The sequence below is a fragment of the Lagenorhynchus albirostris genome, chromosome 11 (assembly GCF_949774975.1).
Source record: "Lagenorhynchus albirostris chromosome 11, mLagAlb1.1, whole genome shotgun sequence".
Classification (NCBI taxonomy): Eukaryota; Metazoa; Chordata; class Mammalia; order Artiodactyla; family Delphinidae; genus Lagenorhynchus; species Lagenorhynchus albirostris.
The window spans coordinates 46,762,405-46,906,583 of record NC_083105.1 but is presented as its reverse complement, the minus strand read 5'-3'; the positions used below and the strand labels follow the sequence as shown (position 1 = coordinate 46,906,583).

Sequence of the window (144,179 nt, the reverse complement as noted above, 5' to 3'; positions counted from 1 at the left end):
CAAGTGGGTTGTTGTTGATCTTAATGTTACTATCATCTTACGGCAGACTGCACAATACTCAAAGTATTCACTGAGCAAAGGCTCAGGTAAAATAGCCGTCCCTCTTCACAGGTAAAACACCCCTGAGGAAGGGCCGAAGCAAGCAGAATACCCACCCAAGTGTCACTATAGTATAAGAGATATGGAAGTGGGACTCCAAGAAAGGAAAAAAAATATATATTACAGGTGGTTCGGGTCGGGGGAGAGGGTCTAAAAAGAATTTGGATTTGGGAAGAGACTAGAGAGAGAACTTGTATAATGAAAAGATTAAGTTTGCTGTGTGGTGTGAAATGTTGCCTTCTCCTCCACCCATCATGAAAACAAAATCTACGTTACTCACCAAACTGGTTAGGATAAAGTTCAGCAGAGAGTAACTCTGAAGAGCAATATCATAAACAAAACAGATGCTTCTTTCTTGCTCATTAAAGTCAAGAGACAGTCAGTCCAAGGCTGGTATGGTAGCTCTACACCATACAAAGATCCTTCCAGTTTTCTGCTGTATATAGCCTTAGGTATAGCCGTTAGGTATAACTGTTGAACTCTTGGTCCAATACCAGTTTTGGAGCATCAGTCACCACAACTGTATTCCAAGCAGCAAGATGAAAGAAGGGAAAGAATAGATACACACTCCTCCTTTCAAGAGTTTCTGTAAATATCACACAATACTTCTTAGATCTCATTGGCAAATACTCATCATATGGCCACTCTTAGCAGAGCTCTAGGCTAGGAAATGTAGCCTTTTAGCTGGACCATAATGCACCCAACCAAAATTCAGCGTTCTCTTATTGAAAAAGGAGACTTATCAATACTTATAGATTGTATTTGTAGACGTGTTATTTGTATATGTTATGTGTGGAAAAAAGATATGCACGATAGCTGGGTCTACTGAATGAAAAGCAAAAGGCTGTCAATGGGAGCCAGTTTCACAAGAGTTAGGTCATCAAACAGATGTTTCCCTTCCTTCTCATTAAATTCTTACTACAGTTATAAGCTAGCACTTAATTATTCCATGTAAGCTTGCTTCTTACTCTTAGCTCTCCAATTAGCTTTAACTTTACTGAAGGTTTGGTAGGCCTACAGGTCTAGTGTAGGGTAGATGATGCAGCAGGAAACAAACATAAAGATATTGCTGTAGGGTAAAAATAAATTTTTATGGTAGTGGAATAGATCCTTAAGTATGACCCTTTACCCAGTCTAATGTTACAAAGGTCTGCAGTTCTGAAACTCTTTGATCTGATTCCTCATGGGCTGCTTCAGTTACCGTACTTGGGCATTTATGAAGTACAAGGAAGGCATTAGGGAGTGGCATCTACACATTTGTATCCTTATTTGTATCCCTAGCACTGCCTGTTTGGTAGTTTAGCAGTAAACTGAAGTGAAAGTAGCCTTGAACTGAGTTGCCATTCTCATCAATTTTCGAACCTGAATTGGATTTTATCAACTGGCACAGCTCAAAGGGAAAAAGATTATGCTATACACATTTTTCAGCAGTTTTTCTGCACTCTTTCCTACCACATTTTTGTATCATTAGGCCAGCCTGACCCATGTACCTATGACCAGAACAAAAAGAAAAGCTAATGATGTTTCAGCTCTGTTCAAGGTTATCATACTGTGTCATCTATCCTTTTATTCAACAAACATTCACTAAACACTATGTACCAGGCATTGTGTTCAGCTCTGGAAATGTAGCAAAGAACAAGTGCTTAAAGGTCTTATCAGAAATGCCTTTCCTCAAAGTCTCATCCAAAGTTGCTTCCCTCGACTACCCAATATTCTCTCTCTCTCTCTCCCCTCCTTGTTTTATTCATATCTTCTTTTAGCAATCTGTTTGTCATTTTATTTCTTTTTTAGTCTTAACTCTAAGTTCCATGAAGGGAGATTCTATCTGCTCCTTTTACCACTGCATCCCATCTCTAGCACAGTATGATACTTAAACACTTAAATAATAATTGACTAATGAACTAACATAATGGACCTTCAATACATATTTTTGGTTTTTCTGATTAGAGTTCAGTATTTAGAATAAAGAAATTCCCCCAAAAAAAGCTTTGAGAAAAATCTCTTTAATAATTGAATTATTCAGTTACTAAATCAAATCATTTCCCACAATGATTCAAATAACTAGTATCTGCTTTATATAAAACAAGTTGATTGTTCTAATCTCCCAACATAATTCTTATTTTTGTTTGCCAAACACTACTGGACTTAATTTACCAGCAGGTGGCACTCCAAAGTAAAGCTGAAAAGGCTATTACTACCCACTCTCTCCCCACAACTTTTTTCCCATTGGTTATAGAGTAATTAGTAAGTGGTTATTGGTGAGAAAAGCCTTCCACATTTTTCTTTCTAATAAATTCTTTACGCTTTAACATGGCATTTAGATAATTCTTGTTAAAGGAGGATCCCTAGACAAAGATATGTGACATGTAAGAAATTCTAAGGAAAGAGCTAAAAGTAAAAAATTTAGAACTGAGGAGAGGTAAATTATAAAAACAAGATCAAAGAAAATAAAAAAGCAAATAGTTGTTACGTTTTCCCAAACCAGTTCATGTAGAGATCTGACAAACTTGAACCAGGTAATTAGCAGTCTGGGTTATTAAAACTTCTTCAAAAACAATTTCCCTATGACTTCCTATTACATCAGATGGTCCAAATATTCGATTTTATATATACCCATTATGTTTTATAGAAGTGTGATTGTAAAGTTTATATATATATATGGCAAGTATCATATATGAGACTTTACAAAGCACTCTAATATATATTAGCTTATTCCATATTTGATCTTCACACCAATCCCGCAGGCATGGCAAATGTTTTTATACTGACTCAGAAAGATTCGGTGATTTAAGTGAGCTGGTAAATTGCAGAGCAGGCAACAGAACCCCAAATTTTTGACAACTTCAATGCTCATTTTTCTATATCATATTAACTTTTGGGGAACACATTCAACCCAATACAAATAACTTTTACCAATAAGACAAAAATAAAGTAGTCCAATAGACCATAACCATTCTTTATTAAAAGTATGTATTTTCTTTACGGCACAAATTGATTTTTTTTCACTTCTTTATTATCTGTCTCTCTCAAATAGAATCTAAGCTTCCTGAAGGTAGAAACCAGCTTAGTGTCTAGCATTCAGTTGAGATTCAAAAAACATTTCAAAGATGAATTAGTTGATTCTGACTGGGAGAAATAAAGAAAGAAACTTTTGTATAAAATAAAAAGTTCTTAGCCATTGCTGCAGGAAATTTTCCATCACTTTCAAGTCACATTTTTATTGTGATCAGTAGATAACTAAAATAAATCAGTTAAATATTGAAAAAGTAAGCCAATTAACCAAGTGTTCCAGCCACAACATGGGCTTTAAATGTCATTCTAAGTCCTGTGATTTATAAGTATTCCATTAGAGGTTACAAGGGGAAATGGGAGAGGAAAATGGGCAGGGAGCAAACAGCCTCTACCTCCCACTTGCACCCTTGCTTCAACCCTTCTCATTTGTTTTACATAGCTTTAGTTTGGGGAAGAGAAATAGCTATTCTAAATTTTTTTTTTTAAGTTTGGAAATCATTGATCTACAGACAAGCAAACAGATCATCAGATTATTTTTTTCTCTTAAATATTTTGTCTAAGTATTCTCTTAACAGCAAAAATAACTAATTGTTGTTTGGTATTGCCCTCCTGATAATGAGAGCTAATTTACAACCTCATACTTACCTTGGAATATTTAGTTGAGTTTTAAGAGTAAAGCAATAATTTGGTTGTTTGGTTATTTTTTTAACTTCTAAAAACCATCTTCAATCAACATCACAGATTTGTAAATTTGCCCTAATATTTAGATTCCAACCATTTACATAGGGTGTAGAGCTGAGAAAACATGAGTTTAGGAGTCAGATAGAACTGGCTTGAAATGATCTTGGTATTTCCTATGTGTGATCTTAGGTAGGTCATTTCTTTCAGTTTCTTATCTGCAAAATAGGGGTAATGATCCCTATTCCACAGGATTATTATGAGAGTTATATAAACAAATTATGTAAAAGCACCTTGCACATAACATGTACCAAATAAATGTTAGTTTCTCTCCCTCAAATAGTATATTCAAAACTTCTTTCAGGGATTTGTTATAATGCTTTTTCTAATTTCAACTTTTTCATGCTGAAGAAGCCTAGTATTACTTAGCAAAGTTAAATTTTTGCTTATATTTTGCTTTCTACACATGCCTAATTAAAGTTATCTCAAATCAGTAAGTGGCTAAATTCTTTCTAAAAACATAACTCGAAGAGATTAAACAATAGATGATTTACATCTCAAAAATATACATTGCCAGGACTTCCCTGGTGGCGCAGTGGTTAAGAATCCACCTGCTGATGAAGGAGACACGGGTTATATCCCTGGTCCAGGAAGATCCCACATGCCACGGAGCAACTAAGCCCATGTACCACAACTACTGAACCTGCGCTCTAGAGCCCCCAAGCCACAACTATTTAGCCCGCGCACCACAACTACCAAGCCCACACGCCCCAACAACTGAAGCCTGTGTGCTCTAGAGTCCGCATGCTGCAACTACTGAGACTGCACGCTGCAACTACTGAAGCCTGCGCACCTAGAGCCCATGCTCCGCAATAAGAGAAGCCCACACACCACAACCAAGAGTAGCCCCCGCTCACCACTAGAGAAAGCCCGTGCGCAGCAACAAAGACCCAATGCAGCCAAAAAAAAATTTTTTTTAATTAAAAAATATATATACATTGCCTATCTTGATTTACACATGACTTTTTGAAACTGGCGTAAATCTCATGAATGGGCATAGTGCCCTATAAACAGATGGATGTGAATGCTCAGGTGCCAGAAATCCATCCTGGCCAGTTCATGTAGAATGTTAAAATGGTGACAGTTCTTGAAACTGGTCATCTGTTCCTAGTAATAATTAAGGTTATCAGAAATCAAATTCCAAAATACAAGAACATTTATTCAATCTTGAGCAAGAATTCATAAATATTTCATATTCAAATATTTTTGGTGTCCTTTGAACTATCAATGTGCATCTGATGTAGATAATCTTTCTATGGTTATGGCTGAAAAAATACCAATCTAGGTTGCTGGTTTATAGTAATAGCTGTGCTTTTCTAGTTTCTGCCTTTGTAGTTTCTCCTTTCTAGTTCTCCTTAAGCAGAGTCATTCCTAAAATCAACAGACATTCCTAAATTATGTAGTAATTATATTAGCAAAGATAGAACAATGAAGATGCTCATTTTAGTGGTATTTATGATAGAGGAAAACTGGAAAGTGCTTAGACAGTTACCAACAGAGGACGGTTAAATAAATTGTTCTAAACATACAATGGCTAAATTGTGCTATATCCAAACTGTACTATGCAACCAATAACATTATGTGGTAGGAGAATAAAGAAATGAGAATTGATCATAGTATTTTACCATGGAAATGTATAACACAAATGATTATTTAAAAAACAATCAATGACAAGCTAAATACATTCAGGAGCTCTTTATTCTATATTTAGAATCTGACCATTTATCACCTCCTCTGCTACTGCTCTTGTCCAAGTCATCATCTTTTACTGAACTTTTGCTATTGCATGGTATCTGGCCTTCCTGCTTCTGCTTCTTGCCCCACTTCTGTCAGCTCTTAATAAATCACGTCACCCCTCTGCTCCAAATCCTCCAATGGATTGTTAGCTCACTTAGAGTAAAAGTAACCAAAATAGCTTACGATGACCTATGTGATTGAAGCCTGTACCCTTCTCCTCAGGACTCTCTCCACCCTCACCTCATTCTTTCTTTCACCTTGTCTCCTACTGTACTCCCACCTGCTCACTCCTTTCTAGTCTTCCAATTTTCTTGCGGAACCTTGAACACACCAGGACTTTGCATTTGCAGTTCCCTCTCGCCTGGAATGCTCTTCCCCTGGTATTCAATGGCTCATACTTTCTCTTTCTCCAGGCTTCTCTTTAGTCATCTTTTCAGAGAGGACTTCCTTTCATCCTGTTTAGCATTACAACCCTCCTCTATCCCCAATCCTACTCTGGACTTCCTATCATCCTGTTTAGCATTACAACCCTCCTCTATCCCCAATCCTACTCTGGACTTCCTATATTTCTTCTCTGCTTTCTCTTTTTCCCTTGTACTTAACCACACCTAACATACCAAAATTTTACTTATATATTTTTGTCTATTGCCTGCCTCATTGTCTCTACTGTTTAAGTTTCATGAGGCAAGGATTTTGGTCTGCTTTGCTAACTGTGTTATCTCCATCTGGCACACAGAAGATAGCTAGAGAGAGGGTAGTGTGAGAAGAGATTTTATTAACAGGGAAGAGCCAATTTTGACTCCACGTTGGATGTTTCTTTGACTTTAGCCTTTGCTTTTCTTTGCTTTTGTTACTACAATCATACATAATGGCCTGTCTCAGGGAACCCGAGCCACCTGTGAATGGCTGCAAGAAAGAATTAACGCATCCTCTCCCCGAGGCTGGCCATTCCAGGAGATGTTTTGCAAGACTGAGGCCCTTTTTACTTTACTTCCCTCTCTGATTCTATAAAAGAAACTGGCATCCAGACCCCGAAGGATGTTTTCTGTGGGGACTCTAGTCCACCATCTTCTCTGTCTGCTGGCTTTCCAAATAAAGCCGTACTCCTTGCCTCAACACCTCATCTCCCGATTTATTGACCTGTCGTGCGGTGAGCAGAGCGAGCTCGGACTCAGTAACAAATTCATTCAGTGATCCAATTTCTCAAGGCCAAGAATAAATTGTAAAATTTAAGAGAGTAATTTAGGGGGGTTGAAACTTGTTCTGTATTTATATAGCCATTAATTTGTTTTACAAACAACTGTAGAGTGAGAATTAACAATGCCTGTTCATCAACTTCATCCACTAATCTGGTAGCCATTCTAAAAATCCCAGCAAGAAATTGAAAAAAATAAAGTTAGACTTTCTACACTGTTGTAAAGTTTTTGAGAGAAAGGGTATTAAATCTGTTGTAACAGAATAGGTTGTGACAGATGGAATATTTATAAATGGAATGGAATATTTCCTGCCATATCAATAAACAAAGGATGTCACAGTCATCAAGGATTGCAGCCCTCCAACGTAAGCCTGTGAGCCCTGAGGAAACTCAGGGCTGAAAAGAATACCTGCCATCTAGCAGCCATCAGACTGCAGCCACTCCCTGCGGTGAGCCCTGAGGAAACTCAGGATGAGACAATACAGGATACTGACCCCAGATAGCTGAGGTGCATATCAAATGAATGAATTCAGTGAGCCCAGACTCTAGCATCTTCCCATACATAGAAAAGTGCTAAATTCCTTAAATTGAGATATCTCGGTTTTTTTAAATTAGCAAGAATCTTTTGACGTTCTGGACTACCTGCCCTTTGTTGCAAAATTATATATCCTGGCTCCTCTCCTGGCCTCCTCAGGCTGCAGTCCTCACTTTGCCCCAAATAAAACTTAACTCGCAACTCGCACGTTGTGCATTTTTTCAAGTCAACAATTGAAAGGTTCTTGGTCAAATTCCACTTTCCACATTATAAGAATATGTAAACTAAGCAAGCTTGATTAAGCACATTGCAATTTAACTGCTGTACTTTTTAAGTTCTAAAGTCATAAGCTTGTCTGATAAATGTGAATTTTTCCCCCTATTTGTCTAGTGATTATTGATGATCAAGCTAATGAAGCAGTTATTTGGCATAATACTAGGGTTCCTTCACTCAAACATAACTTTTTATTAATGAGGCCAAAAGAATGTTCTATTGAAACTATGATAATTCAAGCTAATGTCATTAACTTACAGAAAATAAGACCTAAGACTTCTTATTAAAATTTTATCCTTTTATCAGAACTGAAAAGTAACTTTTTTTCTCCTTAGAAAATCAGAATTTTTATCTGTTTAGAAAAATAACAAAAATTATGGTTTAACCAATACTGATTTCTGAATTTTTAACATTACTAAACATTTTAATTTGGACTGAGAAAATATGCTAATGACAACTCTTTACAATTATGATATCAAATAATTTTCCAAATAAAACCTTAATAAGCACAGGTACTCTTTTTTTAAATAAATGTATTTATTTTATTTATTTATTTTTGGCTGCATTGCGTCTTCGTTGCTGCGTGTGGGCTTTCTCTAGTTGCAGCGAGTGGGAGCTACTCTTCGTTGTGGTGCATGGGCTTCTCATTGCGGTGGCTTCTCTTGTTGCAGAACACTGGCTTCTCTTGTTGCAGAGCACAGGCTCTAGGTGCATGGGTTTCAGTAGTTGGGCTCGCAGGCTCTAGAGCGCAGGCTCAGTAGTTATGGCGCACGGGCTTAGCTGCTCCGTGGCATGTGGGATCTTCCTGGACCAGGGATTGAGAACCCATGTCCCCTGCATTGGCAGGCGGATTCTTAACCACTGTGGCACCAGGGAAGCCCTAAGCACAGGTATTCTTAAGAGCTCTTACAGAAGACAGGATTAGAATCTGTGTTAGTTGCAGCAGACTTCTAGGATTTTCACTATATATCTTCTACTGATGTAGAGGGTCAGCTTCATGGACATGCAATCTGTGCAGGAGCATAGGGTTCTGTGCTTGGTTGTATTATCAGATTAACTACTTGATACCCTTTTAAAAGCAGAGATCCTTTGACTGAGAAGTTCATACATAGATCAAGTAGATTTCCATGGAGAATGTGTATAGGTAGAGGGAAGGTAGGGTGAGGAGAAATATGGCAGCAATTAATTCTGGGAAACCAAGTCTGTGTGGACTGCTCAATCTTTCCACTACCTACAGATGTGAACTTAAAAGTTCACATGAAGCTTCAGCTTTGCCCAAAGCTAACAGGTCAATGTTGTCCTTTGTCAGGAAAACTTAGGGCCCATAACGTCCATAGCTCATTTTACTCTGCATCAGTTTAACTGGCTAATCGTTCTCCAACTTTCCAGTAAAAGTAGTTGGGTTCCCTCCAACTTTCTAGTAAAAGTAATTGGGCTCCTAGGCCTTGATAACTTGTGCAGTGCCTGATTTTTCTAAGATTGGAGTCTGTCTTCCCCTACTCCCAATCTACTCTGGAATTGGAGCACTGCTGTGGGGGAAAAAAGTACTCTTTAGGGATAAGGATCTAAAGTGAGTAAGAGCTAGGTGTCAAAGATTAACTTGTTTTCGTAAGGACATCTCAGACAAAACTGATTCTGATACATGATCTAGTTTAGCATCAGTAGCTGAGGACATGTATAGTTGGGTAGAACCAGGAAACATGTCACCTTAGTTATTCAAAGATTAAATCTATCAGACGGCAGGATTCTCATGGCTGGTTTTAAAATACAATGCTCATATTTTCATGGCCTGAATGTTTCCACTGCTATATTTAACATTTGTGCAGATTAGAAGGGGAAAATAATGGAACTCTGCCCTTCCATTTGCTTATCTTTTAAATCTTCACACTGTGCTGATATAAAAGAAAAACACTGGTGTCACTATAAAACAAAAACATTTGGGGGCTAAACTTTATTTCTACCTAATACTGCTCATGACCAACTTTTTATATCTAAAACCTGGTGACTGCCAGTTTGGCTACACAATTTTTTTGATAATAGAATTCTAACTGCCACAGAGAAAGGAGGAATGGTGGAAAGCCTGACTCCTTTCTTAACTAGGGAGGCATACTATATAAATCCTTTCGAACTCAAAGAGATTCCAATTTGGGTATAACTTTGTATACTACAGTATGTCATATATTTTCACTCACAGTTCATTTCTGACAATTCTACTCACCAAATGTGTGGGTTTTTCCCCCACACCAAGCAGTTCTCCAATTCTCTCCAAACACAAGCTGGGTATCCTACAATTCAATTCAATTCTGACACTATCTACCTGGACACAACATCAGATCCCACAGGTTAAGGCCTCAGTCCCATAAGACTGCCCTACTTCAGATGCCAATAAGAAGCCCAGGTTTTTACCAACTGGCTATAAATTAGAGGTCACCACAAGCCCTTCCTCAGGTTCAATTAATATGCTAGAATGGCTCACAGCACTCAGGAAAACAGTTTACTTAACAGATTACTGGTTTGTCATAGAAGAATACGTGACTCAGGAACAGCACGATAGAAGAGATACACAGGGCAAGGTATGGGGGAAGAAGCATAGAGCTTCCATGCCTCTCCAGGTGTACCAGCCTCCCAGCACATGTTTACCAACCAGAAAGCTCTTCAAATCCCGTCTTTTGAGTTTTATGGAGGTTTCATTATAGTAGGCGTGATTGATTGGTGATTGATTGAACCTCCAGCCCCTCTCCCCTCCCTGGAGGCTGGGTGGTGGGGCTGAAAACTTCAGTCCTCTAATAATGTGGTTGGTTCTCTTGGCAACCAGCCTCCACCCTTAGTGGCTTTCCAAAAGTCATGTAATTAACATAAACTCAGGTATGGCTGACTGGAGCTTGTTATGAATTACATCTTTTTATCTCTCTTATCACTCAGGGAAGTCTAAGGTTTTAAAAAATCTGTGCCAGTAATGGGGATTGAAACCAAATTATATTTCTGATTAGAAACTACGATATCACAATAGTACAGTTTAACTTTGAGTTATATAAGTTATACTTGTATCTACTGAACAAAAAATGTTAGTGAAACAGTTACTTTTTGAAAAATCATTATGCTAACTGATAAGAACTGGATCTTTGTCCTCGGAAAATGTATAGTCTATTTCTGGAAGCTAAAACAGACACAAACAGCTTGTATTTGTTGTTAAATAAGTGGTAAAGAAAAATCAGTTCTGAAGAGTGAGAGGAACACTGTAGACAGGACTGGAAGGGAAGAATTTTACGAAAAAAAAATTTTTAGCAAATCAAACATATTATTTCATATTAGTAAAAGAAGTATATAAAATGTTTAAGTTTATAAAGCACTTGTGACCTTTTCAATAAGATACTGTATCTAAGGTTATAAAAAGTTGCCTGTTGGGAATTCCCTGGTGGTCCAGTGGTTAGGACTCTGCACTTTCACTGCTGAGGGTGTGGGTTCCATTCCTGGTCGGGGAACAAAGATCCCAATTTGCACAGTTCAGCCAAAAATAAAAAATAAAAATAATAAAAACAAAAAGTTGCCTGTTATTCAATATTGATTCAAAGGTACAAACCAAGGAGGTGAAATGTAATTTTGTCCTTACAAAATTAAAACAGAAAGCAATTTTAAAATGGAAAAGAGTTGTAACTGTCTAGTTACTTTTTTAAAAAGTTATGTCTTAAAAACATAAAAATTGTAAGATTTTATTTAACTCTGCAGAATAACAGATACTACATGTAAATTTAGGGTTGACTTTAAACAAATTTATAATAAAGTTAGCAATAAATGGAAAACACAGAATGAAGCAAAAATAAAAGAATCTAAATTATTCTAATTTCATTGAAAGAACTCATAAAAGTCCATTTTTCTAGCTACTCATACTGACAAATTATTTTGCTTGTTAGTCCTGCACTCAATTTACAGCATGAAGTAAGTAATCTATCATGTTTTCCAATTTAAGTTTTTTGTATTTCTAATATAACTTTGACAACACCACTACCCTCGAACAAGAGAGAAAGGATATAGTAGTGTTGCCACTATTAAAAACAGTATGGAAGTTCTTCAAAAAATTAAAAACAGAACTAGCATACCATCCAGCAATTCCACTTCTGGGTATTTACCCTAAGAAAATAAAAACACTAATTTGAAAAGATATTTGCACTCCTATGTTTATTGCAGCACTATTTACAACAGCTAAAATACAGAAACAATCTTAGTGTCCATAGATAAATGGATAAAGAATGTGGAATATATATATATGTGCACATACACATATATATATTTGGCATATATATACATGTAATGTATACGTATACATGTATGGAATATTACATGTAAAATGTAATATTCCATTTTCCACACAATGGAATATTACTTAGCCACAAAAAAGAATGAAGTCTTGCCATTGTGAGAGCATGGATAGATCTAGAGGGTATTAACCTAAGTGAAATAAGTCAGAAAGAGAAAGACAAATACTATATCATCTCAGTTATATGTGGAATCTAAAAAACAAAACAAATGAACGAACAAAAAAATGAAAATAGATTGACAAATACAGAGAACAGGTAGTTGCCAGAGGGGAGGGGGGTGGGAGTTTGGGCAAAATAGGTGAAGGGGATTAAGAAGTATACATTTCCAGTCATAAAATAAATAAGTCACAGGGATATACTATATAGTATAAGGAATATGGTCAACAGTACTGTAATAACTGTATGAAAACAGATTACCAGACTTATTGATCATTTTGTAATGTATTTAAACGCTGAATCACTATTTGTATACCTAAAATAAATATTGTATATCAACTATACTTCAATTAACAAAATAAAAATGATATAGTATATTTGCTGTGTGACCTACACATGCCAGTTCATAAAAATATATACTTTTCTTTTTTTCTTTATTTGGCCGTACCATGCGGCATGTGGGCTCTTAGTTCCCTGAACAGGGATCGAACCCTCGCCCCCTGCATTGGAAGCACAGAGTCTTAACCACTGGACTGACAAGGAAGTCCAAAAATATATACATTTTTAATCATGCTATTTTTCAGTGCTTTTTAAAATGGTAGTGACTCATAATCTGATGACAAAAAAACCCATGTATCTATCTATAATAGTGGCTATCTTTTAAGTAAGTAAAGGATAACATTCACACCTTTAAGTAGTTAAATATAGCTATTCTATTTTTATAAGCTAAAAAAATAAGTCTTGAAGACAGTAACTTCCTTGAAGGCAAAAGCATATGTATGTGTGTCATGTGTGTATGTTATGTATGTATGTATGTGTGTGTCAATGAGAGCTGTTCCCTCAGATAGGCACTTAGCTAACTCCCTCATCTCTTCAGATGTTTGCTCTGGTCTTAACTCATTGAGACCCACTCTGACTAGCCTATTTACTAATGAAACCTATCTTCCCAGTACTTGTAATCTCCCTGTCTCTGGTTTACTTTTTCTTGTATATCACAAATCACCTTCTATCACAGTATATAATTTATTTATTATGTTTATTATTTATTGTCTGTCTCTTCCTGCTAGAATGTAATCTCCACATAGTCAGGGATCTTTATGTGTTTTATTCACTGGCATATGGTAAGAGCCTAGAATGAAGCCTGAAACATAGTAATCATGCAGTAAAGATTTGCTGAATTAAAATGAAATGAAATAAATGAGACCAGAAGAAACAACAAAAACCAGTTTCTATGAAAATATAACTGTACATGGCAACATGCCACTTTTTGTATTTTTTGTGTTTTGGCCCTGCCGAGTGGCATGTGGGATCTTAGGAAACCGTGGAGTCTTAACCACTGGACTGCCAGGGAAGTCCCTATGCTACTTTTGTAAAGCCAAGTTAACTGTGTTTCTTGGATGGGGTTGTTGATAATAATAATAAAAAATCTGTCTCTAAGGGACATTAAATTCATAGCCTGACATCTAAATCACATAAACTTGATGCAACTTCATTTCCTGCAGATATCTTGCTCTAATGTTATCCTCCTTAGTCGTTAACTGACCACCTTATCTAAAAGAGCATCCCATCCCCTAGTCATTCTCTAGCCCTTATCTTGCTTCATTTCCTTCATAATTCTTATCATTGCATAATATCATGTTGAATATTTATTTATTGTCTATCTCCTCCAGGAAAACAGGGACCTTATCTGCCTTCTTACTGCTCTATATTTCCCTGCTGTTTGGATCACTGCCTAGCACATAGTAAATACTTGTCAGCATTGAAGGCACTGGGAATTTGCATGCATTCATATTGTTCTTCATATGAGAATGATCCAATTGTTTATCTCCAGATCTAATGCTGCCCAGCAATCACTTGTATTATTCCCTCACTAATAAACAAACGAACAGCAATTGTTCTTCATGTTTTATACCACATCAAGCAAGATGGTTAAAAGGTTTGAGTAGATATATGCTAGATATTATTCCACCAAATACTAATGAAATTTAATATTGACCTGGAAGATTAAAGCTTAAATCATATTAAAGTTTTAGATTTACTCTCTGCTCTTATCTGGATGAAACTGTAATTTTATTCAGTTAGAAGTAAAGACATCTAAAATTCTGTGAAATTTTTTTGATCTAAATACTTAAGCAAGACAAAATGTGAAAAGTAGAGGTAGTTTATACTCCTTGGCTCTTAAATTCTGCTTTTATGTTTAAAATCTGGACTGGATGACAATATCAGGATTGAATGACAGCGCTGCTTGTCATTGTGATGGGTGGCAAGTGTAAAAAGGAGGACTTGTAAAAATACTATTCTGCAAAGGGTGTTGCTTACTTTGTCTGGGCCCCAAAATCTTCACAACTGTCAGTTACAGATATACCTCTAAAATAATTGCAAGGATGTTTTAAATTTCAGAACTGTATAAAGTTCACAAAAGAAACTGATTAACTATGAAACCACACTTTTAAATGAACTAGAGAGGGAGTTCCCTGGTAGTCCAGTGGTTAGGATTCAGTGCTTTCACTGCCGTGGCCCTAGTCAATCCCTGGTCAGGGAACTGAGATCCCATAAGCCATGCGGCCCGGCCAAAATTAAAAAAAAAGAAAAATAAATGAACTATATAATTTAAGCATATATGTTTTAAAGTATTTCTGTCTTCTTTACTAAAATGTTTCAAACTGTTGAGAGACAAGAAATACCCTTATGTTTTTTTCAATAACTATCCCCAATAACATCAGGTAGAACTTCCTATTTTCAGAATGGTGGCTCCTTTAATGATTTCTTACATATACTCTATGATTTACAGTCACTTTATTAGAACAGTAACAATCTAAGATTAAAGATCAGTCTTTAAAAAAAGAAAAAAAAATCAGTCAACTTGGAAGCTTCGGTCGCTAGCTCAGTTCAAAACTCTTTTCCCCTGCTCCTCCCACCTACCCATCCCCAGTACAGGTAAAGCTCTAGCACTTGGAGGTGGGGCAAAATCTGGCTCTCAGACAACTCCTTTTCCTCCCATTTTCAGGCTCAGTGCCCATGGCTTGTGGCAGAGGGAAGGGAGAGAAAAAATGGTAAACACCTCCTTACTCGAAAGAGAAAAGGGCAAATGTTTCCTTATTTGACTGGGTGAGGATGCAATCTTCATTGACTGGATACTGATACCTTTATGTGACACTGTCCAAAAGCTGGATCTTCAGTGAGGCTTCTTTGAGGGAGCCTGCAGAGGTTTACCACTATCTACTTTCCTGATGGTGGTTACCTGGCTCCAGCTTACTGAACCTCTTTTCATTCCTCTCCCTGCAACACTTCCCTCTTTTTGTTGTCAGCCCTCATAGGACAAAATGGCTCAAGCCCATTTACCCTCCCTGGTATTCACACCACCCATGGGAACTCCATTATTCTTGCCACATTAAATGATGGGCATTACGGCTATTTCCCTGTGGTCCTGGCCTCTCTCAGTCTATCATCGTTCAAATTCTCTTTCCCCTGCTCAGCTTCAGGAGATAAGCAAGTTCCGTGGCCAAGCAAACATCCAACAGAGAAATGTCTCCCTTCTTTATAAATCCCATCTTTAGAAATGAGTCTCTTCGAGCACTTTACACCCCATATTGCATATTTGAAATAGCTTGCCTATGAAGACTGCTTTCTCTAACATGCCTCCTCTCAATCTCTCATTTTTTTTGACTAAGAGTGGACAGGAGTGGCGGTGGTAGTGGTGATAGGGCTGGTTGTGACACTACTCATTTAATATTATGAGATTAAAGTTATTTTAATTTACAGTGTGGAGAATTCATGCATTTCATTTTCATTTTGGGGGCATAATCACAATTATAGGGCAATGGGAAAACTCCTATTCAATATGCTATAAATGTGTCTATATGTGTCTAAAATGTGTCTAAATGTGTCTATAAAAATATTCAGCTATAAGCATAGTATTGTTGTGATGTTAAATGTTGCCAGTCCTTGCTTAAGGTACTGGTAAATCTTACTCTTAGGTGGATAAAAGAAATATCTCTTATTTGATCCTGTTCGAAACATCTATGACAGCCCATTCAAATCCCATGCCAATTCCTTATAACAAAGTTGATGGTAGAGAATCCTCTATCTCTGTTTACAGGAACTCAAAATTCAGCCTTTCAGGTAGAGTATTTTCTTAAATGTAGTTAGATGGTTCATGGTTTTGTGAGGTATTAACTGAAGTCTTCAATTTAAAAAAACCTAAGGCACTTAGAACACATATTTGCATATTAAAAATCCCAACAAACATTGCAATAATGAAACTTCTTTTACTTGGTTTAACTCCTACGCTTACTTTACAATGGAATCCTTTTTTTCACAGAATATTTACCAATATCTCACAGGACTAGTCTGAGAAACCTCGTTTGGATCCTCCCTCCCTCCCTTCTTTCTCCTTTTTGTAATTTTTGTTTCCATAAGGAATGACATACATACATGCAAGTTCTTCAGCTTAAAGTATAATAATATGTGTGGTGTTGGTTCATTCAAAATAGAGGCCTTCTCTTCCCTCTGCTACTATAGTTAAGAGGTTTTTGTTTTGTTTTTTAAAAATAAGATTCCTTGGCTTTTAGCAGGAAAAACTAGCTATTGGGATAAGCCTACCAGAAAAGGTCTTCCTTACTATTAGAAGCGTTATGTTTTATGATTTCTTTTTGTGATATACTATTAAACATCTCCTCAGGGGCAGCTGCTGAGTTTGTAAGTGATCAATTGGCTGTTTTTCTGGGTTTTGCCATTTAACTGTTCTGTGCCCACTTACATAGGTTATGCTTACTAAGAGTTATTTCCTAATTGTAGGCTGCTTCATTAAAATGATAAGAGAAGGTTTTGAGGATAATATTCCTTCAGGACCACCTTTACCAGTCAAAGGTATAGCAGATGTAGCAACTTTTAAAATCTAGAAGCCAACAGGAACTAACTTTACTCATACCAAAATACAAGTGTTTTATGAAATACTGTGGTTACCTCTATTTTAGGTAGTGTTTTTAAAACACCTTAATTGATTATGACTAAAGGTTCTAACTACTTCATTTAGAATTGGACACCACAGTAAAAATATAAAGTTATTTGAGAATTATTGTAAATATTTAGTAATTCTCTTCTTGTAAACTATCTTTTAAAAGCGATGGTTCTTTTAAAATTCTGTAACTGTGGAAGGAATATATATTCAATATCACAAGAAGTGAAAAAGATTAGCTAACGATTTACTTTTAAAAACCCACTATTAAAAAATATTCTTAGAAGAATAAAACATAACTAGTTAATGCTATGAAATGTAATCATTTAAGAATGTTTCACTTACTTTACCTGATTTATTTTTATTTCTTAACAGAAAATATGTCAGTCAGCTAGCACATTTATATTTGTGTTGTTTTTTTAAGTGGTCTTTAAAAAAAAATTTTTTAACTGAAGTATAATTTACAAGGCTGTGCCAATCTCTGCTGTACAGCAAGGTGACTCAGTTATACACAGAGACATTTTTTAAGTCTTTTCCATTATGGTTTATCCCAGGAGATTGGATATAGTTCCCTGTGAGATACAGTAGGACCTTGTTGTTTATCCATTCTATGTAAACAACCTTGTTGTTTATCCATGTAATAGTTTGCATCCACCAACCCCAAACTCCCAGTCTGCCCCCTCCCCGACCCCCCAGGCAACCACAAGTCTGATCTCTGTGTCTGTGAGGCTATTTCTGTTTTGTAGATAGGGTCATTTGTACCTTATTTTATTTATTTTTTTATTTGGCAGCACCGCTCGGCATGTGGGATCTTAGTTCCTTGACCAGGGAACAAACCCGTGCCACCTGCAGTGGGAGCACAGATTTTTAACCACTGGACCACCAGGGACGTCCCTGTGCCATATTTTAGATTCCACATATAAGTGATATCATATGGTATTTGTCTTTCTCTTTCTGACTTTTAGTATTAGAATCTCTAGTTGCATCCATGTTGCTGCAAATGTAAGTGGCCATTTTTACAGTCTATCATTTTCTTGCATTTTCCCTTTCAGATGTTCCCTTAATAATTATGTTTCTCTCTTTATTTAAAATTCTTAGATTATAATGGTAGTTCACATAAAAATATTATCATCATAGCAACTACTATTTTTTGAGTGTTTGGGTCATTCTATATATCATGCTAAGCATTTACATAGATCATCTCATACAAATTTTAACTCTGGAAGGCATGATAATATTTCTGCATACAATTTTCAGGTAACAAAACTGAGGCTTGGGGAGGTTAAGCATCTTGCCTAAGGGCACTCAGCTTGCCTGTGTTTTAGTTGGATATAACTCCAGGTCTGAGTTATTCTGAAATCCTAAGCTCTTAACCTTTGCTTCTCAAATCCCTGGTGATTCACTAACATATTGCTGAATATCTCTGATTTCTCATCAAATATCTCTGATTTCCCATCTTTAGTTTTGAAATTTCATTTCAAAAATAATTTAAAAATTAAAAACTATACTTTGGATCACAGGGAAGACCACTATATAAAATACTTTTGCCTGATTTGAATGCCATGTTCTTGTTTGTTTTTATAAATTGGAGCCAAGCTATAAGACTTAAATTGACCTGAGCTACAGTAATGAAGAGAAACAAACAAATGAAGGATGCAAACATGCCAGGTAAAGGCCAAAAGCTGTGATTGCTTGTTTCTGGAACAAAGGCTTTAAAAAAATTATAATAGAGAAAACTGGCGGGAAAATTGAGTTACCATATAGCAATATAGGTATCCTGAAATAAAACAAATCTGTGCTGTATTGACTTCCAGTGATGATTTAGGCTCAGCAAAACAATATTCTTTGTTACATTAAAATTAATGTAATTAATTGAAAATGTTTTAGTTTAATTTCGATTTTTTCCAGATTAATAGTTAAAAAGAGCTATCAGCATAGGCTTAAACCAAGTTTCCTCCTGTATAATAAAAATAATTTGTCACATTGGGTATACACAGTTCTTACAAGGTGTTCCTATATATTCAAGATTGAGAAACAGTACTGTATAATCCGTATGGCTGCTGCAAAATTGAAACTCAATGTTAGCTGAGCCAGAATTTTAATAATCCACCTTTTAATAATCCACGCTTCTCCACATTTATTCATTTGAATGACTCAGCCAAACTATCTCAGCATTACTTTCTTCCTCACAATAATGGTACTGAACTCATAATGAGTTTTAGTGGTTCTCAGACTTATTTTTCAGTAGGGACCCCTTAGAGAATCTTATGAAATCTAAGAACCCTCACTCCATGAAAACGTATATATAAAAACATTATACACAATATTAAAAAAATTACATATACTAACAATAAAAGAGAACAGGCTCTGAAGTTAGAAACAATCTGTGTAATCTAAGACCTCCTTTAAAGCCTCTTAAAGCTTCCATTTCTCCATCTGTAAAGTGCAAGTACTACCTATCTCATGTTATGCAGGTTGAGTGGAATTATGTAACTATGGTGCTTGCAATTTAGTAGATGCCAAATTAAGTCGTAGTTGTTAATGATTATCAGGCCAATATTGACCACCTATTTTACGTCGAACTGCTGTTGTTGAGGTTTTCTTGTGCTGATTGGTTTGTGGCAGCCACTCTATCGTTACCAAGGATCTCATATTCTTCTCACTGGTTGCCTCATTAATTTGGCTTTTACTTTCAGGCTACCTATTTTTTAGGTGATAGTGACCCATGAAAGCACTAGAGAGTAATAACATCTTTAATGTTCGGTTGAGAATATTAAGTGGCTTTAATATTGCTGTCATCAATTCCAAAGGTGATGAGAAATAAAATGAGAGCAATTCTCTACAAGAATTGGATACTTGAAGGGCAAGATATGGCTCACAAGTTTAAACTGGGGATCTGCCACATACATATGGCATACAAGAATATGGGGGAAGTTATGTAGCTTTCTTGAGAACTAAATAATAAGACACAATGTGGGGTACAAAATTGAGAATCAGTCACATTTGAATAACGAATGAGAAATGAATACCAAGTCAGAATAGAACATCATATTAAGATGAGGAAGCATTTATTCTACTATTCTCAAAACTGGTTATATTAAAAACATACTTTTATGTTCATATCTGGAAAACAACTCAAAAAGGATATAGAAAATTTACAAAGAGTTCAGGAAAAATGCCATGAAAATAATGCAAAGCTTTGGAAGCTCATTATAGGAGAAATCCTTATATGACAAACTCTAAGGAACTGTCCAGATTTTATTTTACTTTCATTGTCATTGTGGTATTTTTAAGCAACAAATATTGCATGAAATGTATAGGTGACAGGTTGAAGATAAGAATATTTTGGTCATGTGTGTGATACAGTGTCGCTGTTGTCATCATTATGAGATTAAAACAAAATGAAGTTTAATAAAGATTCTCAAGCATTATAAAATACTTTTCTAAAAGTAAACAGTAACCTCAATCTGTGTGGAAGATCATAAAAAGTGATCTTAAGAAGAATATGTACCATGGAACATGTCCCCTTCCCCCAAATGATAGCATTCTTAGAGATGCTGGTCATTTACCGTCATAATGACTCTCATTTTAGAATGGTGAATGCTTCATGTAAACAGTATGCTGTTTTTTAAAAAATTTTGTTTTAGATCTTATGCTCTTACGATTCTATGCAATTTCTTAAAATATACATAGAAACTGAGCCTGTGATCCAGTGACACTTTTTATTAGTCCTACTGAATTTGTCAGACTGGGAAGGCAAGCTAAAGGCTTTATTCCCTTCATATTTTGAAAGATTTCAGAGTTGAACACTAGTATATTTACCGTGTTGCTGACTTTTCTTAAACCTTGGCAACTTTAAGGCATCTTGGTATATGTATTACTGAAATATTTGTCACTCTTACTGCACAGACTTATTTGTGGTAACTGTTTTGTTTAAATGAAACTGGTATCATGTGTCCTCACAGATTATTACCAATGCAGTCTTTGTGGACTAAACTAACTATTCACGTTTAACCAGATAATCAACAGAGGGTTCCTTTTTGAAACAAATGCTTACTCCCGATTTCAAAGCTGCTATTTCTAGCGTGCATTGCACAAATGTGTATAATTTTTTGTGCCAGACTTTTGACTGTTATCAAACACTGTAATGTGAAATGGATAGTTAGAAACAATGTTAAAATTTATATTTAACCCTTTCAGTGCTGAACTGTATCTCAAGGGCCAAGTGCATTTTGTTGATTCTTCTGGGGAAACATCCTGCAAAAGAATCAATTTTTATTTTATGATATTCATTTGAACAGGTAAAAACTTATATCTCATTAGTTTTGAGATGATTCACAGATAATTTAATTATCTTGGTAAGATTAGAGCAGTGATGTTAGGTGATAAAAGTGGATATGATAAAAACAAGTACTATAAAGGATTCTATAATATTTAACTTTTTTTTGAAGTGCTGACTAAACCTTGGGAATGGATTGATTAGCAATGACTTAGCGAAAGTCATTCATATCAACTCTTTCCGCCTGACATTTAAAATACTCCCAAATCCTGCAACCTTATTCTCTTGATACATAAATTCCACTAGCCCCCTCTGCTTATCTTAGGCAGCTTCTAGTCTCTGGCCTATGCTCATTTCTGCTTCTGAGTTAGCCTGAATTGTCCCCCGGCTCCCAAATTTATGAGGTACTTATCCCCAGTAGCTCACAATATGACTGTATTTGGAGACAGGATATCTAAAAAGGTAATTAAGGTTAAATGAGGTCATACAGGTATGCCCTAATCCAATATGACTGGTGTTTTTATAAAAAAGGGAAATTTGGAGACAGACTCACTTACAGGGAAAACATCACATGAACATGAAACAGACATCTATAAGTCAAGGACAGAGGCCTTTGGAAGAAACCAAACCTTTCTTGGACTTCTGGCCTCCAGAACTGTGAGGAAATAAATTTGTTTGTTTAAGCCATCCAGTTGGTGGTACTCTGTTATGGCAGCTCTGGCAAACTAATACAAGCTGCCTTTCTTCATGTTATTCCCCTCACTGAAAATGTCTCTTCCTTTCATCCACATCTATCCAAACTATGTCACTGAACATGGAACTTAAACAGCCACGCGGTGAAGTTATCCCTGACAGACACACCAGTCTGATCTCCCTTCCCTTTTCTGATCTAGCAGAGAATTTATAGTCCGTACCACAGATTTTTAGCAATTTCTAGCACATAAAAGTAGATGTAAGGATTTCATGAGTTAATACAGGAAAAATGCTTAAAACAGTGCCTGGTATGTGGTGGGTCTAAGTGTTTGCTTTATCTGTTGCTGCTATTACTATTTCCTGATTATATTTTTCTCTAATCAAATCATGTTGCTCACAACTCTTTTTAGTGCAATGCTGAGCATATCAGTGCTAAAAACACTTGTTGACGTATAAAACACTAAGGTCTAACCTTATTTATCACATAGATCTCTCTGGAGCATCTGCTTATCTTCTTTCCTATTCTGTGTAAAGGAAGATAAAATGATAAAAATACAGGGTCTCTACCCTCAAGTTGCTTATAATTGGTCAAAGAATTTTTCACTTCCTTCTGGCAAAATATTTCTGAGGACTTAACATCTGTCAATACTGTGCTAGAAATGGGGAAAAAAGATAAAGGAGACATAGCTCTTGCCTGTAAACAGCTCACTGTCTAGTTGGGCAAAACCCAATTCCATAGGAAGTGAAGAAAAAAGTGGGTTCAGAAAAATTTCACACGAGTCCCGAAGGAAGATGTTTTGGTTCTATTACCGAATAACAAATTAACCCAAACCATAGCAGCTTCAGGCAAATTTTATCAGATTCAGGAGGGGCTTAGCTAGGTGGTTCTGGTTCAAGGTCTCTTATGAAGTTGCAGTCAAGCTATTGGCTGGGGCTGGAAGCATCTCAAGGAGGACCAAGGATTTGCTTCTAAGTTCACTCACACAGTTGTTGGCAGGCTTTGGTTCCTTGTCAGCTGTTAGATTTCATTTCCTTGGCACATAGGCTTCTCTACAGGCTGCCTGAGTGTCCTATGACATGGCAGCTGGCTTCCCTTGGAGTGATTCAAGAGAATACGCAAGAGGAAGAAGTCTCAATGCCTCTTATGACCTAGTCTCGAGAGTCATGGTCACTTCTTATTCTATTTACTAGAAGAAAGTCACAAAGTTCAACGTGCACTCAGAAGGAGGTGAATTAAGTAGTTCCACTTCTTGAAGAATGAAATACCAAAGATTTTGCGGACATTTTCTTTTTTGGCTGTGCCGCATGGCTTGCGGGATCTTAGTACCCCTACCAGGGATCGAACCCATGCCCTCGGCAGTGAGGGTGTGGAGTCCTAACTACTGGACCGACAGGGAATTCCCTTGTGGACATATTTTTTAAACCAGCATAGGAGACTGTGCTGGTTTAAGACATTTTGGGGGGAGGAGGAGGTCACTCAAAGCAGAGGGAAGAAAACTGCAAGGTTTGAAGTATGAAGCAGCATCGAGTATTAGGCTAGAACCCCAAGTAGTACCTAAGGCTACAAATGTAGGAAGGTGTTATAACATGAAGGGCTTTCTACCTCATCGAAAGGAGTTTGCACTTTTATCCTGTAGTGGATGAGGCACCATTATAAAGATTTTATGTGGGGGGTGGAGGGGGCGGGGGTCTCCAAAAATGTGTACTGTAAAATCTGGTGGTAGTCTTGAAGACTGGAGAGACATAAAACTTCATGAAGAAAGACCAGTTTTTTAAAAAAATCTCTTTCAAAGTTCAGATGAGAGATTATGAGGGAATGATTACGAGAATGGTTGAAGGAATGGAGACGTATGGGAGGATCCTAGAAGTATTCAGAACGTAAAACAAGAAATGGTAATTAGTTGTGGGGCATGGGAAGAAGAAAGGATAAAAGACATCAGGCTTGGCAACTGAGTATATGATACTATTTCCCCAAATTATCCACTTTTTTCTTTAAAGTAAAGGTAGAATTTTAATCAGTATAAAAATTTATTCTGGGCTTCCCTGGTGGCTCAGTGGTTGAGAATCTGCCTGCCAATGCAGGGGACACAGGTTCGAGCCCTGGTCTGGGAAGATCCCACATGCTGCGGAACAACTGGGCCCGTGAGCCACAACTACTGAGCCTGTGCGTCTGAAGCCTGTGCTCTGCAACAAGAGAGGCCGCAACAGTGAGAGGTCCGCGCACGGCAATGAAGAGTGGCCCCCATTCGCCGCAACTAGCGAAAGCCCTCGCACAGAAACAAAGACCCAACACAGCCAAAAATAAATAAATAAATAAATAAAAATTTATTCTATGAAAATTTAAAAAAAAACTATGAAATAGAACTAATGAAACAAAAATACCTGCAACAGTTACTTCTGCAGTTTTGAATTAATAACTTGCACATATCCTGTTAGACCTTTGTGACACAAACTTTTTCACAAAATTGGAATTATATTTTAAACCTTTCCGTTTGCACTTAATATGTCAATAAAACTTCTTCCATATCATTTTTAATGGCTGAATATTGTTCTGTTGTATGGATGTAGCTTGATTTATTTACCAGAATCCTAACAAACAATGCAATAACGAACACTCTTGTAATTGAATTGTTACACATATCCTTACTTCCTATGATACATTTCCAGAAGAGGAATTGCAGGGTCAAATGTATATGCTCAAGGCTTTTGATACATATTGCCAAACTGCATACTAGAAATGTGCCAATTTTATACTCTGAGCAGTATAAGAAGCCCTGTTTCTTTGAACCCTTGCCAGTATTATCAAGACATAATCACCTGTTAAAATAATACCTGAAGAACAAATTAATGTTTAACATGTTAGGTCACTCATAAGATGGACTTACTATTAAACCTTTATAACACTACCATTCAAAGTTTAAGAGTCTTACGTATATTTTAGGTGAAGAATCTGAGATCCAGTAAGTTACATAATCACTCCCTCTACGTAGTGGGAGTTTCTGCCCTAGGTATTATTTTGCAGTGCTTTCTGATTTGCCAGTTTGCTTCACCAATTAAGCTTTTTTCCTGTAATAACCTTCTTATTATATATACCAGAAAAAGGTATACATCTTTATCATCAAGGCCTGGAAGTTAGGCATATACCGTTAGTTTAGCACTATTTCTCCTAGCTGATTCCTACCCTGGATTTTATACATTATGGGTTGAAGGAAAACTTAAGACTTTTTATTTTTAAAAAGTGTACCTAATCTTGGATAAGGATCTACTTCATTCATTCAATGGTTCATTTATTCACTGTCTCATTCATTCGACAGTACTTATCTAATGTATACTATGTGTGGGGATAAAGTAGTGAACACAACAGATGTAGTCTCTGCTCCCATGGAACTTTCATTTTTAGTAGGGAAACAATCAACAATAAAGAAGATAATGATACAATTACAAATGCTATTCAGAAAACAGAGAGTCATGTAAAAGAAAGTAAATGGGAAAAGGAGCTACTTTAGATATGGTTGCCAGGGAAGGCTAGTCAGAAATGATATCTGAATTAAGAACTGAAGGATGAGAATGAATTAGCCATACAGACATAGAGAAACCACATCCCAGGCAGAAAAAAAAAATTGGAGAGCAAAGGTCCTGAGATGGAGTATCAGTTAAGTTCAATTGAGAATAAGATGCCCTAAAAATAGTAGCTTTAGCAAGACAGAAGTTTACATTTTCCTCACACCAAAATCTGTATGTAAGGAGTGCGGGGCTGATATGGTACTCTAGAAAAGTCAAGGACGCATATTTTCACCAGGTTGAGGTTTTGCCACCCCTAGGTTGGGGGAGCTTGCATATGACCCAAATTGGCAGCTAGAGTTCTAGGCCATCACATCTATATTCCAGGGTGCAGGATATAAGAAGAAAAGAAGCAAAGGACTGAAAGTGTGCACCAGTTATCTTTTAAGGTTGGTTCTGGAAAGAAGCCACATATCTGCTTATGACGCATTGGCCAGAACTATCACATGGCCACAGGGAAGCTAGAAAATACAGTCTTTATTCTGGACAGCCATATGTCCATGTCTATTACTATGAAAAAAATGGAGACATTTTAGGGGATAACTAACAGTCGTTGTTTGCTACAGACTGGAAAAAGCTTGGTACGTGACAGAAACAGAAAGGAGGCAATGAGAAGGGTGAGAGTAAGATGAGGTTGGAGAGGAAGGCAGGAGTCAGATTATGTAGTTTTAAAGGTCATGGTAAGGAAATTGGATTTTATTCGATTTCGAGGAAACCACTGCAGGCTTTTAAACAAGTAACATAACCTCATCAAGTTTTTTAAATGATCACCCTGGCTGGTATGGAGAGAATGGTTTAAAAGGGGTGCAGGGAAAAGTGGAAGCAGAGATAGTATGGATATTGCTGTGCAAGTGATGATGATGGCTTGGACAGGGTGGTAGCATCAGAGGTGATGAGAAGTGGTTGAATGCAGAATAAACACAAGGAAGAGCTGATGAATTGAACCGAGAGTGAGGAATCACAGAAGATTCCTACTTTTTTGCCTAAGCAAGTGAGTGAACTGTTGGCAGTACTGTTTACAGAAATCAGAAAGACTACAGGAAGACAATTTGGATTCAAATATTCTGTTTCAGCATATGCTAATTTTGAGATGCCTCTTTTTTATTCCTTGGAATAGTAAGATTTTCAGGATTGTCTATACTTTTTAAAAAATGGGAGGCCTCCCTTTTCTACAACTAGTTATGTACGAAGTCATTCTTCCCTTAATAAGGAATTTTTTTCTCAATCTAAATCGGTAATTTTTCTATAAGATGCATCTTACATTTCAAAAACACACGAAACACATACTCAGTATGGCCTATTTTTCAAGTAAGACAATCTATCAAAGTGAATAGTTTAAAGAAAAAACTCACAACCTACCAAATGGGCAAATTTTATCAATATTAGCAATAAAGACGAACTTTTAGATGCAACAGGACAATATTAAAAATGTACTACTTAGAGTGCTTATTAGAAAGCCATAAATCTAAGAAATGTTGGTTTATTTAATACCTAGAAGCTACCTCTAAGGTAGGTATTAAACAAATTTCACAAACTTATGAAAGATTGGGCACCACTAATAGAACTATTTTAAACTTGTTCTCAACAAGGCTTAAAGTAAATTTATCCTAAACAAATAGCATTCTCAAGAAAACAATAGTATCAGTGTATTTTTCCCCCAACACTGCTATGCTACACATTTACCATGAAAATGTTTGCTGCTCTATCTTTTCCAGTAAAATACCCAAGGGAACAAAACCCTCAAATTAGACCCGTCTCCTTTTGGAAGTGATTTCTCCAATTTTACCGAAGTTTATACTATTTAAAACTTGTGGGACTTCCCTGGCAGTCCAGCAGTTAAGACTCCGCGCTCCCAATGCAAGGGGCACAGGTTCAATCCCTGGTCAGGGAACTAGATCCCACATGCCATGTGGTGTGGCCAAAAAATAAAAAAATAAAATAAAATTCACAGAATTGGGTGTTGAGAGACCCGAGGCACCATTAAAAACAAACAAACACCCCCCAAAAATTTGTGCTCTGAGTAAACATGGGGATAAAAATAAGGGTCATCTTTTGGCTTTAACAAAGTCCTACGCTCTATATAAGTCAAACTAATAGATTAGAATGGTAAGTAATACTTGATGCTACTATATACATAGACGCATACCCCACTTTTATCATTTCATCTTACAATTCCAAATATTAATAGTTAAACTTTCAAGTTATTAATAGATTAAAATGCTCAATAATACACAGATATATGTATTAATATACCTATATGTATAACATATACTTAGAGGTATAGTCAACATTTTAACACACCATCTTACATAGTAGAAGAGAAAGCTGAAGAGGCAGGAAGGAACTGTTGGGGGAAGGGGAAGAAAAAGGGAAGGAAGAACATAGTGTTGCTGCTCCTTGAATTTTCCTTAAGTAAAAAAACACAATGAAGCAGAATGTTTAATGAAATGAATAACCAGGCAAAACATTTTCTACTGGCTACATCAGCTAATTTATCAAAATACTTTGTATTCTGTAAACGCAACAAAGTCACCTATTATTTTATAGTATGCTTATTTTTCTTGCTATTTATGACTGACAGATGCCTCTTGCCCTTCAGTGATAAATTTTAAATTGAATCACAGTAAATTTTTGGAAGGAAAGGATGATTTTATAAAAGAAACAAAACAAGGGAAGTAGAAATTTTACTTACTCCAAATGAATTGTACTTTACAGTAGTGAATTCTATTACTCAAGTAGAAAGGAATGAACAATGAACTACACAATTCCTAAACACGCATGCAGAGGCTCTTTTTAGGTCCAAAAATGTCAAGTAAAAAGGGAAGTGTTGATCAATACACGAAGGAATAGACAGAGATTTATTATTTCAAAGAAAATAAAATTTCACTTTGACAATTATTTTCTGGGAAGCAGAGACTTCACTCTCCTTAAGTTTCCCCCAAAGCCACCGTAATTTCAAACGGTCTTGGTGACAGCGCAGGCAGTCACTCCAGCTTACGTGGGGACTGGGGAGTGGGAGCGAGAAAAGTGCTATCAATCTAACTCAGCAAAGCTCACCCAACAGTATTTTAAAAACCTGCTCCCCAATATGCTCCCTCCCGACAAGTTAAAAAACAACAACAAAAAAGGAAGGGGGGTGAGTAGAAAATACCAAGGGTTTTTGGCTGAGGGGAACTCACTTTTCAAGAGGTGATGGTGATGTGCTGCCAGTCCCTGGAAGTGCGTGAACAAGCACCGGAGGTTTCGGGGGCTGAGGGAAGAAAAGGGGATAGTGCTCAGATCAGTTTCAGGTGGCTGGAGCGAGGTGGGGCCGGGACGAGGCGGACGTGGAGGGGGGCGGGGTGTCCGACACGAACACAAACACAAACACGTTTCGCGTCCCCAGGGAGGGCGGACCGACGCCACCTCATCATTCCCCGCCCCTGGAGCCCGCGGTCCTCCTCGGACCTAGGGCCCATGGTCCTTGCGAAGCAGCCCGGCCCCAGGGGAGCCGTAGGGGCCGCAGAGGCCCTGCTCGCTGTAACGACTGCGGAGAAGCTACGAACCTCCCCGCGAGTCGGTGAGAGACACGGTGGAGGCCGCGGGGAGGAAGGTGAGGGAGTGAAGCGCTCCTCCCCAACCCGTCTCGAACGCGCGGGAAGCGGTCTACCCACCCCCAACTCTGTCCCGTAGGCAATCGCCGCTCCCACCTTCCGCCGCCGCCTCGAGGGAAGTCGGAACGACGGGGGTCACGGCGGGGGTCAGAGGGTAAAGGTCTTGCTCCCAGCAGCCTCCGCGGTGGATACGTCGCCATCTTGGATCCGCGGGACAAGAAAATTCATGCGGTGAGTTTTTGGCAAATTTTCGGAAGTCTGGCAGTGGGGCGCGCGGCGGGGGCGGCGGATTCGGGGCCCCCGCAAGGCGGGGGAATGCCTCGGGGCCGGGCCGGTCGCGCCCGGGGTCCGCGGGCAGCGTCCCGGCCCGCCGCTTCCCGTTGCTTTTGTCTCGGCTCCAATCGAGAGAGGGAGAACGGAGCGGGCGGGGGGGGGGGTGGCGGTGGAGGGAGGGAGGGGGTGTGTATGGGGAGGGTGGTGGACGGGACGTAAAGCGTCGCTGTAGTCGGGTCGCTGCAGCGGCAGTTCTGGATCCTAGGCCGGGTCCCTTCAGCTGGCGCTGGGGTTTCCCCCAGACTTCTCTCCCCCGGGCTCCCTCCAGCGCGGAGGAGCCTCCGCCGCGCTGCTTCCTGGGGAAGAAGAGAAGGCGGCAGCGGCGGTGGCCAAGGACCCCGGGCCCGCTTTAGACGGCGCTGCCGCCTTCCTGGCAGCTGCCGCGGTCTCTGGCTCTTCACATTCTCTCAATACACGCACATCATCTGCAACTTATGTGTGTTTCTGTGTATGTACACGTAAATGGTGGGGGACACTGGACTGGCTAACGGGCCTCAGGAGCTGCCAGGCCCTTGGGTACAGAAGGCTATGGGTGGTGGAAGAGAAAGAGTGCAACTGGGATGCTTCCTCTGCTTCCGTACCCGGAGGGTGAAGCTTCCGTGGTCTGGTAGAGACTTAGTCCGGAGAATCCTGGGGCGGCGGAGGAACCCGAGGCGCCTCTGTCTGTGAAGTTGCTAGCCCTAGGTTTCTACTTCCGCCGGGGCCTCTCCACCTTTTGCTGTCTTGGGTCTAACTTAAAAGTTTCGCGGAACAAGTGACTGGGGTTGAAAGAGGCGCTCCTAGTTCTTAGTTTAGGCTCTGTGGTCCGTCTAGGAGAGACAGCCTCTAACTCTTGGTAACTATGGGCCTTGGCGAATACGAGTTTTTTCCTTTTATGAGAACATTTCCAAGGTCTTAGAATTTGCGTTTATTCCAGGCACTGTGGGTATATTACAACTACAAAAGTCTTACATACGGGTACCAACCTCTTGGAAGGAACCTAAACATCAGCTTCCTTCGAATCCTAAGAGATGCCTTCATTTTTCAACATCCAGAAGACCGAATGCAACACATTTTGCTTCAAAACTCTTGGTCAAAGAATCCTATTCCTTTCTTAATCTTCTGGACGGGTTCTAATAATTAAATACAGTGATATCAACCCTTAGATTCTTGGCGAAATGGTAGGAAGTACCTAGTTAGAATCTGTTCACGAGGGAGGCCGTGCTTGAATTTAGAGTTCAAAGTTGAACAGATTTTCTGTCATGCTTGATTTTAGGAATTTCTAGACCTCTAGAATCATAAGTACAGCGTTATTTGCCTCTTAAAACAACATAAGTGGAAGTAATAAAGTAGGGGGGCGGGGCTTAGAAATTTGAAAATATCTCTTTACATACCGGGTTTATGTTGTTGTTTGGGAATACTTGGTATATTTGACGAGTTATTTCCCAAACGCCAGTGAAGACATCTCTTTTGCAATTTTGGAAGATAACTTTATCCCAGATTTAAAGGGTTGCTTAAGAATCACAGTGGACTGAAATGGCTAAATGGCTACATTCAGGTGGTTTGATGTGTACATTCAGATCTCTTTTCATTGAAATACTTCTTAATGGACCAAGATCTTTAGTTAACTTTGTATGTTGAACTCCGCTTCAGTTTGTAGTTCTCGTGTAATATTAAATCTAAAGGAAAAATACAAAGTGCGTGTAAAAAAAAAGACAAAACTTCTCCACTTCTTTTTTGACTTTGTAAGATCCTCATTTAATTTTAAAAAGGTTCTTTACTCTCATTTTTTTTCCTGAGGGCTTGAGTTGCAGTGACTTCTGTGATTACTTTGTATTGTATTTTAGATAGGAATTGAGAAACTTTCACATTTTTTGGCATTCTAATTAATGTAAGCATCATTTGTTGGCAGAACCCTTTTATTCTAAGTATACTGTATAGCGATATCTGTAGCCTAATCTGATACTCTTGGGGAATTAGAATTGCCTGTACATTTAACCAAGCAAGAAATACAACCTTTTAAAGATTTTTAGTTTCTACAATACTTTAGTTTTAAAGTAAATTTATATGGCAGAAAAATGAGGACAAAATGCATGAGTGATTTATATTCCCTTCCATTTCGAAGTACTACTTGATCTTGGAAGATAAACCTCAGAATGATATTCCTCCCCAAGAGAACTAGTTACCTGTGTTTTTACTTAATAACCTTGAATATTTAATTTACTTTTTGATTTTTCATAGGTACTTCACAGTTATAATCTGAAAATTCTCTTTGTTCAAAAGTAAATACTTAGATTTATGAGTAGATTTCATTAGAAGTGCTTCTAACCCAGTTGTTTGGTTCTTATCTCTTCAGCAGATACTGGTATTAAAAGTATTTGTATTTTGAAAGACCTTTACAGAATTTTTTGCAACCCGTGGGAAGTTAGAGTTTTACCCTTTTTACTCACAAATATGCTTCATAAGATTTTCTAATAATACAGAAAAATAAAGAAAAGGTATGCTTCACACCTAAATATGAAATAATGACTAGACATTATTAGATTGGTAAAAATAAGGTAACTATTCTTTGCTCTTTAAAAAGCAGTGTTAAACAGTATTTTTTAATTGTCAACATTTTTAACTGTAGGAAGTTCATTTGTGATGATTACATATTTAAAGGCAAACTTTCCATGTGCTTGCTTAATAGGCATTTGAGGACAATTTATGCAAACAGTGATACAGTCTTCAGAAAAGATACTACTAAATAAGATTTTGTTACCTAGACTTCTAGTGGATTTCGTAGCACAAAGAAGCAAAAGAAACCAAGGTACCAGGTAGGGCAGTTTTAGAGGCAGAGTTAATCTGAGTTGCACTGTAATGTTTGAATAGAATTACATGCAATATTGGTATCACAATATTGATATCAAAGGATCTAGTGCTGTGACAGGAATCATTCTGGTTGATGATACATGTGATTGTTCTTCCTTACTATGGATGATTTCTACCCATAATACTTAGAGGAGTTGAATTTCATTGTGACTTTTACTAGGTATTTTTGGAAAGATCTATACTAAAATTGGTGTCTGTTGTAGAATGTCTACCTTCGAAAACAAATAGAATGAACACTAGGGTTTTAAGGTTTTAAAATTATTTTGTAATTTTTAACTTGGTTTTGTGCGTTGAACTTTTCCTTCTTCAACTTAAATACTATATATATATATATTTTTTTCTCGTTGCTTTAGTTTTTCTGTTTGACATCCTTTTTTAAACTCTTAAAACTCCTCTCATGACAAGTCATGCTGATATGGCTTGTTTATTTATTTACTTTGTCTATACTATTAGAAATGACTTGGAAAAAAGAATTCCTAATATTTTTTTCTGACATCTTGTTCTCTGAAATACAGATGATAATCTCTTGGTATTATCACTTGGGGATATGCTACATTATGCATTAATAAAATGGTTTACAATGTTTATTTTTTGGTAAGGCCACATAGCTTATATAATCATGAAATGCAAAATGAATTACCTAAGAGGAAAAAAACAATTTTCCTTTTCTGGACACACTTTAATATTTTGTATATGTTTACACCAGGGACCTAAGTCTATTTAGATATAGCTAGATATTTTGGACATATCTGCCACTTACCCTGAAAGTTTTCCCTTTTTTTGCTTTCATGCATATGTTTTTATGTGGGGCTTGGAGGGGATGGTGGTGGTATTTTTAGTATCACTTCTCTGTTGTTTGACAAATTTCTTATCGTTCAGAACTACTCTGGTGTCACTTTCTTAAAGAAACCTTTCCTGATTTCCCAAATCCTTCTGCTGTACTGCTTTTATTCTTCAAATTTCTATTATTGAATGTATCACATGGTATTGTAATTTACTGTCCATCCCCACCGTCCACCTTAACCTCCACTGGATTGTAAGCACCTGAGAGGTAGGGCTTTGTCATTTATATTTACATTTCTGGTACCTTCTAAGTGCATAATACATAGTAGGTTATCAATAAATATGCAATAAACTGAACTGGTGCCAAATTGTCATTTGACAGTGCAGTCACGTGTTGTTTCCCAATCCACGGGTGGGAAACAACAGATTGGAAAAGGGTATGGGAAGAAGGGCATCCTGCATTCCTTTACTTCCTTGAATCGTTTCTTACAGTTCTGCTTCTTAATTACCTATGGGAAACTAGATAACCAGCTTCTTAGAAAAATGTGTGTGGAGTGAGTACAGGACTGAGGGAAGGTTGTAAGTAACAAAGTGTTTCTGGCAGTGTTAAGGTCTGTATTTCTTGCTGTATTTTGTATGGCTAAGGTCATTGGTTGAAGGAGATACTTTGTGTTTACCCCATAATACATTTACAGTTGTTTAACGTGAGCTTCTATTAGATTTGGGCTTTTTGACTTTAGATTCTATGTCCTCCTCCTTGGCCCCCACCTTTTTACTCCCAGTGCCTGACCTAGTGCCTAGTACAAAGTAGGAGTTCTCTAGGTTTTGAATACCATTCTCCTTATGAAAACTGGATGAGATGATTTAATGTATTTTTATTGGCTGTCCAAATTTCCAAAAGCTCTAAAAACTGACTTTTTAAAAAAGCAAGTGTGAAGGCAAATTCCAACTGAAATTGGTAGCCTACTCATGGTCTATCTGTGTTAACCTGATTTTCTGTTTTGATGCAGAAATATTAGTATATTTGATGGCAAGTGCTGTCTAGGCCACCCTGGGAGGTGTTAGGTCATACGTAATATATATGCTATCTTAACTTTCTAAAATCTGACAAATTCCAATTCTGAGAAATACGTGGCCTTTAAGGGCTTGAATAAGAGATTGTGCACCAGTTTTGTGTCCCTTTTTTGAACTATAGAAATCAAAACAGTAAATGACTTACAGAATTGCATTTAGTGGAGATGCTAACATTTTTTTAATGAATTTATTTATGGCTGCGTTGGGTCTTGCTGCTCTATTTGCAGCGGTGGTGGGGGGGGCTACTCTTCGTTGCAGTGCTCCAGCTTCTCTTTGTTCTCTTTGCCTTTGCTTCTCTTTGTTGTGGAGCATGGGCTCTAGGTGTGTGGGCTTCAGTAGTTGTGGCTCGCGGGCTGTAGAGCACAGGCTCAGTAGCTGTGGCACAAGGGCTTAGTTGCTCCGTGGCATGTGGGATCTTCCTGGACCAGGGATCAAACCCGTGTTCCCTGCATTGGCAGGCGGATTCTTAACCACTGAGCCACCAGGGAAGTCCCAAGATGCTAAACATTTGACTTAAGATCTTAGAAATGTCTCATTTGCCTACGTATTTTTCATTGACTTTTTTTTCTTTTTTTTTCATTGACTTTAATAACTAAAAGCTACTGAAGATACAGAGAGTATATTATTTTAAAAGAGAGTTTGTTCTAGTACTGGGAACATCAGTTTTTTCTCTGCTTTTAGTGAATTGAAAGGTCTCTCCTTATGTGAAAGTAGATGAGAATGCACGCACAGTACATATTTACTTTGCCAAGGAATGATAAAATAAGCAAGAGGGAGTTTTGTGTTCTGGCACTTTAGGTAACAATGAGTACACTTGGATTTTTTCAAACTTATTGATGTACCATTTTTCCATTTATATATTTGGATGTTGAAACATTACTCCATCTTGTATCAGCATCTGGACAAAATGTAATGACAGATTATGTAATACAATGTGTTTCCGAGAGGAACATTTGGTTTTGTGTCATATCTGGCAGGAATGTGTTTTTGTGTTACTTTTTACATTGTAAATTACGATGCTTATTTTTATTTTTTTGCGGTACGCGGACCTCTCACTGTTACAGCCTCTCCCAAACCCGCGTCCCCTACATCGGCAGGCGGACTCTCAACCACTGCGCCACCAGGGAAGCCCTGTGGTTGTCATTTTGATGTTAAGTTTTAAAATAAGGTTAAGTTTTAACATTAACATAAAGATAGAACAATCAAACTGTTTTGATTAGTATGAAAATCAGTAAATGGGAATTTTGAAGGCCATTTTATCCTTGGATTGGACTCAGCATCTAGTGTCTTTCTCACTTAATTTAATGCTACTCTATAGGGAAAATCCTGATTTATCAAATTAAGTAGATGTAAGTAGAAGGTTTGTTTTTTGTTTTTAATTGATCGTTCTGAAGATTCAGGATCATTTAATTAAATATGGAAATTTGAAAGAGAAGTATTAGGAAATTTGTGTTTCAAGTTTGACTTTCTGGGAGAATGCAACAGCTGCTCACATATTTTAAAATGATAAACATATTCATCAAGAAACACCAAAACATTTAGTAATAATCCTGTGTTATAGTGAGAGTAAGTAATAATATTATATTACAGGTACTACATTTTACACATTTACTTATTGCACAATTATACTTTGAGGTAATGTGCTAACTTTGTCTTGATTTAGTAGTGCATGGAATAGTGCTTTAGGGGTGTCGTTTTTATAATTTTATGTGAGTGAGCATGTCTGGCCTTAGATTAGAAAAAATTCAGAGCTATAGAAACTTTCTAATCTATGCACACTTAAGAGAAATTGTACATATATTCATAGACATGTCAGGCCAAACTTTGAGGTCTGTAGCAAAACTATTTAACCTGATGGAAGAGATAGCAGTCTCCAAATTTTAAATTTGATACATGATGCACTTTTGTGTTACGTATCTAAAATAGATATGTATGTATAAAACAATTATATATAGTCCAGTGCTTCAGGGAATTTGACCTCTGACTGCTATTAAGATGTTTCAGAGCATAGTTTGAAAGTGAAGACTTTTTCTTCTCTCTGCAGATGGAAAGTTCATAGAACTTGCTTGTTTTTGAGTAGGCACTTTCAACTAAATCCTTTAATTTGAGTGTTTATTTTCTTCTAGACATTGCTGTAAGTGCTGGGTATATATGATGGTGAACAAGACAAGTTTCCGCCTTCATGGAGCTAATGTGTTAGAGGGGGAGACGGATAATAAACAAGTAAACAATTTCAGAAGGTGGCAACTGTGATGAAGAAAAGGGGGATACGGGTACAGTAATTGGTTAGGGATGGAAGGAGGAGACTATTTAAGGAAGATGATGAGGGCAAGACCTCTCTGGAGGTGGCTTTTGAGCAGAAACTGAGAAAGGAGAAAGCCATGCAAAAATCTGGGTCAATGTGTTTCCAGGCAGAAAGAATAGAAGACCCTGAGATGGAGTCAAGTTTTTCATGTTTGATGAAAACAGGAATTTCATCAGTAGTTACTTAGTGCTTTCTGCATAAATAGGGGTAAACTCTAAAGGGAAAAAGAAAAAGATGATTAAGATGTAAATCTTTGTCTTTCAACTGCTGAAAATGTTGTGATGGACCCAGTAATAGGTTATAGGGAGGAAGAATTTTCATTTAAGAGGCCATGATGTTTTCTGGATCAGGTGTGGGGGGGTATCTCTGTATTAGTGGAAATTATAAAGGAGAGTAAACTTAAAACTTTCTTTGTGTTTGCATAGAATTATCAAAACCTCTAAAAGATTTTGTTTTTGCAATATTTTAGATAGATTTTTCTAAGAAATTAATCAGTAATGATTTTCATGTTTACTTAGACTTCCTTGTACAGTTCAATAAATATTACTAGGTGCCATACACTGTTAGAGATGCAGTGAATACTTGAAGTTCACTTTTTGTGGTGCATGTTATGGGTACATGCTAGAGTAGAACAACCTTGTTTGAGGGAGTTAAAGAGTTGGTTTCTGGTCAGTGATGTTTGAACTGGGTTCTGAAGGGTGATTTGGAGTTCACTTAGGTAGGGGAGGATGCGCAATCAGCATTGCAAATACAAAAAGTCTGGAAGACTAGGCTGGATTTAGAGAATGGCACAGTAATCTATCGTTCTTGATGCAGTTCTGCGACCTCATGAGAAGTTGACTGAGGGAATGAATTTGCCATAGTGTGAGAGACTTTTTTTTTACATGATGAGGAATAATTAACCAATTTCTTTTTGACAATGCAAGTGAAAATCAGATTTGTGCTTCAGGAGGAAATTTTAGATTCCACAGACGATTTATAATTAAATTTACAAGCTTGATGCTTTAGTGTATTTCTAAAGTTTTTGAAGGATTTTTTTTCTTTCTGTTAGAGAAATTATAGAGTTATTCTGTATTCATATTGGCAGGATTTTTAATTATTAAGAACTTTGAAAGTCTGTAGTTTATCTTCCAGAGAACTTGTTATACATATAAACCAATGTCCATAATGAAAAGTTTTATATTAATGGATGGAATTTGTTATGTAAGTTTTAGGGCAGGCAGAGTTTGAATGTTGTTATTTGACATTATTTGCAGGCATGAGATTTAACATTACTTCAGTAAATTAGAGTAATACCAAAAAAATCTAAATTAGCAATATAATCATTCGTAGGAGCTTATACCTATAATATATTGCTAGCAGTGCATATTTTACAATGCTGAGGTGTGTGTGTTCTTCAAAATACTGTACATAACAGCTGTGCATTTATTTTAGGTTGCTAGCATTATTTATTCTGACATTGAAAAAAAAAGAGCCCAAATGAATGTTTTTAAATAAAAAGAATTGATTCCCTAAGAATGCAGTTTGAGCAAATTACTACTTTGATAGTATGCATTATATACCACTTTTTCATAGCAAACGTTAATGATTCTACGTGATGACTTGGAGCTGCCCAAGTTGCCTAATTGTTTAGTTCATTTTTGACTGAATAAAATGGAGCTCATTATAACTATTTCCTATTAAAGGGAGTTATATTTTGCTGGAATTTTACATGATTTTGTTAAAGTCTCTGGTACTAACCAGCCTGAGTTGGAATCACCAATTATGCTTTTAATTAGCTGTGTAACTTAATTCCTCTCTAAACTTCAGTTTTCTCACTCGAAAAATGTGGATAGGTAACTGTTTACCTCATAAGGTTGATATTAGGAATAAAGCCTCTTGTGGGTGTTTTTGTTTGTTTTTTGCTTTTGTTTTTGGAGTGGGACTTGCCACTTAAATATGAGCTTCTGAGGCAAATGAGGATTAGCCACAATTTGTTTCATAGAGTACACCATGCTTTTTTTTGTATCAAATTTATAAATGTAAACAAGAAGAGTGCAATTTTGTTCTTACAGTCTAGACATGTTTTTCCTACGAGGAATTTTGTTTAGATGGTGTTGTGTTAAGTATTATGTGTAATATTCTGGGTAGCATAGATACATTTTTTTTTAACATTTTTATTTCAGGAAGGAGCTTTTTTTTTTTAAAAGTGTTTTCAGCCATTCTCTAATGTGGTTTAATTGATTTATTTATTTTTGCTGCGTTGGGTCTTCATTTCTGTGCGAGGGCTTTTTCCAGCTGTGGCAAGCGGGGGCCGCTCTTCATCGCAGTACGCGGGCCTCTTACTATCGCGGCCTGTCTTGTTGCGGAGCGCAGGCTCAGCAGTTGTGGCTCACGGGCCCAGTTGCCCCGCGGCATGTGAGATCCTCCCAGACCAGGGCTCAAACCCATGTCCCCTGCATTAGCAGGCAGATTCTCAACAACTGCGCCACCAGGGAAGTCCAGTATAGATACATTTTAGCATTGCTCTATCTGAAGCATTTGGCATGGTGCATGGCACCTAATAGGCATTTAATAATTCCTTTGTTAAATGGGATAAATCTAATGGGAGAGCATTGACTTAGGACTCGGACTGTGTCTACCACTTACAGCCTGAGTTAGGTTATCTATAGCAAGTTACTTCTCTATGCCTTAGTTTCCATTTCCTTAAAATTAATAAAATATCTTCTCTTAGGCTTATTTAGAGGATCAATTACAGTGCAAAACACCTGACAATAGGTTCTTAGCAATGTTGGTTCCTCTTTTCCTTTATACAGAGTAAATATTTCAGAATTCTGGAGGAAGTTCAGAGGAAATATTTAATATAGCACCTATAATTTACTTTTTGGAAGTTGAGAAAGGTCACTTATTTACCTTTGAGCGTGTGCTCTTATTTAATGGAGGGATAATATATTATTTTGGAAGACTACCACACTTGGATTCAGAAGATGGGTTCTAGTCTGGGCTCCATGAATTTATTAGCTATGTGTCTGGGCAGATTAGTATTGGAGAACCTCAGCTTTTTAGTCATTTATACCTCCTAATGTTGCTGATGAGAACTGAGGTATTGAAAGCAAAAATGTTTGGCTAACTGTAAAGCATGTGAAATTACGGTAATGAGTCCTGATTATTAGTGGTTGTAATGAAACTAGTAGTTTCTTAAGTTGTGTGGTTCATTTATTCATTCACTCATTCAATTTACCTTGTGGTACTGCTGCATTCATATGGTTTGCCCTTCATTTTTATTTAATTAAATATTTGGGTATTGGAGTGGGGAGCGTGGAAGAGTGCGGGAAAAAATGATTCTGCTATGTCTCAGGGTAGGCAGTTAATACTTGCATATTTTTTTGCATGATGAGGTCCTGATACTTTCTGTGTAAGTGTATATAACAGGAGGTCTACCTTGTCTTCATTCCCTCTTCATTAAGGGTGAAAGATTTTGAATATTCTGGTTTATTCCTCATTTCTGTAACCTGTGTTCTTTCTCCTTATTATTGTTAGCCAGACATATTTTTGTGAACATCATGCATGCCTTTTTTCCCTACAAATAAAATTCATTTGTAATTTATAATTAGAGCATTGAGAAGTCAGTGCAGTAGTTTGAAACTGTTGTATATTCTTTGCATTATTTAATGTGTATGAATAATTTTAAAGATCTTTTGGGTCTGAGCCTTTTGAAGCACTAAAATAAATACCATATAAGGAAAGTAGAATAGTACTAAGTAGCTGCAGTAGCAAAGTAAGGAAAGTGAATCACAGAGTAATGAATTTGGAAAATGATTGTGTATTGAAGGGAAAGGCATTGCTTTTCATGTCACCCTTCTAAAAATCTAGTTAGTGATGGTATGTGCTTGTGAGTTCTGCTGATTGTGATTAATCTCGTGTTATTTTAAAAAGTTGCTTTCAAGTAAAATATGTTTTCCTTCTAAAAACATATAGTAAAACTCTAGAAACTGGAAACTTGCCACCCCCAATTCTTAGGTTGCTCCTCCATTTTTCATATATCTAAGGCAAATAATTTTAAATGGAGCAAAGACAACTCTCTCCTATCTAAAACTTACATATATAACTTATAAAACTTATAAAATAAACTCCTCCGTATCTTCAGATCCTGAACAAGATATGCCCCTTTATAATTTTTGATGGTTGTAATAATGAATAATGATTGTCAGGTACAGCAGTATGCTCAGGCATCAAATATTGATTTATGTCTACTGTGTTTATTATTCTAAGAAGAAGATTTGTTAGCACATTTTAGAAAAGTTTACAAAGCCAAAGTCTTTTTACTTAATTTGCTCCAATTAAGTAGAAGTCATTAGAGAATTCATTCTTCAGAATAGTCTACAACCTGAACTACATGGTTAAATAGATTTTATTTTTATTGTATATGCCAGCCTTGGGCAAATAATGTACATGCCAAAATCCCAAGACATGGTAAAGATATGTATTTTTGCTTTTGCAAAATTAGACTGTCAGTTTTAACAGTATTTCAGAAATAGTGTTTATTTCTGATTTATCAGTTGGCACAGAAAAAGGACAGTTACGTTCCTTTGATTTCTAACATTATTCAAATTAATGTATGGAGATTTGAATTTTTTAAAGGGAAGACTCTTGTAATAGAAATGATGTTCTTTTTTAATATAAATTTATTTATTTATTTTTGGCTGCATTGGGTCTTTGTTGCTGTGCACAGGCTTTCTCTAGTTGCAGCGAGTAGGGGTTACTCTTCGTTGCGGTGCACAGGCTTGTCATTGCCATGGCTTCTCTTGTGGAGCACGGGCTCTAAGTGCACGGGCTTCAGTAGTTGTGGCTCGCGGGCTCAGTAGTTGTAGCACATGGGCTTAATCGCTCCAGGGCATGTGGGATCTTCCTGGACCAGGGCTCAAACCCGTGTTCCCTGCATTGGCAGGCAGATTCTTAACCACTGCACCACCAGGGAAGTCCCAGAAATGATTTTCTTATAACCTATACCTATTTTGTAGTTTTGGATTCTTGAATACAGATATATATTATTGCAGCATACCAAGGAAGTAATACTGTTATTGAGTGGCTGAAGCAAATGCGAGGTTATGTGCTGAAGGAGACTGTGGTTTAAAAAAAGTAGTTATAATGGCATATACTTATTACAGAAGAAGTGGAAAATAAAGATGAGGAAAAGAAGAAAATAAAAATGACTTGCAGTCCTGCAAACTAGAAGACTGTTAACCTGGGCAAACATTATTTGTTGTTTCCACTGTTGGTGTGTGTGTGTATGTTTAAAAGCACTCCAGTCTCTTTTGGTTTTTCTCCCTGATATTAAAGTAACAAAAATGAATGTGGAAAATTTGGAAAATTAAGAGAAGTATAAAATAAGAGGAGGGATTTCCCTGTTGGCACAGTGGTTAAGAATCTGCCTGCCAATGCAGGGGACACGGGTTCGAGCCCTGGTCCAGGAAGATCCCACATGCCCCGGAGCAACTAAGCCCTTGTGCCACAGCTACTGAGCCTGTGCTCTAGAGCCCGCGAGCCACAGATACTGAAGCCCGCGCACCTAGTGCCTGTGCTCCGCAACAAGAGAAGCCACTGAAATGAGAAGCCCATGCACTGCAATGAAGAGTAGCCCCCGCCCACCGCAACTAGAGAAAGCCCGCGCGCAGCAATGATGACCCAACACAGCCAAAAATAAAATAAATTTATTTAAAAAAATAAAAGAGATAAAACATCCACAGACAACCAGTCTTTTCATTTTTGTAATAGGGAAATTGGGCTATACTTACTGATTTATCATCTCTGTGTTTTTTTAAAATTTACATCATAAGCATTTTCCAGTGTCATTTAGTATTTACCCAAAATATGATTCTTAATGGCCAGAGCATAACTGACCTAATGATTCCTTATTATTGAACATTCAATTTTATTTTGATTCTCCACTTATATAAGTAGCACTGTGATGAATAGTTTTGTATCTGAATTTTTGTTTACATATTTGGTTATTTCTTTAGAAAACACTTCTGTAAGTATAATTATTATTTTAAAGTATTAGATGTACTTTCAGTGCTTATTATGTAATGCTGTGTCCTTAGTCGAATTACTTTTCAAGCTTTAGTGCCCTCTCCTGTAAAATAGGTATAATAATGATATTTATCTCAGGATTGTTAGGAGTGAATGGCAGTATATGCACAGTGTTTAGCTCGGCCTGTAGCATAAAGGATACCTCTTAGAGGCTTTCCTCAACTGCTCTTTCTTAAGTAGGCCCCTCCTCCTGTAGCATCTCTTACAATTAATCATTATTTAACAGTTTGTCTCATTCCATCACTAGAGGATGAGAAGGGATCAAGTCAGTTTTATTTACTAATGTGTATTTGAAGCCTCATATAGGGCCTGACAAATATTTGTTGAATGTATGAAAAGTTATTTTCCAAAGCTTTTTTAATATTTACTTGCCTTACAGCAAGGCTGTGCCAGTTTACATTCTCACCAGCTATGTGTGAATTATCTTTTTTACTTTATTGTCAGTGAAACTGAGTATAGTATGGTTGTGTAAAAAAAAAATGGTCCTAAATTTTGAAGGTGTAAGCTTATAATTTAAAAAAAGTTGAATTGTTTTGTTTTTCTGAAGAGTGAATCTTTTTATTGTGTAATTTGTGTTTTACCTGTTTTCTGTTCATATTCTTTATTGTCAGCAATAATAAGAATAAAAATAAGAATAAGAGTAAAATAATTATAATCCTGTTGGTGGTCCCTTCCTAGGCATCCTGTGGGGAAAAGTAAGTAATATTTCCTGTGGGAAAAAGTAACTAATAATTAATATTACACAAATAAATGAAGTTAGCAAACATATAGTGGTACTGTACCAAAATTGACGACAAAGTAGTTTAAACAGGTTAAAGTGACAATGTGAAAGTTTAAGGAGATTTTTGTCTAATATACTGTAGCAACACTAAAAATGTAGCTAAGATGTTATGTTAATGCAAAAATCAGATTATATTTTTACTGTTTTCTTAAGCTTATGCTGTCTGGAGGGCAATTTGATATCCATGGATAAATTTGAAAAGATTAAGTGGTTTGCTAGTGGAGAGTATGCAAAGTAAGATTTAGGTACTTTATTAGATACTTTGTGTGTTATTTATTCATTCATTTGACAAATGTTTAACTCCTATTATGTGTCAGGCACTGTTCTAAGGGAATTATAGTGTACAAAATAAAAAATAAAACATGGTTTGGCAGATGGTGGTGTGGGTATGGAGAGAAAGAGACCAAAGGAGTATGATGTATGTATGGGATTCAGATTTAAATTGGTCATGGAAATCCTCCCCTAGAAAGTGATTGAGTGAGCCTGTGGTGAGGGAGCAATCCCGTGCATATTCAGGAGAAAGGGGTTCCAGGAAGCGACAAAAACAAGAGCAAATGCCCTGGGAGAGGATGTTTTATGATTTGATGTATTATGATTGAAAAATTGCCGGAAGTCTATGTGGCTGGAGTGTGGTGGGAAGGGAGGAGAATGGTAGATGGGTGAAGAAAAGGTAGGGACTAGAGGTAAGTTAGGAAAGATTTTGTAAAGCCATCATAAGGTCTTTGGCTTTTACTTTATGTAAAATGATCTTACATATACTCTTCACAGTTGTTATGCAAAGTTTGCTGAATGCTTCTCATTTTACAGTTGATTAAATAAAGGTTCTGTAGGACAGCCTATAATTAACTTCTCCAAGTTCATATAGCTAATGAGTGGCAGAACTAAGATAAAAACTTAGGTCTTTGACTTCAAAGCTTATGACTTTTCTTTACACTGTTATTCTTCTTGCTCTAGTATATTTCTGGAGGCATTCACTTTTTTTTTCCCCCCTTAAACCAGGATCCATAGTGTGGATTCAGGTTGAGTGTCGATGCACACGTGTGTGACTGAAAGAAAAAAAAAACACTCAGAAAACAGTTTCCTTACTGCAAGATGCATTCAGATGTTTTCTATATATGTTTCTATATATCATGGTAGTTTTGACTCACTTGATTTCATGGCCCACTGTTGGAGTCTGTATTTTGAAAATCACTGCACTGTTTCTTTTGGAATACCAGAAGTTCCATATTTATCTATGGCTCTGAATTATGCTAAGTGTGGCTTCTATGTTTATTTAAAAACAATTCTTATATCTATAGAACTAGCTCTTAAATTGGGAAGCAAGTGTAATGCAATTAGTAGATTACAAAAATATATATGTAACATTTGAAGATTCATATATGATTTAAATTCCTTGCAGGAAAAACTGTAACTTAGTAAGGAAACTTTAGTTGGCTGAATTAAATCTTGTAGTAAGAGGACAGGGCAGTTAAGAACAAGGAAGCTAATGCTGCTAGTATTACTATTACTGATTTCTGTGAAATGTTTATTATACTAAGATTTTTTTTAAAGCACATTAATATGTTACTTAAATATTTTAGGAAGATTTAAAATATATTTACATGTATCTCCTATTAAGATTTTGCTTTCTCAGGGCAGGACCCATTTTCATTTGGTATCTATATGAACTAATGCCATTCTTTTTCTTTTTCTCAAGGTTTTTTCTTACCATTCTTTTTTTTTTTTGCGGTACACGGGCCTCTCACTGTTGTGGCCTCTCCTGTTGCGGAGCACAGGCTCAGCGGCCGTGGCTCACGGGCCCAGCTGCTCCACGGCATGTGGATCTTTCCGGACTGGGGCATAAACCCGTGTCCCCTGCATCGGCAGGCGGACTCTCAACCACTGCGCCACCGGGGAAGCCCTTACCATTCTTATTTTTAAATAACTTTGTTAAGTAAGTTTACGTATAATACAAGACAGCCATTTAAGTTTTTTTAACGAGAGTTTTGACAAATTTATGTACCATGTAACCATCAACCACAATCCAGATAGAAACATTCCCATCACACCCAGAGTTCTTATTCCAGGCAGTCTTCATTTGTAGCCACAGGCAAACCTCTGATTTGCTTTCTGTCACTGTAGATTAGAATTTTTTTTAGAGGTTTGAACAAATGGAATTGTACAGTATGCATTCTTTTGTGCCTGACATCTTTTGCTCAACGTAATATTTTTGCTTCCTCAGGGTTGTTTCGTGTCCAATCACTCATTTCTTTTGGATAGTTTTTTGTTGTGCTCTTGTAACTGGGCCTAAAAACATGTTGGTTGAATGAATGCGTATTTGGTACAGTGAGTATCCCTCCCTCCACAGTTTTGCTGCATTTCTTCCTCTATCATGAGGACGCTAAATCCTCTTCCAGATTGTGTGTTGCTAGACTTAAATTTATGTATCGATTATGTGAAGGTGTGATTTAATAGTAAAAAATGTTAAAGGTTTACAGCTAAATGACCTTGACATGAAACCTTGTCCTTGTTCTACCATCCTATACATACAGGCAAGTTACTTAACCTTTCTGAAGCTTAGTTTCCTTTTTTCTAAATTGGAGGTAATTATACTTAACTTGAATATTGTTGAAGTATTAAAGGTGTTGTATATAAACATTGTATGTAAAGCAAACATACTAGGCTCTTGTAAAAATAGGAGTGTAATTCAATGGTGTTTATTGGGTGGTGGTGTCTAGCATCTCCTTTTTACCTACTTAACAAAATTGTGCCTACCCATGTAGCTGCAGTTTTGTATTTTTTATTAGTATTCATTAGTAGTTTGAAGAAACACGTGTTTATGCTTACTAAAAGTTTCATCTAATGAAAGTGATTAAGGTCTTGATTAGTTTACCTTAGTCTGGGGTCCCCAACCCCTGGGCTGCGGACTAGTACTGGTCCTCTGCCTGTTAGGAACCAGGCCACACAGCAGGAGGTGAGCAACAGGTGAGTGAGCGAAGCTTCATCTGCTGCTCCCCATCGCTCTATCCCCATCGCTCGCATTACTGCCCAAACCATCTCCCCGCGCCCCCCGCCCCCGTTCCCCGCCGGTCTGTGGGAAAATTATCTTCCACAAACTGGTCACTGGTGCCAGAAAGGTTGGGGACCGCTGCTTTAGGTCACAAAATTTCTGCTAATTAAAATTCTAATAAAAATAATAAGTCATAAAACTTTTTTAACAGCTTGGAAGGCTTAGTAAATTATAAAGAATGGGGAAAAAGACCAGTAATATCAACTCTTCGTTATTGGTGGATAATTATTTCAGAGTAATATGCTAGTGGGGAGTAAGCAACCAGGAAACTAACGTTTTTTTCAGTTATGTTCTGTAGTAGGTGCTGTTCTCTTACCGTTTATTCATTCAGCAAATTTTAATTAATGCCTGCTAGGTAGCAGATACTTTTCTAGGACATACTTTTCCACCTCACTTTTGTGGACTTTTGAGATTGATGATGATGATGGTGGTTATTTTAAATCCTCTGTAAGTTTGTTGAGTGCAGTAATATTTTTATTTGGCCTTGGAACTGAGGAGAGTTAATGTGGGTTTTAGCAGATTAAATCAGTAGTGTGTACTTGTGGCCAGAAGATAGTTTTAAACTTATGTAAATAACTAAAAAGTTATTAAATTTTATATTTTGACCATAAACATTGATTGTGCTTGTATCAAATTGGACTTGACCTTTGGAAAGAACAAATTAAAATGTTAGGGGAATAATAGTAGGTTTTGCTGCTTGTGTATGGTATGTAGAAATTTGAGAATAAGGACACCAAATTTTGAAGGATATCTTTTAGTTGTTTTTTCACTACAAAATTTTAGTTTGCCAATATGTCACATTTTTTAAAAGCTTTTACAGGATGAGTCTAATTGATTTGTTGTCTTATTGATAACTGTTTAAACCAAATATTGATAACTGTTTAACTGCACAATCAGTAGGAAAAAGTTATTAGATGAAAACAGGACAAAGGATGGTTCAGTCTGACAATGTGTAATGTAGAAGAAGAGTTAACAGAAAAAGTACAAAGTGGAAATTAAGTGGGGTTATACGTGGTAAAAAAGTGGGACAGATGATAGAGTAAATTGTGCCTTTGAAGATAGAAGAAAATGAGTTAAGATTCTTAAAAACTAGTATTCAGTTTTTAGGCATTCAGATAGACTAGAAATATCTTCATTTACGTTAATCCTGAGTGCTTTATACCCCAAGGGATCAATGAAGATAGGAGTGTGTTCGTTATTTCAGTATTTCAAAAATCAAACCTAATTAAAATTAGTATTCTTGGCTTTTCGTAAACAGTATATCAGTTTATGGTAATAGTGGTCATTTTCTGTAGATTAAAATCCCTTGGTTAGTTACATGTGTTTAATACTTTTGAGTCCTTACTGAACAGGTGAGCCTTTTTACACACACACACACACACACACACACACACACACACACACACACACACACACACACACACACCATCCTTTGAATGATGACTTACCAATTGTAATCTCAGAAAGTAATTCCTATTACTTTTATCCAGTATACCTTTTGCAATATCACAATACTCTCTGTCTGGCTTAACATTTATCACTATCAAAAATCATTTCTGTTCATTATTTTCTAGCTACATGAAAATTCCATGAGAGCAGGTATCTTTCCTGTCTTATTTTTACTTAGTATCTTGACTGTATCTCCAGCACCTAGAGCAATGTTACATCCCACCAGCGATGTATGAAGGATCCAGTTTTTCCATTTCCTCTCTAATACTTGTCTATTTTTGTGAATGTAGCCATTCTTGTGTGTTTGATCTCATCGTGGTTTTTATTTGGATTTCCCTAATGACTAATGGAAATCTGTTAATCTATTTAAAAAATCCTGTTGGGAGTTTGATTGGCATTGTATTTAATTGATCTATAGATCAATTAGAAGAGAGTTGACATCTTAATTATATTGCTTTCCAATTCTTAGACATAGTATGTCTTTTATCTCATCAGTGTTTCATTGTTTTCACCATACAGAACCTGCACATGTTTTGTTAGATTTATAACTATGTATCTCATATTTATGCCTGAATGTCTAATTTTGAGGAAACTATTTGGAGCTGTACTAGCTATTCCTAGCATACAGAAGTAGGATTTTGTTCATATCTTGATCTTGCTTTTGACCTTGCAAAACTTACATAGTAGTTCTAGTTTTTTTGTAAATGGTTTAGCATATTTTACTCAGGCAGTCCGTGCCATCTTCAGATAGGGAAGATTTATTTTTTCTGTTTTTCCAATCTCTGTTTTTTTGTTTGTTCATTTCTTTTTCTTGCATAATTGTACTGCCTGGGACATCCTTGCCTGATTTGCAGTCTTAAAGTGTTAACAGCTTTATTAAGTTGTAATTCACATACCATGTTTTAACTCACCCATCTAAGATGTGCAGTTCAGTGGTTTTTAGTATTTTCACAGAGCTTTGCAAACACCACCACAGTTAATTTTAGAGCATTTTTCTCACCTCAGAAAGAACTCTTATACCCTTTAGCGGGCCCTCCCCTTTTCTTTCAACTCCCACCTCCGCCCAGCTTCAGGCAGCCACAGATCTACTTTCTGTCTCTACGCACTTCCCTATCCTACACATTTCATGTAAGTGGAATACATGGTCTTTTGAGACTGGCTTCTTTCACTTGGCATAATGTTTTCAAATATCATACATGTTGAAGCATTTAGCAATATCTTAATCCGTTTATTGCTGAAGAATATGCTGCAGTATGGATATATCCCATTTATTCATTTATCAGTTGATGGACATTTCCATTGTTTCTACTTTTTGACTATTATGAATAATGATGTTATGGATATTGTGCACAAGTTTTTGTATAGATTTTCATTTTGTGTATGTTTTCATTTCTCTTGGTTGCATACGTAGTAGAATTGTTTGGTCAAATGATGATACTGTGTTTAACCTCTTCAACTGCCAGACTATTATCCAAAGCAGCTGTACCATTTTTATTTCCACCAGCAGCGTGTGAGAGTTTCAATTTCTCCAAATCCTGGCTAATACTTGTTATTATTTGTCATTTTTATTGTTGTCATCCTCCTGTGTATGTTGTAGATACCTGATTTACATTACCCTGGTGGTTAATGACATGAACATTTTTTTGTGTACATATTTGGCTACAAATATGTGTTGTCTTCTTTGGAAACATGTCTATTCGGATCCAGATCCTTTGTTTAGTTTTAAACTAGTTTTAAACTAAACTAGTTTGCCTTTTTATTAACCAGTTGTAAGAGTTCCTTGTATACTCTAGGTACAGATTCCTAACTAGATATGTAATTTTCAAATATTTTCTCGCATTCTCTGGGTTTTATTTTTACTTTTTTAATGGTATATTTTCATCACAAACGTTTTTAATTTTGATTAAATCCAGCATATTATCTTGTTACTCATGCCATCATGTTGAAGAACCTAAGGTCACGAAGATTTATCCCTCTGTTTTCTAAGAGTGTTATAGTTTTAGCTCATGCATTTATGTTTACAGCCCATGTGAATTAATTTTTGTATGTGATGTGAGAAAAGGGGTCCAGCTTGATTCTTCTGCATGTGGGTATTAAGTTGTCCCAGCACCATTTGTTGAAAAGACTATACTTTCGCCCATGGAATTATCTTGGCATCCTGTCTAATATGAAATGACCATAAAATGTCAGGGTTTATTTCTAGACTTTCAATTCTTTTTTGTTGCTATATCTGTTTTCAAGTCTGGAAGAATGAATCCTTCAACTTTGTTCTTTTTCAAGATTGTTTTTATTAGTCTGAGTGCCTTGAATTTTTGGAATAACTTGTCAGTTTCTTCAAAGAAGCCAGATTGTTTTGAGTCAGTAGATCAGTTTGGGGAGTATTGCCATCTATGTATTCTGGTCTTTGTACTGTCTTTTCCATTTATATGATTGATCTTTAGGTTTTTCAACAATGTTTTATAGTTTTCAGAAGATAAATTTTGTAGTTCTTTTGTTAAATGTATTCCCAAGTATTTCATTCTCTTTGATGCTTCATAACTGGAATTGTTTTCTTAATTTCATCTTCAGATTGTTCATTGTTAGTATATAAAAATGCAGTTGATTTTTGCATATTTGTTTTATACTCTGCAAACTTGCTGAACTTTTTTTTTTTTTAATAAATTTATTTATTATTTTTGGCCGTGTTGGGTCTTTGTTGCTGTGCGTGGGCTTTCTCTAGTTGTAGCGAGTGGGGGACTACTCTTTGTTGCAGTGTGCGGGCTTCTCATTACGGTGGCTTCTCTTGTTGTGGAGCACAGGCTGTAGAGCGCACGGGCTTCAGTAGACGCGGCACGTGGGCTCAGTAGTTGTGGCTCACGGGCTTAGATGCTCCGCAGCATGTGGGATCTTCCTGGACCAGGGCTTGAACCCGTGTCCCCTGCATTAGCAGGTGGATTCTTAACCACTGCGCCACCAGGGAAGCCCTGCTGAAGTCTTTTATTAAACTATTATAAAATCTATTACAGACGGTCCCCAACTTATGATTGTTTGACTTGAATTTTCAACTTTACAGTGGTACAAAAGTGATATGCATTAAGTAGAAACTGTACTTACAATTTTGAATTTTGATCTTTTCCCAGGCTAGCGATATATGGTAGGAAACTCTCTAGTGATGCTGGGCAGCAGCAGCAGCAAGCCACAAGCTCCCAGTCAGCCACGTGATCATGAGGGGAAACAACCAATACAGGCATACCTTTTTTTTATTGTGCTTCGAAGATATTTTGTTTTTTACAAATTTAAGGTTTGTTGCAACTCTGCGTCGAGCAAATCTGTTGGTGCCAGTTTTTCCAACAGCATTTGCTCACTTTGTGTCTCTGTGTCACATTTTGTTAATTCTTGCAATATTTTAAACCTTTTCATTATTATTTTGTGTGTGATCAGTGAGCTTTGATGTTACTGTTGCAAAAAGATTATGACTTGCTGAAGGCTCTGATGATGGTTAGCAATTTTTAGCAATAAAGTATTTCTTAACTTATTATTTTAATTGAAGTAGAGTTGATTTACAATGTATTAATTTCTGGTATACAGCAAAGTGATTCAGGTAGGGTGTGTGTGTGTGTGTGTGTGTGTGTGTGTGTGTGTGTATTGTTTTTCAGATTCTGTTCCATTATAGGTTATTACAAGATACTGAATATAGTTCCCTGTGCTATATAGTAGGACCTTATTTATCTATTTTATTTTTTTGTAGTGTGTATCTGTTAATCCCAATCTCCTAATTTATCCCCCTCTTCCCCTTTGGTAATCAAAGGGTAAGTTTGTTTTCTATGTCTGTGAGTCTATTTCTGTTTTGTAAGTAAGTTTATTTGTATCATTTTTTTAGATTCCACATATAAGTGGTATCATATGATATTTGTCTTTCTCTGTCTGGCTTACGTCACTTAGTATGATAATCTCTGGGTCCATCCATGTTGCTGCAAATGGCATTATTTCATTCTTTTTTATGGCTGAGTAATATTCATATATATATATTCCTATATATGTAAGAATACATACACACCCATATATATGTATGTATGTATATACACCACATCGTCTATCCATTCATGTGTTGATGGACATCTAGGTTGTGTTATTTTTATATTTGCAGTCTGACAGTCTGCAGTTTGATTGGATTCTTTAATCATTTATTGATACATTTAATATTGGTATTGGTGTAGTGGAATATATGTCTCCCATATTGCTATATTTTCTGTATGTTTTCATGTCTTGTTGTTTTGTTCCTCCTTTACTGCTTTCTTTTGCATCAAGTGGTGTTTTTCTACTATAACATTTTAGTTCCTTTAATGTTATTTACACTATATTCTTTTATATTATTTTTTTAGTTGTTGCACTAGGGCTTACTGTATTCTTATTAGGATTTACTTCAGATGTACTAATTTAGTTCCAGTGAGATACAGAAATTTTATTCCTGTATAGCTCTATTCCCTCTTCTCCCTTTTTGTGCTGTTATTGTTGTACATATTGCAGCTGAATATTTTATAAACCCAACAATATGTTGTTATTATTTCATATGATTTTATCTTACTTAAAGAAACTCAGAAAAGAAGGGAGAGCAAGTATATTCCCAGAATAAGGCTTATTCATTCATCATTTATTAATCTTTGGATATTTTGTTGAATTTGATTTGCTAATATTTTGTTGAGGATTTTTGCAAAAAATGAGGAAGATTGGTCTTTAAGATATTTTTTCTTGTATACTCTTTGGTTTTGGTATCAATGTAATGTTAACTTCTTAAAAGTGACTTACAGAATAATCCCTCCCATTCTATTTTCTGGAAGACATTGTGTCAGATTGGCACTATTTCTTTTTTAGAAATGTTTGGAAGAATTCACTAGTGAAACCATCTTGACCTGGAGGATAACTGTGTGAATTAAATTTTTTCAGCAGATTTAAGACTATTCATGTTGTGTCTTAGTTTCGGACATTAGAAGTCTGAAATCAAGGTACCAGCTGGGCCATGCTTCTTTTCGAGGCTCTGGGGAAGAATCCTTTATTGCTTTTTCTGCCTTCTGGTTGTTGTCAGCAGTCCTTGATGTTCCTTGGCTTACAGCTGCATCACTTCTATTTCTGCCTTCATTTTCACTTGGTTATCTTTCCTCTGTGTATGTCTCTATGTCTCTATTTCCTTTTTTTTTAAAATAAATTTATTTATTTTTTGGCTGCGTTGGGTCTTCATTGCTGCATGCGGGCTTCCTCTAGTTGCGGCGAGCAGGGGCTATTCTTCGTTGTGGTGCGTGGGCTTCTCATTGTGGTGGCTTCTCGTTGCAGAGCATGGGCTCTAGGCGTGCGGGCTTCATTAGTTGTGGCGCACAGGCTCAGTAGTTGTGGTTCGCAGGCTCTAGAGTACAGGCTCAGTAGTTGTGGCACACGGGCTTAGTTGCTCCGCGGCATGTGGGATCTTCCCGGACCAGGGCTCGAACCTGTGTCCCCTGCATTGGCAGGCGGATTCTTAACCACTGCACCACCAGGGAAGTCCTCCTTTTTTCTTAGAAAGATACAGTCGTCATTAGATTTGGGCCGACGCAAATTGAGTATTACCTCCTCTTAATTTGACCGCATCTGCAAAGACTTTATTTCCAAATATTGTTACATTCAGAGATACCAAGGATTAGAACCTGAATATATCTTTATTGGTACACAACTCAACGCACTACAGTTATTACAGTTTATAATCTTGTCACCAGGTAGTTCCCGTTCCTTGCATCAATCTATGCTGTAATTGTCATATTATATCTACATGGTTCATATACCCCTTCAGACAGTGATGTAAATTTTCCTTTAAATTATCACACATATTTTAAAGAATTTAAGAAGAAAAGAATAGGGATTGGCAAACTATGACTATCGGCTAAATACAGCATGCCACCTGCTTTTATAAATAAAATTTTATTGGAATACAGCCACAGCTCTTAGTTTATGTATTTTCTGTGGGTTCTCTTGTGCTGTAAGTGCAGAACTGATTAATCACAACAGAGACTTTTGGGCCTGCAAAGCCTAAAGTATTTATCATCAGGCTGGCCCTTTACAGAAAAGTTTGCTGTTTCCTGGTCTAGTATACATTCCCACATATTTGCCATTTTTGTTGTTCTTCATTCAGGAAATTCTAAGCTTCATTATTTACCTTTGTCCAAAGAAACTTTCTGTTTTTAGAGCAGGTTGGCTCATGATGATTTATCTTAGTTTTCTTTCATCTGAAAATGTATTTATTTCACCTTTATTTTTTGAAGGATACTTTTGTTCCATCTACATTTCTGAGTTGACGGTTCTTTTCTTGATAGCATTTAGCTAGAGTTAAATAGTAGTAGCTACCTTCTTTAGGTGGTTCACAGACTCTCCAGTTTGTTAGTTTCTGCTTTCTATTGTTTGCTTGATATTGATACTAGCTGTTATTTGATATCTACTGTTGTGCTTATGCTGTTGTACTTATCATAGATCAGGAGGGAAGTAAAAATTTCACTTTACCCATGTCTCTCTATAAAGTGGGAAAATAGACCAAGAAGTACATGTTTCAGGAAAAGTGGGAGAAACAATATATTTTAATAACATTTGGAATATTCAGGTATTTGGGCTATTTCTATGCATTCAGTGCAAGGAATTGTGTCTTGGGCAGAGTTGTCTTTGCCCTGTCTTGCTTTGTTATAGCCAAGTCACATCAAAGTTCATTTAGCCTTGGATCCTGAGCCAGAAAACCTGGATTCTGTTTTCTCTGGCTCTGTCACTAATTAGCTGTGTGTGTGACCTTCAACACTCCCACCAGACCACAATTTCTTTATCTTTAAAACAAGAAGTTTCAACTGAATATGCTCTGAGGCCTATTCTTTTTCTTAATTTGCTGTGCTTTCTGTTATCCTCTGCAAACAACCTTATTCTTCTTGCCCTGAAATTCTGACCCAGGTGTTCTTATCCTTTTTTGGGCTATGAACCCCTTTGGCTCGCTGGTGACACATGTCGACCCTTTTTCAATATTTTAGGTGTGCAAAATTAAATATACATGCTTATGAGGACACCAGTTCTATTAGAATATGGTTTTTAAAATATCAAATAAATAAATTCAGTAATGTGCATATCAACAATGTCCAGTGGTGTATAGTAATTTTTAGGCTAGTAATGAACATAAATGAAAATTTGAGATTTGAAGCAACTAAAGTGTTTTGAAAATGTCTGTAGTTTCTAATGGTAACAAAATCACAGGTAATACCACTGTGGCTTGTTGATTACTTTTTTTTTTTAACTTTTTTTTTTGTGTGTGTGGTACGCGGGCCTCTCACTGTTGTGGCCTCTCCCGTTGCGGAGCACAGGCTCCGGACGCGCAGGCTCAGTGGCCATGGCTCACGGTCCCAGCTGCTCCGCGGCATGTGGGATCTTCCCGGACCCAGGCATGAGCCCGTGTCCCCTGCATCGGCAGGTGGACTCTCAACCACTGTGCCACCAGGGAAGCCCTACTTTTTTTTTTAACACTTTTTAAAATTGGGGTATAGTCGATTTATAATATATTAGTTTCAGTTGTACAACATAGTGATTCCAAGCTTTTCTAGATTATACTTCATTTAAAGATACTCTAAAATATTGGTTATATTTCCTATGCTGTACAATATATCCTTATAGCTTATTTATTTTATACCTACTAGTTTGTACCTTTTAATTCCCTATCCTTTGCTTGTTCTCTCCTCTTCCCTCTCCCCATAGAATTACATGGTAACCACTAGTTTCTTCTCTGTGTCTGTTTCTGTTTTGTTATATTCATTCCTTTGTTTTATTTTTAGATTCCACAATAAGTGATAACATACAGCATTTGTCTTTCTCTGTCTGACTTATTTCACTAAGCATAATACCCTCCAGGTTCATTTTTCATGTTGTCGCCAGTAGCAACATTTCATCCTTTTTTATGGCTGAGTAGTATTCTGGTGTGTGTGTGTGTGTGTGTGTGTGTGTGTGTGTGTGTGTGTGTGTGTGTGTGTGTGTGTGTGTGTACACACCACTTGTACTTTATCCATTCATCTGTTGATGGACACTTTGGTTGCTTCCTTATCTTGGTTATTGTAAGTAATGCTGCTATAAACATGGGTGTGTGTGTATCTATTCAAATTAGTGTTTTTATTTTCTTCAGATAAATACCCAGGAATGGAATTGCTGGATCATTGGTAGTTCTGTTTTTAGTTTTCTGAGGAATATCCATACTGTTTTCCACAGTGGCTGTCCAATTTACATTCCCACCAACAGACTACAAGATTTCCCTTTTCTCCGTGTCCTTTATTTGTGGTCTTTTTGATGATTATCACTTACTTTTTTTTTGAATGTTTGAATTTTATTTATTTTTTATACCTCAGGTTCTTGTTAGTTATCTATTTCATACATATTAGTGTATATATGTCAATCCCAACCTCCCAGTTCATCCCACCACCACCACCTCCGTATTACTTACATTTTTAATTAAAGATATACCAAATTTCAATTAGAGGTTAGTAGAATAAGGATGTAACTTTTTTCCATCCAAGTTCATACCCTCTGTGTTCGATCAACGAACTCTGAATTTTTTATTTTTATTTTTTTTTTTGGCCGCACCGCATGGCTTGCAGGATCTTAGTTCTCCCACCAGAGATTGAAGCTGGGCCATTGCAGTGAAAGTGCCAAGTCCTAACCACTGGACTGCCAGGGAATTCCCAACAAACTGAATATTTTTATTTATTTATTTTTTTGCGGTACGCAGGCCTCTCACTGTTGTGGCCTCTCCCGTTGCGGAGCACAGGCTCCAGACGCGCAGGCTCAGCGGCCATGGCTCACGGGCCCAGCTGCTCCGCAGCACGCGGGATCTTCCTGGACCGGGGCACGAAGCCGTGTCCCCTGCACTGGCAGGTGGACTCTCAACCACCGCGCCACCAAGGAAGCCCAAACTGAATATTTTTAGAACATAGGTTAAAACGTCCTCTTCTTGTCAGTCTGGCAAGACATTTTCTTTTTTTATCAATTTATTTATTTATGGCTGCGTTGGGTCTTCGTTGCTGCGCGTGGGGTTTCTCTAGTTGCGGAGAGTGGGGGCTACTCTTGGTTGCGGTGCGCGGGCTTCTCATTGCAGTAGCTTCTCTTGTTGCAGAGCTCGGGCTCTAGGTGCACGTGCTTCAGTAGTTGTGGCTCGCGGGCTCTAGAGCACAGGCTCAGTAGTTGTGGCGCACAGGCTTAGTTGCTCTGTGGCATGTGGGATCTTCCTGGACCAGGGCTCGAACCCGTGTCCCCTGCATGGCAGGCAGATTCTTAACCACTGCACCCCCAGGGAAGTCCCAGTCTGCGAAGACATTTAATTTAGTGTCTACTGTGTAAATTGTGTTTAATAAATATTAAATACATTTCTCAATGAATGAATGTTACTATTAAAGATGTGAATGTTACTGTAACTTTGTGTTATTCATTGCTTTATAACTCTGTGGAGAATAATTTGGAAACATGGTTTCTGACCCTAGGGTCTGTACAAATGGAGTTTTTATTACAGAAATAAATTCTCTTGTTCTTTGTTTCTTATGGGCATTTCTAATTGAGTCTATTTACTACCTGGGATATAGTAAAGTTCCTTAAATAATTTTGGTAGGAAGTTAGAAAAGAATATGATTATTAGTATCAAGGATATTTGGCTGTTTTAATACTGAATAATTGTTCCAGAATGTCTGGTAAATTTCTACTTGAAATAATTTGTCTAGCTAGTATTTCTTAAAAGGGAATACAAATACCTCTTATCAATGGCACACTACTATAGTTATTCTTAATAGGATGTATGATAAAATGGAACTTGGCTGTTATGCATATTAAGCAAATAGTACATTTTGTCTGTATTGCCTGAAATTTTTGAATTGTGGGGTTTTGTCATTATTCTTAATTCATTAGCAGTAAAACAACTAAAGGTTGTAAAGGTTCTTTATAGTTTGTGTTCTCTTATTACAGTGCTACCTGGCCGGAGTTGAGACTGAGTAGACTCATACTCCTACTTCTTTGACTCCAGGTTTACTCTAATCTTCTCTCCTGGAAACATATGTGCTAGGCTTTTTTGTAGGACTTTTTAACTGCCTCCCCCGCACCACCACCCCACCTCCCATAGAGGAAGAATATATGTTTGTTATATACAGAATCTGTCACATGCAGAGGTGTGTTGGTGATGTGTGTCCTTATTAATAAGCCTCCACTGAAGTGACATGCTCTTAAACCATTGCTTTCAATTCCTGTAGTTCCAGAGTATTCTGAGCACTTACAGCTAGTGAACTACTCTAGCTTACTCATGTACCCTAAGAATCAGCTGTTTTTATGCCGGTGTTAATACAATTTTTAGTTTAAGTATGATCTAAGCTAATGAAATATGAGTATAGAAAGAACTATTGTTTAAGCTGTTTGTATATGCTTTGGAAAAGTGAGGTAGATGCCTTGGAAAGACTTTACATAAAATGGTTTAAAAATTACTAAAGGATTAGGTGTGGATAAGCCTAAAGGTTTAGGAAGCTTTTGGTTCGACTGACTAAAATTTATTTTCTCGTGTCTCTGGAGGAATGGTCATTTGTGTGTTGGTTAATGCAACAGCTAAGTGATTAAGGCCAGAGCCAAATTCTTTTCATCTTTCTGTTCTGCCATTATTAGAGTGTGAGATTCTCCTTAAGCTAACTCTCCACAGATTTAGTTTGTTTGTTTTGGCCACACGTGCGGCTTGTGGGATCTTAGTTCCCTGACCAGGGATTGAACCCTGGGCCCTCGGCAGTGAGAGCGCAGAGTCCTAACCACTGGACCGCTAGGGAATTCCCCAAGCTAGCTCTCTTGCGGTTGAAAGATGGCTATAGTAGGTAGTTCTAAATGTGATAGTCTGATATAACAACATCTAGGGGAACAAAGGGGGCTGTCTCTCTCTCCTTTCCTAAAATCCTGCAATCAGATTTCTCCTCTCCTCTTTCTCCTAGTATCTCACTGGCCAGAGTTGGTTCAAATGCCCTTACACAAATCATTTACTGACAGGGGCATGGGGGTGGTTGGGTAGCATTATCATATTTACTTAAATCAATCAACATTTCCTCTTAAGTCATGTGGGAAAGCTTGAACCACTGAACAACTATGGCAGTCACAGGGAGAAGGACTGGACTGTTAGGGAGTCAACCAGGAGTGTCTGCTGTAGAGAGACAATTTAAAAAGTAGAAAACATGCAAAAATTCAGAAGGATGTAGAAACTGGACTTCTTTAAGGAATTTTGAAGTTTCCTTCTTACAGAATTGTATAAAGATAAGGTACATTGAATGTATTCATTTCTGTGACTGGGATAGACACAGAGACCTTGGTTGACGATAGTAATCTGGTAGCCTTAAAACTTTAACAAAACAATTTCGCTGTTCGCCTTGTGACACAGTGCCTGTTTTTTCTCTGCTTAGGGTCTAAAGCTCAGTGTGAAAGGATATTGTGGGTACTTTATTTCCTGATAGGGGTCTTTCTGAACTTTGAATCTCCAGCTGATTAATGTCTGTTACTTGTCACCCCATTGCTGATTTCCTTCTTATAGAAGAATAGTGAGACTTCTGAATAGATGTATTATTTGACAGCTGGAATTTCCAGAAATGATTTCATTTTTTTTGAAACCATAATTGATATGATATATGTATATGATACATCTATGATATTTATTACCAATTACGGTTTCATGAAGAAATATATATATCACATTTTCTTCATGAAACCATAATTGGTATGAGATATGTGTGTGCATGTGTATATATACATATACATATATGTATGTAAAGATTGAATTCAAGTTAAGTGAACAGGAGCTCAAATTCTGGCCCTGTTACTTCCAGCTTAGTTAACTACCTCTTGACCTTGTGTTATTTCCTTATTGTTAGAGTTTGTTTTCTCATCTGTAAAAAAGGGACAGTAATATCTACCTTATAGAATTATTTTGAGGGTTGAAAGAAATTATACATGAAGTAGTGCACAGTGACTAATGCTTGGCAAATGATAGTTAATATTACATTTCTAGGAAGAAATGTTAAGATAGTGGACATATTTTTAAAACCTAAGTATTGAATATATTAGAGGAACTTTTTTTACTAGAAATTTCTTGTAATAAGGAAGTTTTACTGTAATCTACTTCTTCTGATTATCTGCTTCTGCACTTACAGTGTATGTATTTCAACAAAAGAAATCTTGTGCTTAAAAAACAGTGTAAAAATTAATGTTTAAGGCCCAGCATTATTTCTCAGAGGTACAGTAAGAGGCAAGGAAAGGGTGCATTGGCATGCATAGGAACTGTACGGTCTCTTATATACTACCTTCAATTTATATAATGTTTCTTTTTGCTTAGTACTTACACTGAGATGAAAACATTTTTGAATTTCACTTTCTTATAAAGTCTTAACCCGACAGCCTTAATCTTGGCTGTACATTTGAATCACCTGGAGCACTTTAAGCCTTTCTTTTTTTTGCGGTACGCGGGCCTCTCACTGTTGCGGCCTCTCCCGTTGCGGAGCGCAGGCTCAGCGGCCATGGCTCACGGGCCCAGCCGCTCCGCGGCATGTGGGATCCTCCCGGACCGGGGCACGAACTCGTGTACCCTGCATCGGCAGGCGGACTCTCAACCACTGCGCCACCAAGGAAGCCCTGGAGCACTTTAAAAAGCACCTGCTGACCAGGTTCCATCCCTGACAAATTAATTAAAGTAGGGGCAAGGGAGGGGACATTAATATTTCTTAAAAAAAAAAACCTTCGGTGATTCTGATGTGCATCCTATGATTAAAAACAGTGTAAATCCTTTAGCCTATTTCTGTCCTCTATAAATATGCCTATTGCCTCTTCCCCTCTGTGTTAGTGCCCTAAACAGTCATGTGTCAGTGCTTTGCAGAGCATCTGTGGCTATTCCCTTGACTTTCACGCCAGGAACAGTGTACCAGAAGTTGCCCCTTTGTGTTTTACAAAAAGTAAACTTTGAGAAGTTGGGAGAATGTCTACTTAGTTAGTGTTCACTATGTTATCTTCTTTAAATGGAGGGGTGTAATTATTCTTTTCTCCTTTTTACTTAAGCTTTATTATCTTTTTTAATTTTATTTATCTGTTTTTGGCTGCGTTGGGTCTTCGTTGCGGTGTGCAGGCTTCTCATTGCGGTGGCTTCTCTTGTTGCGGAGCATAGGCTCTAGGCACTTGGGCTTCAGTAGTTGTGGCACACGGGCTCAGTAGTTGTGGCTTGCGGGCTCTATAGTGCAGGCTCAGTAGTTGTGGTGCATGGGCTTAGTTGCTCCGCGGCATGTGGGATCTTCCTGGACCGGGGCTCGAACCCATGTCCCCTACATTGGCAGGTGGATTCTTAACCACTACACCACTAGGGAAGGCCTTAAGCTTTATTTTATTTTATTTTATTTTATTTTATTTTATTTTTTTATTTTTTTTATTTTTGCGGTACGCGGGCCTCTCACTGTTGCGGCCTCTGCCGTTGCGGAGCACAGGCTCAGTGGCCATGGCTCACGGGCCCAGCCGCTCCGCGGCATGTGGGATCTTCCCAGACCAGGACACGAACCCGTGTCCCCTGCATCGGCAGGCGGACTCTCAACCACTGTGCCACCAGGGAAGCCCTGTATTTCATTTTACTTGGAACTTTTTAGACTTGGTAGTAGAAATTTTCTGTCTTGAGATGCTTGGCCTTTTATTTTATTTCTTTTTTCTTTTTCTTTTTTTTAACATCTTTATTGGAGTATAATTGCTTTACAATGGTGTGTTAGTTTCTGCTTTATAACAAAGTGAATCAGTTATACATGTGTTCCCTCTTGCATCTCCCTCCCTCCCACCCTCCCTATCCCACCCCTCTAGGTGGTCACAAAGCACAGAGCTGATCTCCCTATGCTATGCGGCTGCTTCCCACTAGCTATCTATTTTACGTTTCGTAGTGTATATATGTCCATGCCACTCTCTCGCTTTGTCACAGCTTACCCTTCCCCCTCCCCGTATCCTCAAGTCCATTCTCTAGTAGGTCTGTGTCTTTTTCCCGTCTTACCCCTACGTTCTGCATGACCTTTTTTTTTCTTAGATTCCATATATATGTGTTAGCATACGGTATTTGTTTTTCTCTTTCTGACTTCACTCTGTATGACAGACTCTAGGTGCATCCACCTCACTACAAATAACTCAATTTCGTTTCTTTTTATAGCTGGGTAATATTCCATTGTATATATGTGCCACATCTTCTTTATCCATTCATCCGATGATGGACACTTAGGTTGCTTCCATATCCAGGCTATTGTAAATAGAGCTGCAATGAACATTTTGGTACATGACTCTTTTTGAATTATGGTTCGAGATGCTGGGCCTTTTAGACAGATAGATCTACTGTCTATTACTCACAGTAAATTCCATGTGTCAGGTACCTAGAAGCCTCCTTGAAATAACATGTGACAGAACTACACAGATATGTAAGAAATCGTGCATCAGGAACGCTACCAGTACAGAAAATAGAAGACACATAAAATTAAGCTACAAAACATTAAATTATGACAAACAGAGAGTAAATTGATTTCAAAAGCATAGTGTTGATTTATTTTTATTTGTTTTCCTTTGTAAATGTAGGCAACTTTTCATTTTACATGTTAATCATAGACTCTTGAAACATGTATTATTAAAACATTCAGAAAAACTATTTTTAGTTGATGTGGCATTTTTCCCAGACTAAGTTTGGTATAAAACAGAAATTCCTGAGTTTTATTTATTTTTATTTTGTCTGCCCACGTTTCTTATATGTAACATAAGTCATCAACTCAGAATTTTGCAAACATTTATCTATGTGATCGAACCAAAAATTAGTTCAGAAAATAGTTCATAAAATACTTGTAACTGCAGCCTACCTACTAACAAGAAAATGTTGCTTAACATGGTTCTGGAATTTGAGAAACCCTAAGGTTTTAAAGATGATGTTAAGTGCATTTACTTCAGCTTTTATTGAGCTCTAGTGAAATTGGTCACATTTGGTAGTGTGTTTTAATTAATAGCCAACTTGGAATATAATGTCCTCTATATCAGAAAATAAAACCTGCCCAACGGGTTCAACTCTCTTAACCTGACAAATTCACATTGTAGCTTAAAGTTGAGTTTGGTAAAGACTACCAAATTAAAATCTTTTTTTTTTTGATGTGGACTTTTTTTTTTTTTTAAGTCTTTATTGAATTTGTTACAATATTGTTTCTGTTCTATGTTTTGGTTTTTTGGCCCTGAGGCATGTGGGATCTTAGCTCCCTGACCAGGGTTTGAACCTCACCCCCTGCATTGGAAGGCGAAGTCTTAACCCCTGGACCACCAGGGAAGTCCCTAAAATCTTTTATTTAGATACCATTCCCAACCTCCAAAATATTTGGGCCATGTTTTAAAGTACTATTGAGCAATAAAGTGGGAGGAAAAGAAAACATGGAAAAAAATCAACTGTAATTGTCCACTTTCCTAAATGGATTACTTTGACACAAAACATTTAAAGTATAAAATTTTGGAGCTGCACACATTAAAAAAATTCATCTAAATTGATCACTTTATTTTACAGATTAAGAAACTGAAGCCAGAGAGGAGAAACTGATCAGGCTAATACTAACTAGAATTCAGATTTTCTGGTTATTGTTCCATTCAAGGTGTATATTTTTGTATGCTGATGACATCCAAAATTTAATAGAATTTGGAGAATAAAGTTAATTTTTTTCTCTCCAATTAAGTATTTTCTAGAAATGTTACTCATTAATCTCTTATTTTGAGAAGTCTTTTTTTGAAAGAAAAATTGGGGTTCAGTTACCATTTGTTTAGATAATATTAGGTGCTGAATTTTTATTAGCCTCTGATTTAGGGAAACACCTAGGATGAATAAGCCTGCTTATCTTATATTAATTAAGATTTGGTTTCTATTTTCCCTCTTACTGGCTTCTTGTCAGATTTTAAGCTGATAGCATGACTAAATCTATTTCACGGGTTTTCAGCAGAAAAGGTATAAAATGTTTATTCTTTTATCATTTATACTGGTATATTCAGTAACTTTATTCTAAAAGTATCTTGAATTTGAGAGAAGTTATTGCATGAGTAGACACTAGTGATACATGTGTTACATGAATTACTTTGCGTTCTTGAAATTTAATTCTGTTACCAGTCTGTTAAAAAGTTTAAAGTTTTTTGACTTAGTTATTTGCAAATATTCAATACAATTTGGAGGCATTAAAACATTAGCTTTGTTTACATTGTTTAAAAATCTTTTAAATATTACTTCATCAAGCCTGTCTTTTAAAATATAATTTTGACATACCTGTTAATCACTTAGCATTTTATAAATTTTTGTTTTCAAGCAACATACAACATACCAGTGAAATGATCCATTCTCTAATAATCTGAATGGTTACCATATTTAAAGTGTTTTGTAGTTGAGAACAAACTGATACCAATAGAGGTACCACATAGTTCGTTCTAGCCTTTCATCCTTGCTTACCTGTAACTTTCCTGAAGTGGGAAATCTGGCTCCCACCAACCACCATCTATTTTACTTATTGTTTATCTTCAGTAGACATGTATAGTTGTTTCAGCATTACTAATCCATAGCCTTGTAAGGAATCACTTTACCAACCAGAACACAGTGTTTATATAGAGTTCTTTTTTTCTGTTACAGTTACCAGTCACAATACCATCTTCCAAAGTTATTTAGGCCAGCACCATTTTCCATACCCCCTTCAGTGTGGCTGTGTCATACATTTGTAATACAGTTACTCTTTTGCCAGTTCTGTATTTCTAACCTCCTAGTTGATTTTTAAGATTTGCATACATTCAGCTTTACTCTTCATGTTGTGAAGTTCTATGGATTTCGGGACATGCATAGCATCTGTGTCCACTCCAGTACCATATAGAATAATTCAGTCTCTTTAAAGTTCCCTCTGTGTCCCCTTTGTAGTCAGTCACTCCTCCAGTTCCCTGGCAACCATTGATCTATTTTCTCTCTCTACAGTTTTGCCTTTCCAGAATGTCATGAATGGAAACACTATATGGCCTTTTTGGTCTGGATTCTTTGCCTTAGCAAGTGCATTTAAGATTCATCCATGTTGCATAAATTAATAGCTTGGTTTTTTTTTAATTGTTGAATAGAATTCTGTTGTGTAGATGTGTTGTTTTATTTATCCATTCACCTTTTGAAGAACATCTTCCATGGTATAAACATTCACGTATAGGTGTTGGTATGAGCGTAAGTTTTCAGTACACTTTGGTAAATACCTAGGGGCACAATTACTGGGTTGTATGTTAAGCCTATGTTTAACTTTATAAAAAACTGCCAAACCCTTCCAAATGTATTTGCTTTCATTTTTTAAAGATATTTTAGCTAGATTTAGAATTCTTGGTTAATAGTTTTTTATAATTTTTTTCTATAGTTTAAAAATGTTGAGGGGAGTTCCCTGATGGCCTACAAGTTCGTATTCTGGGCTTTCACTGCCATGGCCCAGGGTTCAATCCCTCCTGGTCTGGGAACTGAGATCCCACACCCCTCAAGGCCAGAAAAAAACTTGATTACCTCTCCCCTGATTTGCATTGTTTTTGGTGACAAGTCTGCCATCATTTCTCTCTCTTTTTCTCTATGTATTCTTTTTTCCCCTTCTGGCTGCTTTATGATTTCTCTATCACTGTTTCTCAGTAGTTTGACTGTCAAATGATGAAGTGTGTTTTTTTGTTCTCCTTAGAGGTTGTTGAAGTTATTGGATCTGTGAGTTTATAGTTCTCAACAAATTTAGGGAAAGTTTGGCCTTTTTTCCCTGTCCTCCTGCTCTTTTACTCTTTCTGGGATACTAATTACATTAATTTTAGACTGCTTGATATCGCCCAACAGTTCACTGTCCCTAGTGATGATATCTCACTGTTCATTGTCCCATGGTTCCTTTTTTTTTTTTTTTGTAGGCTCTTTTCTCACAGTGTTTAATTTTGGAGTTTTTTCTGTTGCTATGTCTTCAATTCATTAAGCTTTTCTTTTGGAGTATCTAATCTGCTGTTAATCCTATCCAATGCATGTTTAATTAGAGATATTGAATTTTTATCTCTAGATGATCAGTTTGAGCCTTTAAAAAATGTTTTAACTTTCAAATAATTATAAATTCATAAGATGCAAAAATAGTACAAGGAGGTCCCATATGCCCATCACCTATCTTCCTCCAGTGATGTCATCTTACATAACTGTAGTGCATTATCAAAACCAGAAATCGGTATAACTTATTAGACTGCAAATTAATTCACTTTACCCTTTTCTGCATGCATTCACTTTTTTGTATGTTTTTATCATTCTGTGGTATTTTTCACATGTGTAGAGTCGTATAACCACCACCACCAAAAGCAAGATACAGAACCTTTCTGTCACCATAAAAAAAAATCCTCTTTCTGCCAACTTAGGTATTTTTGATACCTTGAAATTTTTTTCTTTTAATTTTTTTAAAAATTTAAATAATTATTTATTTATTTTTGGCTGAGTTGGGTCTTTGTTGCTGCTCAGGGCTTTCTCTAGTTGCGGCGAGAGGGGGCTACTCTTCATTGCAGTGCGTGGGCTTCTTATTGCGGTGGCTTCTCTTGTTGCGGAGCATGGGCTCTAGGTGCACAGGCTTCAGTAGTTGTGGCACGTGGGCTTAGTAGTTGTGGCTCACGGGCTCTTAGAGCATAGGCTAAGTAGTTGTAGCGCATGGGCTTAGTTGCTCCGTGGCATGTGGGATCTTCCCAGACCAGGGCTGGAACCTGTGTCCCCTGCATTGGCAGGTGGATACCTTACCTTTCTGGTACTATGTTCATAGTTTTCTTTATTTGCTTGAATGTATGGAATACATTTACAATACCTCTTTAAGCCACTAATTCTATCATCTGTATAATTGCAGGTTTATTTCCATTTATTATATTTCACCTTGTTATGGGTTGTATTTCCTGCTTCTTTGCATGGCTAGTGTTTCTGATTGGATGCCAAACATTTAATTTTACATTATTTAATGATGGTTTTGTTGTATTGTTTTAAATATTGTTGGGCTTTGTTTAGGGGTACAGTTATGGTACTTAGAATTCTTTTGATCTTTTTGAGGCTTGGTTTTAAGCTCTGTTGGTGCTGGTCAAGAACATACTTCAGTTTAAAGCTTATTTGGTTTCATTACTGAGGTTTTCATTACCTTCTGAACTCTATTCAGTACCCTGTGTGTTAAAAGGTCCTACTCTCATTGATGGGAACATGAGCTCTGGGGATTGTTCTGCCTACTCCTTTTCAGAGGCTTTTTCTTCAGATTCAGTAGTTTTTTCACATGCATGAACAGATCATTACTTAGCTAAAACCTTGAGGGGAATCTCTCTCCATATCTTTGGAGCTCTTTGCAGCTTCCTTCTCCCCATTTGCCCTGCAAATTCTGGCTGTCTTGGTGTTTCCCCTAGCTCTGAACTCTTTTTCCTTAGCTCAGTGAGACTGTTGTGCTCCAGTTGGGTTCCATCGCCTAACCCCCTCCCTGTGTTTCAGCCTTGTAACTCTACAGGCAGTACAGCTTACTTTTGTTTTGTTCTCTTGATGATCTCTGTCCTGAGATGGTGTTCAATGTCTGAAAATCATTGTTTCATACATTTTTTTCTAGTTTTCTAGTTGTCTAAGGTAGGAAGGTAAATACAGTCTCTGTTTTTCTGTCTTGGAAGGTATCCCTGCCTTATAGAAAATTTCATTTTAGTTTTATAAATATTTGTCTTTTCTGAGTTTTTAAATATTTATAGGACTTTGTGGGAAAAGCAGTGCATAAACTTTAATAAATTTAGGTACCTAGGGTGCATGTTCTCTCTCATGTTTTCTTTTTTTCACATATTCTCTGTGTCACACATATATTCACAGCCTTTTTTATCTATTCACTGTCCTTTCATTCCTAATACGATGAGTATTAGGAATAACACAATCTGTTATTGAACATCTTTGTTTAATATAAGATAGTGGTGACAAATGTTAGCTTTTCATGTTTACCCAGAAGAAAATAAGAGTGCCTTAATTTCTTTTTCCCTTTGTTTACTGAAAGGAGATAATGATTTTTAGTTATTGTTCAATATAGAATGTTGATTCCTATATTGGTTAGAACACATACAGGCATACATCTTGTTTCATTGTGTTGCAGGAAGGGGGACCCCTTCCCTTCCAGGGCCCAAGAGTGGGCTCTTGTCTAACACTCTGAAATGAATTGTCGGAGGAGACACATGGGTTGACAAAGCAAGAGGCTTTATTGGGAAGGGGCGCCCATGTGGAGAGCAGCAGGGTAAGGGAACCCAGGAGAACTGCTCTACCACGTGGCTCGCAGTCTCTGGGTTTTATGGTGATGGGGTTAGCTTCCGGGTTGTCTTTGGCCAATCATTCTGACTCAGGGTTCTTCCTGGTGGTGCACGCGTCGTTCAGCCAAGATGGATTCCAGCGAGAAGGATTCTGGGAGGTTGGTAGGACATATGGACTGGTGTCTCCTCTCCTTTTGACCTTTCCCGAACTCTTCCGGTTGGTGGTAGCTTGTTAGTTCTGTGTTCCTTACCAGGACCTCCTGTTGTAAGATAACTCAAGCAAGTGGTTACTGTCGTGTCTGGCCAGGGCAGGCGGTTTCTGTCGGTGGTTCCCTTAACAACCGCACTTTGCTTAATTGTGCTTTATTATTCTATTGTGTTTTTACAAATGGAAGGTTTGTGGTAATCCTGCATCAGACAGGTCTGTGGGTGTTGTTTTTCCAACAGCATTTGCTCACTTCACGTCTCCATCACATTTTGGAACTCTTGAAATATTACAGACTTTTTCATTATTCTAATATTTGTTTTGGTGATCTGTGATCGGTGATCTTTGATGTTAGTATTGCAAAAAGGTGATGACTCACTGGAGGCTCCAGTGACGGTTAACATTTTTTAACAATAAAGTGTTTTTTAGTTAAGGGACGTACATTGTTTTTTTAGACATAATGCTATTGTATACTTAATAGACTACAGTATAGTGTAAACATAACTTTTGTGCGTTGGGAAACGAAAAAGTTTGTATGACTTGCTTTATTGTGGTATTTGCTTTATTGCTGTGATCTGGAACTGAACCTGCAGTATCTTGGAGGTATGCCTATAGTGGCTGTTGTTTGAAACCCTAAGCCATGAAATACTTGAAGTTATCCCAAGATGGGGAAACAAAAGAAACAAAACAAGCTTTACTTTTGTACTAAATCCATAGTATTCCAAAGTTAATATTTTTTTAGTCTGGTAAATGTACAGATTAAATATTTTTAATTATATTATTTAGCATATAAAGTCCTAATTATCTCATATATATATATAATGTTATGCTGTTGAAAATAGAATAGCCTTGCCTGATTTTAGATTTCTAATATATCTTTTGATGAAACTGGTACAAATGGAAGATAGTGCATGGACTTTAAACTTATTCTTAAACTTATTTAAGAAGGAAAACATGCTTATTTTCTAAGAAAAAACTGAAATTTTACACTTACTGTCCATTGAATTCAGACTTGTCATGAACATGTTAATAGTAAAGCAATTACTGTTTTAAACTCTCTTAATATTATAAAATACATTAAAACAGGGTTAATGTTGTTTAGAGGATGCATAATAAATAGGTTTGTTCTCATTTTGTGACAGTCATGAACATTTAAGTTGGAGCTAAATGTATGTCACTTAACGATTCTTGAACATCTAATTCAGTAGATAGTTTTTCTTTATGAATAACCTAATTCCTTGCTAGATTATATTTATAGCAGTAAATATACTTATGCTTTAAAAAACCTTTCTCCTTTGTTACTTTTGAGAGAGACGTATTTAATTCCACTAGTACATATAAATTTGGTAATGCACATTTACATTTTTGCCATAGAGCCAGGCATCTCTGAAGTATTTCAGCCAAACATTTACAATGCAAGATGGTCAGAATTAAGTAAAAGTATATAGCACCCGCTAACTTGTGATCAGGCATAAGAGAGGAGGTGGAGTGTAGGTTTTCAGTACATGAATTCTTTTTAAAATTTAAATCTAATAATATTAATTTTTAATGTTTTCCTTGAAACATTTTCTGACCTTCTTACTAGATTGCTTTTTAGACGTAATCCATGTGTATGTGTATGTGCATGTTTGTTGGTTTTAGTAAAATTGATTCATACTTCCTATGAAATTAAGTTAGATGTTTTTATTATCCTCTCTGAAAGTAAATTTTGTCTAATATTAAATAATTGCTCTAAATTTGAATATAATTTTTAGTGGTTAGCAACTATTGTTAGTTCAGTAGGTATACTAACTTACTACTTTCCTGGGGTAAACATTTTACTAAAAGTTAGGTAAAAGTAAAAGTAAGACTTTAGTCTTAAAAACGACTATTTACAAATTCTTTGTAGATACTACTTTTGAATTTTTGGTCTTTCATTTTCAATTTACGTTCTTGAGTTAGCATCTCTAGAGACTATTACCTCTGCTTCGGTGATTGATTTTTTTTTTTTTTTTTTGTACCTGAAGTTTACAGTGCCTAGTCATTTTGGACTTATTTAGCTCTGTCCAGGTTAAGAAATAAGCACCATTATTTTTCTGCCCTAATGTAAAAAAGCACATTCTATTAGAGCATGCATGAAATTGGAGGATTGAAGGACAAAGGCTTCCAGAAAGTTGACATGTGTTGCTACTCTTCATTGGAGTAAATTTTAATAGAATATTGAGTTAGGTTTGCATCTGTTAATCATCCTAACATTATAGGATGAATTCCCATCTTATGGCATAGGAATAAACCTCATAAACTGAATGAATAGCGGCTGTATAAATAAGCATTTTGAGGGGAGGGATTTGAAATTAGATGACTGAATCTGAATTAATTGAACATTTCTGAGACTAACAGGAGGATGTTTATTTAAAAGGAAAAAAAATGTGTCAATTCAGGGCTGAACTTTTTTGTCCACTCCATTTTTATTCACTGTAAGTTTCTTTCTATGTGTGAGGTCTGGGAGACAGTTTTAATTGGAAGGGAAAGGTTTTCATATTTAATAACTTCTATCTCAAATAAAATGTCTGCCAGTCTAGCCCTCCCTGGATGGTTAAGAGGAAGATCAATTAAGATATAAAAAGAGTACTTTTTGGTTTTGTTTTCTATGTATCGTATTGGATATTTTTGCTGCTGTTCATATGTTTACATGTTAGTAATTTTGACGGCTTTTGGATAATTCCACTCTAGAGGGAGAACTGGTGGGCGGTCCTTCCTGTGACACGACCCTTGAGTGACAGTTCTATTTGATTGCCTCCAGTACTGTGAGGAAAGGACACGACTCTATGGTGAGGACTGATGGACATACATTATCTGAGAAAAGAAACTACCAGGTAAGATCAAAAATTTTTTTCCTTTTTTCTGTTGGTCATATAGTTACATGAACTGTTTAACATGTTGTATTTAATTGGAATCAGGTTGGATACACCTGAGTTTGAAAAATTGGGGTTATAATTTTAAAAATAACGTATGTTGGGTTTGACAGTTGAAATAGTGGGAACATTTTTCAGAATAAAGCATGCTTATAATATAAATGTATATTTATTCTTATAAATAATGTATATATATTATTATAATAAATATATATATTCTTTTAGTGTCAGAACATAATTTTTCTGGTGTGTATATCTGTGTCAAAACTTAGATTATCTAAAACACAATTTATGACTTCATGGCTGGATTCAGAGCTAGTATTCCATAAAACAAAATGTTGATTGCTTTTATACATATTATTTCTGGAAGACTAAATCTGAAGTCTTAGGATCTATTCGGGGTACTAGAGCATCACAGGAATGTAGACAAAGTTGGTTAGAGTATAGAAAAAATAGAAATGAAAATCCCAGGGTACTCAGAGACCCCAATTCTATTGAATTTGTCATTAGCTTGCTGTCCTTATAATGTTAGATTCTTGTTTTCTCATTTATTAAGTTAGTTAATAATATCCATCCCCTATGAAATATGTAAGGATGCTGAAAGGATGGTTGAGGTGTAATATTCCTGTTTTCTTTCTGAGCTTTTAAAAGAAGGTGAATTTTAAAGATAGTGCTATTAAATAGTGATTTTTAAAACTCTTACATTTGAATTTAATTTTTTCAAAGAAAATCTGCTTTATTCATTTGATAATAATTTAATATCAAATTATGTAATGACTCAGAATACACAGTAGTTCATAGTTAAGTAGGAATAAGCTTTAGGCTTCTTTCACAAATACATATCCAGCCTCCCTCTCTCCCTTCCACCCACAAGTTTTGTTCCCTCCAGGCTGTGAAGGCAACTAGTGTGATAGCAGCAGCTTTTGTTAACTAACCATTTATCTTCTAATCATTTATTTTAGCCCAGTTAGTCTTTTCTTCCCTCACATTGGAACAGTGAACATTGGAGAAAATTGTAAATGGGTCTTCATGGTGAGATAACAAAGAGCCTTTGAACACAAGACTTAGGTTCTGGTTTGGGCACTGTCCATAATGAAAAGTAGTGTCATATTTAACCTTTCTAGAATTTGACCTAATTTTATGTCTGAAGTTTCTTGCCAGATTTTTATAATTTTAATAAGCCAGAGTAAGCTGTGGCTATGCAGAATCAGTTCTCCCTGTAACCTTTTCTGTTCTGAATTGTTTTTATAGAATTAATCAACATGGCCTCTGTTCATTACTTATACTTGCTGTAACTCCTGCCTCACAACCACTTCCAACTACCTTGACTCATAGGATTTTAATTGGTTACACTACTTGGGTTGTTGTATCTTTTGATAGATTCTGCTAAATTATTTTAAGAATGTTGTGATTCTATATTGTGTGGCTTTTCAGTGTTTATAATCCAGTTTGTAAAGCGTAAGCAGAACTTTTGTATGATCACACAGTATGATTAATTTACTTTATGGAATCATATTAATAAAGAATTCCAAATTTTACACTTAAGAAAGGAATAAAAGGAGATTATATTTTATACATGAAGAGATTTCCTAATTCCTGTTCATTCTACTCTAAAAAAATGGTTTAGAGTCACACTGTTTCGGTCACATTATTTACAAATAATCCAGGTCTTTTAGCTTACCTGAAAATGCATTCTTGGTTAGGGTTCTTCTGCCTGAAAATATTTTCCCTTTTCTCTTTTCTTGTTACTTAGTGACAATTAGTGCATGTTGAAATATTCTTGGAAACACTTGTTTAAATTGCCATTGTAAAATTATTTGTAAAAACCTCTTTTGAAAAATACATGTATAGAAATATAATTTCCTGTCTGATAATTATGATGAGTATATTAAGAGCATATGGGAAATTCAAAGGAATAGTAGGTAAATTACTAATATTTATATTGGTAGCACTAAGAGTTTGTATATGCTGAGATGAAATGATCTGGATTTTTAACAATTCCATTTTGGAGGAATTTTATTTGTTGTTTTTCATGGATAAAGTAGGATTTCTTTGTAGCTGTGTTTATACTAATTAATTTATCTTTGAGGCCTTTTGTTTTTGGAGGTTACTTGATGTCTTATAGTGTTATTTAAGCATTCTGATAATAATAAGCTAATAGTCCAGAGTTTAATAAAAAGGATAAAATTTCCCCAGTTCTCCTTTCATTGTGGACTTGATTAAAGACTTAGGAACTCATTTGGGAAGGTGCATTCCCTCAGCTTTGTGCTAAAACCTAATGACTTTTAAATGGGTGTTGGTTGAAGTATTGATTTTTCTATTGGTATCTACTTTGTGTGTTTCATTTGTCACTACGAATTTAAGCCCAGTTAAAAGTTTTTTGAGTATGACTAGAGTAATTGAAGTTTATTTGCATAGACAGACTGGTATATTAGTTCAGATGAGATAATTTAATTATGTAAATGGTTTATAGTTTATTCTTTTAGAAAGATTGTCAAGCGTCTTCCAAGGAAATGTAACTCCAGTTTTTAGCTAGAATTTTCTTTTCTTTCTCTAATTTACACTAATTTATTCCAACTATGAGCATGCACAAATTTAACCATATTAATTACCAGGTTAACTTACCAGTGCCTTCTTCCCCTCTGTTATATAATGCAGACGAGCTCCTAAACATTACATATAATCTTTGCACATTCTGACCCCGCATACTTTTATTTCCATTGTCTCCTCTGTTTGCTTATTGAGTAATATAAATGGAAAAGTTTTTCCATTGAGTAATATAAAACTGCTTTTAAATCTCTATGCTATGCACTTTTACACTTCAAGCCTTTACTTGTTTGGGTTCCTCTTCATGTAATGCCTCACCTTTCTTCCATGATTCAAGAATTAGGTATCAGTACTTTCAGAAGCCATTCTGTGATGGGCTTCAGCATTCCTTCTCCTTGCTTTTGTAGCTTTTGTGCATACTTCTAGTTTAGTGTGTACCATGATACAATGTAGTTATGTTTATTTTTCCTTGTCTTGCTGTAGCCCCGTGCTGTCCAGTACCGTAGGCACTAGCCATAAGTGGTATTTAAATTCATTTAAACAAAATAAAATAATTTAATTTCTCAGTCACATCGACCACATTTCAAATGCTCAATAGTTACATGCTGTTAATGGCCACCATATTGAACAGTGCAGATATAGAACTTTTCCATTATTGCACAGAGTTGTATTAGACAGTGCTACTGTATGTTACAAGCGTCTTGAAAACTGGAGCCATATTTATTTTGGTACTGCCTGTACCTAGCATGGTTTCAGTTACATAATAGGTGTTCAAATGCATGTTGTTTCAATAAAATTAAAACAAAGAAAGAGGTGACAGGAAGAAACTGCAAAGTGTGCTGGGGAAAATGCCACTTATATATATATATATCTCCAAGATTTTTAGAATGCTACTTTGAGGTCATCACATCATATGCTAGCTAGTTCAGTGTATGTTATTTATAAACTAGATCTAATGCATCCTAGTCTGTATGTTCCTTAAGAATACCTCATTATCTAGAATACCACATTAACTTTGTGGAATGTATCCTGTCAGAGAATGATGGCAGTGATTGTATTGCTATTTCCTCCTCTCTCCCCCTGCCATTAACTATTTTATTTCCTTTCTATTAGTTTTTTTAAATTACAGAGCTATAGAATGTGAAAGTTTACCTTCACAATTTTACTTTTAACAGTTTAGTGTGTATCTTTTCTAGTGATTATATAGGTGCAAATGTGATTTGTTGTCTTTGTTTTTAACAAATATGCGTTTTTCTACAGCTTGAGTATTGTACTTAATGGAGATATTTCCATGTCCCACCCTTCCACTGCCTCCTTCCCCAGAAGTACTCTGTTGTTTGAATTTTGTTTTATTCTTTTTGTTTTTATATTTTTATTACATATATATTTCAGTATATAGGTGCATCTTTATGTATCATGTGGCAATTTTTTGAAAAGCGATTCCCTATATTCTGTTATTTGGAATACGAAAAAAAATAATGACTTTCCAGCCCACCCCAAACCGTAAACAATTTCCCAGATATTGCTAAAACACTCAACACCTATCTGACATTTCAGATATCTGACAATTCTGCGTAATGTAAAGCATTTAAAACACAAGTTTCCTAATTATTTAACAATCAGTGGTGCACATACAAATTCATCTGGTACGTGTGCTTCCATTCAGTATGCAAGAGTATTGTACAATACTGTATACAAATTACATTTTTTCTTTTGCACTGCAGTAAAAATTTAATGTAAACAAGCAATGAAGTACCCCATTTCTTTTATTATAAGTGATAACACATTATTGAAAATTTTTATCTTTCTGCTATCAGGATGTATTTTACAACTGATGGTATCTTAGAGTCATAGTTGTAACATAGTAGCTTATAACCTTTTCTTGATAGCTTCTAGTATGATTGAAAACAGCACCAGCATCAAAGCACTTGGAATCTGATATATTACGTACGTTAAAGATGCATAATAAAAAGAAAACTTAAAATGGAAAAGAATTTTTGAAAAATGAATACTTAGCAATTCAAGAGTTGTCAGAATAGGTCTAGCGCGTAGAACAGAAAGACGGAGGCTTTAGACATCCTTGCTGTTTGGCCCTGGGTTAAGGTGAGCAAGAGTGAGCTGAGGAAGGAATTTGTTCAAAAATAAGTACTTGAAATCAGTGAACTGGTTCATAGTTTACTGCTCTTGAAACTCTTGGAAACAAATGGCTGTAGCCACAGGATGAAGGAAGGGGAATAAAAAACTCAAATTGGTGACTGTTAAGTTGTCTTCACTTGCAGTTATACAATTCCTGCTAAAATGAGATCGCTTTTGTAATTGCACTTTAAATGTGATGCTTCTGCTCATGTCACGATCATATTATCAGCTGCAAAAGTTTTTTTGACTCCATGACCTAAATATTTGTTTCAAATAAATTTTGACATTTATTTGTCATTCATGGCTCATCTTTTTCTTCTTCCTCTGGCCAACCAAAAACATCAAATTAAATGAATTCCCAAGTTCCTCATTGGTTGGTTTATTACGTGATGCTAACAATGTTGGTCTTTCTTTGAATGCATTATATGTTCTGATACTTTTTTACTCATCTTCTGAAATCATCAAATGAGCTGACATTTGTTTTCCACAAAGCAGGTTTCACTAAGGTACATGGTTCTATGGCACCCTTAGTATCTTCGTAATTTTTTCACAGTGCCCCTGGGCCAACAGAAATGTTAACAGTTTTGTTAAATTAAGTAATTAGGTCTAAACCACTTATGTAGTTCAGGTGGTATCTGATATCTGACAGATATCTGATATCTGACGTGTTCCCTGAGAAGATTTAAAATATCTGGCGGCATCCTTTTGTCTTCACTGTGGTGCTCCTTTGGGAACTTAGCTCTAGGCTTTTACACGTGAAATATTGTTTTCTCTTTCAGAAATACATTTTATATTTAAATAATTTGCCCCAATCATGAATATGGAATGTGTTCATCATTAAATAGAAAGTTAAAACATTAGTGTAGATACTTCTATCAATCAGAAAATATAGAAGCAAAGTTACTATTTTTTTAATTGAAGTATAGTTGATTTACAGTGTTGTGTTAATTACTGCTGTACAGCAAAGTGATTCAGTTATACATATATATACTTTTTTAAAAATACTCTTTTCCGTTATAGTTTTATCATAGGATATTGAATATTATTCTCTGTGCTATACAGTAGGACCTTGATGTTTATTCATCCTATTGGATATATACCTATATATCAATGTGTATGTCGATATATATAAAAGCTTACATCTGCTAACCCCAACTTCCCACTCCATCCCTCCCCCAACCCCTGCCCCCTTGGTAACCACCAGTCTGTTCTCTGTGTCTGTGATTCTTTTTCATACATAGGTTCATTTGTGTCATATTTTAGATTCCACATTTAAGTGATATCATATGGTATTTGTCTTTCTCTTTCTGCCTGACTTAGTATGATGATCTCTAGTTGCATCCATGTTGCTGCAAATGGCATTATTTCAGTCTTTTTTATGGCTGAATAGTATTCCATTGCATATATGTACCACATCTTCTTTATCCATTCATCTGTTGATGGACAGATGTTTCCATGTCTTGGCTATTGTAAATAGTGCTACTATGAACATGGGGGTGCATGTATCTTCTTGAATTACAGTTTTGTCAGGGTATACACCCAGGAGTAGGATTCCTGGATCATATGGCAACTTGAGGAACCTCCATAGTGTTTTACATAGTGGCTGCACCAATTTATATTCCCACCACAGTGTGAGAGTGTTCCCTTTTCTCCACACCCTCTCCAGCATTTATTATTTGTAGACTTTTTAATGATGGCTATTCTGATTGGTGTGAGGTAGTACCTCATTGTAGTTTTGATTTGCATTACTCTAGTAATCAGCAATGATGAGTATCTTTTCATGTGCATATTGGCCATCTGTACGTCTTCTTCGGAGAAATGTCTATTTAGGTCTTCTGCCCATTTTTTGATTTGATTTTGTTGTTGTTATTGAATTGTATGAGCTGTTTGTATATTTTGGAAATTAAGCCCTTGTCGGTTGCATCATTTACAAATATTTTCTCACAGTCCCTAGGTTGTCTTTTCATTTTGTTTATGGTTTCCTTTGCTGTGCAAAAGCTTGTAAGCTTGATTAGGTCCCATTTGTTTATTTTTGCTTTTATTTCTATTGCTTTGGGAGACTGACCTAAGAAAACACTGGTGCATAGTTACCTTTTAAAATATCTCAGGCCTTACTTAGATTCTGGGATGATTGCACTGATGGTGACAGCTTAGTTTTTTGTTTTTTTAATTTTTCTGAATTCCCATATAAAAATAGAACAACTAGATAGAAAACCAAAACCCATGAAAACATTTGTAACAAAAACTGGGGATGAAATATCTCCATGAACCTCAAAATATAAGCAGGTGAAAGTCTAACAAAAGACCTAAATTTATCAGTTTTTATGCATGAGAACATAGAAGCATTGGGGTGTATGGACCTGGGCATAGAAGCACCTCAAAGTGGTGAAGAGACATTTTGAAAGTGGTAAGTGTGATTAGCCAATTTGAAATTGGGGAGGTTTTGCCCACTTTATTAGATCAGGGTTAAGGGACCTGTGGTGAGGCCTAAGGTGACTTGAGCTGCCTAGCTCTAAACTCTCAAGACTGACCCACCAGTGCTCCCTTCCAGGACCCTGTTGAGAAGTTTCTGGGAGTGGAATCAAAATTGAGCAGGATAGGGACAACAGGGACAGAGGAAAGAGAAGGAGCAGATTAAAGTGGGAGAGGGGAACAGAGACAAGAAAACCTCAGCAAACTTGCCATTGTACTTTTAGAGACTGCATGAAAACAACAGAAGGAGCTTTATGAAGTTAGAGAAGTTTTCTGAACCATGTCATAGTCTCAAATTTTATGAAAATTAAATTCACAAAAGGTCTTCTAGGAATATGTTTAGGTGTGTTTATACCAGTTTTGAGTCCCATCAAGTTCATATTGATCTGACATTTAATAATGTCAAATTTTTAATTTTTCAAATTTATTGAGGTTGTTTGAGACATATTTCCCTATTGAAATTAAAAGAAGATATTCTCAGGTCTTCTTAAAGATTTTTAATTTTGTCTTTCATGTTTAAATCCTTCTGAGATTGATTTTTGTATATGGTTTGAGGAGACCAAATTCCTTTTCTTGGCGTAAAGATAATCAATTATATTAGCATCATGTATTGATTTTGTTCTTTCTTCCTCCTAATCAGCAGTGCTCTGTTATAAATCAGTTCGTTTATATTTGTGGGTCTGTTTCTTATATCTATTTTATTACTTTGATGTGTTTGTCTCTGCCTGCACCAGTGTCCCACATTCTCAACTACTATAGCTTTGTGTTAAATCTTCGTGTCTGTCTCTCCACCTTGGTCTTTATTATTTTCTTGACTTTCTTGGCCTTTTGTTCAGTGACAGATTTAGAATTTGAAAAAAAAAAAAAGTCATTGTGTTTACAAGTGGAATTTTATTGACTTCATTTTTATTTGGGGAAGAAATGATATGTTTATGTTATTCTTCCTCTCCCTGAATTCATACACTGAGGTCTTCTGTATTTTCTCTCAATAAAGTTGTATATTTTTTAATAATGGAATTATAAATCTTTAGTCAGAGTTATACATAAGTACTTTTGTTGCTTTTTTTTGGTAAATTGTATTTTTAAAATTATATTTTATAGATGTTACTGTTATATTGACATACAGTTGACTTTTAAACTTGATTACTGTTTTTTTGGCTGCATCAGGTCTTAGTTGCGGCACACGGGGTCTTCGTTGAGGCATGCAAGATCTTCCGTTGTGGTGTGGGCTCTTTGTCGGGGGGTGCAGGCTTCTCTCTAGTTGTGGTGCGCGGGCTCCAGGGTGCACGGGGTCCAGAGTACATGGGCTCTGTAGTTTGTGGTTCGCAGGCTTTCTGGTTGAGGGGCATGAGCTCAGTAGTTGTGCTCGGGCTTAGTTGCCTCACGGCATGTGGGATCTTAGTTCCCCAACCAGGGATCAAACCCATGTCCCCTTCATTGGAACATGGATTCTTTACCACTGGACCACCAGGGAAGTCCCTAAATTTTTATTCTTATAATTTATCTGTAGGTTATTTGTGGGGTAGGTTCTTTCATGTAAATAAATATATCATCTGGAAATTCCAGTTTTGATACTTTACAATTTTTGTAACTTGCGTTTCTTTTCAGAACGCACTCATATTTCTATACAAGGTTGAGTAGAAGTGTTAGTAGTAGGAATCTTTCTCTTGTTACTTGTCTTACAAACTTTGTCACCAGTAAATATGATGTTTGATGCAGGTTTTGGGTTTTTTTGGTAGATATTCTTTATCAGGATTAAGAAATTATTCATAATGCTACCTATTTAAATATTTATATTAAATATTTATATTTAAATATTAATATTTAAATATTCTTAAATATTTTTAGCACCTTTTTTCATCTGTAAGATTGTTGACTGTGTGCCTTTTCATCTTATTTGTCACCCTTGCTTTAAATTTATTTTTTGTTTTATACTCATCAATTTATACTCTTTAAGTTATTGATATTTCCTTTTATTCCTTAGGTTTTGTTTTACTGTTCTTTAGTCTTAAGTGTTTTTAATTTTCCAAACTTATGAGGCTTTTCTAATTATCTTCATATTGCTGACTTCTCACATATTCTGCTGTAGCTAGAGAATGTGATCAGTATGATATCAATTATTTGTTTACTTACTTGAACAAAATGCATATTGACCAGTTGGCAGGTGTATTGCTCTGTTTCCATTAGATCAAGTTCGTTAATCTTGTCTATGTCTTCTATACCCACATATTTATCATTATTTTTCACATTTTTACCATTATTTTGTTTAGATTTCGACTCTAATATATCTTCTTTTATTTATTTAATCATTTTATACATGCTTATGTTTAATATGTGATAAATCCAGCAGCTGAAAGTTGCTACAGATCATTCTCATGTCTTTTGCTTCTTCTGGTTCTCACTTATGATACCTTGATTCCTTGTAGGTGTGTAAGTTACCATTTTATGTTTCTTAGAAATCTGTGTGACTTCTTTGAGGACTAGATGGAAAGACATTTTTCCCAAGGGGATTTGTGTTTGCTTCTGCCAGTGCCTAAGACACTATCAATCCAGGAGGTTGTGTTTTTTTCCTTCCTTCCCTTCTTTCTTTATAGTATCATTTTCCTTCTACTTGAAGGACTTTAAATTTTTTTAAAGCTTTTTAAGTTATGTGTAACATAGACAACATTAAAATCATTAAATTTTTATTTAAGAATTTTGCATTTTGTGATTCCTTTCACTGCCTGTCACCTTACCTTAGTTCCTCGAAAGTTTGAGTCATGATCTTCAAGATAGCCCCTTTAAAAAGAAAGTTGGGCTTCCCTGGTGGCGCAGTGGTTGAGAGTCCGCCTGCCGATGCAGGGGACACGGGTTCATGCCCCGGTCCAGGAAGATCCCACATGCCGCGGAGCGGCTGGGCCCGTGAGCCATGGCCGCTGAGCCTGCGCGTCCGGAGCCTGTGCTCCGCGACGGGAGAGGCCACAACAGTGAGAGGCCCGCGTACTGCAAAAAAATTAAAAAATAAAAATAAAAAAAAGAAAGTTTACCTAACCCACAATTGTCATGTCAATCCACAGTTCTTTTTTTTTTTTTTTTTTTTTTTGCCGTGCTGCGTGGCATGTGGGATCCCAGTTCCCCAGCCGAGGATCAAACCTGCGCCCCCCACAGTTGGAAGCATGGAGTCTTAACCACTGGACCGCCAGGGAAGTCCCAGTCCACAGTTCTTTTAGTTGAGCTTCTTTTATCTCTGCTTGAATATGGGCATACTGATGACATATACTTCAAAAATTCCCCACCTATAATCTTTAGGATCTAGTTTCTTCAAGCACTTTACTTTAGGGCCACTTTTAGGGTTAGAGTAGATGAATATACCTGGTTCTCAATTTCACATGCCCTCTAAACATAAGTTCAAGTCATATTCACCCTAAACTATCACATCCTAGAATAGGACAGGTCTTTGGTATATTCCAATACCTAAGATAAAAAAATATGATAGTGTGTGACATTTGTTTCTCCGGAGCAATTCAGTTTTTCCACAGGTAGAGAGGTAGGGTAGAGGGGTGGTTCTTAAGTCTGACTGACTGTTCTGTAAGCAGGTTAAGGAAAGAAAGCGGAGGATCCCACAGCTCAGAATGTAGGTCTTCACCTCTCAATTTTCAAGCGCATGCCTCACCCTCACCTATGCTTCGGCTAACTTCTAAAATTTGGAGTCTATCCACTTGGGTTTTTGTGGAGATTAAATCTTTAGTATCTTACTGGGGTTGCAGGGACTGGGTATTATTCTTCATGATAACTGTGATAGAGAAATATTTTCAATCTAATGAGAGTCCATAGGCCCTACCCTTCTGTGCCTCAATTTGAGGTAAAAGTATATCTTATAGGGGTTTTGTTATGATTAAGTAAGGTAATATATATAAAGTGCTTTGAGTAATACCTATCATTTGATAAACTCTCAACACATATTAGTGCTTATTTGTACCAGGCCCACTGTGTTAGGCTGCTGTAGTGGTACACTGTTCTCAAGGAGTGCATATTCCCATGGACTACAGTGCAACCCAGTGGCTCTAAGTAGTATAATTTTTCTAGTGGGATTTTTTGATAGAAAAAAAATGTGTGTTGTCTCAAACTGTTAAGTCTGAAATACTCGTGAAATAACTTTTTTTAAAAAGGTAATCTAACTTGAGAAAAAGTTTGGGAAATAGAAAAAAAAAATTTTCATCTCCAAATCCTTATTTGGTACTTCTCATGGCATGGCATTCTAACCACTGAAGGTGTCTGTTAGTCTATTGGGTATTTTGGAAGTGGTTGTCAATTTCAGTGGAAAAAGGCATAAAACAACTTTATTCATATGTTTCAGAAATGCAAAAATTAACATTAATTTTTGACATAATTCCATTAAGTTTTAAAATAATTGTTATGCTCATAAAATTTTCACATGTACTGTAAGCACCGCAGTGATGGGTTACTGTCAAATAACGCTCAAGTAACAGCATGTGTGGAGTAAGAGGAGGACACGTTCATGTTATGGGCCTACTCAGTGCCAGGCACTGTTCCAGATTCTGTGGAGACAGAAGTGAACAAAGAGACGAAATAAATAAATAAATTCTGTTCTCGTGGAGCTGATATTTTAGAGTATAGGAGGACATTAAACAAAATAAATAAAATGCATTGTGTATTATATTTTGATACATGCTATGGAGGAAAAATTAAAACAGGAAAGGGGATAGAGAGTGCATAAGGGATTGGGGAAAAGGACAGTATACTTTTAAATAGAATAAACAGTGAAGTCCTCACTAGGATGGCTCAATATATGAAGTATGGTGAGGTGAAGCCATGTAGATACCTAAAAAGAAAGCATTCTTGAATGGTACAAGAAGTACAAAGGTCTGAAGACAGGAGTATGCCTTTTGTGTTTGAGGAATGGCAAGGGGAGTGGGGCAGTCGGGCAGGAACACAATAAGAGAAGGGGGAAATGGTAGGAGATTGCAGGTAATGAAGGGTAAGTTCACTAAGGCCTGGAGGCCAGAGTAATGGTGCAGGAGCATTGTAAATGTGTTTTCTTCTTTACTCCTTTTGATTTGTGATGTTCTTTATTCTGAGCATCAAATGGGTAAAGTACATAAGGGTATAAATGTAAATATATTTAGCGTATTACATTGTAGATGCTCACTGAATAATGTTTACTGAATTAATTTATATGGCAAGATGTTTAGAAGTATTTTAAAAGTCCTGTGTTCCCTTGCTAAAGGAATACTTTTTATTTTTAATTGCTTCATATAACATAATTTAGGATTCTGATACTTCACTATATGTAATTTACTGTTTTAAAACATTTGCCACCTCCAATAATATTTGTTATTGAGTAGATGTTATCTTTAAATAACTTAAATGAGCATCTATTTTTATTAGCTTTAGTAGTCATAATAATCAGAGTCTAGTTTCCTCTGAATCAGTAATTTACTTTTTATATTATAAAGTGAGGATTCATTCTCATAAAAGTCACAGTTTAAGTCCTGTATTTAGATTTATTTCTTTAAAAGTCTATGATTTTTTTATCATCTATTTTGATTAAAGTTATTTTAGTTGAGGGGGTCCTCATTTGCTTTTATCAGAGTGGAACACTTTTAAAAAATTAGTCTCCTCCCAAGGAATATACTTTTTTTTTTGGCCATGCTGCACGGCTCGCAAGATCTTAGTTCCCTGACCAGGGATCAAACCCCGGCCCCCAGCAGAAGTGTGGAGTCCTAACCGCTGGACTTGCCAGGAAATTCCCCCAAGGAATATCCTTATACCGAAAGTTATCCCTGGGTTTTGAAAAGCTCATTGGCCCAATTTTAGGAATTTAAATATCAATACATCGAAATAGTCCAGCTGTCATTTTGCTGGCTGATGGTATTAATGTTAATGCGTATGAGAGCCTTAGATTTAATGTTGAGTGCTTAGGAGAGCAAGAAAGTATTCAAGGGGCAGATAGGCAGAGTATTTTAACATATTGTCTTGCACGTTTTTATGATGGCCAGGTGAGCCCTATCCTCATTTTCTGTGTGCAAGTTTATAGAAAGCTCTACTTGTGCGCTTCACCCCCCACCCTCTTTGTTTTGATTAGCACTTTGAATCAGTCTGAGGTGAATCTGGGGTTGGGGAATGATGAAGAGGTGAACAGGGAGTCATAATGTTGAAACTGGACATTCAGATCTTTATAGCATGATTTCCTTATTTTTCAAAGAGCGGAAGAATCCCATCGTTTATCATGTTCTGGTTGGACTCCTTTCTTATCGTTTGCTGGAGTTTGAACTTCAGAGCTATGGTGTCAACCCTGCTGTAGTATCTCAGGGGCGCTCCTAGTGCGGGGCTGGTGCCATGGCTCACCCTCCAACCTTTCCTTCTTCACTTCAGCCTCCAGCCCTGAGCTTTCCAATCCCCAGAGTAGCCAATGTTGAAAGAAATTGCACAGGTAAGTAGGTGGTGGGAAAGACCGGGGGAAAAACGGTGCTGTCATCAGTATTTTAAGGGTGGATGTTGGGCCATTTTGTCAGTGAGTCATTTTGTTAGTTTAAAAATATAGTGTTTCTTATAAATTATTTTTTTCATAAAATTATCTCATAAATTATTAAAGTCCTAGTGTTCTAAGAAATAATTTCATTTCTTATTAGTTAGATGTGAAAGAGGGAAAACCTTAAACTGAATAAACCATTAATGTTGTAATACAAAGGAAGTTTGTTAGATTTTTTTAAAACTTCATATTCTCCACAGAGTATAGCAGGACCAGAAAACTCATGTTCAGAAAAGAAGCTAAGAGAAAAGGTCAGGGAAAGTGTAAATCCATAGACTAAAAATTTTGCTACATTTAACTTGGTATCAGAAGGAGGCATATTTTAGTTTCCTTCCACTAGCTTTAGACATGCTGTTCTTCCCTTTCCCAAAGTTTCAGGCAAGTAGCTATATTTTTAAAATTTGAAAGAATAGAAACTTCAAACATCTTTTTCCTTGAAATCTAGACAGGAAGACTGGAACATTTCTACCCATCTCTAGATTTGAGGTTAACAAAGATAAGTATAGAAGCAGTGAAGGCACAATATCTGGTACAAAGTTCAGCAAACATTTGTTGAGTGAACAGCTCACCCAAATTGTGTGTGTGTGTGTGTGTGTGTGTGTGTGTGTGTGTGTGTGTGTGTGTGTGTGTGAAATGCTAACACTCCTGTCATTTTCTGCTTGTGTTCCTTGTATCCGAAATCATGATCTAACAATACAGATTTTTTTTTCTTAATGCAGAATTTTTAGAAATAGTTCTATAGCAGTGTAGCCCTGGGTCTGCACTACTTTGCTCACAAATAAATACTATCATTTTAGGTTCTTCTCAGAAAGGCTTCAAAAATTGTTTCTTGGGCTTCCCTGGTGGTGCAGTGGTTGAGAGTCCGCCTGCCGATGCTGGGGCCGCGGGTTCGTGCCCTGGTCTGGGAGGATCCCACGTGCCGTGGGGCAGCTGGGCCCGTGAGCCGTGGCCGCTGAGCCTGCGCGTCTGGAGCCTGTGCTCCGCGACGGGAGAGGCCACAGCAGCGAGGGGCCCGCGTACTGCAAAAAAAAAAAAAAATTTGTTTCTTTAGTTCTCCCAGATCTATCCCATGTAATTCTTATTCACGTTATTTCTAGATTCTTTTGCACATAACAAGACATTCAAAATTATACCCAGGAAAAATAGAATATAGCCTGTGATGGCTAACATTTCTTCAGAGAAAGTATATCAGGATTAAAGAGATTGGGGCACCAAATATTTGGCATTTCAGGTCTCAAAACAGGGCCTCAAAATACAGAATCCTCAGCAGTTTCTCTCTCCTTCCCTCTAAGTTCGAGCATTTCTTAAATTTATTGGGAGGCTTGAGAAATCCATATCCCCCAGCAAAGCAGACCATCCATCAGTTTCTTATGGATTCCCACCCTCTCTCCTCTGCATTAGGGAGTGCTCCCCACCCCCACCTCTGACACTGGCGTAAGATATTCAACCTCATTAAAAACATTTCCTTCGGGCTTCCCTGGTGGCGCAGTGGTTGAGAGTCCGCCTGCCGATGCAGGGGACACGGGTTCGTGCCCTGGTCGGGGAAGATCCCACATGCCGCGGAGCAGCTGGGCCCGTGAGCCATGGCCGCTGAGCCTGCGCATCCGGAGCCTGTGCTCTGCAATGGGAGAGGCCACAACAGTGAGAGGGCCGCGTACCGCAAAAAAAACAAAAAAAACAAAAAAAAAAAACATTTCCTTCATACTTAGAGGATTTGTTTTATATTCTAAACTTATGGGCTTTCTACTGTTATATGTTCTTCCACTTGTAATTTATAAATTTATATCTTAATATTTAAGGATAAAATATTGCTTATTTTAATTTTAGGCCCTATTGTGTGAGTTCTCAAATCTAACTTATTGGTCATAAGGCATACCATTTATAGTTGGTTTTTCAGTTAATATATGATGGTGTGCTTTTTTTACAGTTAGCACTTTTTGAGTTATTAGTGTTTTGATTTTAGGATGATGCACGTGTCTTTTAAGCTTGTATGTTAGTGGTTATAAGTTTGAATCTGTATGAGGCATATTGATACAGGCAACTTTAAGAATTTGAAAAACCACAAAATCTGTTTCTTCAAGTTGAAGCATGCACAACATATTCTCCCTAGATCAAAGTCAGACTGATCAGGAGCGCTGATAGGCCTTTTGGTAATACTCTTTAGAGGGTTTGTAGATTTGGTGGGGGCACACCCTAAGGTATGGTGTACATGGTTTTGGGAATGTCATCTCAGTAAAACAGCTTCAGGTACCAGATTTCAGTAAACAGTTTTTGGATAAGGAAGAGTGATGTGTTTTCATCGCTCTCCTGGCATGCCCTCTCTTTTTATCAAACGTGAGCTACCCTGTTTTGTGGGGGATGATATCTCTTACGAAGTATTCCTGTAACCCCTGTACAGAACTCTGTGCCAAAATATTTAACTACTCTCCAAAATAATGATTGTTGATATGTTCCTGTAAGCCCCTAGTTTCCTGCTGAATCACATTTTCAGTCAGTTTCCTTTGCATCTACCTGTTAACTGCCTTTTCAGTGTTCATTAAGCCTTTTATTGCTCATTTATCAGGCAGTCTGCATTTACTAAAACTATGAAATGAATTGCTTTTATTTCCGTATCAATTTAAGTTGATGAATTTAGAAATTATCAATTTAAAATTTATCTAAATCTTCACTTTTTTTAGATCCATCCTAAGTAGATTAGTAAACTATTCATTATACATTTATTTATATTATATCAAGCCACAGTATTCTAGAACTAGTAGGACTTCGAGTAGTATGTTTTTTAATAGGAGGAAAGATCATTCTTTTCCTAAAGACTTCCAGATATTAAATTCTTTGTTCTTTGAGGAGCTAGATTTTTTTCTAATGTAAGTGCCTTTCTCTTCTTTATTTAATCCCATTTCTTTTCTTTTCTTTCTTTTTTTTTTTTTTTTTAGTGTTTTCCGGAACGAAATAAAATTAGGATTATTTATAAGTTGTGAAGTAGGATTGGTAGCTCAGAATTCTATTACCAAAAAATACCACTAAAACAAATTCCTTGGGTTATAAATATTTCTAGGTGGTAGTATATCATATTTGATATAGGTGTACAGTATTCTAGTTCCATAGATTTTGGGCAGTGTCTCAGTGGATTTGACCTATCAGCTTTTCCCTCTAAAAGCCAGTAATAAAGATAACCAGATTATCTTCAGATATTATGGCTTCTCATGATTGGTTTCAATTTTGATTGACTACATCTTGATAAAGGCAGATAAATGTTAATGGAAATTGACTGTGATTTTTATTAATTTTCTGCCTGCTTTATAAACAACAGAGAACTTGTGTGTATTTGTATGGGTGTGAAGTGTTTGCTGATAGTGAATATGAAATTGGGAGGGAAAAGTAAGAAGTCAGATTTTGTATTCAGCAATCAGAGTGAAATAGTAAAATCTCCATTAGGGAAACAGTAGCAAAAGAGCAGTCCTGTCACCCCCAACCCCCACCTACATTTGGTTCTCTTTACCCTTTATAATACAGGTGGATGCATACTCTGTTGCTAAAGATGAAAAGTTGCTGGCTATAGAGAAGTCTTCGTACTTCAGTGTTGTGAAAGAGTTGATTTTATGATGGGACACGTGTATCAGCATGTTAACAGTAAAAACTCCTGGCTACTTTAGAAATAGAATCACAAGAAAAAGTTGCCATCAGGGATTTGGTCTTGTTTTAACCCAATTGGTAAACATATTCTACTCGTTTAATGCTACAGTGTCTATTTCAGTAGCTTATAATAAAAATTTAGAGTTTTGTAATAACCATTCTAATTCCTTGAATGATTAAATTATGTTCACTGTGTTTTGAAAGTAAAAATATTAGTTAATTTGGAATATGGAAATAGTAATTACTTTTTAATTGATGTGGTGGTGGTGTTCTTTCTTTTAAGCATAATTTTTTTCTAAAATTAATGTTGCTTTCTCTAAAATAGATATGATCAGTCTGGTAGAGACTAGCTTTTGTTTCACATACCTCTGTCCAGGCAGTTCATTCTCATTCTTCCGCTAAAGAGATCTTTTTTTGACATGCACAAATATTTGATGTGGCACCCTCTGCTTACCATTGTTTACTGCAAAGTAAGCCCCGCACCCCTTTTTGCCCTTTACTGCTTCTCCCGTCATGAAGCTTACAATTTGGGGAGAATACAAACATTAAACTATTAGTTGTATCTCTGAGAGTCAGTGTACTATCGTGGTTAAAAGCGGGGACTCTAACAGATTGTCTGGGATCATATCCCATCTCTGTCAATTATCAGATGTGGAATCTTGGGCACATCAGATATGTGACCTTGGGCAAGTTACCCAACTTCTCCAGTTCTCAGTTTTCTCATCTAAAAATGAAGACTAAATAAGTAAATACATGAGGATTACATACATGTTTATATAGTTATTACTAAGTAAATTATGAAGATTATGTAAATACATTTTGAAACATTTGGAGTATATTGCCTGGCATAGTAAGTGGTCAATAAAGTTATTTCTTATTATTGTATAATTATAGTTATGATAAAGTATTTTCAATGACTGCAAGCCAGGGGTCCTGATTCAGTATGAAAGTTTCAAAGAGTGGGAGAAAGAGCATTCTAAGTATAGGTATCAGCCTATGCAAAGGTCTGGAGGCGGAAGAGAACTTGTGTTTGAGTAACTGAAGGTGTGGCAGTAGTTTAGTGGTGGCAGGGGACCTGTGGAGACAGTTAAGGTCAGAGAGGTTACATAGGGCCTTAATAAGCCTTATTACTGATTTGGAAAGCTGTTGAGGCATTTCAATCAGCAGGGCCATGACTGTTAAATTTTTATTTTAAAAATTTACTTGGCTGATGTGGGAGAGTAAATTTGAGGGGAATGAGAATGGATTAATAAAGACCTGATTGAAGGATATTGGAAATGCTTGTTCTCAGAAATGACAGAGATGGAAAGATATGGATGATTTCAATAAATATTTAGAGTTAATCTGCTCAGCTTGAGTTTTAATTGTTGAAGATGTCAGGGGTTACAGATGGCATTTTCCAGAGATTATCATGTACAGGAACAACTGTGAATAACCCAAACTAAGCTGAGGCATAAGGTTGTTGTTGGATTTTGAGATAATTACTGCTGCAAAATTATGTTAAGGTCGTGATCTCAGGAATATTGGTCTGCATCCTTTAGGGGAAATTAACAAGAGATACGAGAGTAGGAAAGTGACAAAGTCATTGTAGTGGTTATGAATATGACATCATAGTAAAGTGTTAGTTGAAGGAAGTCTTCACCTAGATTTTTGTACCTGGCTTTCCCGTCTATATCCTTGCCCTATTAACCTGGCATTGAAATTTAGCCTATTTTTCCTTACCACCTATCATTGTCCTTCCAGACATCCTCCTTGTTGGCTGTATTAAAAGTTTTGTGTTTCTGGGCTTTCTCTCACTTCCGAGAACTTATGCCTGCTGTTTCTTATGCCAAAGTTTGCTTCATCTCCCACCCTACACTCTTCTCCTTTTTTTTAAATAAAAATTTTTTTAACAAATTTAAATATTTGTTCAAATATTACTTTATAAGACCTTTCAGTTGTTTCCCTCAGATAGAGTTAGATATTCCCTTATTTGTGTTCCCAAAACACCTGTACAGATTTTCATACTGTAATTGTTTATTTACAGGTGTTTCTCCTAACTAGGCTGTGAGCTTGTTCAAGACTTGGGGCTGTTACTCAGCTTTTGTGTTCATTAGCACAGTTTTTGGCATAATTCATACAGGAAACCCTCAGCATGTTCACTGAAATGTGAAGGGAGATCAGTCAAAGGGCTAAAAAAAATCTAGTCCATAGCTTAAACTAAGAAGGTGATAGGTAGAATGGCAAAAAACAAATGTGAAAGCCACTGTGAAGAAAGGTTAGAATGTGATGATAATGCAGAACAGAACAGGAGAAAGTAACTCGGAAAGTCAGTTTTAAATATTACTGATTTCGTTTATTAAAATGCACTTCTCATACAGAAATGTCTAGCAGCACTTTAAAATATGCTGCTGGAACTTTAAGACTGGAGATAGATTTCAAAATCAAACTATATTTGTTTGCTATCAGGAAAAGGACACTCTGCCATGGGATGTGTTTCTGTTCCCTGGGAATAGGATTCCGTGCCTGGGCCAGCATGCCAGCATGATAGACAATAAATGATTTTAGAGTAAGTTCCTCTCCAGAGGTCTTGCTGAAGGAAAATTGTGCAAGATTATATACCGCCCATCCTGCCTTGGATATGATCTATTTTTCACCCTTTCCTATCTGTCTACCTATCTATATACTTATTTATCTATCTAAATTTATTTTTGAAGTTTCACTTGTAAAGTGTCCTACTTTGTTTCTGTGACCATTTAAAAAGCTCCAGGCCTTGCCTCTTATTCTTTCCCTTTTGTAATTACCGTTCATCCCACCTGGATCAGGGACCACTTTACCCATCTTTGAAGTTGTTGGTTAAGATTATCTCAAGTTTGAGGTTTTATGAATTCTCTGTGAGTATTCTGAGTTACTGCATTTGGCTTTGAAATATTATATTTATATATTAAGAATGTTAGACCTTAGGAACTCATAGCTAGTCCTAATTAAGTAATGAAGGTGTTTACTGGGAACAGCCAGCCAACTTAGTGCTTCCATTCTGCTTGTCAGTTTAATTCCTCTCTACTACATTTTGAGGCCAACTCTTTTTTGGGGGGCGGGGGGGGGTTGTCAGGCTAGTAGAAAGAATTAGTGTAAGCTAACATGTGTGTGTGTGTGTGTGTATCCTGATTAGTTCTTATGGAATCAAAGCAAATGTAAAATGTCTTAGTTACATGTTTTAGATCTGTATTCAAAAAAGACTTAAGAAACATTGCTTTTGGTACAACATATTTCATGTATTTTTCTTGATGAAATCTCAGTTTTTACTTCTCCTTTGTTAAAACATGTGATACGAGAGTTGAGAGAGAAGGTGGTCAGTTAACAGAATTGATGTAAGCCCTTTATATGTTTGCTTGAAGAAAGCTGACAAATTGTATATACCAAATATCTGAACAAATTTTATATGTAATGTAGAATGAAGTATGATTTTGTTTTTAAATTAGTATTTTAAATTTCTATTTATCAAATTGACTTTAATATATGTGATATAACCAGTAATTTTAATATATTTCAGTACAGTGTTGACATATCCCCTACCACTACCACTGTAGTCTGAGCCACCATCTTCTCTCACCAACCTGTTTCCCTGCTTCCACTCTTGTCCCCTCTTTTGTCCATTCCTTACAGAGTAGCTACACTCATATTAAATATATACATAAATAAAATATGCCAAATTATGTCACTTAAACTGCCCACAGATCCTCTCTCTCTCTCTCTCTCTCTCTTTTTTTTTTTTTTTTTTTTTTTTTTTTGACTGCATCGTGCAGCTTGTGGGATCTTAGTTCCCCGACCAGGTGTTGAACCTGGGCCCATGGCAGTGAAAGCACCGAGTCCTAACCACTGGACCACCAGGGAATTCCCCCAAATCCTCTCTTGACTTCTCATTTCACATAGAATAAAATCCAGAGTTCCCCAGGCCTGCAAGACACATGATCTGCTCACACTAGTATCTCTGACTTCAGTTCCTACCATCTTCCACTGAATTCATTCTGTTTGAGCCGCACCACTGAGGACCTTGTTCACTTTTGCACTGACTGCTCTTCCTGTCTTTAGCTAGTTAGTTCCTTTACTTCTCTGCTTCATTGTTACTTTCCTAGTTTCACCCTTCCTGGCTAGTCTAAAATACTTTTCTACTCCATTCCATCATTCTATATGGAATACAGGACACACCCTTTAAAATTAAATAAAACTATCTTTTTTTTTTTTTGACTGAGTTGGGTCTTTGTTGCTGTGCGCTGGCTTTCTCTAGCTGCGGCGAGCGGGGGCTACTCTTCCTTGTGGTGTGTGGGCTTCTCATTTCAGTGGCTTCTCTTGTTGCAGAGCATGGGCTCTAGGCGCACGGGCTGTAGGCATGTGGGCTCAGTAGTTGTGGCTCGCGGGCTCTAGAACGCAGTCTCAGTAGTTGTGGCACAGGGTTTAGTTGCTCCACGGCATGTGGGATCTTCCCGGACCAGGGCTCAAACCCGTGTCCCCTGCATTGGCAGGTGGATTCTTAACCACTGCGCCACCAGAGAAGCCCAAAATTAGCTTTTTTGTAAAACTTACTATGTTGTCCTCCTTTTTCTTTCTCATTTTGCCATGGATCAGAGAATTCTTTGTTTCATACCAGTACCCATCCCTGGGACTGGGGCTTGCATTTGAAGGCAGAGTATTACACTCTTACCTCCTTTTTTTTTTTTTTTTTTTTGCTGAAGTCATGTAAAAATAATTAGTATTTTCAGTGTTGTGTAATTTGTGTCGAAGCACACAAAACAAAAATGAAATTCTACATGTTTGTGTTTTCTCTCCCTCCCTCTGGCACACACACAGTGAGTCTGGGAAAATTTGGTATTGATGAAAGAGAACATTTCTGTTTTCCTCTGTCTGAGGCATTTCACGTGTTTAGTTTTGCTTTCAAAACAGTAAAACCTCTTTGCACAATATTAGAATTAAGTTTTTTTATTCAGTACAATTAATTTCAACTTTAGGATTCTAAGAGTCTGTAATTGGTTTTGATGATGAATGTTACATCACAATTGTTAAGAGTTCACTTTGCATCCATTTGACTTAACTTATGTACGTAAAATTTGATGAGAGATATCTTGGTACGCTCCTGAAATTTTAGTGAATTCTGCAAGTTTCATGCCATTTTCCTGTGTTTATCCTTTTTTAGAATTAGAGCTCAGTAGTAATTGTCCTTTAAAGAGAATTAAATGTATCCTTAACTTTTACAAAACAAACCTTTAAAATCTCATGTGTAAAGAGTCTTAATTTGCAGACTCTAAAGTGCTTTTTTCCACTGCTACTTTTCTGAAATAAAACTCACTAAAAAACCTCTCTTTCCTATTAGGGACTACTTAGGGGGGGTTAGAGGCTAGGCATGAGGGATCCTACCTAGTCCCTAAAATTACATTCAGAGTTATAGAAGCCCTTGCCTGAGATTCACCAGGGAGTCCACTGCCCAAAGAAGATAAAGTATGTTCTAACAAATTAATAGATCCTTGAAAATATCTTTCTGTATTTCACACCTAAAGAGATATATAGCCTAAAAACATACAGCAAAGCCGTGGTTAAGTTGTCTTCAGACTGGTATTCATATTTAACTGAATAGCTTTTTCTCAGACTTCAACAGGAAGAATACTTAAATATTTGAGTTTCTTACAGATTTAACAAGGAACTTAAAATATAAAGCAATTATTAAGTAACATGGGTGTTTTCAACAAACTTGCACATCAAATATAGCCTTAAAATCTGCAGTATACCAATTTACCATGTCTACTGATTAACAGCAGTAACTACAGTGTTTCATTTTGAAATGAGAAGTAAAAGAAAGTTCCTTTTTTCTTACAGTGGAAGAAAATACCCTTATTCATAATGAGTGTACCAGACAGATGTCAAATTTGATGAGTTTTTCCCCATTTTTTTGTGAAAAAATATAGTCACTGTGTATTCTAGTCTTTACAAGGCTATCATGACATTTCAGTTTACTTTGAACTACAGAGTACTATTAGGGATAAGACACATTGACCTTAATTAAATAACCTGTCAATTGATAGTTTTGGAAGCTTTATACAGGTCACCTTATGGAAAAAAATAAAATAAAATAAAAATAAGCACAGATTTAGTAATTATCTTGATGAGGGCTCAAAATTACTAGTGTTGGATATGGTAAAGACTTAAAAAGCAGAAGAGTAAGCAGGTTATGTAGTAGAGATCATAAATTTATACCAGGATGATGAGTGAAAAAATTATCCTACTATTACATGAGTGAGAGCTTGTGGCTTGAGATAAGATTTCCAGTGTGCCATTATACATGGACCCAAAAAGTGCTATATCTCAGTAAACTTAGATTGTAAGTGAAGATGATATGCTCTGGAAAACATAATTTAAAAAGTAGGTATAACAATGACAAAGACACTAATGTTGAAGATGCATGTGAAAATTTTGAATAATTTAAACCCAAACTTAATTTTTAAAAAATCTTTGTATGGGAAAATTATATTGGGTTGCCAATTTTCAAGAATAAGTAATATTTTTTCTTTTAAAATAATTGGAATCATTGCATGTGACAGACTTTAAGTTTCTCCTCTTGATTTCAGGGCCTGAAAGTAAACATTTTCTACTACATTGTTATGACTTTCTCACCTGTATCATTAATTCTTAGTTGATCTGTTTCTTTATCTTAGCAATGCTCCCTTCATTTTATGTTTTCCACATAGGAGTAAGGTAAAGCCTGACATTTTCCAAAACATTATTCTTGATAAAAGTAATATTTTTGTTTAGGTGACAAACAGCATGTTTGGTGCTTCAAGAAAGAAGTTTGTAGAGGGGGTCGACAGTGACTACCATGACGAAAACATGTACTACAGCCAGTCTTCTATGTTTCCACATCGGTCAGAAAAAGATGTAAGTTAACCCGTTAAGCTGTGTTTACTCAATAGTATATGTCTGTCTCTTTCTGATTCCTGAAAAGCAGTATATGAACTGTAGAGTACCACCTTTGGTTGAGTGACTGTGTTTTAGGCATAGTGCTAGGCCCTGGGGATACAAAGATGATGAGCTTTCTTAAATTCTTATTGGAGACAAAATACTGTATGATTCTCAAGTTGAGATATGGTAATACTGTGGTAGGAAGTACTCAAAAGACATGGGGTAAACAAGGTATTACTTCTAGAACATCGATTGTTTTTTTAATTTGTGAAATAACTTGTTTTTATATTAAAACAATACTTTTATAAAGAGCAGAAAGCTAATTTGTACAGATTTAAAGATATAATGTCAGGCTGCAATGAAACCTTTCCTTTGCTTTCTGATATTCTGGTTATAATCCTAGACCTCAGATAGGCAGACCATCTCTCCTCTGTTAGCTATAGGTATGCTACAACAGAAAAGTTTTGAAGAACTGTATTCAGAAACATGGAAGATGATATATTATAGAAGTATGAGTTAAATGCTTTGGAAGGTTAGTAGTTCAGTAATCCCTTTTGGAATGAAAGGATTTAGAGCACAGCCAAGTCATAATTAGCAAATAGATAAAATATTTTAAAATAAATTCCATTGTTGTTTTCAAATTCTGGTAAGCTACTTTAAATTATACGCTATATACTGTAGTCAAACCAGTTGCATTCTTGTACTTTGTACCTGCCCAACTTTTTTTCCTCTTTCAAACTTTTATAAATTTGCTATTCCTAATTTCCCTGTCTATACAGCAATTTACTCTAGATATTAATCGAATGAGATTCTTTCTGATGTTTTAAAACACTTTTAAAATTCTAAGTTTTGTAACAAATGCCATCATTTTTCATTAAAGTTGATCAGTAGTAAATTACTTCCTGTGTCTTAGAATTTCACACATAGGCTTACTCAAGGTTTAAGTTAGAATTTTGGTGGGGTTTTGCTTTGTTTTGTTTTCCTGTTTTGGTGTTATTCCCCCCTTCCCCCCCCCCCCCCCCGGTACGCGGGCCCCTCACTGCTGTGGCCTCGCCCGTCGCGGAGCACAGGCTCCGGACGCGGGGGCCCAGCCGCTCCGCAGCACGCCGGGATCCTCCCGGACCGGGGCACAAACCCGTGCCCCCTGCATCGCCAGGCAGACTCCCAACTACTGCACCACCAGGGAAGCCCTCCCCTTTATTTTTATTTGAAAATTGTGTCATTTTGGCAACAAACTATCAAGTGCATTATTAGGACTCTTGTCAAATTTTGTGTTTGGTGGCTTTCTTGTGCAGTTGAATAGCTGACAGAATAATGTCATCTAATTAATTTTCTGTTATCTTACTGCCTTTCTAGCTATTTGCTATTTGATGTAAATTATAACTGAATTATTTTTTACATAAATTTCTAAGTTTAAGATTTGATGTTATAGTTTAATAATTTGGGATGTCTTTCCGGTAGCATCACTGCAGAAACTAATCTGCATGTGTGTTACTGTGATTGTACAGTGCAAGTTAAGATTGATGCAAAAATGGTAGTGGAATATTACTTATTGATGAGAAGCATTCATTCTTATCAGGAAGATATAAAGCTTTCAAACTGAAATTCTTTAAAAAGTATGTGCAGAGAATGAATGACAGAGATGTCTGTCTTCTAGGGAACAGAAATACTGTATTATTATATGTTAGAATTTTTTAGTCAGAATTATTACATACACTCATATACATATGTTGGTTACTATTCCAGATTAATTGTCACAGAAATAACAGAATGATTTGCTTCACAAAACTTTTTTTTTAAATTAATTAATAAAGTAGTAAGACATGGAGATTAAAACAGGACAGATATAGGTTTGGATCTTGGCTTTGCCTATTAGCAAGAACTTCTCCAAGCCTCAGTTTTTTCATCTGAAAATGGGAATAATAATATAGTAGCTACTTATAAATTTCTGTGTTGCTGATACTTTTTTCATTACAAAATAGTAAGGGGTATTGCACAAATTTTAGAAAATATGCGTGGGGTCGGGGAGGGGAAAAATTACCAATAATGCTAGTCGGGAATAATTTACGGCTAAAATTTTGATTCTATATTTCACATATTTTTATTTAAAAATATATTAGTAGTTAAATCTCTGGGCCATATTGACATGTCTTTCACTAGAAAGTTTGCACCAATTTTTACTCTCATCAGCACTCTCTGTGCCCTTGAGAATATCAGCTTTTAAGTTTTTACAGATAGACAAAAGAAACTTACTGTTTTAATGTGCAGTAAAACATTGCTTAATTTACACACACACACACACACACACACATGGCTATGTGTCTTTTCCGTGTAGATGGCCTTTTTTTTTTTTGATTCAATCCCTTAATTTATGTGAGAATCAATTATATTATTTATAAATAGCAAACAACACATACCTCAGGATCATTTAATGAACAATTTTACATGTAACCTAAACCATTATATACTATATATGCTAATACAATATATAATATATTGCATGTATCTAATAATGTGTGCATATATATTTATAAGAATTGTTAATATACTTAATTTCAACTTAGTAATTAGTATAATTATTATCATCTGTTTTTCCCCTCTTTTTTAACATCTTTATTGGAGTATAATTGCTTTACAATGGTGTGTTAGTTTCTGCTTTATAACAAAGTGAATCAGTTATACATATACATATGTTCCCATATCTCTTCCCTCTTGCATCTCCCTCCGTCCCACCCTCCCTATCCCACCCCTCCAGGCGGTCACAAAGCACCAAGCTGATCTCCCTGTGCTGTGCGGCTGCTTCCCACTAGCTATCTACCTTACGTTTGGTAGTGTATATATGTCCATGCAACTCTCTCGCTTTGTCACAGTTTACCCTTCCCCCTCCCCATATCCTCAAGTCCATTCTCTAGTAGGTCTGTGTCTTTATTCCTGTCTTATCCCTAGGTTCTTCATGACATTTTTTTTTCTTAAATTCCATATATATGTGTTAGCATACGGTATTTGTCTTTCTCTTTCTGACTTACTTCACTCTGTATGACAGACTCTAGGTCCATACACCTCATTACAAATAGCTCAATTTCGTTTCTTTTTATGGCTGAGTAATATTCCATTGCATATATGCACTTTTATTTCTTCCTTTGTGGATTACTGTTTTTGTGCCATTTTCTATTTCTCTATTGAGCTGATGTCTTGTTTATTTGTCCGTGTTTTCCATATATTAAGGTTAATAACCTCTTGTCATAAATAGTTTTTCAGTTTTTTGCTTTTAGGTTTTTTTTAATATAAAATTATTTATCATTTTTATTGAATTTGACTAATCAGTTTTGTGTGGATTTTTTGGTTTTAATGTTTTCAGTTTTTGAGATCATACCTAGGAAGACTTTCCCCACCTACTTTCTTCTAGTATTTTTGTGCTTAATTCTACACATATAACTTACATTCATTAGAAGTGTGTTTTGGATTAAGGTGTGAGTTTTGTGGTGCCAGATTACCCTCCTTGTGCCACCCCCCCCCACCCCCATAAGGTTATCTGGTATCCAGTTGTCCCAACACTTTTTTAATAGTTTAGATCACAGGTTAGAAGACTTTTCCATAAAGAACCAGATAGTAAATATTTTAGACTTTGTGGGCCAAGAGGCTAAATAAAGGATAATATGTAGGTACTTATATAACCATTTAAAATGTGAAAAATCATTCTTAATTTTTGCACCCTACATATATAAGCAGTGTGCTGGATTTGGCCTGCATTCAGTAAATTGCCCACCCCTGAGTTAGACCATTCATTTATGGCTAATTTGAATTCTCCCTTATATATATACTAATGTCTGATTTTTTTGGCCTGTTTCTTAACTCTTGTTCTGTATATCATATTGATTCTTTGGAAGAACTACAACATAGTTGAATAGCTGTAGCTTTATAGGCAATTTTCACATCTTAGTCAGGTAAGGTCTTTCACATCCTTTACAAAAATGTTTTTGACTGTTGCACATTTATACTGATGTTTACCTTCTTTCAGAAGAGTATGTCTCTCTCCTGTTTCTGTTCTTTATGCTGTTTAGGAAGTAGGATTTTATGGTTGCCGTTTTCATTACATTTTTCTAATTGGTTTTTACTGACATATGAAATAGTTTGTATGTGTATATATTTATTTTATAACTAACTACCTTACAAAACTCTTTTTATTAGTTTTTGTTGATTGGGAGTATGGGCTCTGGACATTCTATTTTATGAGTTTATATCTCAGTCACATGGTTTACTAGCTGTGTGCTTGGGCAGGTTACTCAGTCTCTGTATGTCTCAGTTTTCTCATCTATAAAATAAGAAAAATAGTTCATGTCTAATGAGTGGTGGTTTTAAGGACTGAATGATAACTGTATGCAAAACTTATAGAAGACCAAATAGTAAATATTAAATGTTGCTACTATAATGAATAATAATAACATTATGCCATGGATTCTTTTGGGTTTTTTAGTAGTTATGTATATCATCTGCAGATAATGATTATTTTGTGCTTTATAAGGCTTTTAAAGAGAAAAAATTTAAACATAATAAATAAATGACTGGGATAATTTTGTATTCTTTTCCTTCCTGGCAACAGTGAGAAAATTATTTTAAATTGTAACTTATGATAAAGGAAAACTGGCCAGTAGTTGAGTGAATCTTTAAGCCAACTATCCAAAAAAAAACCCCAAAAGCAAAAAGACCCCCAAAACCTAACCAATTCCTGATTTACCCTAACCATAGAGCATAAAACGTAATTGTTTCTTCATCATATGCATGGTTGTAGAAGTATTTGGTAAACTGTTCTTTATAAGATTGTGTGGATTAAATTGCTAAATATTTCTTTAGGGCTACTTCATATTTTCCAAGGCCTTTTATTTCAAGAGATGCCTGTACATGTATGTGTCTTTCAAAAGAATGCTGAATTTGCTGTTTTTGAGGTATAAAAGTAATATAAATTACAGATATATTACTTAAATGTTTTCACAAGATTAAGTAAATCGTAGGCAGATATGGGCTTGATTTCTCCCTTTCCCTTTTCCTTTTTTGAATCTTAGCGCTGTCATTTATTAGCTCTGTGGCTTTGGGAAAGTTATATGACCTCTTCTGTGCCTTGGTTTCCTTATCTATATGTAAAGCTTGGATACTGATAGTTCGTGTATCATGTAATTGTGTGATTTTTAATTATTTGTTTTTAATTATCTTTTTTTGGAGACTTATAGAAAATGAAAAACATTCATATAAGACGCAATAGACAACTCTTTGGGAGCGGTATAATCTAAGCAATTTTAGGGTTTTCTTAAAAACTATATCTGTATTTTGATTGCTAACGTATTTTCTAGTCTTTTGAGTCTTTGTTGCACTCATTTGGTGATTCTTAAGCATAATCATTTTAGACACACAAACTTGTGGGAACCTCTTTTCCCTTGTTTTAGTATGTGCTATAAAGACATGAAATGTAGCACCTATCCTTACTTTAAAAAAAAAAACTCATGAAACTGATTAGAGTAGACTACTTCCTTGTTTTGACAAATGGCAACCATTTTCAACTCGTACCTAACTTTCATACTTGTGTTAGCCTACAGCAATTATGGCAACTAGGATTTCTCTCAGGCCAATTTATAATAAATATTTTGTTAAAATCTAGTATAAAATAAGGATACCTTCTATCACCATTATTGTTGTCATCCTCATGATTAGTGTTTAACTACATAGAGAGTCATCCTGGCTGACTCTCTGGCTCATTGAATTTGTTTCTGTCTCAGGACCTTGCGCTTAGTTTTTTCAGATCTTCACATGGTGTTCTCTCTCACTACATCCAGGTATCTGTTAATCTATCTTACCCGAGAAGCCTTTCTGATCACTCTTTTCCTAAGTAGCTTGTATATACTATCAGTACTACTACTACTACTATATCCTAACTTCTTTCTTGCATTTTAACAGTTACAGCAACTATCTCTTCCTGAAGTATGTATTTATTAATTATTTATTCTCCTGTGTACTACACTAGAATTTAAGTTTAACAAAGGCAAGGACCTTGCCTCTCTAGTTTACTGCTGTGTTCTTAGAACTTATTATAAGGTGTAGGAGATAGTGGACTCTTACTGAGTCTTTTTGTTAGAGAAAGGGAAGGAAATGAATTAATGTTGAAAATAACAAAATTAATATTATTTGCAGATACAATTGTTTACCTAAAAAACTCAAAAATAACCTTTAAAACTTTTAATTTGAATGTATATAAGTATGTCAAAATTTTATATGGCAACAATAACCTAATAGAGTTAAATGTAAATAAATCAGACTTTAAAGAAATTAGAATTAAATGTCAAACGATTTGAAGGCAGTGTTCTAAAATCTCTTAAATTCATTGCCATTTAAATAATCTTCAAAGTCTGTATTTTAAAGATAAAAAGGAAGTTTTTATAAACTCCTATTTATAAAGGGAGTTAAAATGATATACTTAAAAGATATAACAAATTTTGATACATCTACAAAAATAATTAGAAAATTTTTCATCCAGTAATAACAATCATAAAAAATCATAGTCAGAAAATACCATTTTATTCCTCTCATACTAGCAAAGAGGATTTTTGTTGTTGTTGTTTGGTTTTTTGGTTTTTGTTTTTAAGTGGAAGAGTAGCCATTATCTGTGAGGGAACATTGAAGTAACTGCTGTGGAAGCATAAATAATACAAACTTTGTAGAAAACAGTTTAGCAATGCATATTAAGAGCCTTTAATATACCTTTAAATTTGTGCTTTGGCTCTAACCTAAGATTCACACAATATAATATAGAGATCTTCGTTGCCATACTTTCTTTAGTATGTTCTGAATGTTAAATGTTCTATAGGAATTAATTACATTGACTATTTCAACATACATTACACTTTCTGAAAATGTTATTTTTGAAAACTTAATGCTTTAATCAAAATTACTTGAAATATCTGGTAAACTCATAATTCGTTATTGATTTTGATTGATTTTGATTGATTTTCATTGTATGTTACATAAGCTACCAGGTCCTATGACTTACTGACTATTTTGTTTTTCTGCCTGCTTCCTCTCTTGTCCCTTTCTTCTTTTGGTCTTTTTAATATATTATCTTCTAATAGTCTTTCTTTTTGTTTACTAGATTTCATTCTGACTTCAGTGGTTTCTTATTTTTTTAACCATACTGTTTTTAATTTTTAAATGTTTTTCAGATTCTGTCTAGATTTAAAACTTTTTGGGTTTTTTTCTGTTTGTAGATATGATATAGTCAAAATCATATTTCTTTGTTGTTTTCATCCTGGAATAAATAACAGAATGCTAGGAATTATATTATCACCATACCTTTAAGTATATTGTACAATGAATTTTTAAGGAACACTTAAAAACTTATATATTTCATTTTTAAATTGCTTTTGTGGTCAGGGAATTTTTATTTAATAAAACTTTGTTGCATTTTGAAGTCATTTTTTATGTAGAAAATTATTTCTTGACCATACTGATTTTAATGTTTCTTGAAATAGGTTTTGTGATTGAAGGTACATTTTATTGGAGGGAGTAATTACGAGAGGTGATCACTATTGGGAACCATGAGGGGGATAGAATAATTAACACTTCTTTCCTGTTATGGATTGCTGGAAGGAGCCAGATTGGCCTGTTATTAAGTTTTTCAAATATACATTTTGTAAAACAAAATAATTTTAGAGTTTTTTTGGTCATGGATTTCAGAATTATATCTAGTAACAGTGGAAATATTTTAGAAGTACAGTTTCTAACTTGTTGATTTCCTTGATATTCTGTATATTAAGCAAAAGGATAAAGGAGCTCTTTGTTGAGTCAGGAAAATAACTTGTATTACATTACTGTTTCTTCTAGTTGCTTTATTGTCGTTTGAATGAAGTGTTGTATTATAGACTGTTTGAGAAATGAGGAAGAATATAGTTGTTATAACGGTTTTAGACTGGGAACACAGTAACCTGCTTATTGGTTTCAGCATTCTACTGATTGTGTGACATTTAATCTTTTTCTACTATTTTCCCCCTCTAAGAACACAAGTTCTGCTCCTTATTTTATCTAGAATTCATTTGATAAACTTCTTTCTTTAGCTTCTTAAGCAAAAATGAATATAAAATTAGGGTACTATTCAATAAATTCCCCTAAGGCTGCCCCTCTGATTGCTATTGATGAGAATCCTGCATTGGGAGGAAGATTAGATTACTAGCAGCAGCTGCTACCATTTATTGAACACTTAATATGTGTATATCTTATCTAATTTAATCTTCACGTCAACTCTATAAGGTAGGTAGTGTTATTTCCATCTTACAGGAAGGAAACAGAGGCTCGGCTCTCCCATAGGTAAGAGGCAGAATCAGGATTCAAACCTAGATTTTTTTTCTGACTCAAAGCCGGGCTCTTTCCACTTATGCTTATATTCCCTACTCTAATACGTCTCTTGATCTAAAGTTCTATATTTTTCTAAGAAATTTACCTTTATACAATTAACTTTCAGCAGTTAAAAAATTATATAAATTTTCTGTCGTCTGTTAATTGTAGTTATTTCTGTGCCAGAGTACATTTCTCGTGTATTTTCTTTGCGCTTGTAAATAGCGTTTCTACCCCATAATCCTTCGTTGTATGTTAAATCCATTTTAAAATCCATTTTTAGCACTGATATATTTCATGAATCATGCTTTCAGAGTTTAAAAATATATACCGCTAGGATTGATTTTATAAGAAATTATATATTTGCATTTTGACACATTTTGAAGCAGTCATTTTAACATTGGTTTGTATAGCTGATCAATGCTTATTTTACTTCGATGGTTTGAAGGTTATAAACCATTAAACAAACTGCTTTCATGTTTCTGTAAAGCATTGTTTACTAACCTTCATGTACTCACACATAGAGAAAATGATAATATTTAATATGTCATACTGGTAAATGGGTCACCGTGCTGCTCTTCGACTCAAATATTTGGCCCAGGGAGCCATTCCCCCTTTACCTTCATGTTGTGTCATCTTCTCTGCTTTATCTCCCGGTGCTGAGAGGAGTGATATGTTGGCATACCTATAACTCACTTGTGGATGTATAACCTTTGTGAGAAAGTAGACTATAAAATGTCTGTTCTTTGGAGTTATGTGCTCAATAAACATACACATTTCTGGGAAAAGTAAAATTTTTAGTGGTCCATTCTAGAATGTTCACATTATGGATCATTCTAAGTCATGGATTCATGCTGGCCAGCATCTTTTATATGAAGCCTTTGGAAACTATACTCCTTTACTTTTGTTTATAGCTTATAATGATAACAGAAAATCATGATTGTTAAGGGATTTTATTATAAACATTTTACCTTCTGTCACCAACTAAAGCTTCATTGTATGTTACATATGTTCTTTGATCTTGTTCTTGCAATTTAGAAATGAACCTTTAATGTGCTTAAAATATTTGCGGTTATGTGGTAATAGTAACGATAATTGTACCTAACAAAATAACTTGGTCAGGCATAAAATGTGTATTCTTTCAGTTTAACTGTTTATATTGTATACCCTCCAGATTTCAGAAGGAATATTTATAAGGTTTGATGCTTTTTTAGAAAATTTGTTACTATATTTAAATACTGCTGTGTTTAGTAACTTAGCCCAACCCCAGAAGAGTCTGGTGTATGTCATTAGTTTAAAGCTATTGTTGTATAAAAACTTCTGTGAATTTCAGAATAATTAAAACAATTTAGAATTTTGACATGAAAATAGCATGAAATGTGTATTGTATAAACCTCTACTGTTTAAATATTTTTCCCCCTGGCTTTCCTACTGTGGTCAATGTCAGCCCAGTTCTTCGCTGGAAACCAGAGAGGCCTCTGATAGTTCCCTGTCTGGTGATTCTCCACCCATCTCTTTTCCCCTATATCTCAACCATTTCAATAGGACTCCTTCATAGTCGCAGTTCTCCTGTTCTAGCTTAGTATCTTACCATTTCCATCCAGTTTTGCTGTTGGAATTATCTTCCCAAAGCACAGTTTGATCATGTCACTTCTTGGCTTAAAATTATTTTTTCTCTTTATCGCCATAGTTAGAGCCAGCTTTGCATAACATTTAAGAAGACCTTTTGCATCTGGTCCCATCACTCTCTTATTTCCCATTCTTCTATTCCCCAGTGTGCGTAGGGTAGACCTTATCTCCCTTCCCTAATTACCCTATTGTTCAGTCACTGACGTTTCTTTTTTTGTTTGTATTCTAATCATGTCACTAACTTTTATTGCACTCACTGCATAGTCTCACACTGGAAGACCCCTCATCTGTACCCACATCAGATGTTACCATTCTACAAAGTATTCCTGTTACCTCACCCTTTTTTAGAAATATCTTCCTCCAGTGATACTTTATACTTCCTTAAGAGCACTTACCACACTGTGCCTTGGAACATAATTAGTTGTGTAATTCATTCTGTCCTTCCACTACATTACAACCCTTTTGATGACGCAGCTCATCTTATTTAATTACGGTGTTTTGATGGTTGCTTAATATAAGACAGGGAATACACAGACATGCACTTACACGTACACATTTTCATTTACTCAGTTTAAGTATCTAGTTTTTTATAGCACTGCCACATGCAGTGCTAGTCTCTATGAAGAAGTAAAAAATGAATATAACATGGCTTCAAAGAATTTTTATTTTAGGAAAAAAAGATGATGCAAAAAATTGAAAGGCATTGTACACAAGTGCCATGAATGTACATGCAATGTACATTATATACCATGTCTATACATATTTGTAAGTATTTTGGGTTTGTCCTTTGGTATTGTATCACCTCTCCACGTACCTGGTTGTGTGTATGTTTGTTAGATTTTTCTACCCATTTGATACACATTTCTGTATAAAAATCAGTAACTATTACAAAATAAAAACTTTTTTATTTAGGTAATTTTATTTTCAACTTTAATAAACTGAATTTAGAATTTAGCTTAATATATTATTTAAGAATCAAGTAATTTTACTTAAATTTAGACTTTTTGAAGTACTGTCTTCATGTATTTGTTAGCCTAGTTTGCTTTTTTTTAAGTGAGGTAATGATGCTGTCATAGTTTCATTTAGAGTAACTGGGGAAAAAAACTTTGTAGCAATCAAAAATTAATTTTATTTGCATAGTTTGATGTCATGCAATTGTGATACGCTCTTAAGTAACATGGAATTTATTATGCAATGTTTTTGTTTTTCTGAAGATTGGGAAATATGGATTTGATTCTCACATATTATGATATGTTGTACAGATTTGTAAAGTGTCAGTGCAATGTTCTGTGTACTTTCTTTATGCTCTAATATAATTAATTTGTTTCTAGATGCTGGCATCACCATCTACATCAGGTCAGCTGTCTCAGTTTGGGGCAAGTTTATACGGGCAACAAAGTAAGAATTTTGTATTTATTCTGGGATACTTTATTTAAAGAAAAAAAATACCTACCAAATAAAGAATAATGGTGCCCTTGTGGGTTTATTCTAGGGTTTAAAAGGAAAGGTATTTAATTTTCAGTTTTTCTTATTTTACTTAGCGAAAAACCTCATTATTTCAGACCTTTCTAATTCAAGATTATTTGGATACAGGGTAGATCAAAATTTATTTCTTCATCTTTTGTATGTGTATGTTCCTTTGCAGTATTTTTGAAGAAGATTTGCTAAACAAATTAAAAATAGACATTCTCTATGTTTTCAGTTGGAGGAAGTTAAAGGTTTTTTGACTGGTCAGTTAAGGAGGTTGTTTTGTTTGTGTTTTTTGGTCTTATTATTAATGTAAGCCCATTACCTAGCAGTTTGTGAAATGTTCTCTTTGTTTAGCAAATACTTCTTTTACTTTGGCTCAGTCTGGGTATACAATCTCTGTTTTTGACTAACAGTTCAAAGCTTTTTCCATATACAAGATTTTATTTCTTTTATGTGTTGTAATACTTTTATAGCTCTCAGCACAGTGCCTGGCGCATAGTAAGCGCTCAATAAATGTTAACTATTATTATGACATAATTTTTATAAAACTAAATTATAAAATTTTCCTTTTTTAAATTAATTTTCCAAACTTTTATATATTAATAAGATTTGTCATATATTTTAATGTCAGAGGCTGCTGATCTCTCATCTCTGTAGTGGGAGGGAAGTGCTAAAAGGGATGTAAATTCCCATCAAAGATTACAGAATAATAGGGTAACTGAAGCAGACAATCTGATGACCAAATAATTTAACCACCTTCAAATAAAAATCAGTTATGTGATTTGGAACTCTTTCCTAGTATAATAAAAGGCAAAGTTTTGATAGATATAAGAGTAGTTTGTCATACCACTTTACCCTTCAATTTTATTTTGAAATTTAGTAAGGGGAAAAAACTTATTTTGTTAGACAAATATAGTTTCCATCTATTTTTTTTCTCTCTACCTCTTGTGGCATTCTTTTTGCTATGAAACACAATTTTGTTAGTACAGAATTAGTAAGGAAAATTATTAATTACAGATACTAGCTTTCCTCTAGTTAAGTAGAAAACATTTTTAAGCCTTTTATTACACAAAAAAGATGTTGCTTATTTATCAGCAAATGTTCATTCTAGTTATTGAGGGAATATTATTAGCTAGCAGTTTGTTTCATTTGGACTGTTTTTGTTTGAAGCCTACTACTTTCACCTTTCTGGTAACCCTTACGTTCGAAATATCTAGTTAAATTTTAAAGCTACCCTTTATTTCTATAGAGAAACTGCAAAGAACTTACATTCCTTTCTTTTTAAAGCCCACAATTTATCACAGCAGAAAGTAGATAGTGGAATAGAGAAAAGTTATATTTGAGAAGCCAAGGTTATTTAATGAAGGAGAATGGCAATTATTTTACAATATAATCAGCTATATGGACTTTGAAAATCTGATCTAATTTTTTTAACCTACAAATGTGAAGTTATAATTGGGCTAAGTTATAGAATGGATTAGGTTTGGAATATAGTTATTTCATTGGTAAGGTAGACATTTATTGACTTAATTTGTGTACATGATTGTGCTGATGGTTAAGGATATACAAAGATTAATAAATGAGCAAAGTTATTTTCATTAGGAAAAGTATTTTAAGGTACTTAGTAATTTAAAAAGAAGTTACATATGACAGATATTTCCTGTTGGAGTTTAGTATAATAAATGGCATTGATGAACCAGCATTTTCAATTCATGGCTCACTCTTTTAACTGACATTGTAGGTATTAACTTATTTTAAAAAATGAAACTTAGATCAACTGAAACTGAAATGTCTCAAGTCAGGGTACAATCATTCCTTTCTAGTGCACAGATCTAGAAGCTACAACTAGTAAAATAAAATAAAATAAAACAGAGCCTGAATTCCTAGTCACTGTCTGTTAGGATAGAACTGACAGGGCCAGATAAGGCTCTCAGCTGGTAAGTAGTTTGAACACACACCTTCTCAGAGAGAACACCAGCTACCATGTAGGACTTGAGGGTCAGGGCTTCGGTAGTATAAGTAAGTCAGAAAGATAAAACTTGAGGGGCTGACCTTATTTAATAAAGGATGGGGAGATAGAATAAGTAGGTGGGAATAGATTCATGATGTTATTCTTATGGCAGCTAACTTTAATTGTGCATTAGGCTTGATATTACAAAGTTCTTTTGCCCCCCAAGTGTATTGAGTACCACCATTAACTCTGTATTCAGATTGGCAAAGTTCAGTAGGAATTTGAGCCATTAAAATGGAGGTTTACTATCTGTTTTGTGTTCTTGATGATTAGAGAGATTAGAGGTGGAGAAGGAAGAGTGCCCTCTCCAAAACTGAGACTCACTGAGTTTAAAACAAGGGAAGGAATTCCTCTTGGAATGGATACAGAGCTGCTTAAAGCTTTCACCAGATTTGGGTGGAAGTGATTGTATAGTACACAAGGGTACCCAGAAAATGCTGGATTAGGAGCTTGTGTGATCATGGGTTCTAGTACAGTATAGTTGTATCCAAATATGTAACTTTTCATCAAGGGTTTATGTGACTACTGTGCATCAAGTGGTAACTGTAGAAGCTGGTGAATGGAATCTTGTATTCAAGTTGCATGATATTCTCTACTTGTTCTCTACTTTTGCGTAAGATTTTAAGTACACTGTCTAGGTTTAAAGACCCCTGGGCTCCCTGAAGCTGTGTACTAGATGAGAATGAACAGGGAGCCAGGAATTAATTTCCCTGGATAGTCAATGCATTGAAATTAAGTGGTAGTATCGTTGGTGTGACTTTTTCTTTCTTACCAACAGGATTTAGGGCCTTGGAGGATTTGAGAAAAAGGAGTACTTTTTTTTTTTTGGCGGTACACAGGCCTCTCACTGTTGTGGCCTCTCCCGCCGCGGAGCACAGGCCCCGGACGCGCAGGCTCAGCGGCCATGGCCCACGGGCCCAGCCGCTCCGCGGCACGTGGGATCCTCCCAGACCGGGGCACGAACCCTTGTCCCCTGCATCAGCAGGCGGACTCTCAACCACTGCGCCACCAGGGAAGCCCAAAGGAGTACTTCTTATATGCCTATAATCTAGCCACATAGGTTAACTAGCTGTCTGAATGAATCCATTATATACATTTGTATCTGAATTCTCAGAGGACCCAGACCACTAGCTGGGAAAGGAAATAAACTTCTCTTTCTGGGATCCGGACTCCTGGCTTAAAAGCAGTGGCATAGCCTTATGCTTTCAACAACATCCCTTTGGCCTCCTGTTTTAAGAATACATATATGAAAGCTACTTGTTTTGTGGAGAACCAGAGCACAGGCGGAATGGCTCAAAAATAATGCTGTTGACAGTATAGTTAGGCATGTGACACATTTTGGTAGCTTTCAGGAAATAGGATCATTTAACAGATACTTGAATTAATAATGAATGCCCTGGGAGTTCTTGCTCTCTAGAAGCATTTTATAGTTGGGGAGGTCAAGACATATTTATATGCAGAGTGTTAAATACCATAGGTTAAAAGGTATCATGTTGAATGATACGGACAGACTTGCGGATTGGAGAGAAAAGCACAGTAAGCTACAGTGGTATGGGAAAGGTTCAAAAAGGAAGTAGGAATTGAGTTTAACAGATATTTTTGAGTGCCTACCATATATATTGCATCATGCTAGAGACTGCATATGTATTGTAGAAAGAGCATTCTCTTTTATGCCATCTCTGTACAGTGTATATACGCCTTCGGTGTTGCTGTGTTTATTTATTGCACGTCTTCATTGCCTTTGTATCCTCAATACTCTGTACACGATAGGCACTCACTAAATGTTTGTTGAATGCATGATGAACAAGATATGGTCCTTATATATAATCTAGTAGGATAAATACACAAGTTATTTTTCCTACAAAATAGAGGAAGAAGTACAGAGTTTTCTGGGTACTTGAAAGGTAGGAGTAATCACATACCTTAAATGATCAGGACAGGATTTACAGATGAGGTCATGTTTAACATTGTCCTTGAAGAGACTATGAGTAAGGTTGTTTTAGTAGTGGGAACAAAATCTACAGCGTGGGATAAATTTTTGAGTGGTTTGCTTTATCAAGACAAGGGAAATCTATTAGGCTGTTACATTGGTTTCAGCCAAGAAGTACAAATCTTCACAATTTTATGGAATCTATCTCAAGATATTTGCTACTTTTCAAGTTCAAGAACACAGCTATAACATACTCTTTTCCCCCAGAAAACACCTATTTATAGGTGAAAACCATTATTACTTCATTAGACTATCTCATTTTATCTTACCTTTAGGACCACCTGTTGATTTTCTTTCCATAAGTATGTTTCATCCCCCCACCCGACCCTCACTCCCCAAAAGCTAATAGTTATTCAGTATTTTCTATGTGTCGGGTGCTATGTTAAGTACTTGATATAAAAATAAACCCATTTAATCTTCACAACAACCTGATTAAAGGTTAAGGGACTTGCCTAGGGAGTAAGTAGTAGAGCCAGGATTGCCTTACTTTGTAAGTTTTACTATGAGTAAATATGAGTTGAGAACAGCAGTTTCTTTGAAACCTGGATGCTACATATTACTTACTGAATGTCATGACCCTAGAAAGCAGTTTGCACACAGTAGAAACTGCATATGTTAAATCCACAGATTCCAAGAGTCTGCTGACTAAGGCATTATGATAGGATTTATTGTGTTATTTATCTAGTACCTACCATGAGTGAAGAATTATTCCAGGATTGAAGAGTATGGCAAATAACAATGTTCCTGCTTTCATGGAGCTTATATTTTAATGAAGGAAGACAGAGAATAAGCATGCAAATAAATTTATTTACTTAGTAAATAAATAATATGATTCTGATAATAAGTACTATCAAAAATTGTCAGGTTAATGGATGAGTGGATGGGATCAATAGTTTTCGAGCAGACAAAGAGGCTGTCTCTGAGGCAGTAGTATTTGAATGGAAACCAGTCTGTTGAGAAGTGGAAGCCCTTGGAAAGATCTGGGGAAGAGCTTTTCAGGTACAAACAACAGCAAATGCAAATGGTCTTACTCATGAGAATGTAAGAATGAACTTCATGTGTTAAAGGATGAATGAGAGGGCCAGTATAATGAACAAAGAAAGTGAAAGGTTAATGGGTAGCAGGTGTCAGGTCATGGAGTCTTGTAAAGATTTGGTAAAGCATTTGGATTTATTCTAAGTTTAATGGGAAGGATTTTAAGATACAGTTTCATTTTTAAAAGATCACCTTGCTGTGTAGAAAATGGACTGAGTGGAGGAGGGACAAGTGACAAGAAAAAGAGAAAGACAATTAGTGCAGTAGTCCAGGCAGGAAAGTAGGGTGGCTTTGGACTAGTGCTAGAGGTGTTGAGAAATGGTTAGATTTGGGATATTTTGGACATAGAGCTAATATGAGTTGGGGATGTGGGATATGAAAGAAAGAGAGGGATCAAGGATGATCTCTAAGGTTAGAGACCTGCATTACTTTGTGAAAGGGTGCTGCTAATGTATCATGCAAACTTAGGTTGAGGAGGAGGAGTGCAAAGTATATGTAGGAGATTCACACAGCTGTTCCACAGATGGAGTGCCACCTGCTGTAAAGATCCAGCCAGATGTTTGGGACTCCCGGCTGGTTCTAACACAGCAGCAACTTCTCATAGTTGAGGATTTTGAAGCCAGGTTAGCTCCATCCATGCTTGTCTCATACATCCTTACTATCCAGAAGGTAAGCCCACTCTTCCTCCAGGCATATTACTTGTCCTCATTTTCATATATCTTGCAGTTTTCTCAGACCAAACTGGTGTGACATCTTTATTCCCCTGACTCCTCATCACCACCACCAAATGCCTGGCTAGGTCTCTTTCATTATTCAGTTCATGTACAGTATTGTCTAGGAAACATGTTCTGATCCCAGATTCATTCTGCTTTCATGTCTGAGCATTGCCCCACATATACACCAAGTACAGTGTACATGTACTGCATGTAAACACCTTGATCATAGCAGTTTGTTTTTTGGGTTTGTTTTGTTTTGTTTTCTTTTTTAAATAGTCTTGTTTATCTCTGTAGAACAAGAGGAGGGAAAGTATTCTAGGTTGGGAGAAGGATATGAGTAAAGATACCGGGGCATATTTTGGGGAGGGGACTAGGGAAATTACAAAGAAGATTGTAAGTCGAGTATGTGGTATCTAAAAAGAGTTTGTATCGGGGTGAGTAAAGTATTAAAATTGATTAGAAGAGTATTATGTCAGTTATATCTCAATAAAGCTGGGAAAAATAAAGATTTAGAAGAATCTTTTGGGTCTTGACAGAGCATTTTAAAGACTACACTGTGATTGGATTTAATTTTAGAACAGTGATTCTCAACCCTGACTGCCCTTCTAGAAACACCTAAAGAGTTTAAAAAAATCCCACTGCCCATGAATTTCCCAGACCCAGACTAAGTCACAGTTTCTGGGTGTGGGACCCAGATATTAAAGTTTCCCACGTGATGTGAAGGTTAGCAACTACTTCAAGAAGCGGAAAGTGTGATTGGTTGAAAAAAGGTATTGAAATTAGAGTCAAGAAATTGGATCATGGTTTTTTTTGTTTGTTTTTGTGTGTGTGTGTGTGTGGTTTTTTGCTTTGTATTTTTTGTTTTTGGGGTTTTTTTGCTGCATCAGCAGCATGCAGGATCTTAGTTCCCTGACCAGGGATCAATCCCATGCCCCCTGCAGTGGAAGCGCAGAGTCTTAACCACTGGACCACCAGGGAAGTCCCTGGATCATGGTTTTTATTCTTCATTTTTTGTGATCTTGGGCAAATCGCTTAATGCCTGATGTTAGTTCATCTATAATTAAGTTGAAATGATCTTCATCTGTAACTTGGTGGGATACTCTCTGGAGACTTTTCTGTCTCTAAAATACTTTGATTTTAATGAAGGAAATTGTATAATGAAATAGTGTTACAGGGAAGATTAACCAGCTAGGTTCAGGACAAGTTGGAGGTAAGAAGACAGGGGGACAGGTTGGAGGTAAGAAAATGGTTGCCCTTTATGTGTGGGCAAGACAGTGAGTTTAGGGAAGGTAGTTGCTTTGGGAATGGAATGGGGGATACTTTAAGCCCTCTTGCATCAGTTAAAAATTGTCTCCCTTCTCCTTAAAAATTTCAGGAGACTTCATTTAAGTATGAGTATTCAAGGATTTGGTTGCTGGTATTTTTTTTCTTATAGCTTGTATTATTATTAATATTGTTAATCTTTAGCAAAAGATTGAATAAAGCATGGCATATCATGCCATAACTATTTAAGGAATGTGCTGTTAATCAGTTTGTGCAATGGAAGTAATTCGTGGAAACATTTCTTAGGTCATTCTTTTGGATTTCTGAAAAATGATCAATAAAGAATTCAATTCATTCTTTGTTTAGCACCCTGCCAAATAGGAATCTACTTAGAATATGTTCATGTATTCCTTCTAATATGGTATTATCCTTTACTATCACTTTGTCAAATAGAAAGGAAACTTTGCTTCAAAACTGTAACCTTTTAAACTGCCTTATAACTGTTTTTTTTATCATTCTTTTATTCCTTGTCTGTAAAAAAGGGATAAATACCTTCTCTATAATATTTTATAAGGAGATGAAGTAGCATAGTGCTTCACATATTTCTTAGGTGCTTGATAAAATTTAATTCTGCTGCCCTTCCAGTGCACAAGCTCAGGTATACATATTTATGTTTTTCTACTTGTAGTTATTTTGTGTCATTTTTTTAAGCTAATTTTTTTATTCCCCCTCTTCCCCCTTTCAGCTTACATGTCTTCTTCTTGGTATAACATTTTAGATAATTTTCTATCATGTTTCTAATTATACTAGTAAAAATAAAATTTTCCCTCCCTTGACCGTACCCAGTTGTAATAGTTTGACTCAAGCAACTCAAATTTAATGACCATGTATTTTTGTTTCCTAGAAATAAATCTTTCTCTGTTCCTACTCAGTGGTATTAATTCTATATGTTTTAAAGGAATTCAGTTTTTAAATTAAATTTAAAATAACTCAATTATGAAGTATTCAAGGGTTGATGATCCAGTTTGAAATTGATGCATTCCTCTCTTCTCTTTTGATTTTTTTTTTTCCTACCCACCAGGTTCAATAAAATGCAACTCAGAGCTTTTGAACTTACTAGCTGTTTTTATGAAATCAAGTGTTTTTTAAAGGAAAAATAAAAGTAAATGCTAATCTTTGAGTTCTTTATTTCATATTGTCTTCCTCTACTCTCCTTACTATAAATTAAGTGTGCCAATCCTTAATTGACTAAATATATTACCTTACGCATTGTTTCCTTCTCCAAAATTTTTTTTGCTGATGTTCAGATGATCTCCAGTCTCTAAAATATTTCCGAAGTTATGTATTTTCATAATACAGCATAGAATAATAAGTATATGAAGGGTTGAAGTAAACAAATCTCATGAGTCTTTAGAAGGGCTTATTGAAGAGCCAAAGGGCGCAATTTTTGGAACATGTATGTTTATAATGTTGAAGGTGTAGAGAGTGAATGGGAAAGCAAAGTAAATGTGGAGGAAAAGAAAACTTGACAGGTATAGAGAAGAAGAGAAAGAAAATGGAGGGAAGAGATAAGAGATGTTGGTTTAGAAAAAGTTTGAAGTAAACATATTCAGAAAAAGAAAGCAAGAGAAAAAAAAAAGAACAGATAAAAGGTGTTACAAGTCAGTAGGTACTCACAAGGGTGCTCATTTAGTGTTTTATTGGGCTCCCATAGGGCTGCCATTAAGAACACTAGGAGTCTTGGTTCTTTGTGTCACCTTGGAGAAGTCAGTTAACTTATCTGAGGCTCAGGCATCTGTAAAATGTGAACATTGGATTAGGTTTCTTGGTTGTCAGTAACTGTGAGAAACATTCCTATGGGAAATTTGCAGCTATAGCTGACTTTAGAACAGCATATTTAGGGAAAAGGATGTAAGCTCCCTGAGGGTAGGAGCTTTTTCTATCTTATTCACTGTTGTATCCCCAGCAGCTAACACAGTGCTTGATGCATGGTAGGCACACAATAAATGTTTGTTGAATAAGTGATGTGAAAAGTGTCATGTTGGTGGTTCATTACGGGAGCATCTAGAGGGCCTAGAGGAAAACTAGTGTGCTTGAGAAAAGGAAAAGAGTGGTGTCTTCTGAAGAAATCTTACATAGGCTGGTTTTTAATCTCTTGTTCTTCCTTATCTTGTCCCAAATTCAGAGAAGGTGGCTGTAGCTAGCGCTATACTTGTGGTCACAAAACTTGTAGTGACCAGACATACATATAATGACTAAACCAACATATGATCTAGATCAGTTCCCTTTGTGTGACTTAAAGAAATGCAGAACCAAGCTCAGGTCTTCATGGTATATGAGTACACATAGAATATAACAGCTATATTGAGTTGGATTTATTGGCTTTGTTCAGTTGAGAAGCAGTTAGGCTGCAAGCTGAGTACTGAAGCTGGCAGATTCCGGTGAAATCTTTGTGATTCACTGGTATCCCTAGGTTACAAAGCGTTACTGTTACAAACAGGTTACTGTTATGCAAAAAGAGAAATTTGCAGAGATATTTGAAGGAAAATATTCAGAACATAATATATATATTCCAATTTTTGGAAGTCATAGTTTCAGAATATTCAGGTCTTTGAAATTCTTGGACCTAAAACTAGACCAAAAAGTAGGGAGGGAGTAACTTTAAATCCCTATCGCTAAAAGTCCTCTACTTATTCACTAACTCTCATTCTATCTTACCACTTTTATTTAACCTCCAGTTCAGAATGTTTGGTTGACTGATGTGCCATTCCACAACAGACTAGTAACAGAAGGCACCAAAATGTGTGAGTAAGGAAGATGGAGGCAAGGAGGCATATTGACATCCATAGGCAGGTGTGATGACAAAATAAGTGATAGCTGAACAAACTTGCTTTGAGGGATAAAAGGGGGAAAAAACATCCAGAACATTAAATATCCACAATAATTATTCTGAATCATTAACAAAATAATAATTTATATTTCATATTAACACAAGGCAGGAAACAATAAGTTTATCCCAGATTGTTAATTTTTCTTTTTAATGTTTTGTTTCTGAATGGTAGACTCCTCAGTAGGTTTTGAAAAATACACATATTGGAACACATCCATTCCCACATCTGGCCCCAGAAATACTAGACAAATAAAGGTCATTCATTGTACTTTGAAATCTTTTAAAATGTTATATATTCTTGTCTCTTATAGCTATATCAGGTTGAGTTTTTAACAGTTGCTGACATTTTATGTTGGGTTTGTAAAAAATTGTAATGTTGAGAAGTATGTATGTGTAAATAGTAATAAAGAGACTTTTTCTTAAATGCATTTGAAAAGGATCATATAAAAATTAAAGCTCCTTCAGCAAAGTGGGGATTAAATGTCTGCGTACCTCAGTTATGATTTAAAACATAAAAACACAAGATTGCAAATTTCTTAAAGGCATATTTGTACAAAATGTTTTTATTCTGAAACATAAGTCATCTAATTTGTTATAGTCATTGGTAGACAGTTTATTGTAAAATAGAAATATGCAAAGAAGAAATATGAAAGCAAAGAAGAAATATGAAAGATAGAATAATGGAAGCAATATGAAAATTCATAATATTAAATTTCAGACATACATTTTTGTTAAAATCAGAGTCCATTTGGAGTGAAATGAATATTTCCATTTAAAATTTTCATATTATATTAATGTTAGGTCAGTTTTTAATGTTTTAAATTACCAACTCCAGAAGATGGATAACAATTTCATTCCTGATGGCAATGAATTTCCTTCTTCTGAATTTTTTTAATAGGTGCACTAGGCCTTCCAATGAGGGGGATGAGCAACAATACCCCTCAGTTAAATCGCAGCTTATCACAAGGCACTCAGTTACCGAGCCACGTCACGCCAACAACAGGGGTACCAACAATGTCACTTCACACGCCTCCATCTCCAAGCAGGTATTTATTGATGGACCAGAATTTTTCTCAAAATGTATCTTTGTAGATTAAGCAAGCTTTTTAGTTTTTTAATAAGGTAACTAATTATTTGATTTTCTGGTTCAGTGCCTTTCACTGAGGAAAAGAAAGTTGATACCCTATGCTCATTTTATTTCATTGCAAATTGATAAGTATAGTGTAAGATGCTTTTATCTTGCAGCTAGGGTATTGGTTATTAGCTGGGATGGGTATCAAGGATTAATCACCACCTGGGGGGCTTTTTTCAAAAGCATGCTCTCCTCCTCAAAGGAGGACGTGCAATTTCAGATCACTCCTCAGATAATTCTGTTTATTGCTTCCTCACCACACATCCATTGCTCTAGTGAGAATAAAATAAAACAGATTTACAAAAATGGTGCATATTAGTTTGAAGAAGCTAGAATGACATACATTTGGAATGAAATTATTCTGAATATATATGTGAAATACATTTGTATTTTATGTCATAGTCACACCAATAGTTCTCTCATCTTCGATATCACCATATATTCTTCTGTGATTTGCCCTTTCTTGTTGGTTTGTTTACTTTGGCTTTTCAAAGAGCTTTTTTTCTTTTCAAATGACCAGACAAAAGAGTTAAATGAATAAAAATTAGCAATGCAATTTGAAAGTATATTTGAGATTCTAGGATTAGGCCAATTGATTATTTACAGAGAATTTTAATGAGTGATTGTAGAGAGCTTATTTAGTATAATGGACTTCTTTTTCAGGGGTATTTTGCCTATGAATCCTAGGAATATGATGAACCACTCCCAGGTTGGTCAGGGCATTGGAATTCCTAGCAGGACAAATAGCATGAGCAGTTCAGGGTTAGGTAGCCCCAACAGAAGCTCGCCAAGCATAATATGTATGCCAAAGCAGCAGCCTTCTCGACAGCCTTTTACTGTGAACAGGTAAGATGTTTATTGATACTGTGTATAATTGTTCTTTCTGGGTATTTTCAAATTTGCCTTTTCATATTCAACATTCTGTTCTTGAGTCTTGGCTTCTGTTTCATAAGTGTGTTTCATCATATATTTTGACCAAAGCTTCTCTTTCTGTTACATATCACAACTTTAACCTCCCAAACTAAAGACATGTTCTTTTGAAAATCAGTTTGCTTTTTTGTTACTGTTGTTAGAAAAGGATTGTTCTTAGGTTGCCAACTGGCAAATTTTTGTTGATATGTCCTTCCTCTATTAAATGAGGCTGGTCACCTGTGTGGTAAGAGCTTCATACCTATGAATAGGACTGGAGACATATTTGACTATTACTGCCTTGCTTCATTTATGCTTTGGTTAAGTTGCTTTTCAACTGAATTTCAGTTTTGTTCTTTGGAGACTTAATAACAGAGACTTTTTGAAGACTACATCTGTAGTATTTGAAAATAGTGTCATGTCCTGCGATTTAAAAAGATGAATTTGCGCTTTTCACTCCTTTTTGCACTGGTCATTGCATATACTGCTATGCAAATAATAGTTAACAATATGAAAAACAGTTACCCATTTTGTTAGGATTTTAAAGCTATTCAGGTAATTTATATGAGAGTTATGTCTACAATAGGGCTTTCTTTACTGTAAAAAAAAAATTTTAGTTTGATTGTTCATTTTTTTTTAATGGGGAATATGGGGAGAAAGGATGTTGCTATCATCAGAGCCATTTAATTCACTTTCTTTTATCTAATACTCGTAAATTCTGAATTAAAATAGGTTATTAGCACATTTCCTTTTTAATCTTCATCCCATAACCTCCAATTCTTACTTTTATTTAGGCTCATGATTACTTCTTTTATAATTTGACTGCTCTTTTAATTTTTACAGAAGTTATTTTTGTAAAAGGTTATCAAAATTCTCATCTCCTTGACGTTTCCTAATGATATAATACTTCTTGGGCTTTAACACATCTTTCTGCATTCTTGTAGTATCGTTCATTGAATGTATGTTTAAATTTTTTGCCTTTCCATATTTTTTCACATTCTAGTTTTTAAAAAATACTTTGCTTATAAATTGTCAATGAAGTATGGGTCTCTAAAGCCCTGCTTATTATTATTGATAAGTTGTATGTATTATGGAATGTTTTCATCTCTTACTACTTACTCAGTGTTTGAGGATACCTATATCATCAGCAGTTCTAACATGCTATTAAACAGAAGTTTCTGTTGACTTTTCTGCTCTTCTCTAGAGTGTTTCACCAACTGCATTATTTTATGAAAATATTGTTTGGCCATAGTTAGTTTTATAAATCTAGGCAAAAAATTAAAAACCCAGTCATCTTCAAATAGTTTAACCTTACTCATAACAGTAATGCACTGTCTTTTATCAGATTATTTGATGTGAAAGTTGCATACTTTCATTTTAGAATTTGCATTAACGATTCTTGTTGACATGCTTAATTACTCTGGCCTTGCTTTAAATTCAGCCTTATTTTTTGTTTGTTTGTTTTCCCATGTTTAGGCTTGTGCAAAAAAGGGAAGCTGTGGTAACTATTTACCAAGTACCTTACTTTAGAATTAAGAGCACTATGGAGAGATTTTTATTTTTAAGTAGCTAAAAGATAAACTAGATGATGTGTTTTAGAACACTGAATTCAGTTAAAGAAAAGCACCATTTAATTCACGTCAGCTGAACATTTACTGAGTGCCTTTTGTAGCCTCCTGAATGCTAAGGGCAGGAGATGCAAAGAAGTATATGACATGAACCCTGTCCATGAGGAGTTTATGTTCTAGTTGGGAAAGACAGACTGTATGAAAGATCTTTTATGAAAAGTAATAATAGCACATTTTACCAGTAGTGGAAGAAAAACAAGTATTCAGGAACAGTAGTCTTAAAATAAATTGCCTATTTTTGAGGTTTATTACTTCTTCCATTATATCCAGTAAGTTGGCTCTCCAAGTATACAAAACTATACCCTTAATCTCTATTTTCCTCAAGGCCTATATAAATTCTTTGCTTTTTGTTTTTTAATTCATCTGTTTAAGATGTTTTGGTTCTCAGTTGTTCATGAAAGGACTTTAGGGAAGCTTTAAGTAACAATAAAGATTCAACTCAAAAAAAAATTAGTATTTGTTTTTAAACATGTTGTTTTATATGAGGAGATCAAAAGTAAACACTTTTGTTTTTCTTCATCTGAAAGTTAGTGTTCTTACTGTATATCTAAAATTATTTTCTATGTACCCAGTATGTCTGGATTTGGAATGAACAGGAATCAGGCATTTGGAATGAATAACTCCTTATCAAGTAACATTTTTAATGGAACAGGTAAGCTTATTCTGGAGCCAGTACCCTATAAAAATACGATAGATCTTGAAATATAAAGCAATTCAACATACTAGTCAAAATATTAAAGGAATTTTTGTGTTAAGATGATAGAACTTAATATAGGGAGAATTTGACAGGAAATAGGATTTAATTCAGTGAACAGTTGAAAGATAGTTAAATATATTTTTTTCACTTGGCATGTTAATAGCACAGTGTTATAACATCAGATTTATTTCCTTAACATCTGGAGAAAGTGTAAACATTTACTTAGTCTGTACTTGTGCCTCAGAATCTTTTTTGCTTCAAGAGCTTTTCCTATCTCAGTCCTGTCACTACAGTCTAAACTAGGTTGAGTGGTATGGCATTCTGGCTATAGAGACCCAGATTGAAGAAACCTTTAAAATTATATGGAGCGCTTACAATTTTTTCTTAATAGTTTTAATAATACTAATTTTGGCATTTAACTCTTACAAATTTTTAATCCAGTTTTATGTGTAAAATTCAGAATTTAATTACATGGAAAACCAATTCTGATTTTGACAGTAAAGAATTCTTGCAGTCTGTTGGTTTATTTCTTTTATCAGCTGCTTCAGACAGAAGAGAACAGGAGGCTTTGTTGCTATTCTGCTTCAGGTTTCACCTTCTTCCACCCTTGCCTCCAAACCCTTTCCTGAGAAAGGAAATAAAGGATGTTTTATGGTCATAGGAGCAAAAATGAATATGATTGTTGAGAGAGAAATACACGTGAAGGAAGTGGAAGGTGAAAGAATGATCAATGAAATGGGGCGTACGTGAAAGCACGAGAAGATTTAGTAATTGAAATGACATTTCTGGCTATCGGCTTTTAATTTTTCAGTGTTATTGTATGTATAGTAGCATAGATTTACCAAGTGAGACTTTAAAATGTCAAATTTTAGCATTTAAAGTTTTGCGTTCTAATGGAAAATACCCTATTTCATTGTTCCTCAAATGCAGATTTTTTTCATATTTTAATAGCTCTGAAATTAGGCTGCATATCATAGTTTAATTAGCAAGGTTTTTTCCCCCTAAATGAACCATAAAGTAACAGTGTGTCTCACAGTGCCATCTTATATTCTGAATTATGGTTTATACACTTCTGTAAATTTTAGAATTATTTTTAAGTCATTTTTAACTAAGTATATTTTACACTAGGAAAATTGTTTCCAAGTCTTACCCTAAAAATAAAAATTTGTGAGTTAATACTATTTTTAGGTTAAAATTATTCTCAAAAAAAAAAAATTATTCTCAAATAACATATGGTAGTTTTAAACTCCATCTTAGAGGACCTGAAGAAGTGTATTAAAAGTTAATACTTATTGAAAGTTTTTAGTTAATTTGTAATCAAGTAATTCAAGAGATTGCTTTTTAAATTAAAGCACTATATAAATTGTTAATGTCTATTGTTGCCCTTTTATATAGTAATATCTTTTTAAAATTCAGAATTCATGAACTGCAATTTCTTTAAAAACAATGGGTATGAATGATTTTATCTTTTACCCTTCATAAATTTAAATTGTCACCTGACTTGGAATGTAACTGTTTCCTATCAACAAAGTAATCTTGAGTTAATAGTTTCTTTCTGAGATTCTTCTAATTATGAAACTTAGAGAAAAATTAAAATTAACTGGAAAAGGGGGCAAAATAAATTGAAAATGGTTATAATAAACTAGATGAAACAGATTAAAGAAAAAGTATAGTGCAGGGTAAAGCTAAGCTAGAAAATAAGTTCTTCAAAAATTAAGAGTATAAGATTGTAAGAATAATAGAATAATAAATGTTGAGAAGAGATCAAGGTGACGATTAAAATAGGCAAAGTAGAAATGTTGAGTTAAATTTATTTTTTAAAAGGAAACTGATTTTTTTTAATTCAGAATGAACAAAAATAAATTTTATTCATTCCTTATATATTTATTGAGCGCCTACTGTGTAATAGGTAATATAAACTTCTGGGCTTTGTATCATATTCTCATACAATTCACTCACTAGACATGGGAACCCTACATTGACCTACGTTCTCCACCCTACTTTATACCCTCAGCTGCAAAACACACGTGCACGCACACACGTGCACATGCACACGCACACACACATTTCACACACTCACGTGCATACACCTTTGTGTATGGGACTAATAGGCCACAGGAAAAAAGAAGTCCTTAGGGCTTCTGCTTCCATTGCCTATGCCTCAAATATGATTCAGGCTATCTGCAGGAGGCAGTGTCATTATCACACCTATGTTATAAATGAAGCTCCAAGCATTCCAGATACAACCTCTGCTTTTGGATACAATGAAAGAGTAGTTTTATCGCAACAGTCTCCCCTCTTGCTAACTAACAACATATAACTTGAGTACCATCTTTCACAGGGGAAATAGTGTATCACCTTACTCCTTATTCTCTGTTAAGTCTCTAGGATTTGGGATTTTTATTATGCTAGTAAGTACATATTGCTTTGCTGAATTGTTCATAAAATTCTTTCACATGAAGTCAATCCACAAATATTTATTGTACATTTACATATGCCAAGTACAGTGCTGTACATTGTTTAGGAAGAAGGCATTGTTATTTCAAACTTTATTATAGTTCGTCTTTAATAACCTCTTTAAAATGTTTGTAGAATCAGTAACTAGTGTTTTTTCTTATTATTTAGATGGAAGTGAAAATGTGACAGGATTGGACCTTTCAGATTTTCCAGCATTAGCAGACCGAAATAGAAGGGAAGGAAGTGGTAACCCAACTCCATTAATAAACCCCTTGGCTGGAAGAGCTCCTTATGGTAATTAATTAAGCTTTTTAATTATGGCCAGTGAAAACTTTCTGTTGCACGCACGTACACATATATATATGTACGTATATGCATGTGTGTGTACACACATGTATTTATGTGTTTTCTAATCAGAGTAGTGTAATTTTGTCAGAGTTGATAAATGCAAAGTGCTTTTTTCTCCCAGAATACCATGATAGCAAAGTTAAATGGGAAAACTTAATTTGTATAGAAATCCCAAAAGGAAGTCTTCATTGGTATTCAGAAGTTATTTTCTTCTGGCATTTCTGCCTTAATTCACCTTAATAATGATTCTATGGTCTGCCTCTTCTCAATTCATCACACATTTTTTAAAAGAATACATTCCCACATTCCTAGTGATTAATAATGACTAACCATACATTAACAATTTTTTCTAAGCCAGTTTCTCAACCTCCACACTACTGACATTTGAGTAGGTAGTTTCTTGTAAATGAGGGGCTGTCCTGTGCATTGTAGAATATTTAGCAACATCCCTGGCCTCTGCCTACTTGCTGCCAGTAGCACCACCCACCCACCCCCGCATTGTGACAACCACAGATCTCTCCAGATTTTGACAAATGTCTCATGGGGAAAAAAATTACCTCCTGTTGAGAACTGCCGTGGGTCGTGTATAGTTTATGTAGGCTCTTGGTCACCATTAATACCCTTTTTCACTGTCTTTAATAAATAAGAGATTGGCTAATAGATGCTGAATGAACTAGACATGAAAATTATATAACAGGAATATAACCATATTCTTTTTATCCTTTGCACATACTTGTTTGCTTTTGGTAGAATCTGATACAGACCAGTAGCAGAAACAATGAACTTAGAGGGATCATTTCATCACTTTTCTAAGATAACTATTTTTCCCATTTTCAACCAAGAGGGATTTCTGTGGCTTTCAAAATATGAATACAAATAACAACATGTGAAGAAGGGAAAAATTTATTATTATACACATTAAGTTTCCTAATTAGCCTTCCCCCCCAGAAAAAAAACAAAAATGATCTGCCCTGGAAGTTGAGTACCTAGCTACTTGATTCTCAGTTCAGACTCTAATGTTTTTAACCTTTCCTCATAGGTCCATTTTTTCATCCCTTTAATCATTCCCGTTGCTCTCCTTGGACCATCTCTAGTTTCTCCATATCGTTCTTGAATTGTGGAGCCCCAAACTGGATATTGTTCTCCAATAAGGGCCTGACTAATGCCAAGTATAGTGGGAGGATTACTTCCCAGTTCTTGCATGTTTTACATCTATTACATGGAGTCCAAGAAAATCTGAAATAATATGGAGTTGTTTTATAATTGATTGCAATTTGCTCACCCTGTAAGTCACTTTCAAGTAGAATACTGACATGTTCTTTAAATTTTATTTTGTTCATTTGTATTTGACAATTAACTGGTATTTATAATAACTAGTCAAATATTTAAAGCAAGTTTTTAAACCAGAAATTTTCATAATTATTACCAATATCAAACTATGTTTTTTCAGCATCTGTATATGACATTAGATTAGAATTATAAGATTACCACTTATTTCCCTTGTATTATTTTGTATATTTAGCTATTAATCAGTATATAAGAATTTAGTTATTCATTGTTACCCAGAACACCAATTTTTTGAAGTTTGCTTTCATAGCGTAATTTAAAAATCCTTTTGGTATATTATTGTGAGAAAAGTTAACTTTTTATAATTTGTAGCAAAATATCATAAATATCAATTGCAATTCTCTGGATTATTTTCATTACATAGTTGGAATGGTAACAAAACCAGCAAATGAGCAATCCCAGGACTTCTCAATACACAACGAAGATTTTCCCGCGTTACCTGGTTCCAGTTATAAAGATCCAACATCAAGTAATGATGACAGTAAATCTGTAAGTAACTGAGAATTATGTATGTGAATTATATAGTTTTTTCCCTTCAGATTTCTGTTATATTAACAGTTTTGTACACTATATTAAGGACTTATTAAGTACTATTATGAAATTGTTTATCTTGAATATCTGTAATAACCTAACTTCTGAAGATGTGGAAAACCTTTATAACTTAGAAGATAGCCTATTTTTTTCCCTATTTCATATAGGTTTGCAAATTTCTGTTGAACTTCTCAGAGTTAATTTAGACTTTTATTGTAGTCCCTGTCAGCTGGATCCCATGAAGTTTGATATTATAGCCTTCTAAGGAGCTGTGTTTTTCTTGAGTAAGTTTTCTCCTTGAAGAATCTTTATACGCATTTTTATTCCTGTGTTGATTCAGCCAACCCAGCTTCCTCTTTCTGACTTAACGAGTGTGTTTATTTCTTCCACATTTCACTGAAAATAGCTTTTTGTGTGTGTGATGGGAGTGTATATTGTTAAAATAATTGATAAAAGAAGATTATTGGGTAAGAATTAAAATAAATATGAATTTTAAAAGTTCATAATTAAAATTTAAAAAATAAAAAGTTCATATTTTCTAACTTATCTTGGAGGTTTTTATGGTGATATTTTAGGTAATGTACTATATTTAATTTGTCCTCTAAATATACTTCTAAAATATACTGCTAAAAATACTAATAAAGTATTGAGGAGTGTAACTCAAGAGTATCCCAAAATGAAAAGTTCTGAGATAGAGAGGCTTTTTTTGTCTGTGACTGAAGATCTGAGATAAATAAGAATATTTTCCATATATTTCTTGTCCTTTAAGTACTCAAATATGTACAATACAGGATTTATTTGTATACCATGGCACAGTTGTGGAAACAAAAAATTTCATGTAGAACTTGAAAAACAGGTAATAATTTACTACCAACTTAAATATAATAAAAAATGAATAGAAAAGTACTAGTATATGAACTTGAAATTTTTACACATAACAAATTTTAATGTCACATTTAATTTTTTTCATGTTAGAATTTGAATACATCTGGCAAGACAACTTCAAGTACAGATGGACCCAAATTCCCTGGAGATAAAAGTTCAACAACACAAAATAATAACCAGCAGAAAAAAGGGATCCAGGTGTTACCTGATGGTGGGACTCTATAAAATATATCAAAGATATTATAGAATTCACTTTTTTTACTTTTTCCTCAAAGATAAAAATGACTGTGTTTTTCTTATCCAGGTCGGGTTACTAACATTCCCCAAGGGATGGTGACAGACCAGTTTGGAATGATTGGCCTGTTAACATTTATCAGGGCAGCAGAGACAGACCCAGGAATGGTACATCTTGCATTAGGAAGTGACTTAACAACATTAGGCCTCAATCTGAACTCTCCTGAGTAAGTTTCTTTCTTTTCTCCCTACATTTGTGTATAGTACCTCCCTGCAGTTTTTAATTTCATGTCTGCAAATTATATCACCTGCTGCCACTCATTGTTGCTGGTATTTGCTGACTCTTTGGGTCATTCCCTCTTATATTAGTTCCTGGATCACTCTCACTTTATAGTAATATTCCTCTTATAATTTAGCAGTTTCAATATACACATATATGGTCTTTCCTAAATCCTGAAATCCCAGCTTCTTGAATTTCTCTCCAAAAATCGTACCCTTCATCATACCTCAGCTGCTCACTTCTTTAGTCATCCCTTTGACTTCGTCATTTTTGGTAACCTCAGTTTCTCTGTAAGATTGTGCTGCCATGCCACTTCCTGTTTTCCATTTCTCTCCCTCTTCTGCGGGCTCCTGTAATCATTAGATTCCATTGGGACCTTCATCCCACTGATTCTTGTACCTTTTTACTGTTCCTCAACATCCCTGTCTCTCTTCCCCTTAGATGAATTCACTTCTTCTCCGGTTAAGTTCTATGATCAGTCATGATTGCTTGTTTACATATACCCCTGACTGCTTTGCCCCTCTCTTGCTTTGTCATACTTGCATGGCAAAAACTACAACCCTGGTTATATCTGCCTGTTCCACTCTTGACCTGTGCTACTAAGCCTGGCTAGAGAAAAATACACAACTTCACTGCCTGGTCTCACTTCAGATTCATGGCCAGGAACCTCAAGAATGAGCCCTTAATTCTGCCAGCCATAATCAAGCTGGCATGCCTACTCCATTCATTCTTTTGTTCTCTTGTGCAACTGTTTTACACTTCCCTCTTCAAACCTCCAATACCTTTCCCCCTGTGCTTAGTGTCAGATGGTGACCTTGCTTTTTATTTCTACTTTACTAAGAACGAAGGAAGCAATCAGAAGAGTGTCAGTGTAGTCCTGCCACGAAATCAGTCACCTACAACCATCTGCACCTACCTTACTCTTGTCTTCCACCCTGTTGCCATAGGTGATTCATGCTTTCTACCTAAAACCTTTGAAAACTGAAAGATATGGATCTAACAATTTTTTGCACTTTGTTGCATCATTTCCATCAGCATACAAATACGCTGTTACTTCTTCCATGTTAACAGATGCCTTCTCTTGATCCACCTTATTCTATAAGTTATTGTCCCCCCACACCCCAATTTCTTTATTCTCCTTTGGAGCAAAACTCCTCAGGAGAGCCATTTTTGTATCTCCTATTCAGTGCTACATTATTTCTCACTTTTTTTTTTTTTTTTTTTTTGGCTGTACTTCACAGCTTGTGGGATCTTAGTTCCCCACCAAGGATCGAACCTGAGGGCCCCGGCAGTGAGAGCACCAAGTCCTGACCACTGGACTGCCAGGGAATTCCCTGTTTCTCACTACCTTTAACTGCTTCCACCCTGGTTTGAATCACCATATTCTCTTGCTTGGATTAGTCCATTAGCCAATCAGGTGTCCCTGATTCTCCCTTTGCCGCTTATAATCTTTTGTTCATATGACAGCCAGGACAATCCTTTTTGAATAAGTTCATTCTCTGCTCAATACACAGTTAGGTTTTGCAGTTTTATTATGATTAAAAACCCAAAATCTTGATAGGCCTACTAATCTGTACGGGCATGATCTGTGTCTCTCCTCTACCTACACCTTAACAGCTTCTCCCTTTGTTCACCCTATTCCAGTTTCACTGGCCTTCTTGCTGTACGTCAGACATGTCAGTCATAACTCTGCATTAGTTGCTCTAGCAGTTCCCTCTGACTACAGTAGTTTTCTACCAGATAACAGATATGGTTATCTCCCTCATATCCTTCAAATCTTTGTTCAAACGTGACCTTCTAAATGTGCCCTAACCTGACTGCCCTATTTAATTATGCAACTAATCTTCCCTCCCTACCCCACCACTAACATGGAATATTATTTATGTATTACGTAAATTGTTTTTGTGTGCCTCCCTCCCAATCCACCATCTTCAACCAGAAAGTAAGTTTCACGTTATCAGTGATCTTTGTTATGTTTGCTGATGTATAAGCATGCTAGTGCCAGGCATATAATAATAGACACTCAGTAAATGTTTGCTGAATTTGAGCTTTGGTTTTTAATAATTGCTGATATTTTTCCTCTGGCCATATAAATGGGAAAGTAATTGTACTTTAATTCATTGTATTAATGAATTTAAAGCATTCTGAGTTGAAGTAATAATTCATATACAGGTATGTGTGTGTGTGTATGTATTTTTAACCTTGTTTCAGTTTCCTGCTGTATAAGTCATAGTAAAACCAAGAAAAGATATTAGTAATTTAAAGATGCTCATTTTACATTTGAAGTCGTTTTTCCTGATTTGCTGAAATAAAATTAGAAATCTCTTTTCCTACTTTGGACTTCAGAATGGTTTTTTTCTCCCTCATTCAGAAATCTCTACCCCAAATTTGCATCACCCTGGGCATCTTCACCTTGTCGACCTCAAGACATAGGTAGGAGAATCTATTTTTGTTCAGACCTTTAAAAAATATACTTGTAACTGAGAATCAGTTAATAAGGCTTTTTTCATTTTATTATCCAGACTTCCATGTTCCATCTGAGTACTTAACGAACATTCACATTAGGGATAAGGTGAGTGTAGTTTATTATTCTACTCAGCATGAACTTACCTATTTTCAGGTGCTGTTTTGCAGTTCAGACAGCATAATATTTTTGAAATATTTAACAGTGGTCTCAGGGGTATGCTTTTGTATGTCCATTCAGTTATATGTAATAGTTTAATTTCTATTTTTGTTTATAATCCTGTGTTTTGATGAGGTCTGGGTTATATTTTAAAAATATTTTAAAAGCAATGTTAGGACCAGTAAAATCTTTCTTATAGTTATTAGTAACAGGGTACAATCATAACCACAGTTGATGGGAATAAAGTAACTTGGAAAATTTGATGAATTTCCTTCTGATATTCTCATTTTATGTTTACAGATAAAATGTTTTTAATGAAAAAATATATATTTTAAAACTGTAATCTTTGACTTTTTTATGTAATCTTTTTCTATGTTTTCATTACCTGAGTTTCTAGTTATAAAATAATATTAACAGATTAGAACTTTAATCTTTTTTTTTTTTTTTTTTCTTTTTCCTGAGAAAGAAAATAACACCTTTGCTTTAGGGTAAAGCACTGAGAGTTCAATTTTGTTAGAATGGTATCTAGATTTTGGTTATGTGAAAGGATAGATACAGTTTGTTAAAAATGATATAGTTGTGTTATACTTACGTGCATAAATATGTGTAATATAAATATATATAAATGACAGCGTTCTGCGTCTGTGCCATGCAGTTGTGTAGCCAAACGGTTGTTGATGTTGTGGACAGGCAACTAAAGAGATACACGTATTTCTCGACATGTCTTTTAATACTTGAGTAGATGGAAGACAAGAAGTACGAGATAGAGCTAGTTTTTTCTGTCTGTGGACTGTATGATTTGCTGCCACCTCCACTATAGCACTCATTTTTTGCTCCAATTATCTGAGGGTTCCAGAACCTTTTCTTATGCCAGCTTAAGAAATAATAATTTAGGAGAATTTGTCACATTCAAGACTGCTGCCTGAATGGGGATAATATGAATGGAGAGAAAAGTAACATTCAGAGAGTGTGTAACAACAGTTAAACATTTAGTTACAGGACTAGGTAAAGAGAAGAATGTTTTCATTTCAGTGAGCTTTTAATGAAGATTTGTCTTACTGTGAGAATTTGAGACTATTGAACTTGTGTTTGATAGTTTGGTAGGCAGTTATGTTTCTACTTTATGGAGCGACATGTAAAGCAGTCATCTTTTCATCATCCATTTAAACAAAGAACTATCCCTTTATGATTTTTGTACTTAACTGTGATTTGCTAAAAATACATGATCGATTTGTGAATCACTGTCAGATGTAGATTCAGTTACTATTTCTTTTAAGTCTTCTGTGAGGCACTCTACAGAAGGTGCATTCACATTGTCACTTAATTTCATTTACATTTTTAGTAATCCTTATAGATATCATTGACTACATTTTATAACTGAAAGTTCAGAGACGTTAAATAACTTGGATATGGTCATATTAGTCAGGAATGAAACTAAGACTTGAATGTAAGTCCTGCATTTCTGAGCAGCACAGTGTTCCACTATTGCCACGTTGAGTATTAATAAACACCTCGAGTAAAACAGTGTTAGGTCTTGCTTAGAAGTTTTTATTTAGCGTTTTTCCCCTATTAGTACCTAAAATAAATGTATCAGAAATAATTATTAAATGACTTTAGTCATTTAAATGATAAAACTTCCCTTTAGAATTATATAACTATACCTCTGTAATCATGTAATAACAGTTGTCTGCTACAAAGAGGGGTTTCTGTTTTATCTTTCCATTTTTACTTTAGTGCAATCAATTATATGTTAGGATTTTCAAGTTCATTTTACATTTCAGAATAATTTTATTTCTTTTCCAGCTGGCTGCAATAAAACTTGGTCGATACGGAGAAGACCTTCTCTTCTATCTCTATTACATGAATGGAGGAGACGTATTACAACTTTTAGCTGCAGTAGAGCTGTATGTTCAAAGTATTTTTAAAAACTTTTGTATTATAGTGGATATTGTTTATTCTAAAAACTTCTTTTTTAAAATGGTGGCTGTAGTTTTTGTCTTTGTTTTTAAAGTGGAACTATTTCTTCATCAAGAAATCTAAGTTTTTTATATTTAGTAAAAATTAATTTAGATTGAAACCTTATATTACCATGTCTTCATAATCACTGTATACATAAAAACAATTTCAAATTTAAATAACTGTAAATGTATAAGAAGACAGAATCAATTTGATTCATGGGTATGATGAATCTAATTTTTATAAATATGAAGTATGAGGTGTGGTTCATACCTGTGGTTCATCTTACTCCTTGTGGAACCACATATGTTAATGACAGTGAATTTCATCATTTAAGAAATATTTATTAAACATTGTATGGGCAAGGCACTGTGCATATTTCTTGTGTATTTTGAAATATTGATAAATTCCACATTCATTATCAGAAGCCTATTGGCCAACTTAAATAAATTAAGTCTTAAGAAATTGGTCCATTGAATACATTGTTTTTCTGAGCATTTTTGTTTTTACCTAATGCTCTGAGAATAAAAACTTTGTGTCATTTTTTATATGTCCAGGTGGTAACATTTTGTTACCAATAGACTATTCTATTAATCATGTTTACTGTAGAGTGAATTGTTACTAAAAACTTACGATGTAATGATTGGGAGACCTTTTTATAGATTTAATAAGTATTTTATAATATTCCTAATAACATTTCTATAAATGGCCTTGGATCAGATACTTTAAAATGTAAAATTCACTGTGTTGATAATAAATTGTTTTTTTATTTCTCAACTGAGAATGTTTTTTTCCATGTTTTCCCTCATTTTTTGTAAGATAGCAATTGTTACCTGTTCGTTTTAATTTATTCATAAGTAAATAAATTCATCAGTCATTCATTCATTCATCACTGGCAGTTCTGTCTCATATCTTATTTATGACTAAAAATATATAAATATATAAAATATATGTCTAAAATAAAATGTATGTCTAAAATAACCCCTCGTATTGATAGGGAGGTATTTGTTTGCATGGAGGTTTTTCAGCATAGTTACAAATTTTATGTGAATTTATGTAGTTAATTCAAATAGGCTTTGTATTTAGTTTCTTACAAAATAATACAAATAGTTGGGGGTTTTGTTTGTTTTAATAGGTATCTTAATTTCTATTGAATATTAAGAAGAACGAGAAAGGAGTGAAGTTTCTGGAACACAGTGATCTTTGGTCTGCCAAAGTTTTTATCACATTGCTCATAGAGCTTTTAAGATCTCGTTTTGTTTGCATAAAAAAATTCTTCAGTTAAATAAAGATGTGTGTGTTAATTAAAGAGTGTGGTTTTTGGGCAAATTAAGAAAGTCTTTTCCTATGTTTATTTTACTAGGTTGTATTTAATAACAATAAAAATCAGGGAAAAGAAGCATCAATATTTATGTATTTTATGTGTGACTATTTTCTGAAAAAATGTTTTACAAAATGTAGAAAATGTTTGATGTGAGCCACAGGAAAAAATTAATTGTCTTTTTCTCTTAAAAATTGAAGTTTTAACCGTGATTGGAGATACCACAAAGAAGAACGAGTATGGATTACCAGGGCACCAGGCATGGAGCCAACAATGAAAACCAATACATATGAGAGGGGAACATATTACTTCTTTGACTGTCTTAACTGGAGGAAAGTAGCTAAGGTATATTTTTTTCCATGTGCAAATGTGTAACTATAAATCTAGATTTTAAAAAGAAGTGTCCTCTTTTATCTGTTTATATGTACCAGTACATCCATTTCAATAATGTGCCAGATATTTGCTGAGTCTTTTAAAAGGCCTCCACCTCCTTGGCTTGATTTAAACTCTAGGAGAGTATCTGGAAACAGCTCATTTTACCTGTAGTTTAGGAAAATGATTGAATTTGGTAAGAAATTTTGTAATTTTTCACAAGCCTTGGTAACACTTGAAATATGTGTCTACTCAGTTGTAAAATAAAGATACCCTCTTGCAATCCCGGTCATGTATTCTTATATTATTATTACTTAAGCAAATATGAGATTTGTCCTAAAACCAGTATAAATATATTTTTATATATTTTTTATGTAATATATATATTTTTTCATACAAAACCAGTATATAGGCTTTTTAAACACTTGCACTCTTCGCAGGAAATGTGCTTGAGTTTTTATTTGCAAGTGATATAAAGAAAGAAAATCACAAGCATTAATCATGATTGTTCCTTTGACTAGTATGCTGAATATCTGGGGAAAGAGGCCAGTGGAAAAAGTTGTTTTGGTTTGCAAATTTTCCTTACAAAAACACCTTTCTAACTGTCCCATGTGAACAGTTTGCATCAGTGTCATAGCATATTACACATTTGTGTTTAGTTCCTTATGTATGTACTTAGTCTACCTAGAAGAAAATATAGCTCACATAGATTTCATAACTCCAGGATTTCTCTGAATGCCTTTTCCATTGATAGGTCTTAGGATTAAAAACTAAAGAGTTAGTTTTGTTGGTTTTATTAAGTTTAAACAGAAAAAAAATATTTCTTGACAGTTCATTGGGTAATTTTTTAGTTGTTGGCTTGGGGTTTTTGTTTTTTTTTTAATCAGCTTTACTAAACTGATAAAAGAGTAAAACATTTTAAAAAGATAGTGTAAAATGCTTACCAGATAATTATTACAAAATTTTACGTCACAAGAAGACTTCATATAAAACATGAAATAGAAGGGATGAGCCCAACAAAAACACCCAAAAGAAGACACATACAAAAGGTTAAATCTTTTTTTATTACTACCTTTGCATGTTTCTCTAATGGTAAATGTTATTGCTTCTCAGACCAAGTCTGTATACCACCCTACACTGTATTTGAGTTATTTTAACAATTCTAATTAATATGCATGTCTTGACTTTAAAAGGTAGATCCATGAAATAAGTAATAAGTAATTAATTACAAATAGTATACAGGACATTGTGTATGTTACCTGTTCTTTAAGAAGTGTAGTGAAGTAGAAAACCTTAGTTTTTTGTATCAGGATTTGAAATTAATTCCTGTTTCTGCTATTCATACTTTGACCTTGTATAAGTTTCCTTTCCATGTCTGCTTCCTTATCTTTTAAGTCAAAATGATTTTTGCCTCCTGATTTATCATGTAGCTTAATTGATATTACACAGGCACACATATACACCAAGTACAGTGCTTGGCATATATTGGGTATTTGATATAGGAGAGTAGTTGTGGTAGTTTGTTGCTGTTGTTTTTATCATCATTATTATTACAGCTTGTTACTGTTCTTCCAAGATGGAAAAATTCTGATTATTGTTAGGTTAGGTCAGTGGTTCTCAAACCTTAGCTTGCATCAGAATTACCTGGAGGCCATGTTAAAACACAACCTGCTGGGTCATACCTGCATTGTTTCTGGTTCAGCAAGTCTGTGGATGGGACTTGAGGGTTTGCATTGGCTAGCAACTTCCCAAGTGATGCCAGTGATCATTGTTGGTCTTTGGCTTCATAGTTTGAGAACCTGGTTCTTCAGGAGAGAAAGAGTATCTTTGGAAGGGAAAAATTCTAATAGTAAATGACTGAAATTTTCTCTATTCAGTTGAAGCTTTTTGCTCAATATCATCATAAATTATTCCAAACATATGTACAAAAAGAAATAGGTATTTGCAATTATAGATAGATGTGTAATTTTAGTTGAATTTTAGTTTGGTATCTGTGAAGAAATCAACTTAAGTGAAAAAAATCAATTTCCCAGAACTAAGTTCTCCCCATAAAATTAATATTCAGAAACAACTTGAACATTAATAAGGCCCCTAATTTCCCACAAAAGCAATTCCTCAGTCAGGTAAATGTCATGTTAAAGAAAATTATTTGTGTGTGTGTGTGTGTGTGCATAAAGTAATAATTTTACCTAATTTTATCTGATCTCTCCTATGTACAGTTGAGCTTTTGTCTTAACTTTTACCTTTAAAATTTTTAGCTGTGAAGTTGGAAAATAAAATTTGAGAAATATTATTATTAAACTATTTTTGAAAAATCTTAAGGTAATTTACTGGCCACTTGTGCTGATACTCTTCAACAAAATTATCTTCATAGTGATGAAAGCAAACATTTCATAGTGATGAAAGCAAGCAGAAATATTGGTTTCTATCAAGTATTAATATGCAGCTCACTTCTTTTGATTATATTTAAAGAATTCATGGACTTAAAACTTTTAAGTTGTGTTATATTCACAGAATAAACTTTTCACAAAGGCTTCTGAGTTTTTGTTTGTTTTGTTTTTTAAGGATGTTTTCAGTGTTTTTCCAGAAATTGGATTAGGAATTAAGAAATTTAGTTCCATAGTATATTTATTAACAGACTTCATCAAACTACAGAAAATCCATTGACGTGCCATGTCCCAAGTCAAAGTCCCCATCTGTAAAGTGGTTGTGGTTTATTATTCACAGGTAAAGAACATGCATTTAATAGCTTCAACTCATAAGAAGCCTTCAGTATGAATTAGTATTATAAGTAATAACTTGATGTTATCATGGTATCATTGAAAAGTATTGAACTGATCTAGACCATAATCAGGTCTTTAATCTCACTTCTATGAGGTTCTTTCTTTCACTTTTGCAAATAACAATATTTTCAGAGAATTGAAGAAGTGTAATTTTAAGTAAGGGATTAGATTATTTAAATCAGAAGTATTCCTTATCCCCTAAAAATTCTGTGAGTTCTAGGATTCAGCCCATTATTTATATAAAGAATTTCCTGTATGTACATAAAAATTTTGACACTGTATTTGCTTATTCTCTTTCAGATAATCTTGATTTGTCAGCAGACTATGTGGTCTATCCTATATGTAATTTAGCTAGAATAATTCACTGTCCCATTAATTTAAAAATTTGTTATATATAGTCTCAATGAGTAAGATTTTTAAAATAATTTTATCCACAGAGAATTTTTAGGTGATGGAAGCCCCCCCCCCATTATCAATAGCTTTCTCAAACTAAAGACTTAAAAGTTTCAGAACTCTTTCAGTCTGACTTCACCTTGTGGGTCCAACACCGAATAGGATTTTTAATGCTTAGGATTCTTTATCATATCATAACCTGCTATAAATGTGATTTTTTTATACCTAGAACTCTTTCTAGCCTTTAAACGATTAAACTGTAATCTAAAAATCTTTTCTCCATTAAAGCAAATATATACATAGAACTTCTAATACCTGATCTTGGAATATTTAAAAAATTTAAGTGTTCTGGTCCTAAAACAAATGAAGAAAACTTGGGTTCATTGATTCATCAGCCATTAATTACACATCCTCTGGGAGCCTGGAAGCTCAGTAGTATTCTCAGTAGTAGGTAGTGATAAACAAAACAGACACACTTCTTGCCCCTACAGATTTTACAAAGGTGTGTGTGTGTGGTATGTGTTGTGTGTGTACATATAACATAAACATGTAAAAAAGATACTATCAGTTAATCAGAGTTAGGGAACAAAGAGATTGTAAGCTTTATGTCTTTTAAGAAGACATAGAAGAGAAAAAAATGATTTTAAAAAATGGGAGACAAAATTTGATTCTGAATCTGATATATAAGGTCTGATATTTTCTTAATTATAATATTAAAATATTTATGCTCCCTAGGTTTAAACTGATCTTTTTTTTTTTTTAATATGTAGCGGGGGGGAATGTGTGCATTGATGAAGTTACTCTAGTTTAAATTCTGATTATACAGTGTAGTTTACCAGTGCACAATGATGAGGATAAAACAATTGAAGAAAATTTTAATTTATATAAATATAACTTAGTGGAGTATATGATTTGTCAGTTACAAATAGACTTTTTACCCAATAACTACACATACTTTAGAACTAAAATTAGCCAATTTTAATAAAAGAATGCTACAGCAAGAAGATACTTCCTCCACTAATATAGATATTTATCTTCAGCCAGGCAATAAAATTCTTTCAAAGCCTGGACAGAGTAGGGAGAGAGGGAGAGGTGCCTGCACAATGCATTAAGAAGGCTGTGGTGATTGTGATGGTGATTCTGGTGTTTGCTAGTTTTTACTGATAAGCAAAGAAGCTCTGTGCCTTAGTTAACTCTGAAGTGAACTTTTTAAAAGTCATCACAGGGTGCCTTTTTTATCAACATTTGTCAGTGGACTGAATTTTTTCAACATTATTTATGGATAGGGGTGTAATTAAGTAGTTTTGGTTTTGGATCTTGGGCTAAAAATATTAAAAATAATGTGTTATAGTAGAAAAATCGTGTGCTTTGGTGTACTACAGATCTGGATCCTAATCCTAGATCTGCCATTTATTGTATGACTTGGGCAAGTTACTTGTGAGCCTCATTTTCCTCCAGTGCAAATATGAAGATAACGATATCTACTTTACAGACTTACAAAGATGAGAATAAACTTAGCTTTGTCTCTAGTTTTGACATATATTAGGCTTCTGATAAATTATACCTGCTATTTCTGTAATTGTTATTGTAATATCCTTAAATTCTAAATACTTGGTTTTATATCTCAAAATTTAATCATGACCTAGGTTTTCATTTTAATTTAATAATGAAATTTTCACTTAATTTAATAATGGAAACATCTGCTGTGGGATTAATTTGAAATAAGACAGATAAGGTGAAATATGTTAAGCCATGGTACTAACATTACTTGTTGGCTTTCTTTAGTACATAATACATATTATGGTTCATAGTGTTTTAAATGGGATTAACTGAGATAGTTTGTGCTACTTGAATTCAGGTTGTAGAATTAATAATTTTCGAACCTCTAGGTTTTGGATTTAAAAAGGTATGTTTTTGGTTTGCTTTTTTTTAATGTACAAAGTCATATTCTGTACCTCTTGATCTTGGAGTATCATGAAGAATTTGCTTCACCATTCTTAAATTTTAAAATTCATGTAGTGTTTTGAAAGTTTAATTAAAATGAGCTATATAGTTCATCTTCAGATGTGCCTACAGCAAAACCACTGTCTAGTTTGGGGTGGCAGTTACATCTTTTCAGGGTTTTTGGGTTTGTGAAATGGGAAGTCTGGAGATGTGTGAGTTTTAAGTTCATTGTTTTCCCGAGATAGCAAGATTAGAGTAACTTTATTTGCTTTTTTTAAAAAAAACATGTGATAAGACAAATTGGAAAAGCCTTTATTTCTAAACTTTTTTCATGGAAAAAAAAGTAAAGTTTTAAGTTTTATACTTCATTGAAGGTAGCTTTACTTTAACTATCCTATAATTTTCAGTGCTTTTTATTAGTGATATAGTAATTGCTCCCTTCAAACTTTTATTTTTGAGCAAAAAAAATGTATAGAATTTGTGTCATAAAGTAAATAATGTTCATGACTAGTCTCTGGCTTTTATGCAGAAAGTCTACATTTTTGTACTTATCAGATAGAAACTACAGCATATTATTTTTCTTCAAGCTATATTTTACTTAGCGGGAAAAAGTTAATATCTCTGTTCGTTCTCATACCTGTTGTTATTTTATTTGTTCATATAGTAAATATATTTTGACAAAAATGTGAGATCAAACGAATGGAAATCATCTAAATTTTTAAATTTGGTTTTATAGGAGTTCCATCTGGAATATGACAAATTAGAAGAACGGCCTCACCTGCCATCCACCTTCAACTACAACCCTGCTCAGCAAGCCTTCTAAAAAAAGACTTCCCTTTTCTTGGGGTATGGCTGTCTCAGCACAATACTCAACATAACTGCAGAACTGATGTGGCTCAGGCACCCTGGTTTTAATTCCTTGAGGATCTGGCAATTGGCTTACGCAAAGGGTCACCATTTGAGGTCCTGCCTTACTAATTATGTGCTGCCCAACAACTAAATTTGTAATTTGTTTTTCTCTAGTTCGAGCAGGGTCTGAATTTTTTCATTTATTTTCTTTTTTGCCAGCAGACAGACTTGGGTCTGTAAAGACAAGCAAGTACACTGAAAGAAGTTTACCATTTAGTTTCTAAAATGTAAAAAAGAAAACCCACAAAAGACTCAACAGAATTAGACCACAAAATTTGCATTGTTCATTGTAGCACTATTGGTAATAAAATAACAAATGTTTGTGCATTTTTATGTGAAGATCCTTCTCGTATTTCATTTGGAAAGATGAGCAAGGTCTGCTTCCTTCATTTTACTTCCCCTTCTGTTTTTGAAAGGCAGTTTCGCCAAGCTTAACGCAAGAATATATGACTGTTTAGAAGAAAGATATTGCTACAATCTCTGGATGGTTTCCAGGGTTGTGTTATTACTGAGCTTCATCTTTCCAGAATGAGCAAAACACTGTCCAGTCTTTGTTACGATTTTGTAATAAATGTGTACATTTTTTTTAAATTTTTGGACATCACATGAATAAAGGTATGTATGTACGAATGTGTATATATTATATATATGACATCTATTTTGGAAAATGTTTGCCCTGCTGTACCTCATTTTTAGGAGGTGTGCATGGATGCAATATATGAAAATGGGACATTCTGGAACTGCTGGTCAGGGGACTTTGTCGCCCTGTGCACTAAAGGGCCAGATTTTCAGCAGCCAAGGACATCCATACCCAAGTGAATGTGATGGGACTTAAAGAAGTGAACTGAGACAATTCACTCTGGCTGTTTGAACAGCAGCGTTTCATAGGAAGAGAAAAAAAGATCAATCTTGTATTTTCTGACCACATAAAGGCTTCTTCTCTTTGTAATAAAGTAGAAAAGCTCTCCTCACTGCAGTGTTGACTTTGATTTGAAATTGTGAAATTATTTCTTCAACAGGAAAAACAGGAAAAACAACCTAAAGTTTTACAACTGAACGGTGTGACTAAACAATTTAAAACATAGTCTTTTTTTTCCAGCTTTTGACAGCTTATTTAATGGAACCATATACCGTTTCACTTGTAGGTTAAAAATGTAGACATTCTTAGTATTAACCAAGTTCAGAACAGAGAAAACTATTTTTTAAATGAATAATGGCAGCACTAGAAATAAAACTTCCTGAACACTCTTGAGACCCAATCGAAATACTCTGCTTTTGTGAGAAGTGTATAAGATATTTCTTGTTAGACCTTTGAGATATATCTTAAAGAAGTAATGTGCAAATTAAGGTAAGCCAAAGAGGAGGAGTGGGGTAGACTTCCCCTTCAATTTGATCACCTGGTTATTTCACATGCAAGTTGATGGATTCTTTTCCATCTACAGATACTATATTTAAAAATGTTTGAAGGCTGAAGCTATGAAAGCAGAACTAGAGATAGAAGTTAAAAAAAAGTGTTGATTCTTTAAATTTTCATTTTTAACATATTTTTCTATGAAGAATGGAAGTTTGTTGACATGTACCAAATCATGTTTGAAAATGAAACATTTATGACCTTGCTGTATTTGCATATCAGGAATATAAAATGACTTAAGATTTACCTTTTTCTATATATTTTGAGATATGAGAAACTGACATAAAAATATCAGGATTTTTTAATCTTTAGATTTAAACAAAGCATCTCTTCTGTAGGAAAATGGAACTTATGTATTCTAGTTTAACTTTTGTGCAAAAAAACTTCACAGAACACATATGTAATTTGACATCTGTTAAATCCAGAAATCGATTTCTTAAAAAGAGGTTACATTTTTTCATAATAATTTACTTTGTAAAATGTAACTTTTCCTACATAATCATAAGAAACAGCTGGAAAGAAAAAAGAAAATGGAAGGGGATCTTTATTCTTATGAGTATAAACATAACAGTATAAAGTGTCACCACCATCATGACTGGTAGGTACTGTGTGAATGACTCAAAAACAAAACAGCTCAAGTGGTTTGTTGTCTGGCCTCTAGCTGTTTGCTTTAACTGCCATATGAAAAGTTTTAAGTGCACATTTTTCCAGTTTTCTGAATTCTATTTACCCTGAATCATCAAAATGAGAAAACTCTTACATGTAAACCAACTTTTTATAACTTGTTAATAAAATTGTCAGAAATTACCATGTTCTTGACTCCAAATCCAAGTATTAAAATTCGATTTGAAATCTTTAAAATATGATATCTTTAATATAACACACTGTTATATTCCTTGGTTTTATAACTTGTGGTCATATTGTACATGTACAGAAGTTGACATAAACTAATATTTCAAATTTTCTTTCTTAGATTTAATTATCTTAATTTTTCCCTATATAACTAGTGTCATGTACATTATGTTAAATAATTTTTGTGATTATACTATAATTGGCTTTCTGGAAACAAAAGCTATTTAGTTGCAAAGGAAAGGCCTTTCAGCTGTTTAGTTTCAAATATATTTTATGCTTCTTGTGGTGATACTATAACAAACTTCATCTACAGGGATTTTTCATTGCACAGATAGTTTTCCTTAGATACAACAAATTTTAATTAAGGACAAAATTTATTTAAATTCTTACAGTATATAAACCATTTAACTGGTCTTTTCCTTTTTGCCACTGAACTGGGGACACAGTAGGTGCTTGGTAAATACATGTTGATTGAATGGTATAAATTGATAATTTTAATTTGAAAATAAAATGTACAGATTAAAGCAGTTGGCTTTGAAATAACTTTTTTGCTGTAGTTCCATTTTCAAGAGAATCTTTTTTAAGTATTTTCAATTAATTTTCAAAACTTTCAAGTTTTTCCCACTCTACCCTTTCTAACTGATCCTTCCTCTGAATCCTTCATTCCAAAACCATAGATCTTCCATTCTTTGGCATCTGAGCATGGCTGCACTTATTTTAACTTAAATTTGGTTAATAGCATCAATTTTGCAAAAAAGTTGCTGAAAACCTAAATGTGCATGTGTGTAAAGAAAGGGAATGTCTGTCTTTAACGTTCTCTCTTAACCATGGTTTGTGTAGTTAACAAAGAAGATATAGGAATACTTAGTAACTGGTTCTGTTAAAACAAGTCTCTGGAAAAATAAGATAAGCCAGACATAATTGTCTTTAAAACCTAGATCCTAATGGCATGTCACAAGGTTTTCTCCTTGCTGCTAGTGTTACCGATGAATTATATCATACCATGAATAAATGACAGATCTAGGAGATGAAGCAAATAAACACATTAAAAGTCAAAATTGGAATCTAAATCTAACCCAGTAATTTTTTTTTTAAGTTACATCAAATAGGACATATTGCACCAGGATAATTACTTAGTTTTACACTTCGTTTTCTTAAAGGATGGTGGAATATACCATGGCTTAAGAGTGGTTCATATGTAGATCAATGTAAATGGTGATTTTATTGCCAAAAATACTGAAGTAATCTTCAACTACATTAACAAAAGTAGTGCTCAGAACAAGGTAGGAAGTCTGCTGTGTTTTAAGAGCTGCCATGACTGGGGAAGGCAGAAGAGAATGTGGGATGCCTTCTAGCTACCAAGCAACATACTAAGTGTTTCACATGCATTAATACATTTGTCTTCAGCATAGCATCATGAGGTAGGTTTTTGAGTATCCCCAAAATATCATTAAAAAAAAAAACAGGAAGAAGGAATGTTTAGCATTAGAGAATGAACTTTGGAAACAGTATCTGTCTTCAAGTATCAAACTCAAGAGCTGTCAGTGAAAGACATATTTCATTTGTGTAACTGAAGGGCAGAACTATGACCCGTAAGAAAGATTTCAGCACAATATTAAAATGTAACTGAAGTAATTGAGATTTTGAAATGACTTGGTTTGTAAGGCATTAAATTCAACCTCATCCAACAGCCGAGGAGAGGGTCTGGACAGTGTTCTGTATATAAGGTAAGGAGTTGAACTGGGTGACCTCAAGAGTTCCTGTCATTGATTGAAAAAATGTTTAAGTGGGATTACTGTATTTCAGCAAACCTATTTGCCAACAATTTTAAGGTACACCATTATTTTGTATATAAGGAAAAAAAGTTCAATTGAAGTACGAGAAATCACCAACTACAAAATGCATAGCAATTTCAAAGATGTCATGCATGGGAAGAATTGAGTTGATGAGATGTAGCCTTTGAAGAAGAGACAGTGGACAACTAAGGAGAGACATAACAGCTGTCTTCAAATATAAGAAGGTCTTAGATGAAGAAGAGGGCAAGTCTCAAACCAGAAGGTGGAAGTTGAGACATTTTGGTTCTCTATTTTAAGATGCTATCCCACGGTATTAAATGCTTCATGAAGTGAGGATTCCATCAACAAAAAACGTTCAAGCAGAAACTAGATGACTATCACTTGCTATTCAGAGGACTGAGAATAACGTTGGATTTGATAACTTCAGCTCTTCTAAGATGTTGATACTCTTCTTCACCTGAAGTTGAATAAGGTGTCGTCATCAGGGCTAAAAATGATATACTTAAAACA

General features: G+C 35.4%; 1 protein-coding gene across 8 annotated transcripts; it reads left to right on the top strand.

Annotated features, from left to right (window-relative positions):
• Window positions 1-29,280: 29,280 nt before the first annotated feature.
• Window positions 29,281-140,581, top strand: CNOT2 (CCR4-NOT transcription complex subunit 2). 8 transcript variants are annotated; one of them, XM_060165367.1, is made up of 19 exons: window positions 51,017-51,117; window positions 71,056-71,198; window positions 84,768-84,825; window positions 95,338-95,460; window positions 106,818-106,884; window positions 116,710-116,775; window positions 117,760-117,907; window positions 118,657-118,839; window positions 121,103-121,182; window positions 123,853-123,978; window positions 125,744-125,868; window positions 126,886-127,006; window positions 127,100-127,256; window positions 129,681-129,742; window positions 129,832-129,881; window positions 131,736-131,836; window positions 133,410-133,554; window positions 136,147-136,308; window positions 139,438-140,581. In XM_060165367.1, exons 3-18 carry the CDS (start codon window positions 84,805-84,807, stop codon window positions 136,246-136,248), a joined length of 1,677 nt encoding a protein of 558 aa, XP_060021350.1. In that variant the 5' UTR covers window positions 51,017-51,117; window positions 71,056-71,198; window positions 84,768-84,804; the 3' UTR covers window positions 136,249-136,308; window positions 139,438-140,581. The 8 variants fall into 8 exon arrangements, with proteins under 8 accessions (XP_060021345.1, XP_060021347.1, XP_060021344.1 ...); XM_060165368.1 differs by lacking the exon at window positions 51,017-51,117 and adding an exon at window positions 56,007-56,017 and having other exon boundaries at window positions 71,126-71,198; XM_060165362.1 differs by lacking the exons at window positions 51,017-51,117; window positions 84,768-84,825 and adding an exon at window positions 29,281-29,375 and having other exon boundaries at window positions 71,126-71,198.
• Window positions 140,582-144,179: the final 3,598 nt, after the last annotated feature.

Excerpts from the sequence above, each read along its gene's own strand:
- CNOT2 (XM_060165360.1), top strand. The coding sequence starts at position 51,041 with ATGAGGGGAAACAACCAATACAGGCATACCTTTTTTTTATTGTGCTTC. Across the intron at positions 121,183-123,852 it reads TAACATTTTTAATGGAACAG|ATGGAAGTGAAAATGTGACA; the intron begins GTAAGCTTATTC and ends CTTATTATTTAG. Across the intron at positions 125,869-126,885 it reads GTAATGATGACAGTAAATCT|AATTTGAATACATCTGGCAA; the intron begins GTAAGTAACTGA and ends TTTTCATGTTAG.